Here is a 114,358-nt window from a genome sequence, read left to right as displayed (position 1 = left end):
TAGGTGACAAGTCAAAGCTCTATCTAAAGGGCCAATTCATATTCCAGGAAATCTCCCATTAAGTTTGACTGAAGCAAGAGCTTTTGGTTCTTCCACAGATGGAAAAAAAATACAGACTAGTTAACGTAAAGATCTTTATTCTACTGACATTTTTCAACAGTTTATAAGCTAGATGGAAACACACTGGCTTTCTCCTTCAGAATAAACTTGTGGTCTGAATATCACTCCAGAAGAACACTACAGTAGTTTCTCAGCTACAGTATGGATATGGAGACATATGGACAAAACAAGTGTCTTCTATACATGCAGAAGAATGCCACCAAGCCTGTCATCACTTGGGTCATTCAGCACTTCCTCTGTCTATTTTGAGACCAGCCTGCTGCCATATCACACTATGCTGAAGGGAGAATCTGTTTCTTCTCTCCTCCATCTATATTTCTGATATTCACAAGGCAGCTCTCTTTCCCCCAGAAGTCCAGCAGTCGTGGCAGTTCAGCTACTGATCTTAAAGAAATGAAAGTGTTTGTTACAGAGCTGGGCAAGGAGTCTGGTGCAGCTAGACTGCAGCACAATGAAGTGTGAACCCAGTCAGACTCTGCACTTAATTATGGAAAGCAGTGATTATGCAGGATGAAAGTCTCGTCTCAGCCAGCTGCTGCCAGGTCTACCTGTCTTAAGGTGTTCCAGCAAGGTGTGTGGCTGAATCCTCGTAGCTCCACCCTCCTTTTGCAGTCTCCTGTGGCATGTGTGCATCTTCATTTTATAGTCTTCAGGGCTAGTCCTCTGAGTGCAGTTTGTATGAGTCAAGACACTCACGCTGGCATTACCAAGATCAGAATCTAGCCATTTGTATGTCTGAGCACATATTCTCCTTGAAACAAGTTTGTGGTAGTGTATTCAGGAATGTTTCGCACTCAGGTTCAGATCTGGTTCCAGCTGGAGTTCCCTTGTAATGTTCCAAATCTCATTAAGTTAATGAGAGTTTTTTCCAGCAATTCCAACGGGATTCCCTGTATCTGTGCCCACATCCTCAGCTCAGCCGTGCACTCAGGACGCCAGGGTGAGCATTGGGAACAAGAGGTCAGACTCCATCCTGGCTGCTCCCTTTGCAGCAGGACACAGAAAGAAGGTAAGGCAGACAAGTAGCCACCCCTTCCTGCCTTCCTCATGCCTTGCCTGCTCCTGCTCCCCAGTTTTTTCTGTTTATTGGTACAGTCATAGACTTGAATTTGGAATGCAGGGGTGGGACATGCAGAAGAAAAGTTACGAAGAAAAGTTAAACATGAATCCTGTGGGGAGTGCACAATGACATTATGGTGATGGGAAACGGTGACCCCACCTACAGGTCAAGTCCAAGCACTTAACACATGTTTTTTTCCTTTCCAACTACATTATCAAATTGCCCTGTCACACCTGGCTGCCTTGTTGACCACTCCAAAATAAAAGAGACCGCAGATAGCAGAACTTGCCCTCAGATGAACCGGGATGGCTGGAAACCTTGCACAGCAGGTGACAAAGCTGACATTTTCATGGAAAGAAGACAGTAGCAATCAGGACAGTCTAACCAGTACCTTTAATGAGAACTAGATTCTCCCACACAAACAAGTTGAATGGACTCAGAGATACGTATCTTCTCATATCCAAATCATATACTTCCTATTAGCAGTACAATTATTATACAGACTCACTAAGAGAAGACAATCTTCCTAAATATTTATTTAGGGTTGATAGAATTGCTTACAAAACCTCTCTCTCACTCTGAGAACCCCTTACAAGACTCCCTTGTTCCCAAGTTCATTATTGCTACTTATATTATTACTGTAAATCTTTCTAATGCCTCAAATGCTTGGCTCAGAAGAACATTTTTATAATGAGGGTGGGGCAATGCAAAACTTTTCCTCTCCTAATTCATTGCTAAATTGTATTTGCAAGTTCAAATGCCAGAGTGATGAAATCACAATATTATTCATTGGATTTTGTTTGATTATTTGGTAGTGTTGTAGGGAACGTATCTATAAAACAACATGAAAAGCAAAGCAATAGAGCTGTAGGGGTTTTCCGGAATTTCTCTTCCGCACACATCAATTTTACTGGATGACTGTCCTGAAAGATTTATGCTTTGTGTTTTGAGGGCCAGGTTTTAAATGGCTTCACAGAATAAAAATATTAAAATTTAAATGCAACTTTAAAAATGTGTGTTGGACCTTTGGGCCTTCTGAAGAGGTCAAGTTCAAGACACTTATAAAAAGACCATTCCCAGAGAGACTGCATGGGAAAGCCTATTAACATTACTGCTTTCCCTTTATTTCCCCTTTGATCATAAAATAAGGTTATGGGTGGCAAAAGCTGTAATGGTGGGAAGATCCCAAATAGGATAGTATGATTTAATCTACTGAATATAAAAAACCCCAAATTACCAACAACAATGTGGTGGGTTGCCAAGCAAGAGTATAACTACAAAATACCTTACTAAGGAGACATAAAAACAATGACAACAAAAATGGGGGGTAAAAAGCCATGTACAACTCCACAGTAGGAATGAGGTTTGCTGGGTTGTTTGGTTTTGTTTTGTTTTTTTAAAGGAAAAAGAGAATTCTACTTCTTCTTTAATTAAGTCTTATTTTGTCCATATGACCAAAAAAAAAAAAAAAACCAAAAAAAACCCCAAACCCTACTATTTAAAGTGTTCCTAAATATTGACTAAAAATAAACAAGCTCTGCATCTGGCTTAGAAAATACCAAAGGAAAATTTTCTGTTTAGAAAATTGACTTGAAAATCTCCATATTCCACACAGAGGATATAAAAGACATCTTTTTCCTACTTCTGCAGGTCTAGTAGTGATAGTGAGTGATTTAGGAGAAGACAGGGAGAATCTGCATGTCTTCATGAGCAGTTTTGAGCTCATATTCATCCAAACAAACTGACTTTGGATTGTTACACATATTTTGTATATTAAAAGCTGGGGGATTTTTCTCAATTTTACTGCATGAGGTAGAATGTAGAAAATATACGCTATGAACTTTGTAAATTCTTCAGTTGCTGCTAAGGCCATTTTTTACTATGTGGGTATTAAAAGGTCTATAGTGCAAAACAGACTTAAGCTCATTGATTTTAAATAGTCCCATCTAAATAAAACCAAAATTTGGCTCTGAACACCTCTAGCAGAAATCTCTGCTACTGTAATGAATATCTTAAATGTAATCTTTTTTCTTTTAATTAACATTCAAAAGAGAAGAGGAAGTTGGAAATCCAGATAAATCTGTTATGAGTCAATTAAGAAGCTGGGATTAGCATATGCAATCAAGATGGGTGCAGCAAGATTTCATGGAAGAGTTCATGAGGAAGCAACCAGGATGTATCATTTGCATGGGCGGCCTCCTTGGTTTGTGTTCTGCTCAACCTCAGTATTGTTGACTTGACTCACTGCATGAATATTGCCAAGCAGTAGCAAACCACGATTTCATTTTCCTGCTTGCACAGATGCAACTTACCTTGACATGCGGTTTTGGAAGAGACAAATATGAAATGTGACCAACTGTAGTGGTACTTTTCTTCTTCCTGTAGATGTTCTTTTCAATAAAATCTCTTCCTAAACCTCAGTTGTTTGAATGTCATCAGCAGATATTGTAGACTGTCCTACCCTTTCCTTGATCTGATAAATGAAATTGAATACCCCCCTGAGACTAAAAGTCCCACTAAAGTGGGATACACGTAGGCCACCTGAGCAATGGAAGCCTTTGGTGTGATTGATTAGCAGATGATATGAAAGGAATTGATGAACTCACACAAGTTACTATCAGTCAAGCATTTATTTTCTAAAGTCAATGTCCAGTCTACAAGAGAATAGAGCACTTTCTTTTTTCTTTTGTTTTTTTCATTTTTTTTCATTTGTTTCTTTTTCTTTTTTTTTTTTTAGTAAAGCAAAAAATGCATTACATTTATGTTGGAGAGCTTGAAGCCTTTTACATTTTAACCTTTTACATTTAAACTTTTCAACTGATTATTCTAGAATTTTATCATCATGGAGCATCTATATTTGTATGTATGTATGTATGTATCTATCTATCTTTCTTTCTATCTATCTATCTATCTATCTATCTATCTATCTATCTATCCATGATTTATCTTTTCTACAAATAAACTGAAAGCATGAGTATCCTGGGACAAAAAGCAAATGTTTTCCTAGCTTCACCTTTCACAGAAAAAAGTCTTCAAGCCTTTTAAAATGTGATACTCAACAGTAATAAAAATAATTAAGTATATAAGTGTGATCTCAATTGTTTTGAAAAAAGCTGTCCATAACTGCAGAACAATACAAATTTAGCACAGCTGCTGAAAGACAGTCACTACCGAACTCATTTTCAACATATGGTGTGATTTTTGCTTAGATCTACAGATTGAGGGAGTTTGATGAAAACTAAACAATCGTTCATAAATCTCAAGCCTTGGTTACCATGGTTCACAGGAAGCCATACACCTAATGCCAGTTAAGAAAACTATTTGTTTTGCAATGACTACAAGAAGATTACAGAATGTGAAATAAGAAAAAACTGCATTTCAGCCACCTTTCAGCCTCTTTCAGTGTTAGAAGATCATGTCTCCTTTCACTGATTTCACATTCAGTGGTTATGATAGGCTTTGCACAACACTGCTTTCCCTTCTATCAACCAAGACTTATGTTGATACTGGTGTAACACAAGATTTTATCCCTACAAATTCAATCAAGAAAATTGTACTACAAGTGTGATTTCCTAATTTAAAGTTTTTGAAAAAAAAAAATGTATGGGGGTGTGTGGGTTTTTTTAAACATGCTGCACAATGAAAGATGGTAAGGCCCTGACAGTACAGTGAAGACTGACCACTGTAATCATGGCAAACATAAGCCTTTATTCTAGGACAGAAACTTAAAAGTATTAAAAGAAACGTATCTACAGGATCTTCTTTTGTCTTACTGAATCATCATAGTCAATCTAAAAAGAAAAAAAAAGATTAAGGAACCCTGCAATTCAGAAGTGCTCCACATGGACTGCATTTTTAGAGGGTGTAAATACATTAGAATATATCAATGTATATGAACAAATTAGGGTAAAAAGGTGTGTTCCAGAGGCTTCAGAATGTGTGCACACTATTAAAATCTGTCTGAGATCTGTTTGGCGAAAGCAACAATTATATTTCTTATTAAAGAATATGCAATTACAGCCCTCTTAGTACTTCCTGCTTCCTTCAACAATGAAGACCTGTCTGCACTGCAGATTATAAAGTCCTCCGCTGTTTCTCTGGGTCACCAGACTAAACAGGCCAATCCACTTTCATGGCAATTTATTCCATATTTTCTCTTTTGGGCCAGCCAACTTCTTTTATAATAAAACTGGGCCTAGCTAGAGATTTTACAGGACTGTCACCACAGGAGAGTTAGCCCCTGTAAAATGGCATAGATTACTGTTTAAATTTAAACACCGAAAACTTTTGCCAAGTCCCTAGTGCATTTGATTTCATATCTATTATCTTTGAATTCTTCATCAGACATTGAAAAATATGTCTTCAGACTTCTCACGCTTCCACAAAAGTTACCACGGCCATAGAGCTGGTGCAAATGCTTTATGTATTAAACTACTATTTTAGTTCACAGTATTTGTCTGTCATCAGAAAAACCAGAAAGTCTACAGTTCAGATTTCTCAGGATCATAAATGGTTTGATTAAACTGCAGATGTTAATTAAGACCCAAATCTGTATCTTCATGCATAGCCAGAATAACCAGCTTGTTAGCTAGGGAAAGCCCAAGATATTTAGAATATTCCACATTGTAGGATGTAGATCACAAGTGGAAGGGTTCCAGGACAGCTTTGTAACCTACTCTTCAGTTGTATCAAGCAGGTTTGGGGAAGGAAACACAGAAGGGGCAGACTGTCTGAACTGTGCCCATACATCCTATATGTGGCAAAAGCAGTCAGGTATGCCATGGCAGAGGAAGTCCAAGCAATGGACTTTATTTTGGAGGAATATATTGTCCCTTGATTTCGTAAGTTTTCAAATAGGCAAAATAAAAAGTATTTTTAAAGAAGAAATAATAATCTTTAAATATTATCACACTTTTCCTAGAGAAAGCCAAAGTTTTAGTGTTTATTTCCATTTTAATTTAGATAAATTCTATAAAAAGATAATTTTAACCTTGCATCCCACAGGACTCAAAACAAATATGAGTGTCTAGCCATGTTAGCCATTAGAGCTTCTAATGGGAAACACTTACAGAGAGAATTTTCATTATAAGTAATATGCAATCCAACAGTTTCCTGTGCTGTCCTTTGTGATGCAAAATAAAAATGGACCAGAAACTGTACTGAGAGAACAGTTCCCAGCAGACACCAAGTATTGCTGTTATTATGAAATAAGCTGTTATTAATAATTAGATACTGATTTATATAGTTTATGGCCTAATCCTATAAAGCATCCTGGTGCTCCAACACTGAATTTTTTGTCCCATGGGTCCCTATCAGGTATCCAAAACCATGTTTTGAAAGCATGACTTTCCTGTGGCACAGCAGGAGAGACACCTCGGTGGCCTGGAAAATAGCCAGCACAGCGTGTCTTGACCTCAACACAAGACAACTGGAGTTAACCAGGGGAAAAATGAGGCTTGTCCTAAATCTACAATCCTGCCTCCTTCTAAAGCAAAGGCTCTACCTGAGGGTTACCTCTAAAGACAGGGCTCTGCCCAGGGCTGTCTGAGAGATGCCTCCATCCACTCAGTATCTACACCCTCGTTCTTTTTATGAAAATAGGTCCCTGTGATCTTTCCTTCAAAACTTATGTTTTATTAAAACATAGCTGGAGGAGAAGCTGGCTTCCCATCTCCCTCTATATAACAACTCTGTGATTAGAGCACTAATGCAATCATGGGATTCATCTCTGCTGCCCTGAAAGGCCCCAATTTACAACTCCTCTCACCCCAGGGAGGACTCTGACCACCAGGCTGATGGTTATTTTAGAAGAGGCAGTCTCGACCCTTCTGCTGAAACAGTGCCCTTGAGCACAAACGAATTCAAGATTCCTTAGATCATAATCTTATGTTTAGTTTATTCCCAGGGCTGGGGCACACACTGAGTTTTCTTGGGATTATTTTTGTCTTCACTATGTTAAATTGTTGTGAAATACATACGACATCCCCCTAAAAAAAAATTAAAAACAAAAACAGAGTTAAAATAAAAATAGTCCCGAGATTAAGTCCCATTATTACCACAGTGACCCTGCTGCATTTTGTCAAGAATGCAGACATGTCAGCGAATTTGGGCACTCTCCACGAGTAACCAGGAGGCCAAGATGACCAAGACACTCGAGCAGAAAAATATTGCATGTCTAGAGAACTTGGGTGAGCATGAAGAGTCCTGAATGGCCACTTAGGAGTCCATAGGTGGAAAAGGAACTAGCTCTAAGGCAAACCCAGTGCTTTGAGGTTTAGGCAACTTCTTAGAAGAGGTTTTGTGAATCACAGCTGTTTGTTCACAGGTTTGAATTCCACCCAATTCCCACATTTCAACCCATCCAGATCCTTTTCTTGACCAAAACACAAGTATTGACAGAGACATCTTTGTGCTCACCAAAATATCTTTTTATTTAGGAAAAAAACAGCAGCAGTTACTGAAGATCATTAACATTGAAAGCATTGAGGGGTTACCTTCACAGCATAATGCCTGTCATAGCTCATCTGACAGCCTGATTATTCAAAGTCTGGTGCACCTATGGTTGGGAATCATATTGCAAGGCTTAGGGCTTGACACTAAAACTGCCCTGTCTGTCCACAGGAAGAATTATGCTAAATCCTGGTTTTGCTTCACAATATTCCTGAAGTGAAAATATAATTTTGCAGAAGTAAAATGTTTATTTTGACATTGTGACTGATGTCTTCTACTCTGTGACAAGAAACATTAATAAAAGGCCTCACTAACTAGCTGCTGTAAACTCCAGACCAAAGACATATTTCTCTGGAACTTCCTTATTCTGGGCACATTCTGTTTAGGCCCTTACAAAATCTCTACATTTCTAGAAACCAAGTGTACTTTTGTCTCTAAACAGCACAGTAGTGAGGCATTTATGTTATCACCTATAGCAGGAAAAGCTTTTTTCACTAGATTTAACAAGAATACAAGAAAAAAAGCTAAATTTCTCCTATTTCTTCTGGGTTTGTAAACCTATTTACTAAGATCTAGTGGCACACCTTGTAACTCCTAGTTAGGTATTCAAAATTGCAACATGACTACAAGTTAAATATAATTTGTGAAATATATGCCATATTTGATAAAAAATGCATGTAGTCAGAATCATATGATGATTTAATTTGCATAGATGTAAAACCGGAATTTATTATACACAACCTATATTCATAAAAGTAGACAGTCACCTGGTTTCTCTTCACTGGTTTAATCTGGCAGTCTCTCAATACAGGTAACAGAATTTTTAAAAGCAGCCAAGACAAACCAGACACCAAATGGAAGGAGAAAAGAACGGACAATGTGAAGGAAAAGTGGTTCACACAAATAATAATATATCTCCTTCAATCCTTTAAAAAATTATACTTTTGGACTGATGGAAGAGGGAGACGGCAGCCAGGCAAAACAGAAGTAAGACTGACATCAGTGAGACTGACTGATGCACCTGCAAAAAGCTGATCTTCTTTTCCAAAAAGTTTTTCTTCCCAAGTTTTATGAGGAAATCTATAGGATGCACTTTACTTTTTTTAGGCAATCCAAAGATCTCCTGTAATGGAGATGTGGAGCAGAAAGCAGTTACCATCTTGGAGAGAGGCCGAATGGACTGAGGTACTGTGTAGCATAAGGGCCTGGAAACACGGGCCTTCACTGTATGATTGGAGAGAATTTAGGCCAATCTGGAGATAGTCAGATGAATATTTTATTATTGACATGATGCCCACATCAGTTAAGAAATTTTCAGAACGAACATTCAGGTAGCAAGGTGATAATAGGCCTGAGCTCAAGAGATTGGTGTTTAACCAACAAAGAGTAGAATAACCAACAGACTGCAGAAATGCACGAAAGACATATTCAGAAAAAGACATCTGACTGTCTTCCACTGATTCACTAGCAAGATGAAACATCAGAAAAGGTTGTGGTACAGCTGGTAATGGCCACTTGCATTTAAGATATGCACAGAAGGCTACTTCAGCATGGTTGTATCTGTTGATTACCATTTTCATCTACAACAGATAACACTTATAACTGGTTGGAACACAGTTCAAACCAAGTCTTAATATTTCATCAAGCTGCTGAGACATCTATGTGTACTCCATGCCAATATGCAGGTTTCTTTGCTAGGTTTCACAAATAATAGCATATAAATAGTTTTCAAAACGTAGGCTGGAGTTTTTGTATGTTAAGAAGGAAAAAATACCCAAATGTTATTTTCAGTTTCTGATGTGCTCAGCTTAAGCAAGCCATGATGAAAGCAAGCAATTATAAAGAATGATAGGTGGCATGTGGTGGTTTTCACTGATATAGCATTATCCACACACTAAAAGCTGGAAATAAACCATGCTTGATAATGTACATATAACTTGAGAATGACACAAGTATCTGAGCTCTACTGAGAGTTCTGTTGCTCATCTGTAATTTCAGGCAGAAGATGGCCTTCTCTGTCAACCATGGGTCAACATAATTCTCAAGTAGGCACATGTTCCTGCAGCGTTTCTTCTTGATAATGAACATTTCATTTCAAGCCCCAGGTAATATCAGATACAGAAAAAAGGCCACATATGTATGTATTTGGTTCCTGGATCCATGTGGATGCTTTTAACCCCACTCTACTCCTCGCTGAACTTCACTTTCCACCCCTCTGTACTCATGCCTAAACATAAAGGTATTTACATGTCTGAAAGGAACTGGAAAGCAACTGTGATATTTCCCAGAGCATTTTAAAGCCCTTCTCACACAAAAGCAACACATCATTATGTCACAGTAGCACTTCAATAAGGGGCACCTCAGGAAGGGCCTCTGACATGGTTATGATTAGCAGATTCATCACTTTCACTACCTCACTTGTAAAAGAAAGTCTGGAACAGAAATCTTTTCAGTTAGTATTATCCTTCCCTGGAATCAGTTATGTCTGTAGGCCTTACAGAATGTGCCATCAATAAGATGGTCTTTGGATAAATGTACTTTTATACACTGCTGGAAGTACCCAAAACTGATGGGTCTTTGAAATCGTGTGTGTGTTTCTGTTGTTCCTTGGCAGGTTCTAAATCCACAAATTCATGAGTGGCTTATTGTGATTCATATGCCACTTTCATTTTTGGCAGGTAATGCTAATGGTATTGGAGAATGACTATTTGAATGAGATCTGCACCCACTTCTCTCAAATCAGGACTCTAAAAATGCTCAGAAAAGAGCTGTCAGCATAAATAAAAAAAATAATTAAAAAATAACGTGAACACTTATTCTCTATAGGGTTTCAACTGCACAATTCCAGGCATCAGGGATGAGCAGGATGAACAGGACTTTCTATAGTTCCTGTAGAAGGCTGGGCAAGCAAACATCTAGGGGGGGAAATTGAGGAAGAGTAAATATCTACATGTCAGTAATAGGAAAGTTGCATTGTACACCTGGTTTTTAGGCATGCCATCTGTGCTCAGTCATACCAAATAGCTTTGATGACATGCCACAGCTAAAGGGCAGGCAATATATGTCTTGCTTCAAGTGACATGAATGACACAACTTGGTAAAACTCACTGCTTAATGATAGAAATCATAACTCTCAAACACGGTATATGGTTGTCCCATATGTTTTTCAGTGTTTAGACTCATACAAGATATTTTGATACTGGAAGCACTGAAGGAGCTTTATGGTGAAAACCAGTGCACACTAGGTAAGCAAGAGTGCCTTATCTGTACTAATCCTGGACTCCCCATCATAGTTTGTTGGTTTGTAACAATACCATAACATTCAGCTAATATTGTTTACAGTAGCCTAATAACAAGCAATTCTATTCCCATTACTGCTCACAGTCTGGTATTAAATATTTGTTTCCAAAGTAAACTGCCTGATGTAGTTGAAAAGTATTACCACACTTTTTTTAAGCTGAATAAACCTTATCTTTTTAAAAAAAAAGTGACCTTAAAAAAAAGCGTGTGTATTTTGACTAGTATACAAAGTTGATAAAAAATAAGGTTTATGTTATATTTCTATTTTAAGGAAGGATTTTCCATAGTGCACTTGAGGATCTTAAAGAGGGAGCTTGGTCTAAACTCTCTTCCAGTTCTGGATCTGGTCTTAAATCCATGTGTAGCCTCAGGCAAATGTGTTAATTTTCCTGTTTCAGTTTCCCTGCCTTTAAAGTGGGGATAACGTGACTAACCCAAATAGCTTAGCTGCAATTTGTAGCAATGAGTAACTTGATTATTAGATTTCTGAAACATGAAACATGATTGTTATTAGGGCTTACTGACCAGCCAGTCAGAAATGTGAGACAAATAAAGGAGAAGGGTCTTTGACAATAGAAGGATATAGGTTAGTCAGTCAGTCAGAGTAGCTCTGCAAGGAGGCAGCTCCAGGGAGTGGAGAGTTGGACCTATAAAAGAGAGAATGTTCCCTTTGTACTGATCTCCTATTTATTACCCCATGGTATCAAAAGACCATAAAAAGCTAAGTCCTCTCTGAGAAATGAATAGGTCCAAAGCACTACAACAAATCAGCTGCAGGCAAATAAATTTTTATCTGTGTAAGTGAGCTCAATGTTATTTTCTAGTGGAAATGTCAGAATTGATTAAAGACCTAGCATTTCTATTTAAAATGAGAGAGTAGGGGATGATATGTTTTAAACAGAGAAAAAGTCAGAGGACTGATAACATGGAGATAAAAGGGTGAATTAATTTCTGGTGTTGTTGCAGTAATTTTGTATTCAACATATTGAGTCCAAATTTGCACCACTGTACCTAGTATAAATAGTAGTGCCTTTTAATAACTGTGACAAAAATACTCTCCCCACTGGCAAGGTCAATATTATTAATTGCTATTCCTATTATTAACCTTTGGGCTTGTGTATCCTCCATGGATTAATGATTATTCAATAACTGAGCTACAAGGTTAACTTACTAATAGCAATTAATAGAAGGACATACTGCTGGCTAACTGGGAAAAGCAATGACAAATCAACTTCTTGGCCTTGGTCTTGTTTCATGCAAAGGTACCTACGGGAATTGTACCTGTCAGTTCCCAGAGCTGAAAGAGAAAATCTGCCTCAAAGTCAAGACAAAAAACAGGGATTGGGCTGACATCCGGGGTCCCCTCTCTCGTCAGTCTCCTAGGGAATAAGAAACTGCCTCAGCTTTCAGGGAAATCTGCATTCGTTGCCAGGGTCATTCTCCAGGAACTCCACTTCCAAATCCTGCATCAGTGAAGAGGAGAAAGAAGGTCTTAAAAACAAAACAAAACAAACAAAAAAAAGACAAAAAAAAATACAGAAAAGTACTTCCCCTAGGAGAAGTTTCATGAATAAAGGCAATTCTCAAACAGCGTTACGGAGGAGCACGTGGCGCCAGGTGAAACACCAAGCAGGAGGACCACAGTGATGCGGGACTCGGCCCCGCTCCCGGCCGGACGGGACAGCGGAACTGCCGGCAGGGAGAGGCCTCGGGGGATGCCTGCCCTCGCCCGGGCATCCCCAACCCGCGGAGACCGCGGTAGCGGAGCTTCTTTCTCTCCCTCAAATCGCGGGTGGCCGTGGAGCGCTGCCTGCCCGAAAGGGGCTGCCGCCGGCGCTCTGGGAGTAGCGGCGGGGGGCGGCCAGAGGGCGCGGGGACAGCTGTGGAAATAAAGGAGCGGGGAAATGATGGAGAGAAGGGGAAAGAGGGGGGCGGGGGCGCGGTGCCGGGGAAGGCAATGCGGGGACGGTGGAGGGTTTCGACCCGAGTTCCGGGGGGAAGAGGGGCACGGCAGGCATGGACACAGGCGCACCACCATGCCCCGGCACTTCCACCAAGTCAGCCCCGCCGCCCCGCGGGGCCGGGAGCCGCCGGAGGGAAGGAGCCGCCGCGCACACACACACACAGACACACACAGACACACAGACACACGCCACCGCTGCGCTCCAGCCGCCGCTCGCTGCTCCCCCCCTCCCACCGCCGCCGCGCAGGCAGGAGGCAGCGGGCGCGGAGCAGAGCGGGCGGCGCAGGGCTCGCAGACCCCCGCCCCAGTCGGACCGGCCTCCAGCGGCCGCGCTGCCCCGACGGCACCGCCGCCCCCTCCCCGGGGGCAGCGCGCACCTCCCCGCTCGGAGGGGCCGTGCGAGGCAGCGGGCGGGGGGAGCGCGGGCACACACACACACACACACATATACACACATACACACATACACACATACACGCACTCACACACATATACACACACACGCGCAGGCACACCCGCACAGACACACGCAGGCAGAGGCAGGGCTGCCCCACGCCGGTACCTTGCTGCCCTGGTGTTTTCCGTCCGGGCTCCTCCTTGCTGAGGCAGCTCGGGAGCGGAGCCGAGCGGGCGGGTGCGTGTGCGTGTGTGTGTGTGCGTGCGTGCATGCGTGTGCCTCTGTGTGTGTCTGTGTGTGTGTATGTGTGCGAGAGCGAGCGAGCGAGAGAGACTCTCCCCCCTCCCCCTCCTCCTCCTCGCTCTCCTTCCTTTAAACGCCCACTCCTGATGGGTGAAAAGACAACTTGAACTTCAGTGCAATTAACTTCGCCGGCGCCTCGGAAGCCGGAGGTGTCGCCGGCCTCGCCCGCCGCGCTCCCATGAGTGAGTCGGTCCCGCTCCTTCGGCGTCTCTCCTCGGGGACCTGGGGGACGGGGGGGACAGAGCCGTGCCGGGGGCACCCGCCGCGGCGATTTACCCGGCTGTGCCGGCCCGGGAGGGCGGGCGGGAGGGAGGCGCGGGGCGGGTGGCTGCGCTCGGCGCTGCCGCTGCCGGAGCTTCCCGGCCGGCACGGGCTCACACCTGCCGCCGCGCCGCCGCCGGTCGCCGGCCCCGCTCCGCTCCCTTGCCCGCTGCCGCCGGCACGGGGGGAACGGGGGGAGGTGGGGGTGGGGGCAGAGGGACAAAACCCCAGAAGTTTGGCAAAGTTCTTACCCAGCGCCGCGCGCCTCCCGGCAGCGGCGGGCGCGGGGCGGCGGCGCCCCCGACGGCGCGGGGCGAACCGGAGGGGCCGGGGGTCGCGGATGGGGTTGGGGGGGGGGGGTCGCGGGGTGGCGCTTCCGCGGGGCGCGGGGGTTGCGCGGGCGGCCGAGCGGCGGCGGCGGCTGTCCCGGCCGGGGGCGCGCCCGTGGCGGTGGGTGGCACGTCCCCCCCGCCCGCCCGCGGCACGACCCGGCGCTGCCGCTGTCACGGGGAGCAGTGCCAGGAGCTCGTCCGTGTGCTCCAGGATTTACTTTTGATTTTTCCGCTCCGTCTCCGAACCCGCCACCCGAGGTTTTGCTAAATCCTCGCCCCTTTGTCGCCGTCTGTGCCGGCTGCCGGGGGGAGCGCTCCTGACAGGCACCTGCCCGACCCGGAGTTTCCCTCTGCCAGTCTCCAGCTTTTTCTGACTGCGGAAGAAACTTCGCTACAATCTAAGTTTTCTGAAACACTTTGCACTAGCTCCTAAGCTGAAATGAGTTTAAACTGAGAAAAGCTCTCCGCTGATTTTAGTCCGTGCAAATGAGCGCAGCGCTTCTGCGAAAATAATTCTCAAATTCAGATGCAGAGACTCCAGGGCGTGTGATCTGGAGGTGCCCTTTCACTCTGGTCCGTGCTACTTGGGTGGGAGTTAGCAGCGGCCCCTAATTTCTACTTTATATTATTTTGGTACAGTGCATTCATATATTTGTCTGCTGTAGTCTGCTGGCAAACATTAGCATTCAAGCTTACATTTTTGACAAATGTGCAGACAGGAATAGCATGAATAGGCATCTTAAATATTAACAACCTAAGCATCTGTTGTGAAACAAATTTAATATATTTACTCTGTTTTTCTCACATTGTTAGGAAAGGTTACAATAAGTGTAAAATTTCAGCTGTAGTTAGCACAAGGAATGCTTGGATATTTCACTATCTGTTCAAGCATTTAACACAATCACCAGATAGAAATGTGTCAAATCAGGCGCACTATTCAAAAACAACTTGAAACTGTAAGCGTAGAGTGTATAGACATGAATATAGCATGTTCTCTGCAATTTCTATCTTCTAATTACTCTTCAGCACTATTTGTAGAATTTCAGAATGCTCTTTCCAGTCCCGTACTCCTATATGCTCTTTAATATGTTTATACCTACACACACTCATTTTCTAATGCACTTTCTGCTTGAGATTGTTATTGGTATTACTTTGCTTTTCGAGTAGAAGCAATGGTTTTGCAAGGAAATGTGAAATAACATAGAGTAGGTAAAAAAATGAGCAGGCAGAAAATGCAACGTGTTCACATATAAGCATGCGTCGGAACAGATAGTGCACACACATAATAAGGCAATAGAAGAGAAATTAAAATCCTTGGCTAGTATGCTATGTATGCCCACTCTTCAGTACAGCTAGTGGAAAAGAAACAACTGACTCGAAGGAATTCCTCTGTCCCTGTAATAAAACTGTTCAGAGTAGAACAAGAGCACAGAAGAGCAAAGCCTCCAAAAAGGCTGTAGAGTTATTTCAGGAATCAGTGCATTCCTTCCCTTTTTCCCACAAGTTCAAATATGTAATAAATAAGTCCTTTGTATGCAAAATAGTTTACTGGAACAAAAAACATTTAAATGAAATGCTTTTTGTGCATGAATTTTGAAAAACTGTCCATTTCCTTTTTATATTCTTTGTTCTTGATACTTTAAATAGCAAAGTAACTCTCGCAGTTTCCCCTCTCATGCTATTTTAGCGACTCGTGTGAATCCTAACCTGCTGCTGTGCTCCCGAGGAAGCAGTGTGAAGCAGAGTCGATCTGTAACTCACTGATGGGACACAGTGCCTTGGCAGTATCAGAAGCAGAGAGAGGCTGCCACGGCAGCCCCAGCTTGCAGACGAGCAGGGCACCTCTTTGGTTTGCAGCGTAGGCCCAGCGGGTCAGCGGATGAGCACCTGCCCTCTGTGCTTCCCAAGGCAGCGCCAGCCCTGCCCGCAGCCCTGCCAGCATCCCACAGGCACCAGCCACCACGTTCAGCCCCGCTGGGGACGTGGGCACATCCAGCCCAGCAGCACTAAAACATCTTTAGAGAGGTTTCTCTAAAGAAAATGTTTCTCCCACGTTACAGGTTTGGGATAGAGAGGGTTTTACATGTGTGCAACTGCCATTTAGATGATAATCTGCTGAAGTCTGGTGTTCTTCTTAAAAAAAAGATCAACAAAAAACCCCACCAAATCTTTTAAATGTATCAACTACTTGATTTTTCAAAGTACTGTTACCTTTTTAATGTCACCTATTTTTTTTAGTCTAAGTATTGTCAGAAGAATTTGAAGTAATTCCTTAGGTTTCCAGCTGTATTTGAAAAAAAAAAAATTAGGAAGATTATTAAAAAAATAGTTCATAATATATAGAAAAATACATTAAAGTAGATTTCTGAATTAAAACTGAAGGAAATACGACATCTGAAATGTTTTAGTCATATTTCTAGGAAGTATGGTATTTTAACATAGACTCTAGTGAAGCATTTTATTGCCTTCTTGTATATAACTGCCATTGCTCTCTCTAGATATATTTAATATATATCCAGTGAAGCCACAAACTTTCCTTCTACAACAGTTTAAACACATCTGGAACATTTTACTTTCTTATAATTTATGTTAATAGATGTAGAGTGTATATACAATCTTCTCAGACATCATTGCTTTTTCCAAAGGGGAATTTTTTTACTTTCAGTCAGGGAATATATTTATAAGAACAAAATAACTCAAAGTATAGGCAATTCTATATATCATTTTATTTTCTGTTATATTAGGTTGATTATATAAAGCTTTCATTTAGAGCGATGGGATGATGAAATTACAGAGGAGTGATTGGCTTTTGTTTTTTCAAATGGTTCAAGTTGAGGGCTGCAAAAATGAATGTTTTTTTGTAAAGTTCTTTGAGTGCATAATATTTTTCATAGAATTCTGACAAATTAATTTAATAGAAAAGCCACAAGTCTCTTAGCCAGGTAAAATGGAAGTTCTGCTTTTGCCGTTATAGGCACCAGGCTTCAGTAACCTGCTGCTCTTGTGGAATGAACACTTTCTACTTAAAGCTATCATGCACCTACTGTTTATTTACGCTGCATTAAACTGACAGCACAGCAATCAGAGGAAAAAATATGACTTACTTTCCTGAAGTAAACACCAGTTTATAGGTTAGTGCCTGTATTTATATTCCTGTCGCCACTAAATAATGGCTGTCTCCATTTTAATATCTACCTGTGCTGTTACCCAGGGCAGCTGGCTCTTCCTTGTTTAAAACAAGCAAAAAAGGAAGGTGGGGGTAAGGAAGAGAAGAAAGTTTTGTTATCATTCCACTCTAAGAGGAACTTAATAGAAAAGTGATTCAGTATTCATTTCTGTGGCAAGCCGAAGCCAGTTTTAAAGACATAGTATTCAGTTTTACTTGGTGTAATTTAATTGCATCTCAAACAGGGAAAACAGAATTCCTTAACAGTATTTGTCTATCCAAGACACTGTAATTGTATATTCAGGCAATGGCAGATTAAGGGCAGAAGCATTTTATTAATAACTGAAAGCACATATGTGTGTGTGATGAAAAATGTTCTGCAAATCTGTCACTATGCAATCAAGTGCATTTTTTAAACTTTAGTTGTCACAAAGTTGCTACTGATTCTAAAAAAAAAAAAAAAAAAGAAAAAAGAAAGAAGTAAAACAGTTTGACGGTTAAAGAGTAACTTACAGTTCTTAATGCCTGCTATACGGAAATTTTGCAACTTTATAAAGTCAGTCTCAGAAAGCCCTGTTGATGTTACTTTTAATCTTGGAGTGATGAGTCCAAGTAGCCGGAATTTGAACTGATGATAACTGCAGTCAGAATAACTTACAGTTTGCAAAAAGCTTCTCTAAATTGTCAGTTGAAGGATTCCATTAATAACTTCTACCTGAGAGGTTAATTCCTCCCTCAGATTCTCAAAGTATTATACTTACTAACACTAAGTTGGCTTGTTGGTCAGTTTCCTTTGCTGTGGTATCATGAACTCTCAACAGCCCTGACCACAACTTGTAACTGTTACTTCCAAGAGGATATACTATGATGTTCCCTTCAAAAATGCTGGTGGTTTTGAACATTTGCCATCCTGTGGCATCTAAGTTTACCACAGTTATCACCAACACTTCATTACATAATGGGCATCCATTCTATTGCTTTGCAAATGTCAGCTTTCTCATGGTTTCTGCACAGCATTGCTCTCAGTAGGTTTGTCTTGATAGAGATTCATTTTAAGGAGACTTGCCAGCACTGATCTTGTAAATATGTTCTGATCTGGTCCTTGTGCCCTGTACCAGTTGTAACCTACTCTTAATCTGTTTTATCTGGTGCCGTGTACTAGGAAAGGCATAGTAATAGTAGAGTACAGTAGTAGAGTGTAGTAACATACCTCAGGCACTGTCTGAATTCTAAATATTTCCTTTTAAACTTGCTGAGCCTGACTTTGCTCCCATGCACACTGGTGTCTCGCTGCAGAGCTTGGTTTTCACTGTTCCTGTAGAGGATCAGTGTTAGGTGCTCAGATGGGCTGAGGGACGCAGTTAACACTTAGTATTTGTGGCAAGGTCCACCTTTCAGCTATTTATTTAGAACACCAACGCACAGCAATCTCTTTGGAGACTGATTCCCCTGTGAAACACCGTGCATTTGTGTTTGCTGGGAGTGGGACTGTAAGACTTGCTTCCACCGGAGAGCAGGCTAGCTGCTGTCCCTGAGCTGTTGTAAAGCATTGCTGATGACACCTCTGCACAGCTGTAGGCTCACAGAAGTTAGCTCTCGCTACCTCGTGCTTCGCTGCTGTGAACTGCGGGTTAGAGAGGCAGAGGAGCCTGCTGGCTTGTAGATGGGCCTCGGTCACCCCAGCTGCACCTGGGTGCAGAACATCAGGATGGGCCACGTCTGTCGGCTGCGCTGGCCTTACATAACTTCCAGGGACTATCTGCTCCATCTCTTTCCCGTGGCGCATTATGACATGATATGACCTGAGGAGATGAGGGAGGTGCTTTAAACCTCAAGTGCATCTCGTCTTCCCGGGATCCTGCTCTGACAGGATTTATTTGGCCAGCAGCAATCATTTGTGGGTCGTTACACTTGCTGCTCACTAGACGAATTGGTGATGCACTCAGACCACCTGTGCTTGGAGGACTGTCTCATAATCTTTTCTGGTGTCTTGACTCCCGGTTCTGGTTTCAGCCCTGAAAAAAAAGTGTAATTTTGGGTTAATAACTGTCCATGCCATATTTGCCATCTTTGATGCTGTAACCCTGATTTTGAAAATGCTCAGCACATAACTTCATATGAAGGAAAAGGAAGCTGCAGCACACTATCCTTTTATAAATGTGGCCTTAATATGCTCCTGGTTTATTTACCCAGCTATAAAATTAGTAGTATACGTGTTGCATAGAACAGTGAAGGATTAAGTAATTCTTTATATTTGTAAATTAGTCCTAAAGTGGAAAACATTTTTAGCAGAAGTGCCAAGAATTGCTGCTCTGAACTCAAACCCACATGCAAAGGTATGAGAAAGGTATTTCCTTTTCAGTAACTGCACTTAGAATATGTGTCTGGTCATAATAGCCAGGTAATTAAAAACATTTTCAATGAAAAGGAGGAAAGTTCTAAACATCTTACACACCCTATGTTCCTACTTCTATTACATTAAATAAAAGACAGAAAAGAGAGGAGGGGAAAGAGAGTGGGAGAGAGCGTGCGTGCATGCAGGGTCTCAGAAGGACCAAAGGCAAAAAATGAAGTGGAGAGGAATTCCAGACTGAGTTTTAAAATGTTTATAATCAAAGATTAAATTAATATTTTTGTGGAGAGCAGTATTAGAAAGATTTTTAATCATTAGTGCTTTTCATCATAGGTGGGCTTTCTTCTTAAATGTAAGAAGTCTCAAGAATAATTAAAGGCATCTTAAAACTTAAAAATGACAGTTTTAGCTTCTAAGGATTCATTGTAATATAATAATACTGTATGCTTTTTAGTGTTACTTCTGCACTAGACATTTAATTACAGTCTTTGTGAGACATGTTATCTGTATAGTAACCAGTGCATAAAAAGAATGATATTTACTTTTACATACAAGCTCTTGCTTGCCAGCTTTCTTTTTAAGATTATAGATTAAGATCTCCTATCCAGAATGTTCATGACTTCAATGAAAACAACTTAATTTGACACAATTTTGGGGAGGAATGGAGCATTTATTGTAATAGTATTGCTTCTCTAGTGACACTTTTTACAGTAATACTTAAACTGCTGTTTAGCAGTGGGGTTTTTTTCTGTGCAAGGGCCCAAACTCAGCATTTCTTTGCTTGTTCAAAGGGTAGATTTTAGAATATCAAATGAAAAAGCATGTCTAATTTTTATATTGAGAAGCAGGATTAAAAAACTTCTAAGCGTAGTATGGTAAGTTTTTCACAGATACAGCTTATTGCTGAGAGGAAATTTGGAGCTTGCTTTTGCTATGCCAGGTATTGACTATTATCTGAAACATACGCTGGGTAATATGAATTTATGGGGTTCATAGCTTGGTTCACCCATTGCTGTGGAAAGGTGAGTGCATTTGCAAAAAGGTGCATACAATTAGTTTTGCTTTTGATATGTTTCCAGATTCCCCTAACTGTGAAAGGTGCTCCGTGACATAGTGAACTTCCCACAGTTCCTAGGTTCCGCACTGCCTTCATTGCAGGATGAGCCAGAAGGGAAAAGAAATCTCATCCAGCTGTTTTAAAGTAGAGATTTTTCAGTCAATAATATCTATCATACATCTTCTTTTAGGTCTTGTTTCTCATTTCTTACCTAGCAGTCCTATGCAGGAATGGTATGATACAGGTTTTGAGCCCCTAGTTTCGGTATGCTTTGTAAGAAAATCTCACAGTAAAGTCAATCGGTCAAAATCAATCTCTGTCCCATTGACTGTATTTTATTGACTTTCTTTTTCTTTTTTTTCTTCACTTGACTCACTGAATACCATAATCATTTTTGCCATTCCTGATGACTTTTGTTATAATCTTTTCAAGACAATTTAATAGCATGTTTGCATTTGAAACTTGTGATTCCAATACTTTATTTGGGCTGCGAGCCCTACTAGTAACCAACTTCTGCATTACCGCTTAAAATGACAATTAGGATACTCATAGGTATAGTTATTGTTTTCTAAGCATTCCAGAAGAATTTTATGGATACCATGCAGGAGAATTGAACCAGTAGAATTTCTTTATATGTTTGGCAGGATGACAGATATGCCGTAAGAAGCATTATACTGTCTGATAAATTGCATTACCAAGCACTATTTCATATAGGTTCTGTCTCTTTAAAAATGCAGTCTCCTCTATTTGCCCTATTAATTGTTGATATGTTGCCATCCACGAGACAAAAATTAGAGCTGTAATTAAATAATCATGTGATGCTCCTTAGTGCCAGTGAGAGCAAACTCATTTTTCCAGGCCCTGATGGTCACTGATTATTGTATTACTACTGGCTTGCTTTATTTTTTTTTAATGGCTCTATATTGCTGGGTTACCTAACCACTGCCCTTCTTTTCAAAATTAAAGGAATTGAAGAACATTAAGTCACTTAATTGGCCAGTAGTCTGTGGGGATACAAAGTAGTCATACCTTCTCTGCTTTTTGGTCACTCAATTGGTTCTACTGGGAGAACTACATCAGTGGTGTGGTTGTGTGCCATTTAATTTACACTGGTGTTTTGGCTGGGATGGATGCATATAGGGAATGCCAGGAGAATTACAAAAGGAGCAGGGTATTAAAATTCAGAAATGATTAAAATTGAAATAAAAGGATGCTGCTGCTTTGCCAGTACTCTGGCAGTCATAATGACACATAGAGATTAGTTTCCACCTTCATCTTTTCCTTCTTTCTCATTTCCTCTTGTTTATTGTTGACACATTTTCCTTATGTCTCTGCTTCTCAGCGCTTTTTTTTCACTGTTACATATTCCTACTTTTTCTCTTTCCTTAAGCATGGAGAAGCTTACTTAACCTTATTATAACAATAACAGAATAGGTTATTAATATTTAATATGCACATGATTAAAATTTCTCTCTTAAACATAGGTCAGCTCTATTATTAACTGACATGTTATTTTTCATTAAAAAATTTTTATTCTGCCCTTACGGTTTCTCAAACACCCTTTACTTTGGTGGTGATTTAACACATAATGTTTAGAAAACTGTGTTAGGCTAGTGAAAAAAAAGAACTTACCAGTCATGGATAATCAATTATGCATGAATTCAGATATAACAGATGGAAACTGGTGAGTTAAAGTTTCTCTTTAGCTTCGTGATTTTTTTGTTTTGTTTTTGTGACACCTGTCTCTTATGTATAGATAAACATCTAACATAGCATACTGCTTTTCATGCATCTTTGTGTTTTTTGCTTTTTGGGTTTGTTTTTTTTTTTTTATTTCTTTTGGTTTTGTTGGTGCAGCATAAACTTATTTTCCCCTGTTTATAACTTACTATTTTTAATTTGTTTGTCTGGGAGCATTTCTATACTGCCTGCCTTTTTGAGGGCTGAAGTGTCCTGGGATGAAGCAAGCATTTAATCTTCTAATAAACTACACAATGTAATTTGACCTTAAAATTGTGTCAGCACGATATTTTAAATTATAGGAGTTCATTTTTGCCTTCAGCTGCTCATGGACTGTAGTGTTATGACATTAAAGCAACAGGGTAGACTGCGGCTGGGCATATGTATTCATATATGCATATATGCACATTCTTGTGATTGTGATACTTATATAGGCGTTCCCTCCAGAGGCATTAATTAAATTTCTTTCAATCATTTGACAATGAAGTAGATTGCTTTACTGCTTTTTATTAAAAAGTTCAGTATGGACTGAGTGCAATACTTCTTTTGGTCATGGAAAGAATTTTACAGAACTAAATCAAGCAAAAATGATAATAACTCTTTTGACATGCCCACAGCAATGACCACTTGGTATTAAGTAAATGAAGATCTGAATAAGTTTTCTTTTTCTTTTTATACAAAAGTATCTAAAAGAAACTAAAAGAGTTTCAAGCATGAGCTTAGATGTGAGATGTGTTTCTTTGTAGTTCATTCGTGGCAGTATATTGAGCGATTCTTGTATTTGAAGGTGTTTGAAAAATAACATTTTTGGATGTTATTTTTCTACAACTGTAATAATTTGGAGCGTTTATTCACCTGGCCCCATCCACTTTGGAAGTGGCACATTTGCAGGTGTGGTGCAGAGAGGTTTTCCATCTGTATATCCATAAAGGAAAAATTAATTGAGAGAATGCACTGCATCTTTCCTGAGCAGAATATTCCAAACCTTCTCATTTTATTAACATTTGTGAAGGAAAAATCTAATACAGGAAGGAGTTTGTAGTATAACCTGCCAGAAGCAAATTACAGAGAAGACATCTTTCCCCACAAATTTTTGTATTTAACACAGGAACTAACTTTTTACACACCTGTTACGGCATTTCCTTCAAGTGTTTTCATGAGTATAAATTACTATCATAAATATTAACCTAATTTTGCCCTAAAAATACTGTATTCTAGTGAGTTTCCAGCTGCTGCTCTCCATCTCAATTTGTTTCCATTGTAGCCACTTAGCAGGAAATCTAGAAACATAGTTTCTTAAAGACAATATATACATCAAATACTTAAATACATATTTGTTAATTTCTCTCTTTGTGTGTGTGTGTTTGTTTTTGTTTGGGGGGGGGTTTTGTGTGTTTTTGTTGTTTTTTTTCTAAGTCAGAACGAGCATGTTTAACATTTTGAAGTTGTTTGGTTTGGCTTTATGTTGTTTGCATTAAACGAAGCATACTCTGACACATGTATAAATGACCTTTATCTTAGTGACACTGCGTATGCTAAACCTTTTTTAGTTAGCACCTGGTAATATTAACAGGTGTCTTGTTCCTTAAAAGAGCTGTGAATATTAACAGCTAATTGCTCCTGAATAGAACTGAAAAACTCATTCATTTCATCTTTGTTACTGTGGAATCATCTGAGTTTGAGATTGGAAGGAGCCCTAGAAGAAAATGCTAATTTGGCCAAAACCACCAACTTTCATTTTGTTTTACACCAAAACCACACATTTTGCATGTATTTCATGTACAGTGAATATTGACTCCTGTCAAGTTTGGCCGTAATTAGATGCACAGTTCTACTTACAAGGTTTTGAACCTTAGAAAAAGTGTAGCAGAAAATGTGCAGAGTTCTGAGTTAATGAAACTGGAAACAGGACATTTCATGTGGTTTTGTGTTTCATAATGAAAGTTTGACATAGTTCAATTCATCAATCACTTCTAACCATTTCCTTCTACTTAAAACTCTTCCATGTTTTCAGTTTGTGTCACTAGATTTTTAGTTGTATTATCAGGTCAGTGACAGAGATGATTCTCCTGTTGGTGAAGAATCCCTATATAAGAACTCAGCGTGGTTTGAGCTCTACAGCACAAACATCTAAGTCTAGATAATAATACCTGAATAATCCTCTGTAGGGCTAAGTGCAACAGTTCAGATGTTTCCTACCTTAATGCACAGCTTTGCTCGGGCTGTGTGAAATTCATCCCTACCCAGAACTGTTGGATCAAATTTCTGTATTTGTAAAAGCATACTAACTGGGATAGAAGCACAGTGGTTGGAAGTGAGGGAAAATGAGTCACAAAATGGAAAAAAAAAAGCAGAAGCAGTCAAAAAATTGCAAACAACATTGAAAAACACAGGAGATAACTTGGTGTACCTTTCCTTTTAACAAGTAAAAATAACAAGTACTCTGGCTTTCTATGTCCAGGGATCATGACTTACATACTGTTAAATTAATATAACTTCTATTCAGACACATCCCTAAAATAACAACTTATCAACTGACTCTTTTAGGTAACAATTATATGCCCATCTCATGCCTAGGAGTTATCTAGTGCTGTGATGATGAGGGCTTTAGCAGGAACCACTCTTTTTTCATCTCTGTGTCCCACATTAAGCATCTTCACATGAAAGACCTAAAAATTATACCCCTGGGTAGAAAGCTGTGAAATTAGTGACCTGCTGAACATATATTTATGACATGGGAAACTTGGCTGATCCTAAGATGCCAACTTTCCTCCTTTCTTTGAGCTGCCTAATTGCATAAAATATTATTATATAAAGCTCTATTGCATTTTTTAAATTTGTTCTTTTTTGTGGAAGTAGTTGGCTGTAGTTGCCACATGGAAATTGCAAGCATGACTCATCAAGGTCCAAGTCTAGTGTTAAGGATGGAAGAGTATATGGTCTTCAAAATGCTTTTTTTAAACTTGTAGCTTTTTATTTGAAGCGGTTCTGAAGTCCACAGTCATAAAACATACTGGCTTATATAAATGACATACAAGTAGTGTTTGTGAGAGTTGACAGCAAAAAGTGAACTCAGTTTGTCCACATAGCAGGCAAGAGACTGTGCAACTACAGAGTAAGATTTATGTGATTAACCACTAATATTGATTGCTGTGATCTTTTATGGCAAAGTGGGCACCTCTCTATTACAATTTTAAGCAGCTAAGATTTCTTGTGGCAACCAGGGGTGAAAGACTCACTATTCTCATTAGCGCTCTTGTTCACCCTTCTCTACATCATGCCAAACAGATTTGTTGGATTTTACTCCATAATTTTCTTCCAGCATTTTGCCTCTTCGTGACTCACCAAGGGGTGAACTGAAATAACTGTTGGGGCCACATCTGCAGAAGTATGCATTTACTTCAGTTGCACAAGCATCTTAGTCAAAATAGACATACAGCTATGAAATGACTTGCACAAAATGGTGCAGTAGTTTGACTAAAAGTAACTTGTTTTATCCATAATCACATTTTGCATATTCTTATTCAACTCCATTTTAAAAAAAGATTCTGTGATTGAAGTGCATTGCAGATAATATTTGCAGGAGTAAACGAGCCTCGTCACAGAGGCAATCAATAGGGAGATGTCTGTTTGTATATGATTTTACATATCTGCAAGCTAGCTGAGACATCCAGCTAAAAAATGCTGCACCATGGGACACTGTGTAGATATCTGATACTTCCCAGGAGCCTTGGGGTCTGTAAACTAATGAATGCACTACATGTAGCCATATATGTAGGTTTTTCACCTCTGACAAATATGGTAAGGATAATTTACTTCACTTAATAACCAATTAAGTGCAGTTCAATACAGCTGACTATCGTAAGTTAAATATTCATTTTACGTAACTGTTTCAGGACATGGTGTGTGAGAGAACACAAACGAGCAGAAATTGCTCATGCAAAATGTGAGAGGGGACGACAGCTTGTGTGCGATGCCTTTCAGTGCTATGAATTTCATTTCATAGCACTTTTGCTTTTTGACAGGCATCCTATCCAGGCTGGGGCAGGTTGCAGTCAAAAAATCTAGGTTGGTATGTAACTTCTGAGTTCAGCGTGGGGGATGTCGCAGAATGCTGTGATTCACATTGGTGTGCACTGGATTCTTGGGTCCTATGTAAATTGAGATTGCCGCAGTCAGGTTGGTTGAAGCATTTGAGCAGTGTCAGGCAACTATTGTTGTTCAGGGCAAATCGAAAGGGAAGTTAGTCTGAGCAGACTGAAAAACAACTTTAGTCTGAGGTGCAAAACGTGTAGGGCTATGGGACTGTGTTGGCACAGCAGCAGTGCTGTGCTGAGGTTTGCACAGGTAGATGTGGGAAAGGACTGTGGGGTGCATCCTTCCCCTTCACCCACAGTTCTGTCTAACCCACGTGGCAAGTAAGCACCCCTCTGGGGCGTCACCCACCTTCCAGCCACAGATGTTTACCTTCAGAAAGCCACGGAATGGTACTGCCATTGCCTTGCTGTCCAGCAGCTACCATTGCCCATAGATGTGCGCCCGTCACACCTTGCAGCGGGGGAAATGCATTCAAATTCCCACGAAGAGAATTTCCCAGCTGTTCCGCTGCTGCTGCACAGCTCTGCATCACTTCCAGCATGGGATGGTGCTTACAGGTTGCCCAAAGGGCTGCAGCATTGTCAGAAGTACAGACGTGTAAAAGCCAATCAGCCTGATCTCCCCAAAGAAATCTGATAAAAGAGAGTACACAGCCATGCTGGTTTTGCTCTGCTGCCAGGTCATTTCTGTTTGCATTGCACAAGAGCCAAGCCTCAAGATTTGGGCCCATATTTCCTAATTTATTTTGAACAAGAAAGTATTGGAACAGAGACCTTAGGAGGCACTGAGGCAGCGTGCCACACTGGAGAATTTGTTTTGCTTTGCAGCTACTGAGACCGCTGCTTGAGAGTTAATTCACCGTGGGGTTGAAAATACGCAGCCCAACTTTTTAAATATTTGTCTTATTTCAACATAAGCTAGGGCAAAATGCATTTATATATAATAAAAACAGTACAACAACTTTATTAAGGATTAATAACCTTTATTAAGCATATATTTGCCTGCTGTATGTTGACTAGAAGCTATGAAAAATGTGATGTTACTATTGCCGCGTGTTTAAATGATTGCCTGCATATGTATCCATGACAATATCTATTCATCTTCTTCTTTATATATGTTTTTATTATAAATATCTTTATTCTAGCTGAACATTTTAATATCAAAGTTGACACAGTGAAGTGCAAATTGGAATAGGTCAAATGAAAATCAGATATCTGTATCTTGAATTATTTCCAAGTAGTTTGGTATTGATAAGAGATATCTGATTGTTGTCTATCTGTCAAGACGTAGCAGCCTTCAGTAATTCGTGCTTTCTAGTCAGAGCAGGGGTTTCACGCTCAGCTTTCCAAGTCTGTAGTAAATACTTTACCAGGCATAAGTGGTGTATGGGAATTAGATTAATCCATGTGGTAGAGAGTTTATAAGGTTTAGTGCATATATGCAATTTCAAGAAGAGAGTTCTTTTCCATAATCATTTATCTCAAGCATAGGAAGCATATGCACAATTATATAATTAACAGAATATTTGTTTGTCAGTGTTTGGTTATGTGCGTAATAATATCATTATTAGGCCTTCTGTGCTCCTGTATTATCAGATTGTTATCTCCCTGCTCCTTTAATTCACCATCTCTGCTTTTTAGATTAATCACTTTGTTTTAATCCAAACATTGTGTTGTTTTTTTGGGTTTGGTTTTTTTTGTTTTTTGGTTTTGTTTTTTTTTTTTTGTTTTAGCCAGGAACAGAATGATTTGTGAACACCAAAGCAAAAGTTATTTTGGAAGATTTTAATATTTTGTTGTTGTTATTTGTTTTCGTTATTGTCATATCTGGTAATCATTTTTATAAGGTGGTATTTTAGTCCCAAATCTTGTTCCAGATCATATTTGCTCTATTCTAATCAGCTCTGCATCTCTTAAATTATCTTCAGTGTCCTTTTCCTCCATCATTCTGCAGGCAGCATACTGCCAGCTGAAACTCTGACATCCTTCATGATTTTCTTCTTTAGTGGCCTGTCTTGCTTACTGCTGAAGTTTAAGTTTACCTTATCGGCTTTTTTGAAAAGGTTGAAAAGATATTTTACATTAATATTTTCCATTGTGCCCACAAATTTCGAATTAATAGTCAATATAGTTTTCCTCCAAGTATTCAAATGTATTGGTAAATATATATATATATATTCTTTTTTTCAAGAGGGACTGATTGAACTCTATCTTGTTGAAAAAAGATTGGTATCTAAACAAACAACTCGCTAGACAGTTACCCCTTGATCATATGTTATGGAAGATGTCATCTACATTTTCCCTTGTTTTTCTTTGTGAAACATGTTTCTTTGGTTTTGGGTTTTGGTTTTTATTTTTCCTTTTCAGCAGTCTCAGTAATGATCTTAGTAAGCCTTTTCAAGACACACAACATAGGTACAACTTTTCATGTTTCATACATATGCCACCTCCACTTGCTCTGCTTTGAATAATAGTATTATGTAACAGTGTATTCATTTTCCAGCCTTGCATTTCTTTGCTTCTGAGATTATAATCTATTTTATGCACTGCAGAATATGATAAATATTTCATGCATTTCGCCCTATTACCATTTTCTTTTTCCTGCATGTCCTATATGCTGTTTGTGCTTATTTTAGTAAACATCAATGTGATTCTTTACCTTGTCTTAATGTACTCCTCTTCTTTAATAATAAGTAATATATGCGTAGTGCAAAATTTTCTCTTTATATATTTAATGATTTGCCTTTTCTGTGTTCAGAGGCCATACTATTTTCTGTATTACAGGACTGGTATTAGCCTTCTCACTCACCTACTTTTGCTGCTGCCTCATGTTTGTATTTTGTTGTTGCTTTGTTGTCGGTTGTTTTAAAATTACTACCCTAAACATTTTGGTTATATACCTGTCTATGCAGTAATTCATGTTTTCTTTGGTCGATGATGCAATTTCCCCTTTAGACATAGTCTATTCAAACACCATGCATTTTATCAATAAAGAAGTTTAATTTTTCCCTTATCTCGCAGCTTGTACAAACTTGTTGCTTTCAAGTTTGTCTAGTTGGGTTACTTTCTTCCAAGTGCATCATGGGAAAAAGCCATGTCTGTCTCGCAGTTACTTATTTTGTCAATACTTTACCACCTTTTAGCTTTCACCTTTCAGGGGTGGCTTTCAGTCCCGCGCTGCGCACTTGACACAGGGACAGTTTTGTGGCGTGGGGATGTGGCACCTCGCCGTCCCGAGCCCGGGGCGATGTATCGCTCTCACCCACGGTGTGCTGCAGCTTGCTCTGCTTGGCCGCGGTGGATGATGCCCTCGGCGGAACCAGGCCGGCTTCTCTCAGCCTCGGCCGCCTTTCAGAACCGTGGCTGGCGCTGTTCCTTCACCCTTGTCGGTATCGAAGGCAAGGGGAGGGAAGGAGAAACTTCTTTCCCCCACACGGGCCGCTGGCTCCCCGGGGCGGCCCCCGCGGCGCGCCCCCACCTGCGGGACCCGCGGGGCCGCCGCCGCCGCTGCCGCCGTGCACCTGCCCGGCGCGGCCCGCGCAGGCTCCGCGCGGAGGGGCGGGGGCCGCTCAGGCGCGGCGCGCCCGGCAGCACCGGCAGGATATTGTTCAGCCTTCACCCCCGCCCCTCTTCCTCCTCCTGCTGCTGCTGCTGCTGCGGGTGCTGCTGCTGTGCCCCCGTGCCCGTGCCCCCCGGCTCGCCCCCTCCGCCGCAGGCCCCATCTGCCGGGGGGGCGCGCTGTGGCGCGGGGCGGCGCGGAGCGGGCATTGTGCGCGGCGCAGGCAGGGCCGCCTCACCCGCACCCAGCGAGCTGCAAATTCGTGCGCGCCCGGAAGCCGCACGCCCTCTTCCCCCGGCCCCCCCGCTCACCTACCGCCGCCGGCGGCCGCCCCCCGGCCCGGCCCGGCCCGGCCCGGCGCCCCCTCCCCGCTCCTCGCTGCGGTCCCCCTTTGCCCCCGCACTTCTGCCGACCCCCTCCCCCTTCCCCGGCCTCCCCTCCCCCACGCCTCTCTCCTTCACCACCACCACCTCCTCCTCCTCATCCTCCTCCTCCTCCTCTGCCACTTTCTCTCTCTCTCCCAGGACGCGTCGGATGATCCGGGGCCGCTGGGGAAGGGCTCCGGGCAGCAGCAGGGAGGCTGCGTCCTCCTCCCGTCTCCGGCTGTGGGGGGGAAAAAAAAAAAAAAAAAAAAAAAGCCGGTGGCCTCGGTGTTATTTTGTATTAAAATGAGGAGGAGGAAGAAGAAGCAGCGGCAGCAGCGGCAGCGAGCGGTAGCGGAGAGGAGGAGAGGAGGCTGTGAGCAGGGGACGGCGGCGGCAGCAGCAGGAGGAGGAGGAGTAGTGATGAGTCAACTAATAATTTAATGGGGACAGAAACAGAGAGGGAGAGAGAGAGGCGGGGGGGGAGCAGAGCAGAGCGAGGCAGCTCCGTCCGGGGACACACACACATACACACACATATCCATGTAACATCCAGCAACAACCACCAAACCGGCCTAAATAACAACCATACCCAGCCAGCCAGGGGAAACGAGAATTAAAAAAAAAAAAAAAAAAAAAAAAAAAAGACAAAATACAAAGCCTACCATTATTATTCTTTTTCAATTGTTACTGGGGTTTTTTTGCTGGCTTGGTTTTTGTTGTTGTTGGCTTTTTGCAACCTTTCTATTTTACATTTTTTACCCCTTCTTACGAGTAACTCTTCTCGGAGTTCCCAGATTTTCTTTTCTTTTTTTTTTTCTTTGCAGAAGCAGAACCAGTTTTTTGTTGTTGGTTTTCTTTTTTTTTCCTTTTTTTTTTTTTTTTCTAACAGGATCGGGGTTTTTTAAAATTATAATTTCTCCCGGTGTTGGACTCGGAGGGAGTGAAACCTCGTCACTTTTTTGTAGTGGTGGTGGTGTGCCTTGTTGTGTGTTTCCTTCCTCCCCTCTGTTCTTTTTCTCTCTCCCCTCCTCTCTCGCTCCCTCTCTCCCCCCGTCACTCGCACAACAGCCCCCGGTAAATGAGAGGAGACAGGTCCTCTCTGCCTTTTTTTTTTTTTTTTTCTTTTTTCTTTTCTTTTTTTTTTCTCTCTCCGGACCGCAGAGGCGAGATTAAAAGTGGCATTTTAGTGCCTTTTCCTGCAATTTTCTCTACACTTTTTTTTTTCTCTTTTTATCTCCAGTAGCGATCTCTGGGGCTGAGGTTTCCGCAGAAAGTTTGGGGGCTGTTACGGTGTATATTTTTGCGGAGGGGGAGGGGAGCGGGCTCCTTCTGTGTGTGCTGCTCCTCTGGGTGCCTATTGGAGAATAATAGTGTAAGTGACAACCTAGAAGTAGACTTTCTGCTCTTCACACTGGATAGAAAAGCTGCCTTTTTTTTTTTCCTTTGCTTTTTTTTAATAACCCCCTTTCTCACTTGATCCTTTATGCATTGGTTTTATTTTTGAAAGGATAGCTAGACTTAAATCACCCTCCACCTTAATTTAAACCTGCTGCTTATTTTTTTATTATTATTATTAATTCCTCGTTTTGAGCGTTACACTTGTCTGATCAATTTGATCTGCAGCTCTGTCTTCCGTTGCTAAACCTCGAAAACTGGCTCTCTCAAAAGATATTTAATCTCTATTTTTTTTGTCCATTGCCATTTTTGCTCATGGCTACTCTGTTTCTCGCTATCTGTTTTTGCCCCTCCCCGTCTAGAGGAAAATAGCAACAAGAAAAAAAAGAAAAAAAATAAGAGAATATTAGGGGAAGTAGTCCTCAGGTCTGCTGCCCCCCCCACCCCCCCCCACCCTCCTTCAGAAAGGGGGGGACCTAAAAACATCAGTCTTGAACTTCTTCCTCTTCAAGAGCTCGGGCTGCAAAGGAAACCTCCTTTGTTTTTGTTATTTATATGCTGTCAAGTTTTGAAGTGGTGAGTTTCGGGTCGGTTTTGCTAATTTCACTCAGAAAACTGCAGTGTTTCTGTTTCTAGATAAGTACTTTGCTTCTTTGTCTCTTTAAAAGGTCACAGGGAAAGCTTGGCCTGGATTGTGAGAGCCATATGGAACGGATAAGTGCGGAGCCTCTCTCAAATGTGATTATGGGTTTTTATGGGGGAGGGAGGGAAGAGGAGGGGAAAGGCATGGGGAGGGGGCTGATTCAGGAGGAGAGAAAGAAATAATATAATACCGGCAGCGTTACATCGCGACAAAAGGAGATACGGCACCGACTCTCATTCAGAAATTGCGCGGTGTGCCTGTACGTGTACGCTGGCTCCGGGAAACTGTGCCTTGAAATTGTGCTCTTCTCTCACTGATCTGTGATGAAAACTTGTAGTTGTGAAAGATGCCTAAATGCGAAACCCGGGGAAACTCCTGGCCTGGAACCGGCGGAGATGATAGGTCTTTCCTGCCACCCTCTCCCTGGGCAGGCCATGCTGGTTGTTGCTCATCACTATTCCAAACTGAGGTTTCAGTGAACTTTAGCCTTGGGCATGGAGTTTAAATGAGTAAATTAGGTGTTTTATGTGCATGTAATTTTGCTTTGTAACATAAAGCTTTTTACAAGATGACTAAGCGGTGAAGGGATGCCGATGGGTGGGTATTCTCAGGCCAAGCGAAAATGACCCATTTGGTGTTTTGGTTGCAGTCAGTGTATTAACTAAGTGGCGATCTATCACTTTTATTCACTGTACATGATGTAGTGCGATTCTGACTCATGATGACTAGATACTTTTTGTAGCAAAGAACCTTCCTGCCTTAGAGTACTTCTGAAGTTGCCAAAAGTGATGAGGAATTTCTTGTTCGAAGCTTTTTTGTGTGTGTTTTCTTTTACTCTTCCCCCCCACATACCCCTTTTTTTTTTCAATTTTTTTTTTTTTTTTTTGTTGTTAATCCTCTTTTTCTTGAGCTAGACCAGTCTCAGAATAGCAGCCCTATGGTCTGTTAGCGTTGTTAGAAACATCGGAAGATGTTAACAGTTTGAGTCTGTAATTCTTTGCTTAGGTTACACTTAGCACAGTTTAAAAAATTCTTTTTGAAAAGTGGCTAAAATAGGCATGTTTACTGTTAATGAGACGCATGACCTAAAACAGATGGGATAAAGATGAATGGTGAACCTTAGCCTGTCACCTAACAGCATAAGGAAAAATAATGATTGTCTGAACTTCATCTGTTTGGTTGCATTCTTGAGGTTGCTTGTAAAGGTTCGAATTAATACATTGCCTTTTTCTTCACTGAATCGGGAAAAACAGCGTGATGTTCAAACAAGAAAAAAATAGTCTACAAAATTATCACTGGCATGTATACTAGCGACATAAAGTGTATATATATAAAGATTCTGAGATATTTAGGCTCTAATAACTTGGCTATGAAATGTGCAGAAAATGTATTGAATTATTAGGCAACTGAAAGAAAAGTAGCAATTATCCGATTCACACCAGTCTTTCTAAATATGACTTCCCCAGTATTACTATTTGTACTTGCTAATGTAAATACTAGTTCAAAGATTAATGTCTGTTGACCTGTCCTTAGCGATTATATTACTTTTATATATATATATATATATATATAAAACATAATTGTCTGTATAGTTCTACCTTTCCCTGTCAGAGAAAGGTAGATAAAATACCTAACAATCACAACAGTATTGATTAGTGAAATCATAACCAGAAAGATGCCTTTGCTCTCAGGTAGGTTTTTTAATATAGTTGAAAAGCAGGTTCTGATGAGTGGCAAAAATCCTTAAAACTTATTCTGTTATGTTGTAGGTTTGGGAGATTTTTAGTGATTTAACTATAATTGCTATTTATAGACAGAGGTTTCAAAAGTTTATAAAAAGGGAAGTACAAGTATGCTATACCTATAAAGCCATATATACCTTTTCTTAATTTGCTATTGAACTTCTGGTTGTTTGGTTTCAAATAGCTATGTCAGCATCACCCAGGTTTTGGGGTTTTTTATACTTAAGGGTATCAAAAGCACTGTAGAAATTGTGGAGGATTTCCCCCCAGTTTTATGTTTGGTGAGAAACTATTCAGTTATTTATCTTAATTGAATAAACTACTCTGTTTAAAACTTGAAACTTAATATCTGAAAAATTTCATATTTTGAACCTTGCAAAAGTTGATAAACTCTGTATAATATTGGTTAGGAAACTTAAAAGCAACCATCTCCCGCCACTGCTTTCTGAAGTTAAATATCAAATTCTTTTCTAACTTCTGTTTTTAAGGGGGAGAGGAATTGTAAATGGACAATAGTCTTCATCCCTAATAAATCTGTTGCTCCTTCAACTGAAGTTTTAACAATCTCTCTATTGTTGCTCGTCCATTTTATAATCAAATAGATCAAGAAATTTTTCATTAGAATCTTTCTCTCTCTGTCCACAATAAAAACATCCGCGATTAATAATAAACCTTTCTGTGAGATTTGTAACAATACCTGTCTTGGAGCACACACCTTGACAATCATCATTACTTATATGGGTTTTAGACTATCTCAGTTTTAGTAGAATATCTCCAAAGATTTTTTAAAAAAAATTTTTAAGAGGTACTCTGGTTGGACTTTAAAAAACCATTCCACTAGATTATGATACAATCTCTCTGTAAACTGGGGTATGAGGTAATTTTTGAAGAATAAGTTTGTTTCTTTTAAAAAAGGCATTTCTTTCTGGTTAAAATAGTTATCTATTCTTCTTTATGAGCTTGTGATACGTATATATCTGTCTCTGTACATGTGCAGGCTGTGTACGTATACATATGCGCACACGTGTACAACATATATATTTTTTTTTTTAATCATGGCAGGTGATCTTTAGAGGCGGGACTGAGTATGGATCATTTGAACGAGGCAACTCAGGGGAAAGAACATTCAGAAATGTCTAACAATGTAAGCGATCCGAAGGGTCCACCAGCCAAAATTGCGCGCTTGGAACAGAATGGGAGCCCATTAGGAAGAGGAAGACTTGGAAGTACAGGAACTAAAATGCAAGGAGTGCCTTTAAAACACTCTGGACACCTGATGAAAACTAATATTAGAAAAGGTAATGCTTTTGATAATTCTGCATTAGAGAAATATGATTTATAATATTTGGGGGGGAAGCATACTTTTGCAGTCTCTACTTCATTTATATTTCAGGATTAAAATCTCTATTCTAAAATACTATATATTCCCAATTCTGATATAAATCACATTTGGGAAATGTAAGGTTCATTCTTGGGTGGAGCATCTTGCTTTTCAGGGTGGAGTCTGATTTTTGTTAAGGTAAAGGCTAGCTGCTGTGATTATAGCAAATTCTTATATTGAAATATAAGTAATTTGGTGCATTAATTCTTTGAGTAAGCGCTGGGCTTAAGAAACGCAAAAATATGTAAGAGTAAATACTGAATCCCCAAAACAAATTCTCGCCTTTCCTCCTAATGATGGTCCTATGATTGGAAGGGCAGCAGTATTTCCATAGCAGTTGCAAGTTGGTTTAAAGGAGAGAGTGTAAATCTTTAGGTATCACATTGGAAAAGTCATTTATGATGTCAATCTTCGCAGTTTATTTTCTTAAGTACAATTCATTATTGAACAATGAACAACTTGGGTGTCATATTTTTCAGTGGCTGGTTTGCTGTAATTAGACATTTACACAAGGAAAAGGCACATTTAGAATCATTGATGTTTGTATATGGATGGCTTTTGTTTGCATTGAAAATACTTTTAATGGACAATAATATGCAAATTTTACTTATCAAAATTTGTAAGTCTTTTTGACCATTTCCTGCAGGCTTGCTAATTTAAATCGAAATATGCTGCATGCAATTTGGCATATATCTTAAAACAGCCTCTACTTTTCCTAGTATAATCAGTTATGTTTATAATCCAGATTTTTCTTGTATTTGCTAAGCAAAGTGCAAAATGCAACCAAGACTATTAAACGCACAAAGTTAGAAGGCAGAGGAATTTCATTGTGTCTGATGCATAACATTTATTGTACAATCATTTATTTTTTCCTCGGTTTGGCGAAAACAAAGAATATATTGATCCTGAAATGAACAGACACAGCAGTCCGTATTGTTAGATCTTTATCTATTAAAAATGGAAAAACAGCACTTCAGCAAATTCTTTGGCCTCTGCTCATGATTACCCTATTTATTGATTGTTTGCCAAGAATGTATGCATCTTAAGAAAGCCAGGGTAAGAGCATTAAAAATATAATTTATTACGGCTTTTCAAGCAGAGTGCATTAACATTGTACAGTGAAGCAGTGGGGCTGTATAAAAAGGACTTTCTGACGCCTGCAAACATATAAGTTCCATAAATTCCTAAATAGGAGATTTCAGCTGTCTCTGGTATTATGTGATATTTGCACAGCAAACTTTAATGCCAGGACAGTTTTAGACAAGGATTCTACAGACTTCAGTGCTCCTTATGGCAGACGTGCTGTTTACACAGACTCGTAAACCTTCAGCAAAAGCTCTAACACTGCCTTCAGGTTTAAATCATGCTGTATTTTTAGCAGGGAGCACTGACCAATGCTCTCCCCTTTAATACTAGAAGGTTATGAAGTTGCTGCACTTGGAGGTCTTGCCAAGTACTAGCAGGAGTGATCAGCCAGCTGAGATTGTGCTCTCCTGTATAACATTTTTCACATTAACAGAAGGACACTAGTGACAGTTTGCTAAAAGATTTAGTGGCTTGATTTGTAGTCAGATGATACCTGTGTCGCACTACCGGGATCTACCTCTGTTGTGCTGTGCCTCAAAATTTGGCCAGGAGGCTCTCCTGTGTTGTTTAAAGTACTACATTTCCCAAAATGCTGCAACTGAAGAAACCATGTACTTGGCAAAAAAAGGTGCTGATAAGCAGCAAAGTACCTGTGTGTTGTGTCTGATCATAGCTTAATTTGTAGGAGCTGATAAGGGGAAAAACAAATATGCTCTAGATGGTTTAGGATGTCTCTGCACTATTTGTTAGAATGAAGCTTTTCTTATGCTTTATCTTCAGGAAGTACTGGTGAAACTACTTAAGAATTTTGAGCCCTTACTCTGAGTCAGATGGTAGTAGGTGAAACATCAATTGTGAGAGCCTGAAAGGGAGAAAAAGCCCAAAAAACAAACCACCACCTTTTTGCAGATGAATCGTGTGTGTCCACAGCTTATTTAAAACCAGTGAAATAAACACCGCTTTGCATGTACTGCTTTTGCTTTGGTCTTCTCTCCCTTCCTGGCCAGACTCACTCAGATTACAAAAAAAAAAAAACCCAAAAAAACAAAAACAAAAAAAAAAAACCACCAAAACAAAAAAATTAAAAAGAGAAAAAAAGTCTCCTTCCTGCACTACATAAATATTGGCAAGCTTTTACTCTTGTGTTTCAGTCTTTCATGCTGAGACTATTGGGCAAACTAGAGTGAGTTTGTGAGCTTTTCCTTGCAAGCCTGAAGGGGTTTGTTTGCCAGAGACTGGCTCTCTGGTGAACAGATGTAGTTTAAATATACGTGCTTAAGAGGTATCTTTTCTATCATGATTTCTTACTGTACATTAGAGCACAAATCAGCAGACGTGGTCTTACTCTATTGTCAAGAGTAAAGCTTCCTTTTAGGCTACAGCATGTCTGGTGCACCTTAGCAGGTTAGGAGGTTTCTGTAAGTCTAGAGGGCAGTGGTTATAGAGGCATTAACATTGTAGGACTAATTGGAGTTCCTGGGTGCCCTGTTAAAATAACCCTTGTCATCATTTATGCTAAAGATGATACCCCTCTGGCAGGCTGCCATAAGACAGTTCTGTACATCTCCTTTTAACCCTTCTCCTTTCTGTCATTAAGAGATACTAACCTGTGCTGCTGGAGACAGCAGAACAGGATTGGAGCTTAAAACCACAGGTCATTGTATCATCTGTGTCCATCTGGGAGGCTGGGAGGGATTTTCATAAAGTCCAGGAATCTGATTGCTGGGAGGGACTTTGTCCCTAAACCAGCTTGGGTCGTTTGTTACTTCTCTCTCTGTCAACAAAAGAGAGGGAAGGGAAAAAAAATTAAAAAAAGCAAAAGGAACGAAAAAAAAGGTTACATGCTTAATATTCTGCGCAGTGTATGGAAGGGTTTGCCATATGATGCTACAAAACTGGAAACTAGTAATTAACTTTCAGGCATGCCAAAATAGCGTTGTGGGATGTAAAATGCGGGAGACAACAGCAACAAGAACAACAAAAATAAGCCTGAACTGCAGGTACACTTCTTAAAGTGGCATTGAATTCATTATTTGTTCCTTAAAGATGCGAGTGAAAGTAGTGCTCAATTGCACTCAGTGAATGAAGCACGAATTAGTGTTAACTTTTGCCTTGTTTCCTTGTGTACTCTTTTCAGAGTGAATATGTAACACACAAGGTGATTTGTTGTTGATGTTGAAACCAATTAAATATTTTTGGCAGGACTAAGAAAGTTTTAATGTTAACAAACAAAATTATGTGGCTGGTACTGAAATGGCTTACAGTGAAGACATCTGCAGTATGTATTTAGGTTCACATGCTGCCTGCTACTCACAACAAATCAGGCAGGACAGAGAGAATCAACTTCTCTTCAGTCAACCTTGTTATTTCTATAGAAGGTAATTCTTTAAATCTGCATCTGATCAAGGGAGATGAATTTGCATTTCTCCTTTCAGGGAGATGTATGTTTTGTAGAACTTTCTGTTTTTTGGGGAGGGTGAGGGGAAAGGTCTCGGGGAATATGTTGATCAAATATTTGTGATGATTCTTGATGCCTCCTCTGCCTGTTCATACAGGTTTTATTTACATAACTCTGTTCAGACCCACCTACTCTACTATAACTCAAGTTTAATATCTTAAATTTCATTTTTTTAATAGGAAGTATGCTTCCAGTTTTCTGTGTAGTGGAACATTATGAAAATGCCATTGAATATGATTCTAAGGAGGAGCATGCAGAATTTGTGTTGGTGAGGAAGGATATGCTTTTCAACCAGCTGATTGAAATGGCATTGCTATCTCTTGGATATTCTCACAGCTCTGCTGCCCAAGCAAAAGGTAAATAAGATTATGAAATTGTACAATGAATTGTGTTTGTTTGTGGGGTCTTGGGGGAGGGGCAGGATTTCTTTCAGGAATGCAATGCAGGTTTTACTTCTTAGACTTCTTGCAGATTTTGTGTCTGTATTTTTTTCCTTGATGTGTTTTTATTTAGTTAGTGCACATTTTGTTCATGGGGAATGTGGAGGTAAATTCCTTTTTTTTCTTTTTTTTTTTTTAAAGAAAAAAGACTTCAACTGAATCATTAGTATGCTTATTGACCTTAATAATCTGCTCCACTGAGGATCCACAAGGAAGTGTAAAGCATATTTGAGCAGATGGACTGTTGAGAGTCAACTTGCATTTATGACTGAATATCCAGCTCTGTTTCTTTTATTTTGTTCCTGATGGTTTTGTAGACTGCAAAGTAATTTTTTTTGTGCTCAATTCTTGCATTGCAAAATTCTTGCTATTTTGTTAAGAGGAATGCTAACTATTTTATCATGTCCTATTGAATTCACGGGAACTTAGGAAAATATAGTTCTGTACATATTAAAAAAATCTCTACTGCGATGCATTTGTATAATTTCATAATATAGATAAGGCCTATCCTTGGTGGTGTGTGGGTGGGGGTTTTTGGAGGGAGAGGGGGGTGTTCTTTTGTTTTGCCAGATTTAAGAGGTCAGAAACAAAGGTGGTGATCTTGTTAAAATCAGATATTTCTTTTGCTCCTAGGAATTAGGTAAATCACTTTTTTTCAATTTTTCCTGTCCTTCTTGCCCACTCCCCCTGCCCTCCGAAAATTACAATCCTGCAGGGCTTATCCAGGTTGGGAAGTGGAATCCAGTTCCACTCTCCTATGTGACAGATGCCCCTGATGCTACAGTAGCAGACATGCTGCAAGACGTGTATCATGTGGTCACACTGAAAATCCAGTTACACAGGTAAGTCATATACCAGTTCTGGGATGTGAACTCTTACTTGTGTGCTCTTAACTGTTAATATGGCTTGTATTTAATTCCCACTGTGCTTTTTGCTCAAGGTACAAAGGATTGCCTAAATTCCTTTTTAGTTACTCTAATTCTTCTTTAACTTACAGTATACTATTGCAGAAAACTTTTATAGCTCTGATACATAGATTTTCTTTGGATATCTCATTAAAACTATATTGCATTTTAGTCAATTAAATGATGCATTACAAGAAGGCATTTTACATAAAGTTTACTTAAGAGAAAAATATTTTTGCATATCATGAACAGTACCATCTGTGTGCATTTTGTAAAAGAATGACTTGCTCGCACTTATTGTTGCTGTCTAGGTTCTTAAATTTCACGGCAACAAAAAAGAAAAAATGGTTAATATATTAATGCTTTTCATGATCAGTCGTGAGAAAGCATTACACCTTAAATTGTTTTACCAAGCGCATCAGAGCAGGAAGGTAGAAGTAACATGAAAAAATAGTCGCCACATGCAGCTGATGTATAATTCATGCATCAATACAGCAGATGTGTTGTATAAAGTAATTAACTAATCGGAACAATCAGGAGACCGAGAGCAATCTCCAGATGCATCTGCTTGATGCGCAAAATGAAATCTGTCTGTCTTAAAGGAATGTTCTGCAGCAGGATGCAATCTTGTAATAATCCCTTTTCTAATCTGTGTTTCAAATAGTTGCCCTAAACTAGAAGACTTGCCTCCTGAACAATGGTCTCACACAACAGTAAGAAATGCTCTGAAGGACTTACTGAAGGATATGAACCAGAGTTCATTGGCCAAGGAATGTCCCCTTTCGCAGGTACTTAGCATAACATGTAATAAATAATAAAGCACTATAGGCAACGCTGATGTGAGATTTGAGATTTCTACAGACTGTAGCAAGTAGTACCCGTGGAGTGGATCTGCCAAAAATGCAAATGCATTTGACCACTTCATGATCTTTATAAATATGCCTGATTCATTTTGAACATAGTCTTACAACATTTCCCATGGGGAGTCGTGAAAGGTTGTTTACACCACACTAAAATCATCTTGCAGCAAACTGGATTTTAACTGGTTTTTGTCTGCAGTCTTTGAACTGCTTTGATGCAACTACTTTTTTCAAGCACATGTGTTCAAGATGTTAAAAGGCTCTTTACTTACTGCTGTCAAAAGTACTATTGAGTCTGAATGCTTGTTAGATAACCTACAGTAGTTTTAAATGCTAATTCGTAAACTGAGACAGTCTTTGGCATGCTATATGAGAAGGGAATAAAGAATAAAGCTCTTTGGGTGATATGTTGTTGTTGCAAAGAACCAAAGGAAAATCAGGCATTTATTAGTTCTAATCAAAATATACCTAAACAAAAATGAGACCTCAATTTATGCATTGCTAAACATTGAACCGATGCATTCTTCAAGCCTTAGTTGTATTGTTCTATTTTTGCCATTCTTTTTGTTCTTCTCTTGTCAAATTACTGCAAAGGCACGACTCATTTTTATATGCAGTATGGTGTCCAATGATGCTGTGGTGGGAACATGGTATTTTTTTTACCTTTTAAATTTTAAAATGCATTTCATTGTGGTGCAGTCGAGACAAATGCAGTATACAAATAAATGATGCTAGTTGTGGTAGGGAGGGAGAGAAATTAAGTCAAGGTATTTTTATAGGGATTTTATTTCTCTTGCTTAGAATACTGGAGTCTTTGTCTCTGAAAGACTTCAGTTAATCTACAAGAGACTACTCTCCTCCTCTGTCTAGTTTTCATGAAGAGATTAGCAGACTTGTTTCCCATCACTTTTTTTTCCCCTACGGTTAGATTGTTTTCAGTGATGTGGCTCCAATATAGGAAGTTTTGAAGTGGAAGTAATCAAAATTATCTTCACCGGTTGCAAACCATTCCAGTAATATGTCTATGAAGTTATCTTGTATGTACCTACTGTAAAAGCATGTGAGCTTTTGCACTGCTGGCTTATGGAGGCTGCAGATAACTTGGGATTTTTCTCCATTTTAATCTAATAGTGCTACTTTTTACTTGATACTGAGAGAAAGCAAATAATTTCTATTGAGGTAGAATATCTCTTTTCTATTTGAACTTCGTGTTTCACAAAGGAGTTTCTGTATATATGAAACAGGAAAAAGCTTTTAAAAGGAATGCTTTACTATAGAAAGTATCCTGGTACAGGAGACAACTCAATAATTACATTCTTATAAAAAAATTCTTTCAAATGATACTGAATTTTTATGTAATAACTTTAATGAACAAAGAAACATCTTTCTTAATAGCAGCTCTTCAAGTTAATGCTTGAGATGACTAAAACTCCACACTACAGAACTCTGATTTGGGACGGTTTGTTTACTGGTTTGTATTTCTTTATTTGTAAAAGAATCCTTAAAGCCAGGAGCTTCTTTCTGTTTTTAAAAGTCTGCTTATTACTGTTGCCATCTCTATCTTCACCAGTGCTGCCATAGCTGGGTTGCAAGAATTAAATGGCTTCTGCTTTTCTTTTTTTCTTTAAAAACCAAATCATATTAAGCTTAAAGCACATTTATTTATTCTTAACTTTAGGAAAAAAAAGCTTTTACAGTAGTTGATCAAGAGCCCATCAGTCAGTCTAAGTCTTCCTGTTTTCCTTTGGGAGCTAGAGGGAAGATGAGTTGATCGGACAGTGTCCCTTTCATATGAGTAAATTGATCAGAATACTTCCTGTATTTGCCTCACCTCTAACTCCTTGTATATCATTCCTATGGAAAGGGTACTGATTTAAGTATGCCAGTGTTTTATTAAAGGTACTAAAGTTTTTAAATTGCCCTGCCATAGCGTGCTCCTGCAGCAGAGGTGAGAAGTAAGAGGAAGGCAGAGGTCAGGAGACAGCATTTATTTAGGGGATCCATCAAAGTGCCAGCATAAGAAATCCTTCTGAGAGCAGAGAAGAGCTCTCTACTGTTATGTTCTTCCACGGGTATAGGTAATGCCATATGAAGTGCTTCATCATAAATGCAAACTAATGCATTGACACCGTACCATAACTTATTAACACTGTTATGGATATAATTTATTAACCACAGAAAAATGACTCAAAGTGGAAACGAGAGTAGTTATCGTTTTCTGTCACTGTCATTAGTAATACTCTGTTTTGTGTAGGTATGGAAGGACTTGCTTTAAAGTAATTAAGCCGCTGTGCTCAATGCATGGCATCTCTGAAGTCCCATTTTCACTTAGAGTTACTGTATTTTCTGAAGCAATGTTGCATTTTGTATATTAAAGAATTGTTCATATTTGTTCAGAATACTGGCGTTCGATATACTGAAAAAAACCCTAAAAACAAGCCAACTATTTTATAGTGCAGACATATTTAATAACTTGAAAATACAAAGAACAAAACTTTGAGAACCAGTCTGTTTCAATTATAGAGTCTTGAATACTTAACCGTATTACTTGCTAGAGTAGTTTGGTTTTATTTTTAATTTTTTAGCCATTTATTTTCTTGTCCAACCTTGAGGTGTAAAGATATGAACTCTTCATGCCTTTCTTGATAAAATACCACTGTGACTTGCTGTCGTTAGGACAGTCGAATACATGGTCCTTTTTGAAGCTGCTGTAATTCTCACTCTGTGCCTGTGTGGCCACCCCTGAAGGTCAGTCTTATTGCTCAGTGTATGAACCCACATCATGGGGAATCCCTGTCAACATGACTTGGAGTGCTTAGGACGGCCAGAAGCAAACGCACGCCTCTGAATTGCTGTGGAATTGCAAACAGCCGTTCAGACATTTAGCCTCAAATTTTTGGTATCAAGCAGTCAAGGTAAAAGGACACTTCAAATTTTGCATGGAAAACCCAAGCCTGTTCTGAATTATGCACTAAAGTGCATATTTTCATGCTTTACATCAGGTTTGCAGATTTTATTGCTAGAGACTGGCAGCATGTACAGATGCCGGCTGAAAGACTTTTTGCATTTGATACACACAGCTTGCTTCATTTCTGTTTCCTCTCCAGACCTCTTTTGATGGGGAAGGTAACTTGGAATTTAATCTAGGGCTCAATTTTGGGCCGTCTTGTGCATTCCATTAAATTGGTCTATCTCACGAGTGGCCTAGATCTCATTTCCCTCCTGTTTTGGCTCTTCAGTCTCCAAAGGGTTGTAAAGAAATTGTTCTACCATCAATTCTTATTTCCAAACCCTTGCACAGAAGCTCTACTCTACTTCAGCCTTCTGGGAGCTGCTCTAAAGTGATCAGGCAGGCAGGCAGCTCTGTTGCATTTACTTACTTAATGTTTGTCCTTCAATGTCTTGCCTTAGTCTTAGCATTTTCATACTTCACTTTCACAGTTTTGCTCTGTTTTGTTTTTTAGTGCAGAAGTTTCTTCTTACTTCCACAGTTAATAACTGGAATATTATTGTATTATATATTTATTCCAATATTAATAAGGGGTTTTTCCCTCTTTTGCTCCTATTGAATTACTACGTCTTTCTCTGTTTCTCTGTGTATTTATATGTATATAAGTATGATATATATAGTTTGATCAACTTTTATGAGGAAGAGAAGAGCAACATTGGGTATTGGTCTAAGAAAAGGACAGGAAATCCTTTTGATAATTCTAGAACAAACTCACTGTGTACTTTTGAACATTTAGATGTATCCCTTATCTTGAGTTCCTGTAAACTTTTCCATGAAAAGATGATAACAAGTCACCTACTAAATGAGGAGATTGTAGAGATTAATTAGTATCAGGGCACTGCTTTAAAAATATGGCAACAATCAAATTACATTGACTTTTCTACTGGTATTATCTTGCCTGATTTTTTTTTTCTACAAAAAGATATTTTAAATGATTGTTGTTAGTATTCACAAACAGGCACTAACAAACCACTGCAAAAGCACTTCTGAAACAAGGTATTCTCTTTTTTATCCCGTAGTATCCTGAAATGTGAAGGTATTTGGTTGGGGATTTTTTTCCTTTCCCTTTTGCTCATCCTTTGAGACTGTTTGTATCTAGTCTGACTCTCAGGACAACCATGAGTCAGTACATTATAGATGAGAAATTCCAGGCCTGATATAGAGTAGAATCTCAAATCTCAATGGCTTTTTGTTAAATCTTGTGTAGGGGACACGCAGTATTTCAAAACAATATATCCAGAGGCTGTGATACTTAGGGACAGAGTAGTTTACAGACTATGTTGAAATTTTTGGAAGATATTTGTGTGTTCCCCCCCTTCCCCCGCCTGTAATGTCATTTACATAATTTTGCTCTTGGTAATAAGGGAATAGCGTTATTTCAGTCAGAGGGATGTATGCTTGCATTGCATGAAACGTATGCACACACAGTACAAGTGCTGGTACGATACCCAAGTCTGCATAGCTTTGCACTTGTGACAAATATAACTATCCTGACTGCATTTTTAACAAGCTTTCATGCTGTAGTGAATGATTCTCTTCACCTGACATGGGCCCGGTATAGATCATATACTTTCTTTTCTGTTCAGATACCCTGCCCTGAATTTGCTTGCTGTTTCGTTCAGACTATATGATCTGGCAGAGACAACAGACAGAAAGCTTTCTTGGAACATCAGTGTTTCTCAGTGTTTTTCACCTGATGTGAAAGCACTTGGCCATCACAGCAAATACGCAGCTCAATAGAAATCCTCTCACAATTCCACACTGCTGCTCTCATCCACCCTTCCAAAATCCTAACAAAAAAAGTTGTGTTTGCTAAAATTAAAATTTCTGTACCTATAGATAATCAAGGAATGAGCTGTTAAGAGTTGCCAAAATATATACTTTTTATGAGCAGATTTTGATTCATGCTTTACTAAACCAAAAGGTGTTTTTTGCCCCCTCCCCTTTCAATTTTACCTGCCTAGACCTGACATCAAGTCCTTGGATTTCTTTGTTGCTTGTAAGTCTCTTCTGTCTTCCTCCCCTCCCCCAATAATTAATAACCTGAGTAAGGAATGCAGGGTTTTTTTTCTGCTTTAGAAGTTACTGTACTTTAGATTTTAAAGATGTCATTAATTATTTCGGGGAAGTAAATCCTTGAGGGCCTGGGCTCAGCTTTTGGCAGGCACGGCTTTTCAACCTACCCCCCAGTTGCTCAAGAGCATTCACTGTGATGTCTCTTTAAGCTGACATGGTATCTGGATTTTTAAAACATTTGCAATTAACTATTAAATTTTGTGCCTAGAATTTTTAGTCATCCAGATAGAATGGGCACTGCAGAGCCTATTGCTGACAGGATGAGCAAGATTTGTGTAATAGGTATTTGGGTAGAGCTGTGTGAGGACATTCACAGGGTACTCAGCCTTTCAATTGACTGATCATTTGCTCATTGATTTATTTTCTTTAGATGCACCTAAACACTGTCAGTGTTAAAGCTACTCCAGTCTATCTGCAACTGTTTTATCTGCGCAGCACCTTATTAAAGGTGAAAATATATAGTTGTTTTTTTCTGCCTTGTTATTAGAATTAAATATAACAAGGATGTAAAGTCACTTTCCAAAACAGTTATGAGGCCTAAAATTATTGTGGGAGGAGGGGGAAAACATGTTTTGTTCTTCGAATAAATGCAGTGTCTCACTTCAGGAGTGTCTGTAAGGTGTCAGCATGTCCCTTGGTATCTATGCTGTAATGTGATCTGCTTCTGAAAAGTGGAGGAGTCCAAGAGAGGAATGATGCTAGTGTTGAGGGGTTTTTTTGTTGTTATTTAATTTTTTAAGTTTTGTTTTTTACACTCCTAAAATCAGGAGTTATAAGCACCTGTCCTCCACCAGGCTCTCTTGTGAAAAGTACAAAATTAATGCTTTTTTGGGACTGTGTGTCCCACTTTGGATACCAACCATTTTTGATTGTATCTTGGCAATTCTGAGAACTGTCACGTGAATGATTATCTGTATCATATGGACTTCAAATTTTAGGGAAGTTACAGGATGAAAAAGGAACACAGATCGTTTTCTTCTGATATGTTTTCCTCCTAAAGCATGCATGCATTGTAGAACTGAGACCTACTTGACTTCTGTTTTCACTCAGTGTTCCTGAGAATGGTATATAGAATAACTTGCATTTTAAATATTTGTAGTGATGTTCTTCTTTTTGTAAATACACATATACACATAACTATGGGGGTTTTTGTTTGGGTTTTTTTTTTCTTCTGGTTTAGTGGTTTAAGAGGCAGTCAAGTGATACACTTCTACAGAATTTTGTATTCATTCGTATTCGTTCGTGTTTCTTGCATGCCTCTTAACACAGTCACAGCCAAGTGCTAACCCTGATTCATTTCTTTTTTCCATAATTTTATTAGAGAGTTAACAAACCACTTCTCCAGTGTTCTTTAAAGCAAGATTGCAAATTTTTTTTTTTTCTTCTCGTTGGCAAATTTTTGGCTGTGGAGTACTGCACAAGTATAAACAACATGAGAGATCCTTTAACATAACATGAGAGAGCCTTTAGTCGCTTTGCTCCCTAGCTTTGGAACTCATTGCCAATTGAAGTAAGGAAAGCTTGGCTGTTGGGACTTTTAAATCTAGACTTAAAAGTTATTTGTTCTGTTTAGCATTTTTAAAATGATTCTATTAGGAATTGTATGTGCTTCAGTTTTAATTTTAACTCATAATGATTGTAAAGCACCCTGGGATGCTTGCATGAAGGGCGCTACAGAAACCCAAGATTGTATTGTACTGTGTTGTAATGTATTGTATTATTACATGGTACTGGAGTTGGACCACGGACAATTCATATAGAAAGCATTTGAATACTTAGCTAAAGATAAGGCAGGGGGGTGGGGTACTGTCTTTTCTTGCTTCTTTTCCCCCTTTTCTGACAGTTATTTTATTAAACTAAATTAACATGGCAGTTATTCCCTAAGAAATACCAGCATAATTTACTGCTGCAAAGGGGCTCAAAATGTAAACCAGATGATAAACTAAAAATAAAAAAGTCCACATTAAGATTTAATTGCACTTCCCTTTCTATATTACGTTCTTATGTAAAATACATTACAAAACAGTACATTCTTTATCACTTCCTTCACTTTTAACTGAATTTCATTAACAATAAAGAAATATATTGTCTCTATTTTCGGTAATGTCACTTGACAGTTAATCCCTTAACTTGATGTACATGTCTTTAAGATTTTTTTTTTTTTTTTTAATAAAGAACACGATAGCACTGACTGGAGCCAAGTATTGCACAATCATGTGATTTGCAAGTTTCCCAGCTCGCAGCTTTGCCAGTGCAGGTCAATTCACACCTGCCACACTTACGCCATTCTGGTCCTCATGTTGCTTTTCCTCAGTGATTGTCAGAGGTAGAGAGAGTTGTGCATGCGGCTCCTTCCTTCCCCCCTCCCTCCCCACTCCAAATGTGTGGTAAACCTTGTGCATTGAAAGTGTCTGCTCAGGAATTAAATGGAGTTTAATTTCTGTCCATTAGAAAGCTGCGATCCACATCGCCAATTAAGCCTTCTATTTAAAGGGCAAGGAGATACGTATGTCTACATCTTAATCACTGCTGTGACTGGTTTGCAGAGACCTTCTCTGACTGGTTCTGTTATTACTAGCAGTGGTGGGAGGCACAGGGTTATAAAACCTACCCAAAAGCTGAGCAAATTCTGTAGGTGCTGTAGCGTCACTGTCAGCAGATTTGAAGCTGAGGTACATCTGTGTTAGGGGACGCAGGGGTGTAGGCATAAAGATGAGCCAGGGAAAAATTACTTGCATTGGTAATAATTTTTACCTGGCAGGAGCAAAAGCAAACAGGACCCACTTGTTGAGAGGCAGTGTTTAGAGACATGCAACTCTCAGCTTGTCAGACCGGACTCATTGCATGCCTTCACTATAATCATAACTTAGAAGAAAAGAGATGAGTTTCTCAGACTGAGCAAAACTCTGAAAGCTTGCTTCCCCACCATCACCACTTTTTTCCTTTTTTAATTAGTGATTAAGTTCTTCCTTTTTATATCCAAGAACCATGGTAGGACAACCCTAAGGCAAGGGTGAGCTTTGTCTCTCTTTCCTTGGACACTTCCTTAAGAGCAGCACAAACGGTATCAGATTCCGCTGATGTCTTGCAGCAGTGATCAGAGGACAGGTTTTTCAGGACAGCAGCAGCCTCATATGTGCCTCACTCAAAGCCGTGAAGTGAACTGCTCAAAAGGGAAAGTCCTGTTCCCCAGAGGTGGGAAAGGATGAAACGTTCTCCTCATACACACCTGTCTCACTTATTTTTATTTAGTTTTTTAAGTACTAAGATTTCGTACACTCAGAACTGCAGTACCTCTATAAGCTTGCACCAGAAGAGGGGCTGTGCCTCCGTTCCAAGGCATTTGGTAATATACAGTAAACTGTCAGGGAGAAGGATGGGTTTTGTGATGATGAAAAACTGAGATACGTGCAAAGGACATTGGTATCAATGGCCTTTCCGGAGCCAGAGAGAGTTGAGCTCCGTAAGTTTACCTGTGGTGTTTGTATTTGAATCAGTATATTGGGACTTCCTTAGAATTTTAAAGGTTGTGTATGTATTTATGTGTATATATCACAATAAAATTCCACCAAGATATATGTGCCAGCTTGCATATCCCTGAGCTCCTAAATGTGTGTTCCTTACTCTGTGTTTCTTGTAAGGAGGATCTTTGTGTGCTAAGTCTAATTCTGCTAATTTTTTTTTTTTTTAATTTATATATTTTAATGTTAATGCAATGACTACTCAAGAAAAATTTAGTAAATAGAACCCTAAAGTGCACATACATATTCCTCATGGAAAGCTAGCTGGAACATTTCTCTTTTGAGATACCTTCATTGAATCTTGGATCTTTTTATGAATTCTTCAGAGCATTTACACTTTTCACAAACTCTTGCTAGTGAAAAATAGTAACACAGAGGCAAAACTAATACCTTGGCTAACATAGCTGCTTACAATGTCACCTTTACAATTTTATGTAGCAAAAGTTAAGAATCCATAGTGAATTTCATACTACAAATTACTTTTCTCCTGGCAAATTTTAATGTTTTTCTCAGTACAGAAAGAAGTGTGTTTGTGTGCTTTTAGCAGCACATCCCTCATAGAATTTGGGTCTGTATGATTAAGAATAATCAAACGTACATGTGGTTCATAAAGAGGCATGTGACGTGAAACAGTAGAAATGAGACTTAACCATTTAAACAAAGGGATAGATAAGGGATGTTACATTTGGCACTAGAGGGGTATTCAAGGAAGCAATCAGAGGCATGAGAAATGCACTCGCTAGGAGCAGAAATCAATGAAGTTCAAAAAGCTAGTCATACATTTAAAAAAAGAAAGAAAAAAGGTACATGAAAGGTACATTTAGAGGTTACAGAAAGAGATTACAATGGATGTGATGAAAGATCCAGCACAAGAAGTCTTCAGATAAATACTTGATGATTTCTCTAGCTCAGCCACTGGTAACTTGGCTGAACTGGGAAATTGCTGGATGAAGTTCTAGGGTCTCATTTTGTATAGATTCCTAAATGGATGCTCAAAATGGCCTCTTTTGATTTTAAAAATCTGCAAAAACTTACGTAGAAAATGGAAAAGAGATCAAAGGAAAGGCTTATCCTTAACACCAAAAGAAATTCAGCAAGACAACTGTTAGTGCTACTGAGTCTGATGACTTCTTGTCTGGACATTGTGCCTTAGGGCTCAACTTCATGCCAGACATCTGATGCTTTGCTTAGCAGAACAGTGGAATCTGAGAAGAGACTTGCTGAAAATCATGTCCTATTTCCCAGAAAGGAAATCTTCCTTAACATGGTGGTTAATATTAAGCAAAAAACTAAAATGAAACCAAACATTGTGGCTGAGTGAAAATAGCGCAGTTATCAACATCTCTATCAGGAGTATGTATATACTGTAGGTTTGTAGAAAATTCTAGTATACAGGAAGCTAACTTTAATGCATTAATAGGTCTAAAATATCTTGTATCACACAAAGCATTTCCATTAGGTTAGTATTTGAAAGCATGTTCATTGGGACTAGCATCCCAGATAGGAAACAAGGCAGAAGTACTCTGACCTGGCTGGAACTGAGTGGTTGGAAAGAAAAGCAATCCACCAGAGAGGAATGCTGAACGTGTCTCATATTTTCACCAAACCAGTCTGTGAGGTCTCCAAGACCCCACCTACCTCTTTATTCACATACAAGAAATGGTAGTTTGTATCTTGGATTATTCAGATTGTCCTCTTGGTTTCTAGTTTCCCCTAGTCCCATTCATTCCATCCCAAGAAGAGGTGACTGCTGGTGCAGTCACCAGGCTTCATGTAGTACATAGCCTAGTGTAGGAACAGCAGCCTTCTGGAGAGAGGCTGAGGCTATCACCACACAGAACTGGTAAAGAGGGATGTATCTTACTGTGGACTAGCTTAATTCTGGTTCTGTGGACCTAAAGTCCAGTCCAGATTGGAGCATGGTTTCTGGGTTTGTCTTCATCCAGCAGAAATTCTGTCTGTACACCCCAAGATAGTGTTGTGGTGGGCACCAATGGGGAGAGCTCCTGAAAACATGCATCCCCAGCTTAAGCTGAAAGAGAAGTTTAAAGTAATCTATTCATTTCATAACAGCACTTTCAAATGGATTCCTGGCTGAAATGGACAGCACATTTCTTACTCATGCAGCTCTCAAATTTCAGAGCTCTGCTGGCAAAGGCATTTGCATAATCAAAATCTTGGGGTGTAATAACTCACCCCTCAATTTAATTTTCATTCCGTGAAGTAAACCAAGAATTAACTTATTAAATACTGGTAATTTTGCATTCTGTATTTTATCCAAGTTGTTTTTAGGAAGGGTTTAGCCAGGGCTTTTACTTCTAAGTATCTGCCATTTACAAATCGTGTGCAGTAAAATCAGGATTCTTAAAAAGATTTGTGTTGGACATCTGACAATGAAGACAAAAATGCAAAAATGCGTTATGTCTCCTTATCTTTTATAGGTTGAGGTTGTGACTTCATTTTCTTTCTTTTTTTTTTTTTTTTTTAGTCTAAGGCACTGTGCCATGAAGCTTGTAACGCAGTTATGAAGTTCTTCAAATCTGAATTAACATTTCCCACCTACCTATCTTTCTCTCTTTTAAGCTTTTAACCTTTGTATATATAAGAGTAGTATCTTGGGAAGCAGCTTTTTATTTGAGCTTTATTTATATCCATCAGTGGGAGATGCTCAGAAAACATTGGGAGAATGCTGCTCTGTCATGCAGCAACTGGGAATTTACATTACAGCATGGTAAAAATAGTGCAAGGATCAGTTCCTTCAGATGCTGAATCCTCATTTCTGATTTTCAAAATCTTCCCATGTGTGGGTATATTTCTATCCATATATAAATATATGTGTATATATGTATATATAATTTGGGTTCTTTTAGTTTTATATCTTCCCTCATTACACCAATGTAGCTCTATGTTTACATTAATACATACATTTATAATACTTAAAGACAACATAAGACAGAAAAGGAGGAGGAGATAATTTCAGTTTTTCAAGGATAGGAGAAAGGAGGAAAGGCATATGATGTATTGGAAGAAAAGCTTATGCCTTCACTGTAAATCTGCCTTTTATTCAGTTTTAACTTATATGACCAGCATTTGCCATGCAGATCCTTATTCTTCTGACCCTGGCAACAGTATGGAGGTCAGATAGCCATCCAAGTGCAATGCCAAAGGCACAAACAAAAGTTTTTTTCTTCTCTGTCCATCTGTGGGTTTTTCCCTGATCCTACATGTTTATAGGGCATATGACAGCAAATTCCATTGCATTATTTGCTATAGTTCAAGCTAATGGACCAAGGAATTTAACATAATTCTTTGTATGCTGTTAAACTGTCCATGTCAGGATTTCTTGTCCAAAAACCAGCTAGTGGCTGGATATATTTGGTCTGCTTTTATTCAGAATGGCAGATGATATTTCTCTGCCATGCCAGAACACTAGGAACGACATTTTGCTCTGGTTGGGTTTTTGCAGTACGTGAGCTGGCATAGGCTAAGGCGGGCTGAAATCTTTTGATTTGGGGATAATCTTGTGTTATCTGGTTGTGGCTTGAATGTTCCCTTCTCATTTGAAAAAAGGTTAACATGGAGCTTCCTGAGAAATAAGCACTCATAAGAGTTCGGCTTCTGTTAGAATTGATGCTTGCTATTTCCACGCAAACAAAAGCCACTGATAGTGACTAGAATAGGAGAAACAAAGTTCCTCTGTCCTTTATGAAAAGATCCCCCCTCCATCTGCCCCTAAATCTTTAAGTTCTGTTCTGCAACTTTTTCACTATTCAAACTAGGCCTAGGGACAAAGGCTCATCGATTTTCTCTTTTACTTTTTTTTTTTAAAAGCATGTGAAGTTTGCAGCATTGGAACATGCCTCCCTGCTGGTGTCTAGGGATGTAAAGCAGAGGATTTATGTAGACAAAATAGAATAGAGTCTTAAAAGTTTGGCTTTAAAAAATGGAGCCAGTGGTTTGACAGATTGTTCAGTAAATGTTCATTTTATTGAGAATTATAAAAAAGGTGCTTAACGCCTCTGTACCATTAATATAATGCATTAAAAGGGTACTGTCAAGATTACTGTTTCAGCTCTGAAATTTGACTGTAGGGTTTATGGGCAGCACTGTTCATACTCTGCTTGTAAGATGAGGTATCTTCTACTTACCACTTTAGAAAACCATTATGTTGTTACAAGGCTTTATACTGAAAAACTTGATAAATAGTAAAACGTAAATAAAATCTCATTTGAAAAGTGAGAGGATAGTTGCTGCCTGTCTTATAGCCAGATTTAGCAGATGCGGGTTTGAATGTAAAACAGTTGTGAAAATAGCCAGTGTCAAACTAGTGCAAAATTAAACTTGTGGGGTGTTCTGTTTTCAGTGTCTGTCATTGTTGAAATACTCCATTTCAAAAGCATGCATTCCTTTCTACAGAAAAAAAAAATCAGATTCCTTAGTTGAAATTAATTAGCATTCAGAAACCAGATAGCATGTTTTTGGGTATTCATGAGATCTCTGTTTGAAAAAATGTTTTTAACTTGTAGAAATGTGTTGCAACACACAGATGGGAAGAAAAAGAAAAAAAAATCTCTTTAGCAAGCACTGTGTGTAAAAGGAATATTACATTTTGCACGCTCCTGATTACCCTGTGTAAACAGTTTTTGACATCTGTCTTTATAGTTTTCGAGAAGAGGAAGACTTTGTTAAAAGAACCATTTTTATACAGCAGTCACCATTTCAGTCTTGCTTTACCTGTATTATGAAAGCAGATGGTCTGCATGTCTTTTGAATATTTATAACTATCAAAAACAATCTCTTGCTATTCACCCTTAGGCTTATGAGATGTCAGGACTGTTCTGGTTGAAAAAAAATCATCTTGGGTGTTTACAGAAAGGGGATTACATTAAGCTGAAATGACTATACATTTTCCAGTTTAATATTTGTCCATCAGCTGTTTAATCGTATTTAGATAATTGTGTAAATAAGTTGTTGCAGCCCTTGCCCCTTCCACTGAGCAGGCTTGAAGCTTTAAACACCAATGAATGAGTTGCGAAAAAGCTCACTTTTTTTTTTCCTAGTTAAACAACCTGGAAGGCCTAAATAAGTTTTGGTTACAGTGCTTCTTTTGAGAAAAATGTTTAAATTGCAAAGGAATCCCTGATATCTAATTCAGCCGAGTTTTTCTAGGAAGCTGCTGTGTCTGTTACTCTCTCCTAAGTCTGTTAGCATGTATTTGCTCTGTGTAAACACTGCAGCCCAAGTACCCCTTCATGAGGCATGAAAACAACCTTATTCTGCCCATATAAAAATAATTTTAAGGTTATTTAGTGGAAGTTTTGGGACTGTGGGGGTTAAAAGCTTTTTTGACTGGAAGCTGAGCAATCACTGATAACAGATTTTGCTGTGGTTGGTTGATTTGGCAGAAAAGCATGAACAGTTTTGGTTTAGATGATTGAATTAACCTGATTAACATTGTTTTTGTTGTTTTGCAAAAAGGACAACAGTATACTTTTAGCGATGATCGAGCAACACTTCACCTGGTTGAAGAGCAGTGTTAGAGGCAATGACTCAGAAATGCCTCCCTTGAAGCACCTGCAGCAGTGGCTGCAGCGACGAGCCAGCATGAAAGGCTCGGGTCCTTCCCGTATCTTGCAGGATGCACCTTGCGTTAGATTCTGGCACAAAACAAAAGGTGTCTGATGCTACCATTTTATTGGGTTTTGTTTGATGGGCATATGAAACGATTCCTGCTTGAGATTTATGATATTTCCCCAGGGAGTTCCCCAACTTCTTTGAGAAAAAGATGGTGTCTGGTATTTAATTTCTGGTATTTAATCTTCCAGAGAAAATGGGATTTGGTTCAATCTACACTGGGTGAACCTCAGCTGAACCTCAGAACAAATTCTACCCCTACCTTCACACAGTTGTTGGATGCCTAATTATAATTAACTTATTTGGCTAAAAAAAGAGCACTTGGGCTGTAGCAGATGGTATCATTCCAGAATAGTGGGATTTCTGTGAAGGTGGCACCATTTCAGATGAGATCTCCCGATTCTCAGAACATGACTGCAAGTGATGTGGTTGGGGGAAGGGAGATAAGGGAGAGGGAAAAGAGGGAAATTTGAGATCTTGGACGCTCACAACTTACTTTCATGGATAAACTACAAGGAGATAAGATTGTGTATCTGTGACCAGTTTTTGTGTTCTCTCAATTTTCTTTGCAACATGTGAAAAATAAGTCTGATAATGAGTGATGCATGTGATGCATTTTAATATTTGTATGATATATATTTATAGTCGTCATCCTTCTATGGGGAGGGCATCTGCCTCTGTGCCTCACGGATAAGTAGGATATGTGCAGTAGTACCAGGAGATGATGTGCTTCAAATAGAATAATTTAATTTTGATTATTGATAATTCAAGACATGGGAAACTCCTCATTTGTAATGACCCAGGTAATATGAAAAGCATCAGTATGCCTTCAGTCTAGACAGCGAACCTCTGAAGACCACTAACTCCTGGGGTTAATATTAAGTTTTAGGTCATAAGCATACTAGATATTTATATATGTAGATTGGCATTAAAATGTACAAGAATTCTATAGCAACAGGAAATTTCTATAGCCAAATGCATCTCTCTGCACTGATGTGACTGCACATTTGATGACAATAAATAAAGAATAGAAACAATGAAATTCAGTGTTGTCAAGATATTTTCTGAGTTAACAAGGTAATAATATTTTATCTGGCTTGTAAAATTTTGCCTTCAGTGAATTAGTAAATAAATCATTGATTCCTCCTGATGAGGATTCTTAGCGTAGGTAATATCACTTGAATGTTTGCATGAAGTGTTCTCAAAGAAAATGCAGGATAATTTTCATTTTTAAATGTGTTTATAATGTCTGTCTTTTTTTTTTTTAAATCTACTTTGAAGAGCAGGAGTAACATCACAGTGTTAGCCATCAAAGCTTGAAATTCACATTGTGTCAGAGAAGCTAAAACTCCCAGCAGTGTTTCTTAAACAGACCAGTCCTCTATTTGGTTGTAAAGTAACTGCATTAAATATTCCTGAAAAATCAGGGGATGTGTTGCAAACTGCCACGCCATTTGTGTATTGTTTTTGTAAAATGACATGGAAGGGAGCACTAGGAAATCTTAGACAAACGTCTTCAATAATAGGTAATTTACTAAAATTAATATACGTGTTTTCATACTTTAAGTTAGTTGGGCAGGAAAACACATCTGAAAGGGGCAAAGTAAAATAAGAGAAACCCACCTTGAAGTCTAAATGACATCTACAAAATACACATGAGCTGATGTGGGATGATGGCCTCTGACAGGTGCAATTCCCCATTTTGCACATACAGATCTGCAGTTTCTGCAGTTGTCTGTGCAGTCATATAATTTGCCAGTAGATCCACAGCACTTTTAAAATCACACCTTATGTATCATGTGCCCATGTTTAAGGTGGTTTAATCTATAAAAGAGCTTAAAGATAATTTTATACATATTAAACCTTAAGTATACTGCTGTTATACTGGAAACTGGAATTGGTATCAGCTGATCTTGGTTCTGGTTATTCAGGCTAGACTTGTAGTAGTCTATTAAAATTTCACTCTCCCTTTATACCACTGACAAAAGACCTCCAGCTAGTTTCAGAAATGCCAGATTAGTATCAAGAAAGGGCAAGAATTTTGGTGATTGGGAGAAACATTAAAATACCTGCGTATTGGGTAGGGGATATCCACATTTGGCATAAATAATGCTGCCTCACTCTAGCAGTTCTTAGCCTCCATGAACAGCTTGCTACTGAGCAATGCCTTAGAAAATGATTATAATGAACTTCACTAAGATCAGTAAGGACGGTACTTTTAGTCAGAAATTGAACTAGCCTTTTAAAAGAACTTAAAGTAACAATTTTTTTGCATTTTTACTCCGGGCTCTTCCTTCCAGTGGCTACTGTAGTTGGTGTAACAAAGGGTTGATGCTCTAAATGATTCTTCAGACAGCACAAATATATCTAAATGTTACATGCTGAATAGGGAAAAAATGTAATAATCAAGGCTTTGTCTTCTTGACTGTCATTGCTGTTTTGATACACTGGACAATTCTTGTAGTTAAGCCAAAAGTAACTACTTTCCACATAGAAATTTAAAGGGTGGCAAAGTTCAGTCTGTTGAAATTATATTTGCTAATTTTGTTGTTCATACATCATATACTGAGTAGAATTTTCAAGTTGGAGCATTATCTCATTTCGCAAGGCTTAGTCTTAATTGATTTGTGAAAGAATGTACTGGAACTGAAAGTTTTATGCATTGTAAATTCCACTATTTTAAAATTGGTCAAAACTGAGCAGAAGGTAAATTTCTCACTGTAGCTATCTGATATCTCGAGAACCTTAGAGAAAAAAATCATCTTGATCTTCCTTTGGTCTATTTTACAGCTAATATTCAGTTACAGAATTAGACATGACAATAAGCTTTTCATAAGCCTGTTTTCGCAAATCACTTAAAATACCCTGTTTTGGAAAAGCAAGGGTTCATCTTGGGTTGTTAGATGCATATTTTATTCTGCTATAAACCCCATATTTTATCCTGTTCATAGGTCATTCAGATAAAGTTTTATCTTATGATTTTTTTGGTGTCTACTGTGTGATAAGTGGCACAGAGGAGCTGGACATGGGTAACTTGGGTCACTTGCTTGCATTTGTAATGGCAATGTAGGAATTACATGCCTGTGTGGGTGTGTGAAGGGTCAATCAAATTTAAAAGCAGAAATAGGATGAACAAAATTCACTTTCAAGATTAGCGTCTTCTGTCCAGAGCCCATCCCATTGCATGATGTTTCTTGGTCGATAACTTTGTTCTTCCCTTAGTACATCTGCTATTTTTGCTCCCATTTACAATATACCTTGGTTTGTTTTCATGCTCAATTAATGAGTTTTTTAAAAGGCTTTGGATGATAGGATTTAAAATACAACACGGTTCTCAAACTTTAAAAATATATTGGTTCAACAATTGAAATAATTTGTGCTTTGACTTGTACTGCTCTGTATTACAGATTTTTTTTTCTTCTCCCCTTTTCACACAGAGTATGATTTCTTCCATTGTGAACAGCACTTACTATGCAAATGTCTCAGCAGCAAAATGTCAGGAATTTGGAAGGTGGTATAAACATTTCAAGAAGGCAAAAGATATGATGGGTAAGCAAAAAAAAAAATTGCCTTGATGGTGGTTACATACCATTATGTGTCACATTGAGGTCTGTCACAGTCATATAAGAAGCCAGTTCCCTTCATGATAAGTTTAGGATGCTTTTGATGAGTAGATGTAGAAAGTACATATATAGTGAAAGAATTCATTTAAATAAATATTTGCTATTGAAACAGCCAAGCTGACTTGGGTTGCCAGAGATGTAAAGCTGTCATTCTGTAAATCTAGAGATCTTCTACCACCCAGAATAATTGTTTAGAAAACCTGTTCCTGGAACTGTGACGAACTGATTTTTTAATGTATGTATTTTTTTTCTCGTGCTGGCTAATGTATATTTAAAGAAACAGGCTTCTACAGCTATCACTAGCTTCCAGCAAGAATGCTGTAATTTTATAAATTCAAATCTTTCTCTAACCTTGGGACCCTAATTTCAATTAATTTTAGCAAATAGTGGTTGTGACAATTGTTTGCTTCTTGTAATAAGCACAAGTATATTCTTGGAGAAAAAAATCTATCAATTCTGTGATACCTTTTATCTTTCTTAAACCTGTTCACATAATTTTGAACACTTTATGTCAGAAAATTTCTACATAGATTTCAACAGAATGGAGAAATAGGACCTCAATTTGGATTGAATTTTGAGCTTGACTTAGCTTTCAGTATTTGAGGCAAAATCATTCATCTACCCAAACGGGTTCCTTGCCTTTTATAGCTTAAGGCTGTAATGAAGACAATGCATCACTTTTGTGATAATTGCTTGAATTACTGTTCCGAGTGAATGGCCCACTTGGGTTGATCTCTACTTTCCCTGAGTGAAAAAAGACAGCTTCTTTCCTTAATCTGCTTTGTACCTCCTGTGCAACATGGAACCCTTCTTCTGAGACCACCAAATTTAGTGGGAAGAGTCCGCTTGGTTTCAGGTGGTCCATATGTGAGGCAGCAGAGTGTCCATATGGGCAGAGTGACCTTTCCACATCAGCCTCTCCCACATCCTTTGCATCAGTGTTCACGTATGGGGCAACCCCTGCAAAATTTTATTTATACGGTCTGCCAAGACAGGTTCCTCTTCCATTCACTTGGAGTCAGTGAGGCCAGTGAATAGAAAATGTATGTTTGTGTATTCTTGTGTAAAATGATGCTGGCAGAAGAGGCAGTATTGCTCCCAAAGCCACCTGTGTGAGGGGTAGCAGAGCCTCTGCTTGGGTATTGATCCAGGCTATAGACACCAGAACTTTCTGCAGAAAAGAAAGTTCTTTTCTTTCTGATTTTATTTATCAAATTTTTGCCCATGATAAGACAGGGGAGGAAGATGGGGATGCAGGTGAGAATCCATGTGCCAATTTCTTCATCTAGATCTGATATTTGTGGAGGAAAGGGTGGCCTTGCACTGATGACTGTTAGTGAAGATCATAACTACTGTGACAAGCTCAGATACTGCCTTGAAAATGAAAAAGCCTTATAGTATAAGAAAAAAAAATTGCTACAACAATTTTGTGAAAATACTGGACTTTTGGTTTTTAAATAAAGCTTATTTGCTTAAGGCTATTTCCAGACCAGAGCTGCTAAAGCTCTAGAATAAAAAAAAAGTTACAAATGCTGATAAAAAGGAGACTCCTTCATATCAACCTTGAGTTATTTTATATTGTTTAATCATGCACAAGAGGGGAACTGGAAGAACTCTTGTAGTTTAAAAAACTGTGCTGTTATTTAAAAAGGAGGGTGTGTCAAAGACAGATGAGTTAATATAAGAAAAAAATTCAACCATGTTGCAAGTCACTGAAAAAAACCATGCATACATGGTTGCAAGATAAAGCAGCCCATCTGTGTAATTTACATAAATTATACTAGTTCCTAGCAGTCCCATACAATTGATGCAGCATCTAGAAATTAGCAGAGCATAGGGAGGTCTGCACCTCACCCTGCTTATTACAGATTTCCAGTGGCTGGGAACTGCAGATGTCATGGCAGGGACCTCATGGGAGGAGCAAAACCAGTCACCAGGGGCTTCTGTCGCTCTGGCTGGGACATGTTTTCCCACAAAAGCCCTCCTTACCCTTTGCACAGATACACTTGCTGTTTCGCCTGCATCATCTGCAGCACAGAGTGGGGTTTTGTCTCTTGTCTATGCCCCATCTCCAGTTGTTTATTGCTTTGTCTGAAGTCCCCTGTGTCTGTCATAGTGGGATGCAGCAACCCGCTCATGGTTGAGTTGCATTGCACCATTTTACATTTGTTTATTTTTATTATCATGTCTTGTGAGGACAGTCAAGGTTGTGATTTTCAGTCTGATGTTGGCCTTTTCAATGTTTCTTTTCTGCTGTAGTTGAGATGGATAGCCTTTCTGAACTATCCCAGCAAGGTGCCAACCATGTCAACTTCGGTCAGCAGCCAGTCCCAGGGAACACAGCCGAACAGCCTCCATCTCCTGTTCAGCTTTCTCATGGTAGTCAACCATCAGTTCGGACCCCGCTTCCAAACCTGCACCCTGGACTTGTATCTACTCCCATTAGCCCTCAGCTGGTAAATCAGCAGCTGGTAATGGCCCAGTTGCTGAACCAGCAGTATGCAGTGAACAGACTTCTAGCCCAGCAGTCCTTAAACCAACAGTACTTGAACCACCCTCCTCCTGTCAGTAGATCCATGAACAAGCCGTTGGAGCAGCAGGTCTCAACAAACACAGAGGTGTCTTCCGAAATCTACCAGTGGGTCCGTGATGAATTGAAACGAGCAGGAATCTCACAGGCAGTATTTGCACGCGTGGCTTTTAACCGAACTCAGGTCAGTCGTCGTTTTTCTCTTTTTTTTTTCAGTCTAAGAGTCCCTTCTTTCTCTCTCTAATTAGTAATTGCCATCTTCTAAGTCTGTCTTCTCATTTCTACCGTGTCACTTAGCTCCTTTGAAGGAACCATGCTTTCTTACAGGATCACTGTCCATGTTGATACAGTACTGAAATCCTCAGGGACTGGTTTGTGGAAATATTCACTGTTCTTACAGGAAGCATGGTTCCTCTCCACTTGTGATGCTTTATGAATAGCTGAATTTCCCAGTAAAGGAAGTGAACATCTCTATGCAGAGCCATTCACAAAGTCACCCAACAGATTGCCTTTTGTGTTGTAGAGTTGTACCCGCTCTGACCACCTGCACGCACTGAACAACCTGGCTTCTTTCACAGGTGTACTGGAGATGGTCTTTTATCTATACTTGCATTTATTTTTATTATTTCCCAGTGAAAGTCCTAATAGCATCTTTTCAGGCTTCTGAAGAGATTAAAAATTAAATGCTTTATCTCTAGATCATCTACTCTCTTCATGTATTTTTGTAGTTTGTTGCAAAAACAGTAGTTGCTGATCTTGCCGGTGTCCACGTCAGAACATATACTTCAGCTCTTCAATGCAGAAAAAGCCAGCCCTAGCAAAGCTGATAAGTAACACTAAAATGTGTTATTTTTTACACCTGTTTTAGAAGCTAACCCTGTTATAATTTATTCTGCTCTATGAATTTAACTTAATGCCATGTTGCATGGAATTTAATCAAGCAGAAATTATGGAAGAAATGTCAGTATATTGGATGCAAATAATAAGATCTCAAAATTTTAGAAGTATCTCATAACACAAAATAAAATATTTTTAACAGAACTTTGTAAAATGGGAAATATTTTAAAAAGACATAGGTAAATTTGCTTTGGGTTCCCTATTTTTAAATGAAAACATGTGCTTTGGGAACAATTTGCCCATTGTAGATTATAGTAGAACAAAAAATTTCATCATTTGAGCTTCTCTTGAAACATTTTTGTTTCTCCCTGCATAGCTTAGAGAATAAAAATTCTATTTCATATGCTCTGGTGCAGGTTTGAATCAGCATGTCATTTATAATTGTTCTGAATTACTATTGCCTTACAATATTTTACATCCTCCTTTAGCTAAAAGAAAGTAGAGTCATTGTGTGAATTCTCTGTAGGGCTCTGTGTGTGTATGTGTCTTTCCTCTTTACAGCAGAGGAGGTTTTCAGGATATGGGCCTTTCATACCAAATTTCATGGCTTATGTGAACTCATGCAAGGATTATTTACATTAAGTTAGGTTCAGGCAGTGTTAGTTGTTATATGTACAAATAAGTGAGTCTTCTTTCATACAGTGTTTAAAAATTTATTTATTAATACTCTAAAGTATGAAAGCAATAGTAGTAGCTTCATGTTACAGTGGCTTGCAGCTGCCATCTTACCTGGACAAAAAAGGCAAGCAAGTAATTCAGAAAATAAAGTTTATTTTATATTTACTTCTTTCTCATGTTTGCCTAAAAGCACACATTTAAACTTTCCCCCTCTGAAGTGGTCAGTTTTTGCCAACTAGTTTTGCATGAAGCTTTTGGCATTTTCTTTGTACACAAGCAGTACTTGTTACCTGAAATACAAGGATGATTAGTTCTCAGTGGACACTGAAGTTATATGACAGATTAGGAGAAAATATGATGTGATGAATGCAATTGCAGAAAAAGATTTCTAGTGCAAATACTGATTCTTTACTTTAATATTAGTATTATTACAGTAAATATATATTAAAATATGTATTGCTGTGTATTTTTCTTACTACAATTTTATTAAATATTTGTTTAAAGTTCAGTTCTTTTCCAGACTTTGTGGTTAACCAGCTTGGTAAAATGTGCTGAGAGTGACTCAGAACTGGGAGGAAACACCAAAATGAACATTGAAAACAATTCCCCTGAAATGATATGAAATACACCTATATATTTTGTCAATTTTCAGTCAAATCTATTTGGAAGAACACAGAGTAGTATTCCTACATCCTACAAATTGTTTCTGGTAATCAAGTTAGTATCTGCAGTTAGCTAGGTAAGATTTTGCAGTATTTGTTTTGTGACAAACATAAGGAGCAGAAAGGAGAAATACTAGGAGACAAGAGAGAGTATCAACCTCAATTTTGCCAAGAAATATCTCAGCATACTTTTCATATGATGTAAAGCCCCATTGAAATACAGAGGAGTTTGTTGTGGGTGCATTTCGCCTTTACAAACCTGGAAATAGGTAATTTTACCCATAGTGACAGCTAATATCCACGGGTCAACACAGGTACCAGCAATTTTTACATGAAAACTTTAAAAATTTGTTCTACTTGATGTTTTTCTGAATTCCTCACATCTTATTCAAGGATACATCTCACTGAGCTAAAATTTGGATAGTACTTTAATAACTGATGCAGTTGAAGAGTTGTTTTCTAATAGTGATGTAATATCCTAAGGTTTTTTTTTGTTGTTTTTTTTTTGCTAGAAAAGTGAAAATGCTTGTTGAAATTCATGCTCTGTTTTCTGAAATAGAAAGCTAACTCAGGCTTACCACTGACATTTTTGAAACTGTCATAAGCATATTTGAGCTGTGTCCAGGGACCATATCATGCCATCAATTTCTAAAGGCGTAAGAACTTGCTGAAATTGGTTAGGAGTTCAGTGCAAGAAAACCCTGGTGTCAAGATACAGTCTCAGATGAGGAGAGAGATTTGCTTTCAGTGTAAAAGTTAAGGAAGGAAGCAATCTACAATTGAAAGTTATTTAGCTTAATGTTTAGGCAATAAAATGGACTTTGAAATTGGCTGAAGATGCTTTTGTTTTTCAGACTTATGCTCTACAATATGAATACAGAATTTGTAGAGAATTTTGGGTTGGAAATTTCTACACAAATATCAACTAGAAATATTTCTATCTTTCCACAATCCAAGGATTTGGCAAAGATACTTCTGAGAACTAGCATGCTTTTTTTTTACTATTACTAATTATCTATAAAGCAGAAAAAAACCCCTTAGCTACACCTTAGAAGTACGTCCTTAAGAAAGAATGTGACTTTAATGTGTTCTTGAATAATTTTCCTCCCACCCTTAAGTTCTAAATGGTAATTTCAAAACTGAATTCTCGGGAATGTGCCTTGTAAACTTTAATCAAGGTCCAGATACCTGTAACTTTCTCATCTATACAGGCACAATAGGACAGCTGATACAGGGAGCAGAAGTTTTGGTGGGAGGAATTTCTCTATAGTCCATCTAGGTAGTCTTCAGAGTACATATAGTAGGATCTGAAGTTTTGCTTGTCCTTGAGCAATTGTGATTCCAACTCACTGGATGCAAGGAACAGGTTGAATCCTGTTAGCACCTACTTTCAGTGCACCGTGGAAAACTTTGTTGAGTTATTACTTGTGCTGGCAGATCTGAGTTTCACCTCAAGCAAGGTGTCCAAAGGTCACCAGTCTGCCAGGATAATTTGGGTGATTTGAGACGCTTATGTTTCAGTTGCCAGTTCATCAAATTAATAAATATAATATTTTGTTTTAGCTGATGTCAATACACTGTACATGTGCAGATACCTCTACTATCCTGAAAGAGCAATTTCCATATTTTCTTGTGCTTTGCAGGCTAGAAAATGGTATTTGTGGTCAGTTTGCTGCTTTGGGTAGCCCCAAGCAGCCAGGATGACAGTGAAGATGCATTGGAGTAGCCCCCTGAAGTGAGGTGCCACAGGCCTCTGTCAGCAGAGAAGCTCCGTCTGCTGTTTCAAGTATTAAACTAAACTGGGAGTTCCTCTACTCTGTTTTGTTCTTAAAGCTGGAGTACAACATCAACATTAGTTGGGCTGAACTGCCCTCAGAACCCTAAACAAATAAATAAACTCCTCTCCCATTTGTGTTGTGTGTTTCTAAATGTTAGCATGAGTCAGGAAGCGAAAAGCTTGAGTTCCCACAGTCTGCCATTTGACTGGAAGGTGCAGCTTAGCCTGGTGCACGGCGGGGTGACGAGCCCGCACTGTGCGAGCGAGGAATTATGTTAGTCATGGCTGTGGTTGGAACTGGAACTGGGGGCTGCCTGTCTCTGTTTGTGTACACTTTCAGCTGTAAGGTTTGCTGCAGGGACTTGGGTGCTGTTATACAGAGGTGACCTCGTGGCTCTGTCTTTATGAAAGAAGGAAGAGTGCTTTGTGCTGCTTTTCCGTCTCTGAATTTTGGTAGTTTTCTTTTTTCCCACAAGTGACAGTGTTTGATCCGAAGGTTTTTAAATATTTCTCAGTGTTTCTCACTTTTTTCTCTCCCTTCTTTCTACTTGAGCTCCATGCTTGTTTAAAATATTAGCTGCCAGGACGTACTGCCTTTCATTCATGTATAATGCCTTTTCTCATATGTGAAAACTTCTGTGTATTTAGGACTGTGCTCATGCTAATTCTGGGCAAATGCTATTTTGAAGGAGAATGCTTGGATGCACTAAACGGCTCTGTGTAATTGTAAAACAAAATCTAAGTTTACACAAGCCACCTTCCCAGGCACTACTTTTTTTTTTTTCCTTCCACTTTGTCTTTGGCACACTTTATTTTCCAGTAAAATGAAAAATGAAGATGGATTATTTAAAATTGATAACAGTAATGGACCATCATGTAATGTTTTATTGAATTTGAGTTCTGTAAATTATGTGGTAGAGAGAAATTTGCCTGCTTAAGTATAACAGAAATTGCCACTGTATTCATATAATTCTTCATAGTGTAATTTAAGAAAAAGTACACTATCCATATCACTATTGAATAAAAGGTAAAAAGGTGCTATTACACTATCATGACAGCTCTCCTCTTGCTACTAAGCGACAGAGATAAATGTGTCTGCTTATAACTTACTTGGCTAGGGTCCAGGCTTGGGAGTGGAGTTTGGGAATAATCTTCCACCTGGACATGGGATAGGAAGGCCCTGCAACCAAGAGGGATAGTGTTCAGGGTTGTTCTGCATGTTTTGGGAATTTTGGGCAAATTGCATGTTTCTTCTGAAAGCTTTGAAGTTCTATCACACTGATAAAAATCTATTTGAATCAGTGATTATGTTCAAGGAGGAGACAAACTGGGGGCCAGACAGGCAGTGTTTTTGTTCATATTGGCAGACACTTTAATTTATCTCCATTTTTAAAGAATTTGTAATGAGCTTTTGAAAGCCTTGATAATATTTATTGAACATTTTTGTGCCATTAGTAATGAATTATACTTGTGATGACATGTAAACTTTCTTTTTTTTTTCAATGGAAACCTGGGAATATTTTAAAAAAATACATTTCCATTGCAAAGAGAATACAAGGGAGCAACAGTGATGAGGGCTCTGAGCCTAAGAGTGTTTATAATCTCTTTGGAAAACAAACTTAGTTTTTATGCAATTTGAGGTACAGTATCAGGAGATCTCACCAAGACTAGTACCTTGAAAAACCAGTTCAAGCCTGGTAAAATGGACAGTTTATCTGTGCACATCAGCACAGGCCAGAATGTGAGAGCCAATATTTTCTTTCTAGGATTTTTCCCATTGTACATCTTGTCTAACAACTTTTAGCTAAAGTTTTGTGCTCAAAAATTGAAGTAGTAACAATGAAATAATATGTGAAGCAGGCAAACTATGTTCTGTCTGCCTGCACCTGGTACTACATCTTCGTTTTCATGGGTTTTCCTCACATACTCTGACCTTTAGGTTTAGAGCCTAGAGGCAAACTCCTCCTGCCTTCTCCCTGTTCTTTCATCTCCCCTCCTCTCCCTGCATTGCTGTCCTCTGGTCTGCTCTGCTCCCAGCTCAAAGAGTCATGACAGTGATTGGGGAAGAGAGGAGAATGAATACTTAGTGGCATTTCTAATCACCAAGAGGTGTCCTACAGCAGTGGAAATGCAGGCAAATGTTAAAAAAAAATATTAACAGCATTTTCTTTGTTTACTTATTTCACTGAAGAGGGAAAAGTTATACAAGAAAACCAGCCTTTTCTATTTTTTTTTTTAGCTGCCCACTATGTGGCTAAGGCTTATACAAGCAAATATATTCTGTTATGGGCTAAAGTACTTTTTAAGGACATTTCTGGTGGCTGACAGTAGGGTGGCTGTTTGTAAAGGAGTCTTCTCTCCTGACAATGATCAGTCCACTTGAGTTTAGTTTTTCTTGCTCATTTTTTCATGGAGAGGTGTCTCCAGCACAGAAAGTCAGAAATCACACATGTTTACAGCTACCTATAAGGAGATGAATGATGTGGGCTTTGGTCTCTTCTGCCAAGTAACAAGCAACAGGGTGAGAGAGAATGTTCTCAGGTTATGTCAGGGGATGTTTAGATTAGATATCAGGAAGAATTTCTTCTTCAAAAATGTTGTCCAGCACTGGAACAGGCAGACAGGGAAGTGGTGGAATAACCATCCCTGGAGGTATCTAAAAGACGTACAAATGTGGCACATGGGGACATGGTTTAGTGGTGGGCTTGGCAGTGCACGATTAATGGATGGACAGAATTATCTTAAAGGTCCCTTCCAACCCAATTTTTTCTATTATGTTCTCTGTATCCCGTGCTCTGCAGACTGCTTTGCCTTGTCTCCAGTAGAAAAATATCATTTTGTACCTCCTCTTGAGGTGGATTGTGTAACCCTACCACTAACAAATATTGGAAACTGTGGGTCTGAGTACTTAAAAATACAAAAAAGTGATAGACACAAATTTATTTTCCATGTTTGCTAATAAGTAAATTTATTATTAGACTAACCATTAAGAAAAAAATTTAAAACATCACCCAAATGCCACTTTTGTCAGTAACTTGTTTATTTACTTTCTGAGAAATTTCTGCCTGGATACCAAAAAACAGAAGGGATCCTGAAAAGTGGTAAGAAAGAATCACCCAAGATTATTTTTTCCTATCCTCCTCCTCTGAAATATTTTTCATGCTTAATGCTGGAAAGATTGTTTGGTTAAAAAAAAAAAAACCAAAACACCAAAAAAACCATGAGCAGGCACAGACAGGGCCATGAGGACCACACTGGCTGAGGTGTAGTGGTTGGTACCTCTGTCCTCATTGCCCAACAGGGAAGTATAGAGCTCACACCCGTGCTGGGTGGGCCCTGGTCCTGCCTAAGCACAACTGCTTGAGAGCAGTGGCTTTGCAGCAGCACCTCCCTAAGGGTCTTTTGCCTGATAAGATAAGACCTTTGAGAGAGGTCAGCTGCCCTTTTGGGGCCCACAACTGCCATAGGTGCTGTGGGCATTAAAAAGATTCCCTTGGCCATATCATTCTCGTGTACCATTTTAGGAATATATAAACTCAGTCAGTATTGCCTATCTTAGTTTTAGCTTTTTATTGTTTGCTTCCCTCTCTCTGTTTACCCCTCCATTATCCTGAATAACTTACAACAGTTCTTTAGGAAAAGAAACATTGGGTTATCTTATTCCCTGAAATTCACGTGTGTTCCCTTGTTACACTAGAAGTAAGAGCCTCCCATGCCAATCCTCTCTCTTTCCCAGCATGGCAACAATATTTATTCTAAGTAGTAGTTCACATCTGCTTTTCCAAAAGTTATCTTTCTTATCACCATCTTGTTACTCCAAGACAGCAGAGCATTTTGAATCCCCGATGTATTTAAAAGGAGAATCTGGCAGGGAGAGGAGATGTCAAGAACCTGTTGACATTAAATATAAATATCCCAGGCAATGGACTCTTTTAGTATTAGGGTTGTCCTGATGAAGAGAGGGGAAGGTGCAAGAAGAAAGCAGAACATGAGGGCATTCAATGAGTTTCCTCACTTGTTAAACTCCAATATGCAACTCTTAGAAAGAAATATTAACTTATAAAAAATATGGCCCTGAGTCAGTGAAGCAGTACTTTAGGAACGTTGCAAGTTTATAGTCTCAGATTAGTTGTGAAATATCACATCCTTTCAAAGATCTGTTTAAGTTGCTAGAAATGTGGAAAGCCTATTTTTAAGGTTGGGTATGCATTTTGCCAGTGAAGCCTGAGAACCCCCCAGTGTATCTCACTTATCCTTAACATCTCGTGATTATCTGTGGACTGTGAAAGATATCATGGCAAGTTAAGCCAATAAAAGGAGGAAGACCTGTTAGGGAGATTCAGTTTATGTTGCATTTAAAACAGGTGCTTAATAAAATTAAGGGTACAATTGAGGCTCTCTTCTCTGCTACCTAAAATGCCATTAATATACTGCTATGTGGAATGAACTGTGCATTTGCTGTTCTAATTCCCAGCCATGGTAAGAAGAATGAGGACTGATAAGCGTGGCTTTGCAGAGCATGGTTTTACAGCCACTCACCTAGGCTAACTTTCGAGCCTATTTTTTTTTCTTCCCTACAGGGCTTGCTCTCAGAAATCCTCCGAAAAGAAGAGGATCCCAAGACTGCCTCGCAGTCCTTGCTGGTAAACCTTCGGGCTATGCAGAACTTCTTGCAGCTGCCAGAAGCAGAACGAGATCGAATTTACCAGGACGAAAGGGAAAGGAGCTTGAACGCAGCCTCTGCGATGGGCCCGGCGCCTCTCATAAGCACACCGCCCAGCCGGCCTCCACAAGTAAACCGCTCTCTCTGCCTTTGGGATTTGCTTGTTGTGCTCTCTCTCTGTCCCGCTGGGTGAGACCTTTCTGAAAAAGAAGAAACCTTTTGCTGTCGCACTTTTTAAACACTCATAGAATCACTACTTGCAGTGCATATTGCAAATTAAATTTAAGAAATATAATGGATGATAGTAGCACTTTATTACTACCTATTTTCTAATTTTAAGATAAATTCTATCCATTATGGTTCCTCCAGAATTTTTTGCTCATTTTATTGAGGTACAAGCTTTACTGGGCATGGAAGATGATAGCTTTTAGCTGTCATCTTTTCTTACAATTCTTAGGTTCTTAATGTTATAGCTTCAGATAGGGATTTTGAAGGATATGGGCCATTAAACTGAGAGGGAATGAAAGCAGAAGTGTGAGTGCCTTCTAGTGCCTTAAAAATTATTTTTCCAGAAAGCAAACAGGTAAAACTAAAGTGATGGTGGAAAGAAGATCCCGTCCCAAAATGCTGGGCATGCTTTTACCATCTTGAGCTACTGACAACTGTTTAAAATAACAGCTTGCTATATCCATTTCTCTGAATGATTTGGATAGGTTCATTAAAGCTTCATGTAGTATCTGTTAAAATGAAACTCCTGTTGATTTATCTAAAATTTATTTGATTTAATTCTTCAAAAATTACAAAGTTTGATAGAGTGGGATTGTGAGATTCTATGGTGCAGTCCTTGTGTCAATCAAGGAAATTCTGATGCTTGTTTTAAGGTATATGAGAAATGCATGTGGGCCATAGGAATGCACAGGATTTCCACAAAGAAACATGGTTCACTCCAAAACCTGTATATTTGCAGAAATACTCTGCGTTGCTCTGGCTCAAGGTTGTAGTTGTGCAAGGAAAATCCAAACTAATCTGTAGATATGTGGGAATCGTGCTGTATACACAGTCCAGTTTTGCTAAACAAAGCAAGGCTTTGGGATTGTGGGAATTTTGTGACGGGTGATTTTTTTACAAAAACAGCAGGTTTTTGTTATCCAGTCATAGGCTTGTGACTGTGACTATTTCTATACCCTTTCAGAATGCTATAAATTCCTCTTGAGATTATTTTTCTGAGTTTCCTTCAGCTAATGGACACTAAGAACCACACTAAAGTAACGAATAGCAAAATTGCAGGAGGGAGGACAGAAGATCACCTTGACCTGCTGCAGTACTTTTCACAAGAGAATAAATTTTTAGCAGAAAAAAACAGACTGTACTAATGATGTAGTTTTGTTATCATTAACTGAGTTTAGTCTGTAAAATCCACTATAGATATTTGCTAAGATAAAGGACTAGAATCTATTTACATAGCAATGCTTTTGTGGGAAATAGTTAAATAGAGATAACTGTGTTTAAAATAACATTTGAGTTTGTTTTAATATCTGTACCTGCTCCCACAGCCCAGGTAATTCAGAGCCAAGGCTAACCCTCCTTCTTAACTTATCTCTTTCTGCCAAGGTAATGTCTCACTCTGTCTCAAGTGGTCTTGGGCAATTTCACAGCTAAAGAACAGAGTTAATTACAGGACCTTCCTGAAGGATGTCAAGTCAGAGGTAGTCCTTGTACTGGTTTTAATTCACACTTAAAACTGTATAAATCCCTTGCAGCCAGAAAGAAAGTGAGACTTAGGGGTTTTCTTAACTGACAAACATACTGTAAGTCCAAATTTGATGGGAAAGGGGGGCTAAATCTATCTGTCTCTACTGTGCTCTTGTTCATAATTACATTTCATTTTTTTAGTGTGAGTCAGGAGTATAGTTAACCTAATTGTGACAGTTCAAAGTGGAAACAGCATACGTTTTTGTTTTAATCCTTTTCAAAAGGAAAGCAAGTTTAAAAGGAAACATTATAGACTAATACTCGAGGTCTACAGAACAAAGCACTTATTTTTCCAGTTGTTGTGCTGTTCTCTGTCATTCAGCAAAACACACACATTTTCCCTAGTGAATAGATGGAGAATGTAGAAACCTCTGAGCTGTGATTCTTTGTGACCTTCTTACATGTTTCCAGAATCCCCCACTATAAACATCTGAAGCACTTTTCACCTGCTGCTAAGTGTTCAGAGTCCTAAGTTTGAAAATTGAAATATCTATGTTGGTAAGGTAACTACAATACTTGATGCTTGAAATAATAGTGAAGTTGTCCTAGTTGTAACACTGGCAAGTATAACTTTACAAATCACAGCAGAAATAAATTACAGTCAGGCTACTGCAAAATTTTCAATGCAAACTGCTACTGTATTACTTCCCCCAAAATGTCCACAGTTTATTGAATATTTGATACTAAGGAAATAAAACTACTATCATCCTTACTACTAAATTTATTATAAGCAATTATTTAAAGATCACTTTGCAGGAATTCAGCATAATATTTTTCCAGCTTGACTGTGAGCTTCTCGGATAACCATTGAAAGAGAAAACAGACCGTTTATCCTGACAACAGAATTTACACAAGAGCCAACATATTTAATATTAAATCTTTAGACCAGTGTAACGTTTGAAACAATTAAACTATGAAACCATGAAAAATGGGAGCTAATATGCCACACATGAAGGTTTATTTTGCAATTGCAAGTTATCAGTTTCGGAAGGATGTGAAAATAAACATCCTGAAAAGGATCTATTTTGCATTTTTGTGTTGCCAACTGGTGGCCAGACAGTAGAGCAGACTTAACCATTTAGCAGCTGAGCTTGTTCTGTGTAAATTTTGCATTCTGTTGTATGCAAAAACAGAAAGTGTGACCTTGGAGGTCTGATTGGATAGTAGGAACTCACCAAACATAAACCCTGGTGCCTGAGTTAGAAGGAACAGTGTTGAATTTATCTCATTTTTACAGCATTCTTACTAGTTGCTACTTGAGCTAATGTATCTGGATTGTTTCCAATTCTTTTTTGAAATCCTTTAAGAAGCTCTTTGTCCCCGTTACTTCTTCCTTTCTCTCTGACTTAAACAAAATGCAAAATCTTACTTTTTTTTTTTTAATTGAAATCATTAGCCTCTAATGCATGAGCTTTTGGGATGCGTGTATAGCCCTCTAAGCTGGTCAAGTTGTAAAAGTCTGCTACTATCTTCCACACTGGTGGACTGAGCCCAAGGAGACGGCGTACACCAGGATTTTTCCCTTGGACATTGTTCGAGTTGAGACCCCTGGGGCAGAAGCCTGTCTATCAGGCTGTTTCCTGGGGCACTGGAATTTATAAGTATTAGCATCTCCATCAGGTAGGTACTGCATGGAGACATCATTTAACCTCTGCAATCTAGAAGGAAGGGAAAAGATCCTTTCACATTCTATTTCTTTTAATCATTTCCCCCCACTCTTCAACACCTTTATCTTGCAGATCACCCCACAAGGCCCTTTTGGGATATTCCTAGGTCAAGTTGAGAGAATGAGTCTATTGCATGTTATATGGAAATGAGATAATCTGGGGATACTTTGGAGGATGATGAAATGCTAGGGATGGCCTTTATGTCTCATCAGGGCAGTTTGGGATGTGGAGGGAAGATGACTCCCCCCTCCCTCTGTTGGGGAGGATAAAGACAGGTGGCCAAGTTACAGATTTTCTTTTCCAAAATATTCTACTTAAAGGTTTTTAGCCATCCTGCAGTTACAAACACTTCTTTCTCAGGACAAGTAATCTCCATTTCAGCTGAGCCAAGGAAGAAATCTTTCTTGCCACCCATATTCCCCAAAGAAAATTTGTGTTAACCCTTGGTGCCCATCTTCATCCTGTGTAAAAATAGAGTACGTGTAATGTCAAGAGCAGAATATTATTTTAACAAGGCAATTTTTTAAGAAATAGCCAAAATCTTGCATGATTCATGGTTCTAGGTACTCATTGATCAAAACCTTCATCTCATAAATACAGTCCTGGCCTCTCTGACTGCAGATAAACTACAGTTCCTTCAAGTTAAAGCAATCGTGGGTTGGGTCTCAGAGATAGGACGTTACTCTTGAAAGAATGATATCTAGGAGAGCACTGCTTTGTTGGTGTTTGAGGACCAGTGAATCTCCATTGCAAGGAGTTCTGGATAACACCAGCTTCCTTGAAACTTTGTGGTGAAGTCCTAGTCCCATATACATGTGCCATGTATCACCACCAGCATAATTTTTACGTTGGCAAAATTTTAGATTTAGGTTGATAATCTTTGTGCCAAGTTACATTTTAATGAAAGTAAAATGAACAAAATAATAAATGCAGTCCTCTCCTCCCACCCCCACAAAAACCACCATGGAGGGGAGTTAATGGAAACCCTGACATTTAACTATAACTGCACTTCCAGGCGCCACTGTAATAATGGAGTAGTAAACCTTGTCCTGATAAAAGCTGTTCTGAAAGCAACAGCATTTATTGTACCTCCTCTGCTATTTGCAGAGCAGAACTGAAAAGTAGTTTGTTTTGCCTGGAATGAACTACTTTATGAATTTTAATGTACAATGTAATATTAAAAGCTAAACCAGGATTAAAGAAGATTTTTGTTCCCAAGCTAAAACAGTAGTTATGAGAATGTGTTATATAAGATTTTTTTGTTTCAGTTTTGATGGGGAAGGAATGAGCTACCATGTTTGTGAAAACCTCTTCATGCTGGTTATTCCTTCTATGACAACTTACTCTTTTTTTAGGAAAATTGAATTAATCCAGAACTTCTTGCTGCTGTAATCAGTCTTACTTGATGAGGAGATATATCTGGGTAGGCCAGGAGATGGATATGTTATTTTTTTTCAAGTATTCTTAGAAGACTAGATTGATTGGTGATAGGAAGTTGGCCAAATGAATTCCTGATTCTCAGTGTGTTACATTTGTAAAATAATGCTCCCCTCTTCAGTTAGTATTTGCAAAATTTGGTTACTGTCAAAAAAAAAAAAAAAAAAAAAGAAAAAGAAAATTAGCTGATCTATGGTTTCTTTCCTAAACAGAAAATGTGGCTGTAGATGTGGGTGGGGTGGGAGGTTGTGCTTCAGTGTGGATGAGATGAGAGATTATGTTTTGTTTTGTTTTTCTCTCCAAAATCAATACTTTTTCCACCTCCTCTCCCAAGTCCTGAAGTTGCACCATTGAGAGCTTTTTTGTTTTCTGTTGGGCTTTTTGAGGAGGAGGGTGTTTTTTCAACCCAGCTTCAAAAAGCCTCTGTCTTGAACTCAATTCTAAATTCAACACAACAGCCTAGATGCTGCTTATGTATTAATTATGAAACAGTTATATGTATGGATATTCTCCAAGAGATTAATTGTCATTATTGCATGGAGTTCATCAGACCAGAACAGACCAATAGTCCATCTAGACCAGCCAGAGTCTACACTTGTTCTTTGAAGAGAAATTATTAAGACAGAGGAGAAGAATTTTTATGCTTTGCCAGTGAAAGGAATTGGAGAGGGAGAGGGTATGACTGCAAATCACAACTCTTGGTAATCCCCCAACTCATAATTTTATAACTTTAAGACTTTATTCCCCTGAAGATCTTTGGGCTAATACTGCTTTTTGATTCAGATATTAATGTTTTCTGAATTCAATTAGTGTTCCCTAATTAAATATCAACAGAAGACAATAGGAGTTTGTTTGTTTGTTTTAACTTTGATGACATATTAAATGCTGTTGAATTTATTGTACCTGTATAAAGACAGATGTGATTTGCAAACCAGAATAAGGATTTTCAGTAATTCCCTTGGGTTAAATGCATATCCATGTTAAATTGGACATTGAGAAGTGTGGACAGAGTAGCATAGTTTAAATTATGTCTACAGCATGGTGTGTGATTGTTTTTGATGGTCTGCCTATTCACAGCTCAGTTAAGTGATCTGTGAAGTACTGCTACAACATGAAGCTGTCCTTTGAAGCTCAGTAGCAATCAAAAAGCTGTGTGCTTATAGAAGAGACACATTGTGATCAAGATCACAAGAGCAAAGTGTTTCCTTCCCAAAAGACTTGTGTATGTTAACTGAATACCTTAATCTTCTCATTTTCCCCTTGGGTCCTTCAAAGATTAGTTACAAGTTAAAATTATTTTTGGGGAGAAGGACTGAAATTTGTTTCCCAAAATTCAAACCCAAGGTTCAAGAAGGCATGTTGACAAAGCCATCACTTCTTCATTATCTAATTTAGCTTAGGCTGATTTTTACATATACAGAAATAAGCCTATTTTCAGTTGTATGTTTAACATCCCCACTGGTTGTCAGTTATCTTCTGGCATGCCCTTCTTATTTAAAATTGCCACTGATTTTGTATTTTTAAATTATTTCACTGTATGATGTTCAGGAGATGCACCTGCTCTTGCATCCCTGTACTGATTTGTCTGGTGTGAGGCATACCTTTTCCTGCTCTGCAGTGGGAAGGAAAGAGTTTTGTGGTGCTGATCCTTATTCCCTGCTGCCAGGTGCCTCAAATGTTTCTGAGCAGCCTTTGGTCCAGGCTTGGGCATCCTCTTCTGCAATGTTGCTGGTAAAATCTCACACTGCAGAAAAGGGCATGGCTGTAAAGTACTAATTCTTTTCAGATTAAAAAAAAAAAATCTCATGATTAACTGTATGCCATATTCTGGGATTTTTCTCCATTTCCCTTTTTACTTAGAACCTTTGTTTTTAGACACCAGAAAGTGCTAATGCCTGCCAGAATGGGGGCAAGGGGGATGCGGGGGGCAAAGTGCTTGTGGACATCTTGTTCTTGTCAAGTTTTGCCCCTTGTAGTTCATGGGCATGTGTTAGCACAGTTCCTAAAAAGCCTGATGGACAAATCGCATTCAGCAAAAGCTCTCCCAGTTTCTGGGCTAGATTATTTTATATTAAAAGCACTATGGATGATAGCTAACACAAACTGAGCATGGCATTTCTAGGAAAAAATGGTCTGCTGATTTGCCTAAGTACATCTCTCATCCAAAGCCTTCGACTCCCATATTGTGAGACCTGTGACATATGAAAGCTCATAGAGAGTGAGATTAGAAGATGAATTATCATGTTGTCATGATTTCCTTTTGCACCTCAAGGGACTTCAGAGCACAGGAAGATGCTGACTTGCACTGGATCAAACTGATAGTGAAAGTGTGGGTTTAGACATGTACTTGAGAGTAGGCTGAATCACCTTCTGGAAGTTCCAGGCTCTGTCCATTACACCCAGAATTAAGCTGAATGGCTGTGATAAACTAGCTGTGTAACTTCAGAATAACCAAATTAATTCAGGTCTCAATAACCTGACTATGAATCAGTACGTTTGAATTGACATCTTAAGGTTTGATTTTGTTTGCATCATCTCCTTGTGGGTTCTTGGCAGAAGTCCAGTTTTCTATTCCTCTGATCCACTTTAGGATTAGTGGCCCATTAGGTCCACTAATCTTGAGCAAGCCTTGCAAGAGTAACTGCTAAAGACAGACGTTGTCCTTAACTACTGAGAATATTGTAGGATAAGCTGAGTACCTGCTGATTTTTTGTACCTCTCAACTGATATTGCAGAAACTGCAGTCTAACCTTGGTGGGATGATGCTTGGTGTTGAAACATCACTTCCATCATTTCCAGAGGATGAAGGAAAGGATAGTCTCCTGCACATCATGTCGCTACTGATGTATTTTTTTGTTGTTTTCCTTAATGCTGCAGATGCAGCATAAAGGTGGTACTGTAATCATTCTGTCTTGTTTACATGTTTGGTGTTTATTTAATCTGGACTGCAAGAAGAATAAATATTTGATGTATGTAAGTGAAATACAACTAGAATCAGTAGCTTTAAGAAAGTCCTATCTTGGTTTCATGAAGGAGTGGTTAAACTATGCATTATTCTAAACAGTCTCTAAAACACAGCTTAAGAATCAAACTGATAGGATAAATTTTTTAAAATTCAATCTAAAGCCACAACTTTTCAACATTATCATGCATTTGAGTGTACTGGGCATAAGACATGAATCAAGATATATCTGTCAGATTTCTGTTTCATTAGAGATTCTTTTATGTTGCACTTACAGTTTTTATTTAATTTGTGTGCGGCAAAGAAATCATGTAAGGATTCACAGGTCTCTACAAGACTGTTTCACAGGTTTCCACCTAATTTATGACATTGAAATTTGCAGTGGTCTGTTAACTCATATTTCAGATGCACTCACCTGTTACAATGCACTGAATATTCCTGTTTCCCAATTGCTGGAACCATAGATAACTTATGATGTTTATTCTGCAAAATGCCGAAAGAATATCAGAAAATGATTGGATAAAAGGAATAAAATGCAAAGGGAAACTACTTAGGGAGGGAAAGAGAGGAAAATAACTTTTTCATAATGAAAAACGTCTCATATTTTCTAGGTCAAAACTGCTACTATTGCTACAGAGAGGAATGGAAAACCCGAAAACAATTCCATGAACATTAATGCTTCCATTTATGATGAGATTCAGCAGGAAATGAAGAGAGCTAAGGTGTCCCAAGCACTCTTTGCGAAGGTTGCGGCAACCAAAAGCCAGGTAAAATTCCCAGGGCTCAAAGAGCTCCATGTCCTGTGCAATTATTCCCCCAGATCAGGTTCTATGTGATTTAAAATGGGTAGCTGGGTCGGTGTACCAGCCCAGTACAACAACTCAGAGCTCTTTGCTGAGTCTGGAGGTAACTTCTGGTTCTCCAGACAGGGTGGAGAAGCAGCTTCCTGAGATGTCTCACTCCCTTTTCCCCACCAGCCAGACACCTTTCCTGTGTGCCCATGGATCTTGGTGGCACAGGAGGCATCAGGTTCATCAGTTCTTAGCTGGTGTGGATGTGGCAAAAGCTGTGGTCACGATCTGGGTATTGCTGCCAAATTCATCTTGAGGCTTTGTTGTTTTGCAATTACATGTGCTGCAGTGAGGAATGCTGGGGTGCTGTTTTTTTTGCAAAAAAAAAAAATAATTAGTTAGACCCACTGGTGAGACTGTGCATGGGAGGTGGACTGTCAAAAAAAGAAAAAAAAAAGACCCCCAAAAAATTACAGTAGTACAAGTTATAGCTGAGAAAATATGTATAATTTTGTGGAACACAATGTCTGCTTGGTTACCTGCTTGCATGATACATATATGTTGCATATTCAGTTTTAAGCCTTTGTTTTGTGGTTTCCTATTCTGTTTTCTTTAACTGAAGATTTTCTGTTAAGTTTAGTGGCAAGAGGGAAATCAGCAAGCACTTGTTGGGTGTGATTATCATAAATGACATGTCTTCTGAGAAACATCACTGGAGTATGCAAATGCATTGATTTAAGTGAGAAATGTACTCAAGAAGTAAAGGAAAAACATATAGAACAATGAGAAAGACTATAGTTATACAAAAACATGAAAGAAATCAAATGTTGAATTTTCATATTAGATTAAGGGTTGAATCCACTTAATCACTACTTCTTTATTTTTGTAAAGCAACTTCATAGAAAAATTCATCATCTTCCAGGGAAAGCTAGTGAAGCTCAGTTAGACTGATGTTTCTTGGGCCATCAGCATTTTAGTGCTGGTTTTCTTTTTAACAGGGCTTTAACTTTTGACTTCTGTGCTGTTCACATTTTGGAGTGCACTTCATTGTACGAAAAGGATGTTGTCTCTTAACTTATATGGTGTAAGGAGCATTTAAAGGGATATTTTGGAAATGTTGTATCAAAATGATTAAACTCAAGCTGTGGACTGTAAAAATTATAGCTTTATAGGCCACATGCCTGCCTACCCTTCAATCACTGTCAAAGTGATAATTTCAACAATAATATGTTTCTTTTATTGTGGGATTCTAAACACCAAGTGCTGTTTAAACATTAAACTGAATTGTTTATGTTAGTGCTGTACTCAGTGTGTCATACATCAGGCCACTATAATCTCCCATGGAATGTAAAAATTCTGTCATGAATCATGGCTTGTATATCGGAAATTACTGTAATTTTGATTGGAAATTACAGAGCTCTTGAAATGTTTCTAATTATGATAGAATGTTACAGCAGCTTCCAACCTGTGTGCTCCTCAGATGTCTTTATTTACATGTCAAAACTTGGGGTTAGAGCACTGTCCGTTTTCTGCACCTTCCCCTTTCCACTGCAGTCTTCTGTAAAGCTAAGGTATGAAGCCAGTCTGTCAGCCCACATAATTTTGTTCTGATCTGATTTGTGCAATAGTGTATTTATTTAAGTGCAAAGCCTTAAAATTTTTTAGGTGGGTCAGCTCTTTCAGTGCTGACTTTCAAAGGGACAGGAAACCAAAATGAAGCTTGAAAGCTTTCAGAGGATGCAGTGCAGGTTTATTTGAGCATTGGTATAAAATTTAGATTCTTGTACAAACTTTGCTACCAAGTACAGAAAACAACACCAAACACATAGTTCTTTTCCATTTTACTCTGGTGATTATACCTGTGTTCTCAGGGGTTATTTTTCTCACCAATTTCAGCAATGTTAATTTATGTGTCTAGCAAGCTTTCAGGACTATAGTTAGATAGAGTGTCATTTGTACTAGAAAGCTGCTTTGCAGAAGTAACCTCCTAGGTAGACTAGGATGTGCTGTGTCTTCTTGAACTAGCAGACTGCTAGTAACCCAATTAATAATCTTTGAATCTGTAGCACTGCCACATATACTAAAGGAGGTGCATGTATTGTAAAATATTCCTCATTGGAGCTCTTCAGTGGTACAAGTAAACATTTCTTGGGGCCAAAAAAGTCTCCTTTGCACATAAAAGAGGCTTGTTCAAACATATTCTCTAAGAGAACCTCTCTTGAGAGAGATCTCTTTCTGATATTTTTTTCAATTTGGAGATATTGATTCCATACTCAGAGCTGGCAATTGTGAAATAACCCAAGTTAGAGTGAAAAGTCTGAAGGACACATATTAGAAAATGATGTGTTGATTAACATTTTTGTTTTTAAAAATTGCTAAAATTGAACGTTGCTGTTTTTATCTCATTTTGTATATAAAAAAATTAATTTCTGAGTCCAGTCTGGAGTTGTGGTGTAGAACCATATGTGACCTAAACCAGCTCTGTGAGGGGACAAAGGCCTGGAAGGCCTTGCCTTTTTTTTTTTTTTTTTTTTTTTTTTATTAATAAACTGATTTGGGGCAACATTAGATTGGATGTCTAAGCAGCCAGCATCTGCAAGGTGGCTGGGCTTGCCTGAGCCAGGAGACTGCAGATAATGTTCTGCTGACTAGAGCACTTTGTACAGAATTGCTACTAAATGATGCACTACAGGAGTTTCTATTTGGGTAGCGCCAAGGTAAAAAACAAGCATCTTCCCTAGCACTGTGTCAGTGCCTTTGGCAAGAGTAGAACTGGAAATCTTGGGATAATCACTTCATTATAGTGAAAAGTCTGGAGGAAAGATATTAGAAAATAATGTGTTGATTAACAATTTTATTTTTAAATCCTCCTGAGTTCTGGAGGACCAACTGCATGTAGACCTGATGCTGAACAGAGCAGCTGGGTGCTGGGACCTGCTGTGGCCGAGGTCCTGGGATCAGACCGAGGTTGCAGCACTGTTGAGAGAGTTCATTTGCTGACTCAGGTGGGGGATGATTTGCCTGCTTGAAGTTTCATGGTGCACTTTGCTGGCAGCTTGTTGGTGTTCCCAAAGGAAAGGGCCTGTCTGGTATGTGGGTTTGAATGGGTTTCGGGACACAGCTAGCACATTCTTTAAATTGTTGAGTTCTTTTCCCATACAGGAATGCATACATTCTGTATATTTTTTAAATATGTTTTTCTATGTTTTTAAGGATCAATATATTATCTACAATCTAATAAATTAAAAATCTGTTACATTCAAAATATACACTTCAAAGGTTACTATGATTATACTGAGAAGCTAAGGAAGATACTACAATTCAAATTCCTGGAATACATCATATCTTCAGGAAGTTTTAGAACTTTAATTGGCAAAGCACCTAATGTCCATGTTGAAAATCTTGTGTTTTTATTGTAGGTTGTCTTTCTAATAGGCCTGAATGGGGTTTTTTTAGATTATGTTGAAAAGAAAGCTTTGCAAAAATGCACACAAAAGGAAGACAGAAAGGTTTACCCAGTGTTTTGTCTCTTCACGCCGGTTGTTGATTCCTAATGGCAGAGTGGCAATGCCAACAGTGTTATTTGCTAAAACTTAATCAGCACACCTGAATGACTCTAAATTAAAAGAATCCACACATAAATTTTGTGGTGTTACTTTAACAATTTCATCATATTGGGTTTTTATTAAATTTGTAACCTGAAAGTCTGATTTGAGTATTTATGGAAGCAAATTCTTAATTTTGTTATTAAAAAAAAAAAAAAAAAGAAGTTGATTTGTATAATGATCATTAAGGTACCATGGTTCAGTAGCTCTGCAGTGGTTACGATGTTCTCATGTGGGAGCCAGGGATGAGTATTCCTTGATGGTGACAGATGCTGAAATCTAATTTTATTCCATAAAAACAGATAAACAAGCAAACAAAACCCCCATACCTAAGAGCCCTGAGATATAAGGCAGGTAGAGACTTGTAGTGTTTCTGTATGTTTGCTATGTTCTGAGAAGTTAGATTTATGTTATGGCTTATCCTGAATAGCTGTGGCTCACGTGTGCTAGTATGAAGCAGAGAAGAAAGCAATACTTTGCTGAAAATCAGGTAAAATTGCTAAAGCTTTCTTAAATTTGGGAAATTACGGTTTGCAAAAACTGCAGTAATATTAAGCTCCGTACCTCTGAGAGTCCCATGCACTGCAGTTTCAGGCTGCTAGCCTGCATTATTTGCCTAAATAAGTTTAATTTTTATTGAAATAAACAGGTGAAATCAATACTCTTCTGCAGTCAATGCTGCCGATGGCTCTTTATGGCACCCATAGTTGCCAAATGCCCTCCCTTCTCACCGAATGAAAATGCCTGTATGTGGAGGGTGAGACATTTGGTTCTCACAGAATCATGCTTTGATTTTAAAATAAATCTAATGGAGTGCTACTCATACCTCCAGAAACCTCATCTAATGACGTAGTTCTGACCTGTTACTTCTGAGCTGTTGTGTTGTGTTGCCCAGTTTCCTGTTCTTCCATCCCTGTCTTTTGCTTTGGTTAGTAGTAGTTTCACATACAAAGTGTGGAGGTAAAATCATGGTTTTCAGACTATGCTAGAGACTCCATCCTGAGCCATCAGGCAAGTGTTTTATGCAGTGGCTATTTAATTAGAAGGGTTTGACTTTTTGCCTTTGTGTGCACCCAGAGTGTTCTCTTCCAGGAGGCTGCATGAGGAGATCTGACAGGTAGGCACTAGGCAGAGCAGCTAGCACTCATGAGTAGATGGGAAGGAGTTAAATGGGAAGGGAATGCTAAACATTGGCACTAAAAATGCTTTTGGCATGCAAATACCATGCTTTTCCTGACATAAATATTTTCAGAATAGGCCATTAGAGTTCAGGTATATAAAACCCTGCTTTTACTGGAAATTTTAATGTTGTAGTAAACCTAGAGATTTATAGTGAAAAATTGATGTCTGTTATCTCACTTTTATCTTTTTAACCAGCAGTTTTATAAATGCTATATCTTTGATCTGGCTTTTTCCATCTAGAGACTAAGCTATATACTCTAATAGGAAAGTCATTTTTAAACAGCTTCCCACACTGAACAAGCACGGTATTGTGGATCTGGCACAGAGATGTAACATGCCATTACCGCAGATATAGAACAATCTATTCAACTATTTTCCAGCTGGAGGAAAAGAAACCTTTTTATCACCAAGAGTAACCCTCTGGTAACAATGTGGCTTTAGGAGGGGATTTTGAAATTTATTTCCAAAGCTGTTTCCTCAGGGCACTGAACCTCAGGCTGCCCAGAGGGGTGCAACCTGCAGGGCAGGAGGGGGCTCAGTCCTTCGCCCATCACCCTGCTCTCAGTCAAGTTCTCTCCTGCCTTTGTCTCCCTCAGAGCAGCTGAGTCACTTCCTGGGTTTAAATCTTGGCTTAAAAACCTCCTTCCCCCCCATCCCCCCCTCCCCCCCAACCTCAGTGTACAATGGATTCTCTGTGGAGCAGGGAGGGATGCTGCACAGGGAGACGCGAGGTGGAAACACAATGTACTCTGAGGTCTGCTGTTTCACAGGTCCACCTGGAAATAAACCCCTCACCCCAGTGCAAAGGCGAGATACGGTAGTTAGAAAACATTAGCTGCAAAAACACACAACAACATCTATTTTTTATTATTTTTTAATGTTGTTTTCCTCCCCCCTCATTGCCTGGGGGTGATTGCTCTGGCAGTTGAAGAGGTGCCATGAGCAGCAGGAGTCGGGTGGGATCGGGTGTCAGCAGGGATGCAAGAGGAAGAGTGTGAACTGAGAAAGCAAGATGGGCTTTTGCATGTGATCAAGAATTGCCCCATAAAGCGGCATGTCATTCAGTGAAACTGTGAAAATTGGCAGATAGAGCTGATTTGTTTCTTTCACAAAATATCGAGTTACGGAGTCATAGTGTGTTCTGTCTTGCCCAGGTCAGAGGAAAAAAGATTTTCAGGTTTCTGGTAGGGGAAAAAAATGAGTGTTCCATGTCCTTCTTCTGCCCCATGTCCTAGTCTCTCTTACAACATCTGCTCTCAGAAATAAAGGTTAAAATCTCAGGAAATTTCCATGGCTTTAAAAAAAACCCCAAAACTTCTCAGAAAGGGAGTAGAAAAATTGAGTTTAGTTAACTGTCTTATCTCTTGATCACGGTAGACCCAAGAAAGGGCTGGCATTGATCCTGACTATATCCCACATTATTGGTATGGCTTTGGTGGAGTGGCTTGACTTCAGTGAACCTTGGGTTCCCCTTAATAAAGAATACAGTAGCTTCATGAATCAACAAAGATGCTGAAGAGAAACAACCTTAAAATCTTCAAGGTGGTTCACATCAGCATGTAATTGCACACGTAAATCTATGTAGAGGAGGGAGAAAAAGGCATAAAAACCTGAAATAAAAAAACATAAAAAAGAAACAGGTACAGAGAATACTTAATTGGTAAGAGGATTATATTGACCTCTTCAAACACCTCCTTGGAGCCAGGTAGCCCTTTCAACACATTAGGCAGAGGCTAGGTTTGTTGACACACTGATGAAAAAGAGTGCTTCCTGAGCATGCTTTACACGTGGGGTCAGATCAGCTGAGGCTGGAGGTTCCCAGCCAGACGGGTGGCAGCAGGAGCTGTTCAAATGCTGCCGTTTAAAGGACTGGTAGCAGCTTCAGGAGATGGAGCGTATTTGAGCCCTGAGGAGAGCTTCCCTGGAGGGATACGGTGCACACCTGCCCTGCTCCGGTTGGGAGTTAATGCTTAACGCTCTCGCGGCCGCAGCCTGTGGCGCGTCCCTGGGAGGCGCTGGGACCGCTGAGTGCCTGGCTGGATGAGGCCCGCAGGTGTCCAGAAACAGCAGAGTGGGGGGTTTTGGTTGGATGGTTTTTGTCTGGTGGAAAGAGCATAAATGAGTGAGAGAAGCTAGGAGAAGTACAAGTTTAAGTCATTAAATGTACAAATGAAAAAAGAGAGCCAAGAAGAGAAAGCTCTTTACAAAATATAAAATTATGTTAAAGCATCAAGACGGCACAACATAAGGAATGTTTGGTACATGTTATTGAAACTGAAAAATCAGAGTATGGAATGAATTATAATTTAGCATAATCCATAATTTTACAGTTTTCATTTTGAATTATTTATCTTATATGATTTGATTAAAGATAAAACTGGCTGACAAGATCTCTAACATCTCTGCATGTCTTAATGTCAAATGAAAAAACTCCATATTATAATTTCACCATTTTAAATTTTTTATTTGTATTGTTTCTATATAGCTCCCTTTTATTTTTAAAGCATATTTCAGCTACTCATTGTGTACACGCGATTCCATAACCCATCAGGCTTCAGTGTTGCCTCAGTACCTCTGATTCAGTAAATCAGATCATAGGCAGCATGCTGTCATATAATAAGGTGTCTGATCCTTATTACCAGTTTGTTGATGCACAGACTCCTTCAAATTGACCATTGCAACACATGGTTTCCCCTGAAACTAGCTGTGATAATTAGCGTGGCTCTAATGAGACAGAATGTCACTGATCTTGTGCTGAACTGTCGAGTATCGACGCTACGGATGGGAACTGTCAAAGCTTGCCATCTGTGACAGAGCTTGGCATATTCCATTTGCAAGGTAGAGCATGCTCAATAGACTGTTTTTAAACAAATGGTCCATTTCTTGATTAGGGCTCTGTGTTCTGTTACTGTGGAAGACTTTATATCATAGTTAAACTTCTTGCTTTTTTTCCCCCTTTTTCTTCTGCTGGGGTAAGCTCATTAGGAAATGAAAACATTAATGATTCTCAAGCCAGTCCTTCAGTCTTCTGTTAGACTTTTGGGGAGAGGTGGGGAAGATCTGATCACATATTTATTCTTCTTCCTTCCCCCAGTTATCTTAATGTATTTCTTCTAGGGCTTGTGATCCCACAAGCCTTTTATCTGATTTTTTTTAAGCATTGAGGGGTAGGGATGGCATAGTTTTGAAGTACAGAAGAACAAAAATTAAAAAGTCTCAGGTGACATGCAGCAGGATCATGTGCACCTGGGATGAAATATTGAACTGGTCAGGAGAGTCAGGCACCCAGGCTCCTGAGACTGGCCCTGCAAAACGCCGTGAAAAAAGTCCAGCGCTGCTTATCATTCCAAAATATGCTTTGTTGCTTTTTATTTCCTCCTTCTCTGGCAGACCACACAGGGCTTGTTCTGAAGAACATTTTCACTAATCTGATCAGGCAGCCAAATACGCCGGGAAAACTGCTTTAATGATCCCACTAATTACCTCAAGTCAATATGAACTGTATTATTAGACTGAGGGAAAATATTCCATTAGGTCTCCCCCTTGGGAGTTTCTCCGCTTTGTGATGTCACCGAAGCCTTCGCCCTCTCGCTTGTAATTAATTTTATTTACACACGCAGGCACGCACAAGGTCACACCTGCACAACCGGAGCTGGCCAGGGAGCTAGTGGCACTCAGGCTTAATCAGATCTGTCATAATTACCATTCTGCATGTTTCTGACACACGCTGTGAAATATTTCAATTTAACTGCCGCTACCAGCACAACCAGATGTAGTGTGAGTGTGGCTGCATTGGAAATATTATTCCTCAGGATAAACTCTCTCCTCCTCCTTTTTCCTCCCACCCCCTCTCCCTTTTACAGCTAATGTGGCACAGAAGCTGATGTATCCTGTAAATCTTGAATGCAGTGCTAGATTGATAACAGCAGATTAGACAGTTTAACCACAAACAGCTTGTTCATTTTTCACAAATGAAAACCACATGTGGTGTAACTAAAATTTCAGGCTTTTTTTTTTTTTTTCCCCTCCTCTTTGGTTGTTGTTTCCTTTTGTGTGTGCGTGTGTGTGTTAAGGTCTGCCTTTAGCTGTAAAGGGGTGAAATAAAAGAGTAAACATACAGGGGGAAGAGACACTGCTGTCTTTGGAGTTTATTTCTCTTTGACCTTTATTAAAAACCTTCCCTGTTTTGGCAAAGAAATCAGATACCACACAGGGGTTTGTCACTCACTCTGAGACTTTCTAATCTCTGGGGTTTATGCTCACTTATTAAAGAAGTCATCCTACCATGCTGGTTTTCAAAATAACATGCCAGCAAACACCTCACTTTAAGAAGAGCTTCTAACCACAAAATGTAGTCTTCACTGCTACCTAAATTTACCAGAAATAAAATTTTCTGGCAAAGTTTTTCACCGTGGATTTTGTCTCCCTGCTAACCCTTCCCTGTACCTCTTCCTTTTGGGAAAAGATTATTTTTAAAAAAGACTCCTCAAAGTCTTTAGAAATTTTTGGAAATGGAAAATTTATCATATTTTTATTAAAACATTCCCATATTTATTTTGAAAACAGATAATGAAAAATTACATGTTTTCTTATAAAAACACTTTTTAGGAAACTAGAAAATTCTGTAAATTGTTTTGGGTTTTTTCATAAATTCATTTTTTCTGGTAAATTGTTCAGCTTTCCCTAATTAAACAGCCATCAGTACTTGGTAAGGTATTTTTTTTAAACCATCTACTCTTTAGTAGATCACAGTTGGCTAGTTTACCTACACAGAGAAAAAAGCTATGCTATTTTGATAGAAAGTTTTAATTATAAGACTCTAAAATAATTTTTGTAGCAAGGAAAAAAAAATGTAAGTGTGCAGAATGGAACTGAGCAGATTCTCCGAAAGCTCTTCCAGGTATTGTCAGGCAGGAGGAGTGGAGCAGTACATGGGATAGAAATTCATAAAATCTAATCTGTAATAAGGCTGCCAGGGGAGGTTTAAAAAAAAAAGTAGCTTTGGTAAGAGGTTGTTTTGTCCATTGGCAGTGATTTGTGATGCAGTGGCAATATTGAAAGTGCAAGAGTCAGGGAGCTAAGGCTCAGTGTTTGAAGTCAGTCACAAGAAGGTGAACAGGACAGGTTTTGAAAGCCACTGAAGGTGCAGTTTGTAGCAGGAAATTTGGCTGTGTGGATGGCCCCCCAGGCTGCTGCAGACAAGGTTAAAGACCCACGCTCATACCAGTTGGCCAGCAGCTACTGACTGCATTTCTGACTGCATTACTAGTTTCCCAGAGCTAAGTTGGTTGGTGCAGGTGTGCCATCAGTGTCCCTCACTGCGTGCAGTGCCATCTTCATTAGTGATTCCCCCAGGATCCATGCAGGCCCCCAAAAAAGTGAAAATCTTATTCTGGAGGAGCAGCCAAATCCCTGGAAGTGCTGTGGCTGCAGATATCAGAAAAATAAGTCTGAAGTAAGATGAAGAGGAGGACAGGAAGGGTTCATATTGGATGAGGCAATGCTGAAATGAACTGTCAAAATTCTTGCAAAAATCTGGAAATACAGCATTCATTTCTCCAGAAAGCTATTCAAAAAAATGTCATGCAGTTGGGAAGCACTGGATTGCCAAAAGAAGAAAGTATGGCACCCTCTGCCACCTCCTCTGAGCCTTTTATTTTTAGTTTTTCTCTCTTAGGTAGAGGTGTTCTGGTTCCTACACTCCAGATGTGTGAATCAGTTCTTCCCCAGGCAGCACCTGCTGTCTGCCTGACAAGAGGTGCTGTTTCTGGCAGGATGGATTTTCTTAATCTCTCTTCCTGCTTTCTATACCCTCACCTTCTGTTTTGTTTTTATCTCACCACCTTCTCTTATTCCTCTCAATATGGCTCTTCTCTTAGTTCTCGTTGGACTTTTCCCACTCCTTCCTGTCCCTCACCACCCACTTTTGTTCCATCTGCTTTTTTATCCTGTCCTACCCCTGTCCCCTGCCTGCTGGAATCCCACCCCGGGCACATCCCCACACACACCATGACTTTATACACATATTCCTTTGTGTGTGGGGCACAGTGTGGGCACTCCATGCCCTTGGCCTTTGCTGGATTGGTCACCAGCACTGCTGGCTTTTAGGGTGAAGCATTGTTCCTTTCTCTGCATGGTGACACAGATTTAGCCAGGAAAAAAGCCATACTCTTGATTTCTCAGGTTGCTTGTGCCTTCTGTGAGCATACCACTGATTCAGGAGGTTTTTGAAGATTGAGTATATCAGTGTTTTAACTATTAATAAAAAGGGGGAAAGTTTGAGTGAGCTGTATGAGAGTTAACTATGGGCATAAAGGAAAACAAAGCTGTGGTGGCAGAGGCGAGGAGGAGGCTGAGGAGTTAGCGAGCAGCCTGTGGTTCCCGGCTGTGGGGGAAGCAGGGTACCAAGTAAACAGCACAGAAAACAAAGGCGAGCTCAACCCGTAACTAAACAGGAAATGACAGGGTAGAATTCCTGCTGAAAAACTGAGAGCTGCTAAATATGTAACTGCAATGAATAAAGGCATCTTGTGCAAGCACAGATATACAGTAACAGTCCAAGAAGTAATTTGTTAAAGGAGTGACCTATTACAAATCAGGTGAATGGCTGCTGGGCAAAGGCAGGAGTAAGAAATAACAGATGTGTGTTTTCTCCCCTAAACTGTGTACTTCAAAACACATTACACCTGAAAGAATGTTGCAGGACTTCTAGGTGCAAGGTGAGAAAGGAGATGATGTTTTGTTCCAGATAAATTTTTATTTTGCTGTTCCTAATAATTTTGCATTGCATCATTTTTTTTATTTTCTTCAAATTCAACCTCTAAGTCAAACTTCAGATTTTGGTTATGTGTTAGCCCAAACTGTTGGCATCTATTGTATAGGCTAGAGCAGGCACGCAGCTAGCTAAGTGGGGAAATTTCCAATTTGCAAATATTTATCTAATTTCAAATCTGCCAGATTCTATCTGAAAGCACATTGTTATTCAGGGGGCATATCATTTTTATTCCTGTGCACTGTTACGTTCCTTTACTTCAGGATGGAATTTTAGAAGCATATAAATATAGTATGTTTATGACTAGATTTTTAGAATCTTTGTAAAGCAAAGATGTTTGGACTGAGAAGTCCGTAGCAGAATTCTTTGAAGTTTTGGACCCCAACTTAGCAAGAACGACACATATATCAGTTAACATCTGTGGGTTTATTCAGGTGATTGGTTATTTTGCTGACCCTGGTGCTTAGCATCTTTAGTACCTGTAGCATGCAATAGAAAGTTCTACTGATACAGGAAGTTTCCACTCTTTATGTAAGATCAGTTATTAAAAAACAAACAAACAAACAAAAAAAAAACCAACAACAAAAAAAACCCAACTATGAAAGGCTTGAATTAGTTTCTTTATATTTTTTTGCTTTAAGGGAGCCAATTTGCTTCACCTCCAATAAATCATTTGCTACTCCTATTTTATATAAAGAGTCTAAAAGGATTGATCTTTTTCACCTGAGGAACAGGTTGGGAGGGCTCAGGGCAAGAGGATGTGTGCTGCTCCCTGCAGTCCCTGACTTAAGGACAGAAGGTACTGCCCAAACTGCTGTCTGGAAATACAGCTGGGACTGGGACTCAGCTGGGCTGGCACTCTTCTTGGCCAGTGAGGAAAGTTGTAATACTAAGAACTGCTCTCTCTAGGAACTTTTCCCTTGTGGCTGTTCTTGACCTCATCCTGATGGCAAACTACCTGGAAGCACTCTTGTGTTGGTTCCCACCCAGGAGAGAGAAACCTGATCTCTCCAGCTTCCCTTTTGATCCAGCTTTCCTATTATTTTAAGTTTCTGCCGCAAGCAATTGTGCTTCAAGTAAGGGTATTTTAGCTTTCTGAGGATTTCACTGCCTTTCTTTTTCCATGGGCAAGATACGTGCTTCTGGCTGCTCCCTTCTCATTTGCTGGGAGGCATCGAACTCTCACAGGTGTGGATTTTAAAGATTTTTTTTTAACTGCTTTGAGATAATGAACGTTATTAATTTTCTGAGTGTTGCTGTGGTTAACAAAATCTGGAGGAAAGTCAGAGAAAAGTTTCTTTTCAATTTTCTTAAGACTCCCCTCACCCTTGGCTTTATCAAGGCATTAAGTGTTCTTCACTGTGAAACTGAGAGCCACAGAATCCAGTTTAACTGCAAGAGATGAGACATTTTCTCAGAATATTTAAATGTCTAACTCAAGTCTACATGAAAGCTTTTAGACTGTGAAAATTTGAAGGAATGTCTGAGAATGGATTTGAGCTGTGTATGTTTTGGAATGATGTCACTTGTTGGAATATCTTGTCAGCTGAACTGCATTTACAGTGAAGTCCAAATATCTGTGAGCCTGTGATTTCTCAATGTGTGGTAGATCTTCCCCTGATCCAAAATGAATTCTGGAAAGAAAAAACATGTGACAAGAAGCCATGAAATTAAATTGCTCCATCTGGGAAATTATAATATTTTAAAAAAATATATATATAACAACATGATGGGTTAACATATAAGTAATTACAAAAGTGACACTTTGGCCCAATGGCTCTTTTACTGGAGGTCTTTTCCCCCACAGCAAATGTTAAATCTCTTTAAGGAATGTAATAATAAACGTTTGCTGTTCACTGTAAATTGATAGTAGTAAAAAAGATTTTTAAAATTGCCAGGCTCTTTCTATTAAAGACTCTTCTCTAACTAAACTGCAGATATAGCTGCCATACAAAATTGATTGCATGTTTAAGAAAAAATAAATGTGGGCTGTTAAGGGTCGTGGTTGAATTTAGGGTTGTATTTACTTTCAAGGGACACATTGATATTGCAGTGAAATCAGTACTTCTTTCTGCTTAAATAAAAGATAAAGGGCTGATATATATTATCAGTCACCCTCTGTGAAACCCATTGACCCATTTTATATGACTGTACTATAAAAAGTAATGTACCAGACTAAGACTGGCTTATTTAATAATTAGCAGGTGGTTTTTCTTTCTATTATTTTTTTTTTATTATTGTTAAGTTCATTTTTGTCAGATGTTCTCTCACGCTTACAATGCCAATTGAATCAGGTGTGTGTGAAAGAGGAAGGATCTGGAGGGCAGGAAGGTAGAGTAAAGCTGCACTCTTTTTTTTTTTGCGTCTATTACTTTTTTCTCTTTTTGCATATGAATGTAGTTGCATTTCATATAAGATTTTCAAAGGTATATACGTTGTGGTTTTGATGAGGGCTGGTGCCTGTCATTGCTAGGTAATTGAAGACAATGTTGTAAAAAAGATACATTTGAACAGGGGAAAGAAAAGGTGAAGGAAGCTGAGAGCAAAGAAACCAAGCTTGGGAGAAGCGCTTAATTTAGATTATTGAATTTTCTCTCTACTCAGCTAAAAAGTAATGATACTTGTGTTTTCAGTCAGGTCTAGAGTTACAGGTTAGGTTTCTTTCTGTCCGTGAGCTGGTGGTGTCTGCAGTGCTCATACACAGGGGACACATGGACCAGTTTTGATACAGCCTCAGACCTTAATCTAGGTAGATTTTTGCAAGCACTGGCTTTTGGCCTCTCACCATGGCTCTGTGTAGAAACAGAGATGTGGTATGACAGACAAGGCTGTGGGAACAGCGAAACAGCTCTCCACATCATTTTGCTTCTGTACTTGTTTGATGCTTGTCATTGAATTTTAGAGGTTGCTTTAGCAAGTTTCCCTTTCTTATTTATTTGTTTGGATAGAAATGTGTATTTAACTTTGAAATGCTGCGGCTAGGGAGAGGAAAAGGCAGAGGAATGAAGAGACATTAATAAAATAAACTAAAATACCACTGAAAATTTGTGTACCACTGCTATATATTTGGTCATTTGATTTTCACCACACAGACAAAAGGTGGAGGTACCATGCAGACAGATGGTGTAGCTGAATAATAGGTTGGATAAGAAAGTTAAGGAATGGCATAATCTGTCTCAGTATTTTTCAAAGTTTTTTTCTGCCCGTGAAGTTTACCTTTCTTCTGAAAAGCCATATGAGGTTGTGGGGTTTTCAGTTTCAAATCTCATCTGTGATGATGGTAGATACAGATTTACTTAAAATCCACATCTGCCTTCCTTTTTCAACATTCTAGTAATGAAAGCCAGTAAAATAGATTAACCAGGAATATCTGGAGATAAAGGGACAGATTCAGGTTTCAAACTTTCTCTGATTTAGGACGATGCTCAAAGGCAAAGCCTGAAATTTAAGGCTTATTAGTGTGAATAAAATACTAATGCAACCATTGTTCTGGGTACATTTATTATCACTTTAGGCCACATATCAAGAAGAGAATTCATATTCTGGTATCTCTACTCATCTTCTTGAACCAGCTGAAAATGAGCTTTTGCTTCCTAAGTTCAAGATGCACAATTTTCTTAGGAAAATAGGGAAGTCCCAAAGTATTGAATATTCACTGCAGTTTTTAAAATTAGTTGAAATTGTAAGCCTCACAGAAGGAAATCAGTGCTTAAAATTTCCTGAAAAAATAAGCTAAAATGAACTCTAACAAATGTTTTGGTCAGTATAAAAAATTGCTAGGTCCAGTAGGTTATTAGTTATCCCAGTTCTTTATAAAAATACCCAGTGACTTTTCTTTTAATAGACTTCAGTTCTTCTGTGAAGCGCTTAAGTCTGTTTAGCTTTGCATAGGAGCTAGCCAGTACACTTTATGTATTTTAGGAAAGATAAACCTGCAGGCAGAATGAATTTTCCTACAGCAGGAAATTCCAGAATAACATCTAAGGGTAAAAAGGACTGCTCTTGTCATGTAGGCTTGTTCCCACATCTAAAGCCACAGGTATTTCACACAGAAATAAGTCAGATTTAAGGGATCTTAGCATGAAAATGAATTTTGAATTAAATGCTCTGCTCTTACCCTGCAGTGGGTGTTCCCTGTTTTCCCTGTTCTGTTTTTTCAGATAATGTAAATGTAGCACAAACAACATTTCCCAGAGAAAATAAGCAGTGTCCATTGTTACTTACTGGTCGTATTTGTTTGTGCTGAAGTGACATTTGCTTATTTTTGCTTCTCAATGCCATATGCATGAGTTTACTGATTCAGAACTCCCTGAATTTTTGATCCTGTTCAGCACTGTGAGAAATCTCAGTTGAAGGGTTTAATGCATTTTCCAATCAATGTGTAGGGGAAATTTGGCCTTATCAATTTAAATGCTGGAGATCCTTTCATTGCATTATGGAAGAATCTTCGCTAAGCAGAGATTATTCTTAAGAACTTCATAACATTTAAAGGTTAATATGTTAGGTAAAGAACAATATCTTAAGACAAACATTTTTATTACAGGACTTGAAGGGATAGTTCTGATTAAATTACACAATTATTTGAATGGGAAAGAAGACAAAGTGCATCATTTCTTGCCCTCAACTTTAATGCCTTTAATCAAATAATGACCTTCTGGAAATAGTTAATTTTAAGCATTTGGAAAGATCAATACCACTTTGCCACCAAAAAATGGCCCAGATGATGAAATTTGATGTATTTAAAGTACCATTTCACCCTTTTAACCTAGTAAATAATTTAAAATGCTTTCAGTACTCCTTTGCTACCATTATGTATCTCACTCAAAGTATTATGACTTTTCCAAAAGCAACCTTTCTGTGCAATGTGCAGCTTACAAGTTTAATACTAAAGACTAATACTATATGCCTATATGATAGTGGTTATGTTGGCCCTTTTTCTTCCCTTGTACATGTGGAATCTGTTGAGTAAAGAAATAGAAGTATCTAAGATGAGTGCAGTTGTTTGGAACAATAATGAGATTGTAAAGCAAGTTGGATGGCTTTTGAAGGGGAAAAAGTCAATATTTAAAGTTTAGTCCCTGAGTTCTTTTCCTTTGTTTTGTCTATAAGCTTTCCTGTTAAAGGTGAAGGATTTGGATTGCTCAGACAATTAAGAGCCCATTTTACCAAGTGTAATTTCATATCTGCGTTCTATAAACTGGAGTGCCTTCAGCATTGTAAATAATAAAAATTGCCCTCTATTAGCATGTTTGTGGGCAGATTAAAAACAGTCTTCATTAGCATAAGTAACACTTACAGATTCTTTTAAAAGTAGAAAATTATTTGTTGAATGATAAATTGCTAGCTTTCTAGTTAGTTGCTGAAAATGTGCTCATTCAAAATGCCTACTTTAGTTTAGTCTACAATTCTCAATTTTTTTTAGTTAGAAGTACTGTTTAATGGATTATGTACTTAGTCTTTGTTCACGGTAGATGCTGAAATGCAATTCACACTTTCTGCTAAAATGTTGGTATCAAATACCTCCCTATTTAGATTGATTTCTTTTAACACCATAGATTTTTATTATACTATATGCCTCAGAGAATGATACAAAATAATCTTAAATACACTATAACCAAAAAATCCTGAACAGGTCTTAGCATTGATACTCTAAAATATTTTCCCTTTTTAGGTTTATGCTACAGCCTTTCTAAAAATGCTGAAGTCGTTGTTATTCTGTAAGAAATATTCATAATTTGGCAAATTATTATCAATGTAACAAATTAACCAAACAAGTTCAATTGCTTGACCTTGTAGCTTTCCCTTCTCAGACTAGGTATTGTTGTGGCTGATTTGAAAAGCTTTGGCCAGAGAACATTTTTCATTATTGTAATGCTGTCCTGTTTGATGTAATTAGGGCAGATATTTACACTTTAGGTGTAGATTTCTTTTCAATAATAAAGAATGGAAGAATATTTTATTAGAAATTCCATGTGAAAGAGCAGAAGATTTTATTTAAGCACAGCAGAGGTCTGACTGAAAAGAATAGAATTTAGATATATGGATAAAATGCATAGATGTTTTCTTTAAAATAAGCATGCTCATGGGTATTGCAGAGCCCAAGTTTTGGCAGTTATCCTCTTTGCGCTTTTCCTGCAATAGTTTGGCAGTTCAGCTTTCACAGGTTTTTTTCCTTTAATGTCTTGTTTTTCTTTACTAAATCCCTATCAGAAAACCAGACAGAAGACTCTTATTTATTTTAAATATCTTAGGTTTAGCATCTTTTTTTTTTCACCATTTTCTTGCTTACTGTAGCAAGACCTTTGCAGATGGTACTTGGTTACTTGAAAGTGCATAACAGTATTTTCTTTGTAGCAGATGGATTTAAGACTTTTAGTTCCCAATAAATGTAGGTTTACAATACATAACTTTACAGGATTTGTGTTGTATATAACAGGTTTGAACATATTATCTCAGAATTCATCTGCATGGCATTTTCAGCTTATCCAGGGCCCATGCCAGTATTTTAAGTAATAGGGAGAGCATAGTGATTGATAGCAGCTAAAGGCGTGATTTTGAATAGAAACAAAGGTTTTAGAACAGAAGGTGTCAAATTAAACTTTGTCAGTTTGAAAAGTAGTAACATCCTGAAAGTTCTCCAAACATATTTACATGTGGCTAATGTTTATATTTTGCTTTGTACTCTCTTTATATTCAGTGTAATGTTGCCTGGCAAATTTACTCTGTTTTAAAATCAAGGTTGTTCCCAATGTCATTGCAGAGTTTTTGGGGGGTTTGCCTTTCTGCATAAATGTATCAACTTCATTATTTTAATGCTGTTTTCTTAACAATGTACTCTATATGCTGTATAAACCGGTTGTGATCTAATCTGATTTATAAATATTTCCTTATTATTTTGTGGTCATTTCCACTTCCTGTAAAACTATAAAGACAAGGAAAAAAGGAAACCAGGCAGAAATTGCTCTAGACTAAAAAAGTATGAAAGGAGAAAAACCAGCTCTGTTACACTTGCTTGTAAATTCAGCTGCATTATCTGCAGCACTTCATGCCTTTTTAGATCAAATGGAAACAAAAATTTTACATAACTTAAATATAAATTTTACAGAACTTAAAATTAACCATTATAAAATTCTAGATGATTGTTTTTCCTAAATTTTGTGAAATCATTTCATGCTTTTTCATGTAGGTGACTTTTATGAATGAGCTTTATTTCATGTACAGAATTTTGAACCAGAAGCTAAATTAAATACTTCTATTTGGAATTTTTAATCTTGAACCAAAAGAAAGCATATTGGGATAAAGTTCTTACTCTCTTAACAAACTAAGCCCCTACAGCCTCTCTTGCTGTCCGTCCACTATCTCATCTGAGAACATTGGTGAGATCAGCTTTGATAAATATGTACAGAAATAAACCATGAAGACCAAAAAATTGTTTCTATCCTTGTAATTGTAAAATAATTCAGTTGTTTGTTTCCATGTTTTCCATCAAATGTTTCATCAGAATGTGTCTACTTCTTTAAAAATGTGCCAAGTGGAATAGAGACATTTTGGTAGAACAGTAATCTTTTCTGTGTACCCTGTCAGAACTATCTGTCTTCATAATCTCAAAATCCCTGAAAGGCTAGCAGAGACATGTTTCAGGTTACAATTCATCAAATAATTTTAGATAAGGCATTAGAAGTATTGTTTCAGTGCAAAAATTGAGAGAAAAACCTTGTAAATACAATGTTAGCTATCAGTAGTTAATAAAAATAAGGTCTGACCTAGTAAATACAGAAACAGAAAAGACAGTAAGGGCAGAAGGTATTTCTTAGTTAACAAAAACTATTGCAAATATGTTTAATCAACAGAAAATGTTATTGCCTAGGAATTATTTTTTCTACTTGATATTTTTTAATTATAAAGGGTTTCTACTTCCTTTTCAAGAAAAAACAAACCCTGTGATTCCCATGGTCAGCAGACAAAACACGTGCAGCTTCTAAATTCATGGTGCAACATCTCTTCCAGCCTGTGCGTATGCCTTGGAGAGGTATCGGGGTGAGGACAGGTTGTCTTGTCTTTTTTTTTTTTACTTCCACCAAACTGTCATGATAGACAGCTCTGCTCTTTGTTTCACCACTTTAGAAAGAAAACCAACACTTTCAGTGTAAAGCAGTGCAGATTCCAGACAACCAAAAGACAATTTTTATGCTTTAGCATGGGATGGTTTGTGGCTTTGGGGTTCTTTACTTAAGAATTTTGTAACTGCTCTTCAGTTAAATTATCTAGATTGGTTAATCTTCCTCATAATTTCTCCTCTGTACCCAAGAAGCTGCCTCTGCTTTCTGAGTGCACCACTTTTAACTTACTGCAATAAATGAATACTGCTGTTGAGCATCATCCAGCATTCAGTATCCTGTGGATGCAAGGTGAGCAGAGAGCCATGAGCAACACCTTGTTTTTGTTGGGGCAGGGAGAGCTCGCCCTGCTAATACATTCCAGTGAGATTCCAGAGACCCTTGCTACTGTTTTGAAAACATGCCATACAATTCCAGCCAGGACAGGCTGGGTGTTGTGTGCTCTGTGTGGAGGCATTTGGTCACATTTCCAAGTCATCTTGCTAAACCCTGGAACAATATCCAGCATCCCCGCTTTGTGCATGGTCAAGGAATGGGGTGTGCTCCATCCCCAGGGTGTAGGGGAGCCCTTCTGCTGGCCCTGCTCTCCCCTGTCTCAGCTCCCTCACACACCTCATGAGCACCTGGCAGATTTTGGCCCCATTTAAATTTTTTGCTTTTTCAGCTCTGCTACCACCATCTCTATAACATTTGTCATTTTGATAGTTTCTTGGGGGCATTTTCTTCTGTGTCATTTGTTCAGTTTTTCACTTATATCCAAGCAAATATGCTTCCAATTTTTATACACACCTCACTAAATATTTTCATCTACAATATGAATGCACTAAAATTATTTGTATACTTTTAGTCTTCCCATTGTGGCAATATTTTAACTATTAGCTAAAGATATGAGTATCTTCAAGAAAATACATATCTATATCGTATCTATGAGTCTACTGTATGTGTTAGTAAACCAGTCTGGATAAACCATTAATCCACTATTGGTACATGTAAAAAGGATCTAAAAGCTTCTGTACATTTATATTATTTGTTGATTCAATAAAATGTCACATTATCTTTCCTACCGCATTAAGAAATAAAACTGCATGGACCTATTTTTGAAAACAGATCCTTGAAGCTAAAATAAAGGAAATGTGCATGTTTTATACATGTAATATTATGTTCCTAAATTTTAATATATTAGAAAATTTCTGCTGATGTACAGTGTCCTAGCTAGAGGGTTTGCATTCCTCTTTTAGAACTACCAGTGCACAGTTGAGAAAAAAATCCTCAATTAAATTTTAAGATGTAAAGAAGCATTAAATTTTCGTGATGAACTCATATGTCTCTTTTGGAAGCAAATTAGCAACTGCTTCAGTTGTTCTTGCAGAGGATACTGTAGCCGACTTTATATTATGTACCCCAAAGACTCATAGGCACCTTGCTGTCCTTGACATGGAAACGTATAAAGGGTGTATCAGAAGCTAGAGCACATCTTCCTTCCCCCCAACCCCTAATAATCCTATACATAAAACTGAGACTGGTTTTTTTCTGGCTCTGTGAGGACAATCTGGAAACAGTTATGTATCACTTGAAATAAGTTCACCTGCAGAGAAACCTCTTCTTGTAGCAGAAATTAAGAAGTTATTGCTTGACTGCATTTAGTCATAGGATTCCTGTCTTTTGAAGAGATACTGGGGAGTTCCTCTACTGCTTTGATTTACGTTAGGCAGCCCTACAGTCAAGCAAACAAATAGCAGCACTGTGGTGTGACACCAAGGGGAGGACTCTTTCCAAAATGCCTATGATTGGTAAGGGTCTGTGGAAGGGATGGGCAGCCTCTCAGTGCACTGTTGTTTGCTTTAAGCCCAGTCTGTGCAGTGAAAGCCCTTTTGATCAGGTGAGAGGATGAGAGAATGCAGCACCTCTAAAGTACACATTTCACCTTCATTTTGCCCCTTGCAGCGTGACAAAAAAAAACCTAATGTGTTGCTGGTTTTGTCTTCAAGGGGTGGCTCTGTGAGCTGTTACGTTGGAAAGAAGATCCATCACCAGAAAACAGGACCCTCTGGGAGAATCTCTCCATGATCCGAAGGTTCCTCAGTCTTCCTCAGCCTGAACGCGATGCCATTTATGAACAAGAAAGCAATGCAGTTCATCACCATGGTGACAGGCCTTCCCACATTATCCATGTGCCAGCAGAACAGATTCAGGTTAGTTTACCTTGGCCAATCCCGCAGAGCACTAAGTAAATAAAGCTTTAAACGGAGCGAAGGAAATTAGTGTTTCTTCCCTCCTGGTCAGGCTCAACGCAGGTCTCCCGGTGCAGGATAAGAGCGCGCTGCCATCCAGCACCGCAGTTCAAAGGAGACCGTGCGACCACCCGCAGTTCTTGTTTCGGTTCGCTGCTTGTTTGCTAATGTGTGTGGTGGTAGTGCAGAGGCAGCTCTGTGCGGGGCAGGCGAGCCCCGTGCTGGCTGTGCCTGGCTGGACAGGCACCAAGGCCAAAAGGCAGCGGTGTGTGGCACCGGCCAAAGGTCTTCCTTCCCAGCAGACCAGGAGGACCTTGTTGTGCTGCTGTTCGAAAACCAAACAAGAGCCCTCAGCGGTGATAGCTCGTCCTGGGTAGGAATGAAGGGAAGGGGATTTCTCATCCCAGTTGAACCCCAGCTGAGACTGGGGTGAGTCAATATTTGTTTGTTTTTCCTTCAGAGCCCCTCTCCCACCACCTTTGGGAAAGGAGAGCATAGAGGCGCTTTCCTACCAGGCCTGCTGACCGCTGGACCTTGGCTGGGTGCTGCTCCGCAGGTGAGCTGGCACAAGGGCACCATGTCAGGGAGAGACAGGAGGGGATGCAAGACCCACACCATGAGGCTTGGAAGAGCTGCCCTCTACTTCACGGCAGCCCCAGCAGGCCTCCTGCAGGAGCTGCACACCCTTTTTTGCTGGCACAGGTGCTGCCAGCCGGGAGCGGAGCTGGCTGTTATGCTAAGCTGTGTAGCCCAGGTTGTCAGTGGGGACTGCAGTCTCTCTGAGCTGGGGACTCTTTAATCACATCTCACAAAAGGCCTGAGGTCAGCCTTGTAACTGCTCCTTCTTAAAGGGCAGATATTACCCAACGCTTTTCCAGCCTCAGCTGAGACCCTGTGTATCACTTGTATTACCTATACAGAAAAATATTTACAAAGCTAGGAAGGATAGAGTTATCTCGCAGCCAGAAACAACACGAGTGTATATTAAAGATAAAGCAAACTGAATAAGACAATCCCTTAGGATATCAAGTACTAAAATAATTGTGAAAGCCTGGAAACTTGCTGTTTGATTTAGCAAAAAGAGAGAGAAAGATCTATATTAAGTAATAAAACAGCACTTGTTTGAAAATGTACATTGTTTTTAATAAAATCGCTTCTTAAGGGGATAAAAGGAGAAGCTTATGCACAGTATAAACATTCAACCACTATGCCACTTACTTAGATTTTCTTGCCTTGTTGATAAAAGTTGTGTGTTTGATCTCATAAATATTATTCACATAAGCAGTTGCATTGTAATCTCTTAATATGACTTGTAAGAGTAAGGATTGGGAGATTGGGCCTGAGTTTTGTCTCTGCTGTTCTACATGGTAATTGTTGTAGATGCATAAATATGTAGCTCAGACACAAGTTTTCAAACTGTATATACAAAGCCTCCAGTCTTACAAGAATTTCATGTGCTGGGAGTAGTCTTGAATCTCTTCAGGACAGGAGCCTTGAATGGGACTGCTCACAGACCATAAAACATGGAAAGACCTGAACAGGGATGAGGAAGGAGCCCCAGTTCCAGGGCATTTGTGTCAGATGTTAAAATATGAAGATTACTTAAAGCAGTGGCTTCTAAACCGGTTGTGGATGTCTGTGCGAAGTCTCCACAACCACAAGAGTCCCTATGAAGTGGACAGAATTAAATCCCTCCAGTATTTATACCATTTGTAAATGTTTTTGTGCTTCTTAGGGTCTCAAAGAACTGCTACTAGAAGCCTGGAAGCCACTACCAAAACACAAAAATTATTGAAGGGAGACTCTCAAAGGGAAATAAAATGCAGTGATAGCAACTGCTTGTTTTGCTGTGGTTGTTTTTTAATGATAACTGGTGGTTTGTACCATAAGACAAGAAATTTGCTGATCCAAAATATCTTACTAACCAGTGCTTCCTGTGCTGTGCAGCAAAATAATTGTCAACACAAACAGTAGCTGATAAATTTACTTTTGATTTTAAACATGATCTTATAGTGTACTGTACTCTGGTGGTAGATGAGAAAAACATTTCTATCTCTAGGGCTCAGTGCCTCACCTTTTAAGAATGTTTCTGAATCCATGCTTGCAAAACTTCATCTTAAGCTCTTGTTAATTATTTACATCATGATTTGCTTTATCTTATTCTTCTGATGTGCATATTGGCTCATTTTTATTGCCTGAGTTTTTGGAATGCAGCATGTTCCCTTCTAATAATAATAGTGCAACTTATTTAGAGCTTTGCATCTTAGTGCTTTATAAATATTAACTAAATAATCCCCAGCACAAACACAAAGGCAGGTAAATAGGTCTGTTCTCTGTTTATTTGTTAGGATACAGGCAGTGCAGGCCTGCTTAGAAAGTACAGGCAGGAGAGGTCAGATCCAGAAGGAGAAACACAGATTTCCTGCCTCCAGATCCCTTTGTCCTTGCCGAGGCTGGGTTTGACAGCGCCACGTTAGGCACTTCCAGCCAGCATATTCTGTTGTAATGTTTGCAAGTTTGACAAGACTTCAGTGCATGCTGAGGTCAGATCAGCAGTGAGATATTTCTGAGAGAGATAAAATGCTCTCCTTCCCCCTGACTCCCCAGCCCGTTTGTCTAGCTATTGCTAGAGAGTTGCAGCCCTTGTTTTTGGGCAGCAGCTGCCGTTGCTGGCAGAGCTCCTGCACGTTTGCCCTCATCTGGCACTTTTCTCACTTTGCCCTTGCTACAGTTCTGGCTAAGCTGGTCAAGTTAATCCTATACTATGTCATTTAGCATTTTGTCTTGTCTGCACTTGACTCATGGAGCATGTTCATTAAAATTTGTCAGCTGAACCGCACCGATGTTGTATCATCGGTGCTTTTGGTCTGGCAAAGCTACAGTGTTCTTTTTGTTCTTTCTTTTTTTTCCCTTCCTTTTTTTTTTTCTTTAAACTTACTAAGCCTTTGTTTCTAGCTCTGCAATTTCTTCCCCCTACTCCCTCCTCAGGATTTTCTCAGTTACAAAATATGAGCAAGAATACATGTACAAAAAACTGCTGTTCTTTGTCTTGCAGCAGCAGCAGCAGCAGCAACAGCAACAACAGCAGCAGCAACAGCAACAACAACCAGGTCCCAGACTACCCCCAAGGCAACCGACAGTAGCATCACCAGCTGAATCTGAGGATGAAAATCGTCAGAAACCCCGGCCGCGAACAAAGATTTCTGTTGAGGCCCTAGGGATCCTACAGAGTTTCATACAAGATGTAGGCCTGTATCCAGATGAAGAAGCAATCCAGACTCTCTCCGCTCAGCTTGACCTGCCCAAGTACACCATTATCAAGTTCTTTCAGAACCAGCGATATTATCTCAAGCACCATGGGAAGCTGAAGGACAATTCTGGTTTGGAGGTGGATGTTGCAGAATACAAGGAAGAAGAGCTGCTCAAGGATTTAGAAGACAGCATCCAAGACAAAAATGCAAACACGCTTTTTTCAGTTAAACTAGAAGAAGAGTTATCAGTAGAAGGGAACACAGAGATTAATGCTGAATTGAAAGACTGATCTAAAAGTATTATTTTCTTTCAACAGTGCCGCTGGTATTTACTAATGAAATGAAAATTCCATCTTGCGTTGTGTCAAAAACCCTTATTATTCATTGTTTGGCCAATGAATCTTCCAAAACTTGCACAAAAGTTGAAAAAAAGGATAATGCAGACTGCACTAGATGTTTTACTCTATTTTACAAACTGCTTCGCAGCAACAGATGAAGCGTTGAGGATTGTTTGATATTAATTTGTGTTCACGGGATACACTGTGAGTGTACCCAATAAGCATGATACCAGTGATTTTGATTCTGGAGCCTTCAGACAAGCATTACAACTTTTGTGATTTACTGTTTTTTCGTTTCTGTTTTGTTCTTGTTTTTTAATTATTACTGTAGCACTCCACACTTGATCTTTGAAAAATCACATTTATTTAAAAAAGTAAAATAAAAAGAGTTTGTTACTCTTGTTCTATTGTATGTTACAAAAGAACTATAGACTGTGGAATGCAGTTTAAAGATAACATATGCCAACAAATGCCTTGTATTATATGGCACTGCCGTAATTCAGATTTGTTTTCTTTTGGAAATAAAGGTCACTGTATTTTTTTTTCCATTCTCATTGTTACATGGTTTTAGAGAAAATGAAAAAGAAAATGTGAAACACGATTTAGTCCTCATTATTTATTTGTAGATCCTGCAGCATCATGTTGTAATTAATTTTTTTGGAAGTTTCCGTTAAATGTAATATTGCTTCTCTTGTTACCATACTGATTTTTTTTTTCTATTTATAAATGTATTTTGATGGGCAGTAAAACAAAGTGTCTTAAAAGTTTTAAATAGAGAAAATGTGCTTTACACAGTTGCCTATAAAAAGTGCTCTATGTTATCCAAGCAATTCATACTATAAGCTTCACTCTTATTGTTGTATGCAATTTTTACTATCATGCAAATAAGCTTAGGTAAATAAAACTAATAGATCACCTTAGAAACTTATGCAATTAATGTGAAAATAATTGATGTTTGCAATGTGTCTTCCTTTGGTTTACAATCAATTTTAAAGCTACAGCTGTATAAATTTTCTGTATAAAGGTGTATTTCTTTTTTATGAGTTTATTGCTATGAAAACACCAGTTATTTTGTTACAGCTGGCTGTTTTTATAAGTGTATCACAATTTTCTTTATGCAGAAATGTTCTGACTAGGAGTGGTTATTGACTGTAACTACACAATTAAAATTGTTTGTATGGTATGATATGGCAGGGTTTGTCTGCGTATGTGTGTATCTGGGAGGAATAACTTGTTCTTAGTGCACATCATACCTTCTTGCCACCACTTTGTTCTCCTTTAAAATCACAGGCAGATTTTTTTTTAATGGCCTTCTTAAAATTTGAATTTAGATAACATACTTCAAAAAGAAACACAGTTTGGTTATGAAAATCATAACCTGTCTTTTCTTGGTTTAAAAACTTGCCTGCCCAACAGAGATAGCAGGATATTATTGAGTCAGAAGGCTATCAGGCATAAACATATTTACAATTCCTGGCAGTAATGCACTTATAATGGATACAGCTGGTTTTATTTTACACTAGAATTATGCTAACACTGTTCCTTGCACTAATGTATAAACATTAAAAAAAAACATTAATAGTCATAAAATAAATAGGAAAGATGGGCTTTGCCCATAGCAGTCTCCTTCTAAGCAAGATTATTTTTAATGATCACTAATAAGGTTCTTGATAAAGCCATAACAATTGGTGACCTCCAAATTTATGCAAGGCTCATGTCTAGGCTGAAGAGCAGTCTGCAGCTACAAGTTGTGGAGTACACGCTGTTCTCCTAGGAGAGAAATAACTCACATGCGCTGTGACTCGGGATGGGGATTCAGCTCAGTTCTTCCTGAAATGACTAAAAGTTTACAAAACTCAACATGAATTTCAAAGGCACAAATGACTCTTAGCAAAAGTCTTGGTTTAGTTCCATTAAGTTCATAAGGAAAGGCTGGCCTTTTTCGCAACGTTCTTTGTGGGTCCACTGAGCAGCTCTCAGCTGCGGCACCTCTTGGCTTCTTCCAGGACTGTGTTGGGACTACACCATGGTTTGGGCTTGGGATCCAGTCCAGTTGAAAGAAAAAGCCTTAGTACCACTCTGGAAGGGAAATAAGCCTTAGGAGGGACACATCTATGTAATTTGGCATTGCATTCCAATAAAAAGGCAGTAAAACTATGTTCTCGCTTAAGGGACTTGTAGAAGCTATAAAACTATCGATAGCCCAAAGCTATGCTGGTCACTAAAAGGCAAAAATAAGCCTAGTCTAGGGAAGCGACTGTGATCATGATTGGATTTCTTCCCTTATTTCAATGGCATTGTTGCTGTGTGCAGCCATGCAGATGGAGCTAGGACTGACCCCTGTACACAACTGAGGGGCAGGGTGTGTAGCCCAGGCGATGCAAGCTGATTTGGTGGGCAGGACAATACTGCTGGCACCCTTGGGTACACTCTATAACTAATAATGTGTGCAGATACAAGGCAGAAGGGGAAGTGAAGGAAAGACTTGAATGTACCTCTCTCCACACTAAATGCTAGTACACACAGCACTCCAAATACCAGAAAGAGGGCAACCCTACAAAAGCATAAGAAGAAATGTTTAGTCTTTGCTATTTTGCAAGCAATTTCCTTTTCTTTTATCATTTTAAGTTTTATGGGTGCTGAAGTAGAGGCCATGTGTGCTTGCAGATGGTTATTATAGCTGTTTCTTTTCCATTATCTTCATTGTTCTTTCTCCTACTGTAGCTGAGGTTATCTTCCAAATGGTTCAGCCTCTGTAGTCACACATTACCTGCACAGGAGTTCGAATCATTGCCTTTTTGTGTCCCAGTGGGTGGGCTGCAAGTACAGTCTTTTAACTTGACCCATGTGACCAAAGCATTTTTGTTAAATCTTTGGCAGTGTTTTCAAAGGTGATATGGGTATTAATGATTCCAGCTTTCTGTGAATGCAAGAGGCTTGTACTGTTAGGAATTCAGCTACAGCAAGCACATGCCACCTTGACTCATGGGCCAGCTAGACTACCTAGAAAATTACCTTATGTCCTTTTCTGTTCCTTAAGTTTCTTTTTCCCACTGTCTGGTGGAAACATACCAAAAAAACCCAAACCAACGAACAAATCCCAAATGAACAAACACACCTTTCCACTTCAGCAAAGATTAAGAAATCAGACTGGAATTCTGTAATGAAGCACTAAAATTGAGACACAAAACCACTATTAATTGGGAAGCTGTTAGTAAAACTCACTAAGTAGGTCTTCTCTAAATGCATGAAATGGGTATATACTCATATATACATACATATAATATGTAGTATCATATGCTACATGTGTACTTAGGGAAGAATGGGAAAAGAATATTACTAGGAATAGACGTTAACCTGCAAAGACAGCCAAATGCCTAAAAAAGAGGGAACTGAGTGCTGGGAGAGGATGGTGGGACTTAGTTTCACTATAAAACTGAAGTTAAGTATTTACCATGTTTTATACAATGGTGTTTATCATAAAATGTGGAGTATTTGTACTCTCTGATGATTCCCATTATTCTATATTTAACTGACAAGATTTATGTGTATATGCTATATTCCTCAGTGTATGTTTTTCCACCCTGAAAGAAACCCAAATAGGTCCCAGATTCCAACAGGTCCATGGCTTGGGGACAGTCTCAAGCCCCAGTCACATCTGCAAGTTGCTTATAATTATAAAGGCTCAGTACCGTACAATGCAGGGCTTTAGTATGACTACTTAAATTGGTAAGATGACCCAGCAAAAACTGTCCATATATAAAAGTAAATTATTGCACTCAATTTTTTCCTTTAGTTGGGAAGGTGCAGCAAATTGAGAAAGCAAAAGGTTCCTCCAAACTGGTGATTTTGTTGCAATTTACAAAGTCAGTGCTTTGATTGTGTGCTGGGAAAGCACCAAATATTACAAGTTCATTTGACAAAGCAAATGCTCCATATGTTAAGAGCAGTGTAAATGAGATATTATAGAGGCTCTACTAGAACATCAAGTATTACCAATTCTGCTTAACTTATTGAACTTGTGCTTTGAAGTCAGGTACATTGCGGAGACCAAAGGTATTTTGATTTTTACATAATGATTTATATTGTGCTTTGAATAACAGTCCCATAGCAAAGCAGGGATATAAATATACTCCCAGGCCTTTTTTTGCACACAGAGGTAATTTAGGTTGGTCTCCTCACAGTGCCTTGCATCCACACACTCTTTTACTACAACAAATGAGCTAATAATTCAAACTGCAATAAGTGATCCTCCTTGGAGCAGGAGTAGTGCTACTTGGCAGTGAGTTTGTTTGCTTTCAGGTTCATACGGGAGCCTTCCTGCCGCTGTGCTGCTGGCAGCCCTCCCACTATTTCAAGCAGCATTGTTTCCTTTTGGCCTGACCCAGGCACTCTTCCTGCTCCAGGTCATCTTGGCCAAATGTCCTCTCAACTGGTTATAGGCCATTACTCAGGTGTATGTGCCACAGTTTAATATGAGGCAGCAAGGACTGTATGTGTCTGGTGTCACCTGCTCTTTGTCATCACCATTCCTCCCATGAGCCCTGCAGAGCTGCTTGAATAAGCCACTTGCATTGGAAAGAGAGTGATGCCTGGAGCAAACCCACCAGGAGAGAGGTTGCTTCTGAGCTGATGGAGTAGAGGGGGGCAAGGGAACGTGCATTACACAGGGGAGAAAGAGGAAGGTGACAGAGAAAGATGAAAGAATCAGGAAGATCACAATAGCTACCTTTGCATGGACAATTGAGCTTTTTTTACAAGGCGTGCTGTGGCAAAACTCAAAATGCTACAGAGCACTCTCAAACTCTGTGGAAAACACACAATTGTCTCCAATTGAGGGATTTTCCCTGTCAGGCAATATCTAGTTTAATACAAAAACCTTCTCAGCTGTCCATGGCTGAAGAGGTCCCCTATCAGTTTGTCCTATGGTACCATCCCTGTATATAAGGATTCTCTCTGCCAGCTGTTGATATGTTACCATGGCAGTTACAGCTCAGACTCTCTTTCTAGGTTACTTGCTTACCCATACAATGTGCTAAAGTATCATCCAGGCTGTAAACCCTTTCATTTTCTTCCAGAATCACATCCAAACACAAGCAGTGCACTTCCAGCCTCAAACCTACTTTTTGGAGTTGTCTCCTACAGTGCTCCTTCTCCTCAGACCAGATATGCCACAACAAAAGTGTTGTATAGCTCAGATGTTTATCATAGTGCAAGAGAACAGAAAAAACGTTACTTTTGTGGGTGCAGAGATTTATAAAGAACACACAGGTCAGAAGTTTTGGAGCAAGTGAACTGCCCCAAGAGGCTTCAGAGAGAGATTTCATACTGCTGTAATCGTCTCAAAACATCAGTTGCAATGATGGGGCCAGAAAATTTCATGTACAATCCCACTAGATTTGCAGAAGACCTTCTGCCAGAACAGAATTTGAAAAAAAGGGCACCCTGTTTTGTTATTTGCATTACAAAATAAACATTCTTTACTGTATGAACCTTGTTGCCCTTCCACATCTACACTAAAGCAGGACCCTGTCCTGATAATGAGCAGCACTGCCTCAGCTGTTTGTCCCTCATGTGTGCCCCATCTCTGGGGGGTTCCTCTGAATGTGGCATGCCCCCAAACAGCTTCACTTATCTTCACTCTCCCATCATCAACCATGGCCTTTTACCTGCAGTCAACATTTTCACTTGGGGGAAGCAATTAAAAAAAAAAAAACACAAACTTACCTTACAACAAACCAGGGCAGGGAAAGGTAAACTGGCCTGTCTTTTCACAAAGGAGAAGTGATTCTTTATCATTAACAGCATGTGAAATAAGTAGAGGTGTTGTTGTTGGCTTGCCTTAGTAGGAAAAATGCTATATCCCCAACTTAATAAGGGTTTAATATCAGCTGGAAGAAGAGTAAAGGAGACAGAAAACAAGGAAAAGGGAGCGAAAAGAAATATCTAGATAAAGTCTTATTGGGGGCAGTTATGCCTAGAGATGGCTGGAGAACTACAGGACTAGTTTAAATTAAAGGAAATCCAAGCTAGCCAAAAGAAAAACTGAGGACCACTTCGTGGTTCACACACTGGATGTCCTGTGAAAATGAGGAAAGATTGAACACAGACTTGTTTCAGAGGAAATACTGAGTAGGAAAGGCTTCTATAAAAAGGCAGCTCAGCTTGCTGCACAACCATGCATGGAAGGTGAATACAGAAAGAAAATTCAAAACTTCTTGTAACACAGCTAGAGGCAATGTTTGAAATTATCAACTAGCAGCATTAAAAATGAGTAAAAGGGAGCATTTTTCTGCACGTCCAACTGCTGAATTCACTGCTATACATGCCCCTTCATACCAAAAAGTACAAATATCTTTTAAAAAGTGCAAATAAATTGTGAAAACAAAGGGTTGATCTGACCTTTTGGAGAGGCTGAGGACTGTTTTCCACTCTTTTACTGGACAATTGGCAACCCAGTGATGGCATCCATTTGGACAGTGTTGAGCATCCGGCCAGTTGCTTTGAGACCTCCATAGTCACAAGTGTGACAAATTTAAGTGGGCTGAAATTTTCTGTCTTCTTGGTCCGGTATGCTAAATGCAGTTTGTGTACTTTATTCCCTATATTCTTCATAACCAGATTTTTTTAAAAACTTATTTGAATAGTTTCATTGAGGAGTAGGTCACCTCATATTTACAAAACATTCCCTCCCACGCATGCCAGCAATGAAAATTTATACCCAAATAACTTTGGTCATTGCCATGGTATCAGTGCAGTTGCTGTTCACAATTGTGCTCCAACTGCAGCAAGAGTAAAGTAGCATTCCTTTGACCCCATTTGCCTACAAAACTGGGCCATTTTTTATCACTTGTTATCACCATTCTTTCAGTCTTCCCTCTGCACAGCCCACTTCCATTCAGGTTTAGCTGACCTGTTCCTATCTCTTCTTCAGAAGTCCTGAGGAAAGGTTCACACAGGATTAAAAAGAAAAAATAAAAATGTATGTATTTACATCGGCCTTATAGGCCATCACTCCCAAGCTTTTTAAGTATGTGCTACAGGATGGCCAGGAGAAGAATCACAGGAATCTACTGGTTAGATTCCAGGTCTCCTCCTCCAGTTCTCACTGGCTTTTCTGGAGCACACTCAGAGTGATGGGATGGTCACTGCTGGGGGTACGTCCCCAGGGCACCATGCAGCCCATGAGCCTGACACCGCTTGCAAACACTTGGACAAAAAGAGCACAGTGTGAAGGCAGATCAAAGCAATGTGATTGCATTTCACATTTGATGTGGCTCATTCCTGAAGCCAGGGTGAATTGCCTAATCCAATGTATCATTTCTGTGCAGGCAGACCCTTGGGCTGGCATCGTGTCCCATGGAGCACTGCTCCAGTGTGCAGCATCTGCCACCATCTGCCCTAGGGCTTGGCTTCAGATTGCCCTCCTCCTTTCCACCTCCTTTTGGGAAATGCTTTGCACAAACTTTGAAGGCCAAAACTCAGGCTGTTTCAGGCCCTTAAGGGCATTTATTTACCCTCCCACTTCCTCGATTAATTGATCCTTGATCCACACTCCTGACCTTTAAAGATTCATAGGGGCATATTTTCAGTGATTTAGCTTCAATTTCACTTGCTATTATTTTTGGAAATAAAAGTTTATCTGCTTACCCATTGTCTCTCCTCTTTAATCAATATGTCAGCTGTTGATCACAACCTCTGCCAGCCAGCCAGTAGATGGGACAATTATTCTCACAAGGACTTTCAAGTCCAGAGTTTTAACCCACAGGGTCTAACACGCAGCGGCTGCAAGAGCTCTGAGTAGCAGCTGCCCCTTTTCTATTGCAGCTGCTGAGCTGCTCTCCTGATGGTCTCTGGCTACTTTGCTAGGGCAAGGGGAAAACTACCTTGTTTTCTAGGCATCATTGTATAAAAGCTTCGTTCACTGTTGTTGTGACAAACAAGGTGAAATGCCATGGTCAGCTCCCACCCAGCATGGTCATGATGCAGGTCAGGGTACCTGGGGGAGTTCTTTCTACCTTGTACCCCAACAGAAAATGGGTGAGAGGCACAAGACACAACAGGAAATCTTTTCCTGGCCTTATAGTCACATAGCACTGAGACTGGGGATAAGAACATTTAATTTAAGGCCATACTACCCCACACATCCTTGTTTTTGCTGTAAGCACTGGTCATCAGTATCAAACCATCTGTACTGCCAGAGCTGAGGGATATAAAGTTAGAGCTGCAAAGTGTTACTGCTGATAGTAAGAAGTTATGTGCCACATGCAAGTCAGGCAGCTATAACTGCAGTTTTCTGCCTGGACATGTGGTCTTTATCCACTCCTTCAACACTGGTGTCTGGCAGGGTAGGCAGGAGGGCATTCCTGACATCAAGGAAATTCCCTCCTTCTGCTGATTTCTCCTTCCTGGGTTCTTCCAGAGCCTGGTTCATGTGGTTCATTAAAGGAAAGCAAGAGACAAAGTGAATTAATATCCGCATCTGCAGTCCTTTCACAATACCTCAAAGTGAGTTACAGGGCTGGCTGTAGGGTCAGGCAATTGTTTCAGAGGATTTGTGATGACTTTTTTGAAATGTTCTATCCAGCTGTGTAATCAGCTGTTACATCAAGGCACCTTGATGCCCCACAGAGGTGTCCCTTCCATCAGGCAGATGAGAGGGTCCTTCAGCACAGAGCAATGAATCTGCTGGGTCTGTGTAACAGCGCGGCAATGGCCCACCACCAAAGTGCCCCAAGAGAACAGCATCAGAGGCGAGCAAGAAACAGCACAGGAGGGAAAACATGTGAGGAAGGATTTCCTTGATACTGGAAAAGTTGGAGAACCAATAAAAAGAGGAGGGAAAAAAGAATAAAATACAGACAACAGTAATACACCCTAATATCTGTAAAATGTCTTACCCTTCATCTATACTAAGGTTATGCCAGTATTTCCTCTCATGTCTTGCACAGACTTGCTAGTTTTATACTCAGAAAAAAAGAAACAAATAGAAGCTATTTCTTCCCCAGTGAAGGAAGTGTTTTAAACTTTGATGGACTTGGAATCTTCTAAGTACTTTTTATTATTCTTTCTTTTGGGTCCATACACATGATGTTTATCTCATCCACGTATGGGAAGAGGGGGAGGAATGGGTAGGCTTGACTTGTGCTAACTGTTGACAACAGTTGTTTAATTTTTTGCAACATGCACCCAAGTATCATGAGACTGAGTAAAATATAAATAAATATGGTCTTTGGAAGCCCCATACATCTTTATGGCCTACAATACCTTCAAATCATGGAAAAACACATGTTTATTTGTTTGTTTGTTTTAAAAAAAGATTTTGGTGGCAATACTACCTCCCATTGCTGTAAACAAGGTCAGGAGGCCAAAATTAGTCTGTCCTATTTTGCACAAAATAGTCAACAACTTAAGATGTTTTTGCAATAATCAGAAAATTATTGACCGGTGTCAACACCCCCTTTCTGATAAACTGTTGAAATGTTAATATTCTTGGCAAAATTGTTTTTGCTCTAATTACTGTATCCATCTGGTCTATAAGATTGATTATACTGTGAGAATGTTTGTTCTCTTGTCTCCTGCAATGATGGGCCTCTCCTTGGCTCAGAAATAGTCCTGCCTCATCTTTACACAGAGACAAACATGCAGCAGAAATAAAACCAACACTCAGCTCCTATGGAGTTGAATAAAAATTCCTTGAAGGAGTTAATACAGTAGACATTACCTTCCTCTTGGATGGACCAACCCTTGGAAAACTATTGCCCTGGCCCAGATGAAAGTAGCTGGCTTTCACCCAGCATGGGTATTGG

General features: G+C 39.1%; 1 protein-coding gene and 1 long non-coding RNA gene across 10 annotated transcripts; one reads left to right on the top strand and one right to left on the bottom strand.

Moving 5' to 3' along the window:
* Nucleotides 1-7,586: 7,586 nt before the first annotated feature.
* LOC135297008 (uncharacterized) lies at nt 7,587-13,593 on the bottom strand. Its single transcript, XR_010359022.1, has 3 exons — nt 13,456-13,593; nt 12,212-12,393; nt 7,587-11,577 (listed from the first exon to the last, which is right to left on the bottom strand). It is a non-coding gene; the product is annotated as an uncharacterized LOC135297008 (long non-coding RNA).
* Nucleotides 13,594-13,640: 47 nt separating this feature from the next.
* SATB1 (SATB homeobox 1) lies at nt 13,641-105,735 on the top strand. Of its 9 annotated transcripts, XM_064414064.1 has the most exons (13): nt 31,333-32,494; nt 32,587-32,656; nt 35,366-35,601; nt 39,408-39,584; nt 40,384-40,510; nt 41,238-41,361; nt 59,112-59,223; nt 61,557-62,011; nt 70,362-70,574; nt 78,874-79,029; nt 100,718-100,921; nt 101,421-101,516; nt 104,016-105,735. In XM_064414064.1, the coding sequence occupies exons 3-13, from the start codon at nt 35,391-35,393 to the stop codon at nt 104,499-104,501; spliced, it is 2,361 nt and encodes a 786-aa protein (XP_064270134.1). In that variant the 5' UTR covers nt 31,333-32,494; nt 32,587-32,656; nt 35,366-35,390; the 3' UTR covers nt 104,502-105,735. The 9 variants fall into 9 exon arrangements, with proteins under 9 accessions (XP_064270152.1, XP_064270122.1, XP_064270170.1 ...); XM_064414082.1 differs by lacking the exons at nt 31,333-32,494; nt 32,587-32,656 and adding an exon at nt 13,641-13,775 and having other exon boundaries at nt 104,019-105,735; XM_064414052.1 differs by lacking the exons at nt 31,333-32,494; nt 32,587-32,656 and adding an exon at nt 13,641-13,775.
* The last annotated feature ends 8,623 nt before the right edge of the window (nt 105,736-114,358 follow it).

Source organism: Passer domesticus, chromosome 1 (assembly GCF_036417665.1).
Source record: "Passer domesticus isolate bPasDom1 chromosome 1, bPasDom1.hap1, whole genome shotgun sequence".
Classification (NCBI taxonomy): Eukaryota; Metazoa; Chordata; class Aves; order Passeriformes; family Passeridae; genus Passer; species Passer domesticus.
This window is presented reverse-complemented; position numbering and strand designations above follow the sequence as displayed.

Coding starts and splice junctions, on each gene's coding strand:
- SATB1 (XM_064414052.1), top strand. CDS start 35,391: ATGGATCATTTGAACGAGGCAACTCAGGGGAAAGAACATTCAGAAATG. Junction 62,012..70,361: donor TGGCTTTTAACCGAACTCAG/GTCAGTCGTCGT, acceptor TCTTCCCTACAG/GGCTTGCTCTCAGAAATCCT. Junction 70,575..78,873: donor CGCCCAGCCGGCCTCCACAA/GTAAACCGCTCT, acceptor CATATTTTCTAG/GTCAAAACTGCTACTATTGC.